This window comes from Theropithecus gelada, unplaced genomic scaffold (genome assembly GCF_003255815.1).
Source record: "Theropithecus gelada isolate Dixy unplaced genomic scaffold, Tgel_1.0 HiC_scaffold_15884, whole genome shotgun sequence".
NCBI lineage: Eukaryota > Metazoa > Chordata > Mammalia > Primates > Cercopithecidae > Theropithecus > Theropithecus gelada.
The window spans coordinates 4,033,672-4,152,538 of NW_020257641.1; the positions used below are offsets into that span (position 1 = coordinate 4,033,672).

The 118,867-nt window shown below is 49.4% G+C and overlaps 1 protein-coding gene across 1 annotated transcript; it reads right to left on the bottom strand.

The window, feature by feature from the left end:
• Positions 1-27,409: 27,409 nt before the first annotated feature.
• On the bottom strand, positions 27,410-97,006 carry LOC112617148 (transcription factor CP2-like protein 1). The gene is made up of 15 exons (XM_025373884.1): positions 96,853-97,006; positions 92,987-93,138; positions 60,324-60,400; positions 59,726-59,831; positions 58,909-59,015; positions 57,553-57,705; positions 53,116-53,226; positions 50,340-50,431; positions 48,562-48,610; positions 48,384-48,477; positions 45,987-46,077; positions 44,869-44,972; positions 42,635-42,777; positions 36,122-36,173; positions 27,410-35,213 (listed from the first exon to the last, which is right to left on the bottom strand). The coding sequence occupies exons 1-15, from the start codon at positions 96,912-96,914 to the stop codon at positions 35,167-35,169; spliced, it is 1,440 nt and encodes a 479-aa protein (XP_025229669.1). The 5' UTR covers positions 96,915-97,006; the 3' UTR covers positions 27,410-35,166.
• Positions 97,007-118,867: the final 21,861 nt, after the last annotated feature.

Genomic DNA, 118,867 nt, shown 5'->3' on the forward strand with positions numbered 1-118,867 from the left:
AAAAAAAAAAAAAAAAAAAAAAAAAAAAAAAACAAACAAAAAAAAAACTGACTCCTTCTCAGCCCCATCTTCCTCATCCCACAAGATATACAAGAACACGACCCAAAGCTGGAGCTGACCCTCTAGCACTAACTCTCACGTGGACCTGATTCGAAACCTGAACCAGGCTGTGTGCAGTGGCTCACGCCTGTCATCCCAGCACTCTGGGAGGCTAAGGCAGGCAGATTGACTGAGCTCAGGAGTTCGAGACCAGCCTGGGCATCATGGTAAAACCCTACCTCTACTAAATATCAAAAAATTAGCCGGTGTGGTGGTGCACACCTGTAGTCCCAGCTACTCGGGAGGCCGAGGCAGGACAGTCACTTGAACCCGGGAGGCAGAGGTTGAAGTGAGCTGAGATCGTGTCACTGCACTCCAGCCTGGGTGACAGAGCAAGATTCTGTCTCAGAAAAATAAAAGTAAATAAAAATAAACCAAACTTTATCTCAGGGGCTAGATCTGATCCTGACCCTAACCTGGACCTAAACCCTAGCTGAGATCAGATCTGAACCCAGACTTTAATCTTGACCCAGGAGAGGGCTCCAGAAACAGTTGGATGGCAAGGAGCCAAACTGAACTCAGAAACTCTGACAGGAAGGTTCTGGTAAACACAAAGCAGATTCAAAGAGCGGCTCCATTGTAGAAAACCCATCTATAACCCTGCCCACAGCCCAAGGTCCTTTGCCCAAGACTCAGTGTCCCAGAGACATGGGCACCTTCAGTGCTTCTGGAAACAGGCTGAGGGTTCCCTAGGCCCTGAGGCCAGTAAAGGTGTCTGTGGACAGCAAAAAAGAACAACTGGACTTCTGTTCTCTGGGTGCCCCCCTTACACCTCACTGCCCAGCCTCCGCCAGTCATTGACCCTCAACCTGCCCTTGAGAGCCTTGTGCATGGGCCAGGCCCTGCACCGGGCACTCCGGCTGCAAGGAGGGCAGACACGCACCTCCTACCCTCAAGACCCCAGCAACAGTTGGGGAGGCAAGGCTGCTCCCTCATTCACTCAGCATTTATTGGCCCACAGGTTTGGGAACCTGATTTGGGGGACATTCCAGGCAGAACATCATTAGAAAACTAATAACCAGGTCTGGGCACAGTGGCTCATGCCTGTAATCCCAGCATTTTGGGAGGCCAAGGCAGGTAGATCACTTGAGGTCAGGAGTTCGAGACCAGCCTGACCAATATGGTGAAACTAAAAATACAAAAAATTAGCCGGGTGTGGTGGCAGGTGCCTGTAATCCCAGCTGCTCAGGAGGCTGAGGCAGGAGAATCACGTGAAACCGGGAGGTGGAGGTTGCAGTGAGTTGAGATCGCACCATTGCACTCCAGCCTGGGTGACAAGAGTGAGACGCTATCTCAAAAAATAAAATAAAATAAGAAAACTAATAACCATTTGTATAGGTTGCTTAGCGAGCATGGACATGGAGCAAAGAGAGCTGGATCTCAAAACTGCCATGCCGGTCAATAGGGGGATCGCACCTGTGAATAGAATAGCCGCTGGACTCCAGCCTGGGTGACATAGTGAGACCATCTCATTAAAAACTTAAAAATAAATAAATAAATGATAAAAAGAAGAGCTGGATAAACTGAGCCATGTTGTCAATGGGTCCAGCGTTCTGACCGTGCACCGGCTGAAAAGTCTCTTCCCATGGGCATGGCGGGCATGGGCACTGCCAGTGTCTGCCTCTGTGACCCTCCCTTTCCGAGCGGCGGTAGCAGAGACATTCCTGCATCCAATGTTGCAACAAGCAGGAAGACGTTTGGCTTCAGATACTACGACAGCCTCTTCTCTGATGCTTATTGATGCACGGCGACAAGATGGCGGCTGCCCCTCCAGGACTCACAGCCACATTCCAGGCAGGAAATAGGAGGTAAAGGGGCCAAAAAATTTCTTCTTGTCAAAACTCTGTTCTTCCCTGGGGGCTTTTGCCTAACTCCTGGTGTCCACCATTGTGTCACGTGTCTACTCCTAGCCTCAAGAGAGATTGAGCAATGGAGTCATGTCGTGTTCCAGGTCTGCAGGAGAGAAAGGCAAGGAGAAGTGGCAGTGGGTGGGAGGCTGGGCAAATGACCAGCAGTGTCTGTCACAGATCAGACAAGTGATAACTTTCACCCAGCGTACAGCAAAGCCTTGCAGGGCTGGGAGCTGCTGTGTCTTCTCCAAGGGACTTTGTAGTAAGTGTTCAGAAGCTGGGCTGCTTCTGGCATTAATAAGTCTTTGTTAGGGGTTCCTCATTAGGGAACCCGGAAACTTAAGACCCCTTCTTCATGCAGGTGCCCTGCTTGGTCTGGGAGAGCGTGCCGACCATGTGGCAGTCTGCCCTCCCCAAGCCAATCCCAGGGCTCTTCAAGAATGGGTGCTTCTGGTCCTAATGCCAGCGTTTGATGTCTCAGCCTGCAGTGCCCTGCTCTCCACTCTGCGTATGCATGGCCATCCACCTTTCCCACATACCTAGGCCCACCTTCTCCAGGAAGCCTTCCAGGATGGCTCTACTCTCTAAACTCCCTTCTTGCAACCCCTCAAAACTCTGCCCCCTCCTCAAGAGTCAGACAGCCAGAACTTTCTCTCCCCCACTCCCCTCTGCCCCAAGTCTCACCTTCACAAGCCTTCCTAAATAGAGCATGAGTTGTGAACACTATCCAAGGTCCCACAGCAGAAACTGTCACTGCCCCACATGTCACCTGCCCTGATTCGCTGGTATTTTCTTCAATGCCTACCAAGGCGCAAACTGAACTGGGCCATGACTGCCCCTGACCAGCTCCCTGTGCCTGCCCCCATGTAGCCTGTGAGGTCCAAGTCAGCCTGAGTCTTTAGTGCTTTCTCTTCCCCTTCAAGTTTGGGCCAGCCATCCCTCCGGCAGGATACCCAAAACGAGCTCCTGCTGGGCAGCCCCAGCAGATCAGGAGAAACCTCTATTTACAGGCGTGTTAGCCCAGAGCCCACCAGGCAGAGTGGAGAGGTATTCAAAGGAGTCAGAGGGACACTGTGAAGTCGCATGGAGGGCAGAGATCAGTGTCAGCATGGGGAGCTGGGTCTCAGGAAAGTCGGGGGGACGGGGAGCGCCCTGTGGTTAACGAGCTTTGTAAAACCTGCCGCAAGTCCCTCTCCTAATGGTCACTCTGCCCTCACACACCAGCAGAACTCCTGCTGGGCACACCCTGCACACATCGTGACATCCTTGGTCCAAGGGGCAGCCTCTCCCGCCTCCGTGCTCGATCTAATTGCTCCCCGCCTTGCCCCATCCCAAGCGAATCTCTGACACCCCTGGTTAAATGACCTCAAACTCAGATTCTCGAATTAAAGCAGCAGTTGCCAAAAATGTTTTCCCTGGCACACTGGTGTCCCTGAGTTAATGCAGGGCCACAGGGAATCCATTTGGTAACTGTTGGATAAAATAGGGTGGAACAGCCTTTTTCACTGCAGACCTTCTCAGAGCCTTCAGTGTGCTCCTGTGTGGAATGACTCTGACAGCAAACTACCACATACAGCATTTTCCCAACTTATTTTGGACACTGACTGTGAAATACAAAGAATATCCACAGACCACAGTTTGGGAAACTCTAGAACAGGTAATACACTTATATATTCATTCATCCAACAAATATGTGTTTGGCCCTGTCCTGGGCACTGGGGTGGGGCAGTAATCAAAGCAGATGTGATCCTGCCCTCATGAGCTTACCTTCCAGTGGGGGACACGCCTAATGCCATTTTCTTTCTTTTTTTTTTGTTTGTTTGTTTGTTTGTTTTTCTTACTGCCACTTTCTTACATTCATTTACTCACTCAATAAATATTGAGTGCTCCTAAGTTCTGGCAACCCAGTGCCAGACCCTGGAGACAGAATTGAATTGGTTGTGATTGCTGCCCTCAGGAATTTTTAATTGGCCAATCTAAGAGACTATTTCCTTTGCAAAGGAAGCTTTCTCTGCAAACACAAGCCATCCTTCCCCTCTCATTCCTGGGTTAGCCCATCCCTCACACCATAAACCAGGTTGAACTTGGGGTCAAGTTCAACCCTTCAGGTGCTGAAGCTATTCCACTGGTCTGGGGACAGCATGGCGGGGGTCTGGCATCCGGCCCTGGGAGCAGCCACAATACTGAGGGAGCATTGGCCCATGTCATCCCAGGGACCTGATAGCGTGTCCTGCTGCACAGCACCCAAGCCTGGCCTGCAGGCTCTGGGGATCTCTGTAAATCCCTTCCAGCAAGATTCAGATGCCTCCAAGCAAGAACCTGCTGCAGGCTGGGTTCCCTGGAAGCAGACTCTGCTTTAGATTAGCATCCAGGACTGTCATTAAGAAGCACTCTGGGACTCCATGTTGGGGTGGAGGATGAAGGTGGGATTGAGTGGAGGCAGAAGTTGGGTTGTGAAGCAGCCTCAGTGGAGGCCTCAGTTGACTCCACAGGCAGCTCTGGAGCTGGCATTGCCCTGAGTTGTCCCAGGTTGGGGCAAGAGACCGAGCCTTTATATCTGTGCATGAGGCTCCTCCGCACAGGCACGGGTATCCTCTGAGGAAGAAGGTGGTCCTGGGCGATGAAGCTCCCCTCAGCCAAAGCAATTCCTGGAAAGGCTGATGGGCAGCCTCCCAGCGGCCATGGACTAAGCCCCTCAGTCCTGAAGCAGGACTGGGATGGCTTGTTCCAGCGTCCCCCACAAATGCAGACAGCAAAAGGCAGTCTGGCTAGGGGGAAGAGCACCCCTAAAGCTGGTTTTCTCCAGATTTAGAGCCAAGTTCCAACTCCCCTCTCCCGCTTACCCCTGGGTAAGCAGCTCCGCCTCTCAGAGAAGCCTCCATTTCCTCAAACCTTGCAGGCTTTAGTGAGGTTAATCATGTCACAGCATTAAGTGGAAGGCTTCCTGGAGGAGGTAACGCCTGAGCTGAGTCATGAAGGGAAGTGAAAGGTAGGTGTTGACCTGACAAAGAGGGGAAAGGTGCCCCAGGCAGAAGAGGGCACCTGCTGGGACCAGAGGCCTGAGTAAGCTCAAGAGAAGCACCAGGAACTCAGTGTAGCTGCTGTGGAGAGGGAGGGGTGGGTAAGAGGTGAGGCAGGATGATGGGCAGGGGCAGATCACAGAGGGCTAGAGAGTCAGGAGAGGGGAGGCTGGCCTCATTCTGCGCTCAGAGGAATCTGCCTTCTATCATAGTGGCTTCCGGCTTCCATTTGTGTGGCGCTCACACACGTTAGGGATGCTCTGAGTGGCCTACTTGTATAAGCTCATTTAACCTGGACAACACTGTTACGAGGTAAGGACTCTTATCAGTTCTATTTTACAGATGAGAACACTGAGGCACAGAGAGGCTTAGTCAGTTGTCCAAGGTCACACAGCTTGTCAGTGGAGCCCAGGCTGTCTGATGCCAGAGCACACACTCTCAACCTCTACATTGTTCATCACAGGGGCACCTTTGGGTGGCCCAGGGCTGTGTCCTCTCACCACCCTGATTCTGCTTGACCCAGCCAGGTGGAGCCCTGTGGACCGGGCCCGCCAAACCAAAGCCTTCAAACTCTCCAAACCCTCAAACCCTCAAAGGCAGCTTGTCTTCCAGGGACAATGCCGCTGATGCCAAGCCCCAGGGGTTGGGCTGTGGGCCAGGGACATGGTTTGGCTCCAGAACATCATAGAGCAATTTGCAACACCTTCAAAATGCAATTGGAGCAGCCAAGAGAGGCAGGTGAGGCGCAGCCCTTACCTGCACCTCAGGTGGATGGCTGGGTGTCGGGTTACCCCAGAGGCAGAGGAAAAGCCTTGGCAGGAGATGAGGGATGCAGCCAGACCCCTGTCCCCTGCCCACACACCCACATTCCCTCCTGGCTTACGTATTGCCCAGGGCCCCACACCCAGTGAAGCCCAGCCGTCCTACCTACGACCTCCCGCCGCCCCAGCTGCAGCTCCTGCCTCTCACCTCCTTAACCGCAGTAATTCCATGAGCAAGGGTCTCCTCCCCGACTGGTGCATCCTCAGGAGGGGAATAGCCATCACCTGGGGCATGCTGGGCTCTGGGGCATGCTGGATGGCTTAAAGACCTCACATAAGACTACGATGCTTCCCAAGGCTCTGCTGCAGGCTAGGCATAGACTTTTGGGCTTATCTTCCTCACGGCCTCGGCAAACATCAACTGATCACACCTGTGTGCCGTTGGCCTGGGCAGGAGCGTTGAGGTGAGTCGGGCCCAGGCCTGCTCTCAAGGCACTCCTGGTAATTACGGGCCTCCTCGCAGCTGGGGGAAAAGGTGCCCGGGAGCCATGGGCCTTACCCACAAAGAGACTTAGGGGCCAGTGAGTGATGGAACCAGGCTGGCATTGGGCCCGCTTTGTGCAAAAGTCCCCCCATCCCACCTGGAGCTCAAGACATGAGCCCCCAGACACGGTGACGCGCGCCTATAATCCCAGCACTTTGGGAGGCCGAGGCGGGTGAATCACTTGAGGTCAGGAGTTTCACCATGGCCAACATGGTGAAACCCCATCTCTACTAAAATTACAAAAAATCTCAGGAGGCTGCAGCAGGAGAGTCGCTTGAACCCTGGAGGCGGAGGTTGTAGTGAGCTGAGATCACGCCACTGCACTCCAGCATGAGTGACAGAGTGAGATTCCGTCTCAAAAAAAAAAAAAAAAAAAGACAGGACGCTCAGAGAGGACCGCATCTTGCCTGAGCTCACGAGCCAGCCACGGTTGAATTCGAACCGAGCTGTGGATAACTCCGAGTCCACGTGCCCCGGGAACACCAGGCTGAGAGGAGAACGGTGCTGGAACAAGAGACCAGCTCGGGGGTGACACGGAAGGAGCAGGCCTCGGAGAAGAGTGGTGACTCACCGGGACACTTTGTGGTTACAAAACAGGCCAGGCTCCTGCCAGACACTCACACTCGGTTACTTTTTTTTAAATTCCTTTCCTGCCCTTCCACTCCCTGTTCCTTGGGCACAGTAAGTACATTCTGTTCTTTCTAAACTTCTCACTGAACAGGGCAACTTGATTCTTCTCCCAAGGATGGAGGGGCCTTGGCCGACTGGAATCACGGGTGCCAGCCCAGGGCATCAGGAAGGACGCAAGAGGGACCAGACTGTTCTGGCCAGCCTGCCAATCTGCCGGCTCCCCAGTGCTTTGGGGTCAAGTTCAACCCTCAATTAAGTCCCAGGCATTTGAGATGAGCTTACTCTGCAATCTCGTGTCCCCTACCCCTCTCGGGTGCCAGCACGGAAGCCGCCTGACCTTGCATACTCACAGGCCACCCCGTGCCCCCGGCCTGCCCACGCCACACCTCACCAGTGCTGACCAGAGGAGTTCCTCAAACAAAATCCAAATTAGCTAATAGTGCTATAGCAATTTCCTAACACGATTATGGCACTGTGGTTATGTTAAAGGGTGTCCATATTTTTAGGAAATAATGAAATATTCAGAGGTAAAAGGACTTCCTGTGTGCAACTTACTCTGAAATATTTTTGAAAAAAAATGTATTAAGAGAATGGAGAGAGATGGGGACAAAAAGCAACTGTGGTAAAACATGAACATTTTAAGGAGTTCGAATTGTATCAGAAATTATTTGTACTGTTTTGGTAACTTTTCTGTAAGTTTGAAATTATTTCTAAAATGTACAGCTGGGCTGGGTGGCTCATGTGTGCATGCCCCCGCTTTGGAAAGCTGAGGAGGGACAGATCCCTTGAGCCCAGGAGCTGGAGGTTAATAGTGACCTATGACCGCACTCCAGCCTGGGTGACAGAGCGAGACCCGGTCTCTAAAAAATAGAAAATTAAAATCAAGTTGCAAAATCTTGGGAGGAAAGTAAGTCTGAAAACCCCACTAACCTCAAGTCTCATCTCCGGGAAGCGCCCCAGACCACTGAGGCTGGGACGAGGGGTTCTATGGTATTGTGGTAACCATCTTGGGTTTCACCCACAGTTCCTGGCTAATAACTGCCACAGCCGTCCTTACAGGCTTCGGTGATAGTGTTGGGGGTGTGAGGCCTCAGGGGCAGGCCCTTGACCTTCTCCTGCCCTCCCTTCACGCCTGTGTTCCCTGCCTTTCTGACTGTGGGTCTTAAGACCACAGTCTTACCCTGGGGGAAGGAATGCTGGTGTCATGAGGCTTCCATAAAAACCCAAGAGAACAGGGTTCAGGGAGCTTCCAGACAGTTGAACACATAGAGAAGGCTGGAGGGTGGTGCCCCAGGGCGGGCATGGAACCCCCACACCCCTCCCCCATACCCTGCCCTATGCGTCTCTTCACCTGTATCCTTTGCCATATCGTTTATAATAAAACAGTAAACGTAAGTGTCTCCCTGAGTTCTGTGAACCACTCCAGCAAATTACTCAAACCCAAAGAGGGGGTCGTGGGAACCCCAACTTGAAGCCAGTAGGTCAGAAGTTCCGGAGGCCTGGACTTGCGACTAGTGGACGTGGGGGGCGGGGAGCAGTCTTGGGGACTGAGCCCTCCACCTGTGGGGTCTCACTCTATCTCCAGGTAGGGAGTCAGGATTCGAGGACACCCAGCTGGAGTCCGCTGCTTGGTGTGTGGGAAAACCCCGCACATCTGATCACAGAAGGCCTTCTGTGTTAACGATTGTTGAGGAGACTTTTCCCCACACGGCTGCCTTCCAGACACACCCCAACCCCTTAACAAGATGTGTGTCCCCATCACCCCTTGTCTCCATGTCCTGTTTGCCACTTTAGGAGGGAGTGCCTGGAGGACGGGACAGTGTCTCCTTCCGATCTGTGATCTGGGTGACATGACACCTCTAGGTCTGTGCTTAGCGCTCTACAGCAAGACATGCACCCAGGCAGCACTGGGTGCCAGGTGCCACTCTAGGCCTGCAGAATGCAGTGGTGGAGATTCATCCAGCCCCCACCTGGTGTAGCTGACCTTCCAGGAGAACTTGGAGCTGGGGACAGGAAGAGGGTCAAAGCTGGGGCTGCGGGCCTCCTTCCCATGGTGTCTCCGACACTGCAGTCCAGCCACTTCCCACTCCCTCCCGGGCTTCCACATGGCTGACGGCTCCACTTGCAGCTTGCGGTCTTCCCCCACCAGCCTCTTGCCTCACACATGCCCACCGTGACTTCATCCAACACAGAGACCCTGACCAGCCTGAGCCCTGGTCTTCCCTCTCAGCATGTTTCCAGCTGCCGGTGGGCCAGGCGACAGGGAAGGGATGGCCTTGAGGCCTAAGTCTCTGGCCGGTGGGCCCTGGGGTGGCAGGGTGTGGCACTCCAGGGAGGCTGGCCAGGGTGAGCATTGTGGCTGTGGGCTCCTGCAGCTGCTGAGCCGCTGTGTGTTGCTGTAGAGCACTGAGCACAGAGCTAGCAGTGCCGCGGGACCCTGCTGTGCAGGCTTACAGTTGCCCTCATTGCTCCAGCGGCTCTGTGTGCATCTCTGCTCCCTGCCTTTGAAGGACCTTGCAACTTGCCTAAGACACGGTGCACAGTGTGGAGAAATGGGGGGCCAGACTGAGTCGTCAAAGAACGCTTCAGCAGAGGGGGACTTCAGCTGAGCCTTGACGGAGGAGGGAGAGGCAGGCAAACGGTGCACAGGAGGAGCACGTTCCCGGCAGAAGACTTCCCCAATCGATGAAGGATTCCTGGAGAAACGCTCAGCGTGCCCTGGCCACAGTGAGAAGATGACTCTGATTCGTGGGCTCCAGTAGCAACAGAAGACGCTGCTTCAGATCCAAGAGGCTGAGCAGATGGCAGAATGGCACAGGGACACAGAGCCAGGATCTATTCTTGAGTTGCTACCTGGGAGCCGGGGCTGGGGGACCCTCCCTGTTTCCTTTGAAAGACACCCACACCCCTGGTCTGGAGGGAAGTTACCTGGGCCCTCTGACCCCAGTAAGATGTGACATTCTAGCTACCCAGTGGCTATCTTTAAAGGCCAAGAATGAGCTCAGCCATGGAACTCAATGGTGGCCCCTGCTACCACCTCCACCCTGCCAGGGCTGTCTTCCCCCAGTCACACATCTCACCCTCAAAACACAAGGTCTCTGGTCTTCCCTGCGGTCATAGCCAAGATCAGCTACGGGCAAGATGCTTTGCTCAGTGCATGTGGGGCCTCCCACCCTGCTGGCTGTTGGCAAAAGGCACTTTCAGAGGCTCCTCATGCAAGGATTAGGAGCCAAAGCTGGGAGGAAGGAAGGTGAGTCAGACAGACCTGTGTTCCAAGTTTGACTCTCCATGATTTTTGACCTTGAGTGAGCCTTAGAATTCAATCACCTCCTTGGCAAAGATGGACATAGAGATATCTGCTCTGCAAAGCCATTCACGAGCATGAGTTCTAACACACCCCAGATGCTCGGCCTGGTGCCCGGCACAGGGAGCCTCCAGACAGACAGTAGCCATTTTCATTTTTAGAGGATTTGTGGCAGTGTTCCCAGGTTGGTTGTTTTCCGTCATTATCTTCACCAGCCAGGAGCCCCTTGAGCCAAGGATGGTGTCTTGCTTGTGCCTGGGCTCCAGGGCTAAGCACTGCTCCTGGTACATGGGAAGTGCTTGGTGTCTGTGCACGACTGTCCTTACAGGCTGGAGTGTCACCCACCTTCAGATCTGCATTGGGGCAGTTTCTAGGGGAGCCTGACTCTGCTGGTCTCTGCCCGATCCTGCCTGGGAATTGACTGGGAAAAGCCTCAGCTTTGCCCTGCCCTGGACCCCTTGCTGGGCCCTGGATCCCTGTGGTCGACCTCTCTAGGCCTCATCCCAGGCTCCTCCTCCCATTCAGCAGGAGCTGAAAAAGAACAAAGAAAACAGTCAGAGCCAGGGTCTCCCTGTTAGATTAGCTTAACTTTGAGTCCACTTTCCCTCCAAGAGGGAAAGAATGAATGAAAGGGACAGACGAAGGAGGAAGGCGGAAGGAGGTGAAGCACGGAACTGGCCTCCCAAATGCATCTGCAGTGGAGGGGCAGGGACAGTCAGCAGAAGGTGCCATCTCTGGAGAAGGGGGAGCACCGCTTCCTGGGAGGTGGCCTGAGTGCTGGGGCAGAGCTGACCAGCCGGGAGGTGTGTACCTGGCACCTACATGGACACTGTCTCTGGACAACCTGTAGATCTGCAGCCAGTCCCAAAGCAAGGGGGCGGGGGTAGGTGTCGAGGATGGAGTGCATTCTGCAGGGAGCCCAGCAGCAGGAAGTGGGACCATGCTGGGCACACCGCCTGATAACTTACCTTCCTTCCCCTCTGCTTCCTCATCTGAAAAATGAGTGTAGTAACAGCCACCTTGCAGAGCCGTCGTGAGGGTTTTCTGGGAGAATGGGTATAAAGCCAGGCCTGGTGGCTCATGTCTGTAATCCCAGCGCTTTGGGAGGCTGAGGCAGGCGGATCACCTGAGGTCAGGAGTTTGAGACCAGCCTGGCCAACCTGGTGAAATCCCGTCTCTACTAATAATACAAAAAAAAAAAAATTAGCCAGGCGTGGTGGTGTACGCTTGCAGTCCCAGCTGCTGGGGAGGCTGAGGCAGCAGAATTGCTTGAACCTGGGAGGCAGAGGTTGCAGTGAGCCAAGATCGCACCACCGCACTCCAGCCTGGGCGACAAGAGCGAGACTGCGTCATAAATAAATAAATGAATAAATAAATAAATAAATAAATAAATAAATAAATAAATAAAGCACCTCGCACAGGGCTGAGTGCATAGTAGGCCCTCAAGCAATGGCAGTTCCCCTCTTTTTCCCTGTGAAAATTTGCACCCAGATTCCCCTTCACAGATGAAGGACTTATTCCCCCAGCTGCTGGGTTGGGGGTGCCACAGTGAGCCCTGGGCTGTCCCTACAAGGACTGCCTCGTTCAAGGTCATGCCCCTTCCCAGGTGGCCCAAAGATTGACTGGCAGGGGATATAAAGGTCTAGCTACCTCACCCCATAAGGGAGCAACTCTGAAGTGTGGTTCCAGCTTGCAGGTCCCAGTGGGGACCACGGAACCCTCCAGGGAGACTGCCTCATAGCCCAACTCCTCCCTCCACCCATCCTGTTTCCTCCCCTTCCCTGATTCCTGCCAGTGCATCTCAAAAGCACCCCCTATTAAATGTCCTGCCTTCTAATTGCCATCCCAAAGTCTGTTTCTGGAGAACCCTGGCTCTCCCAATGTCCAGAATCTGAATTTATACAGGAGGGGAAAAGTCGCTGGGCTTTGCTGCATTACACAAGCATCTTTTACTCTTGGGAAGTACTAACTCATCACAGGCTTTCTTTGGATGGCGAATCCCTTCGGTGCATTTAAACTAGTACATTCGATTTGCCCTCAGCAACATCGCTGTGGTTTAAAGTGCGCTGTATCCAGATTAATCAGCAGAACCAAAGACATCCAACTGAGGGTTGGGACTGACTGCCCTGGACAGCTGGTGGCTGCCCCCAAACTGCTGGTACTTCTGGGCCTCTGGGATTTCTTGAGGAGCATGGCTCACTCTCCTGTGTCCAGGCCCTGGGCAGGTGCTGGAGCACCTGGGATCCAAAGCTGAATAAGACAAGTCCCTGTGCTCCAGGCCTCCTGCCCAGAGGGAGGACAGGGGAGTGTCAAGTACCACTGCTGGGGAAAACGGGGGGCCATGAGGGCCAGGGAAGGGTTCATTATCCCACCTGGGCTCAGGGGAGGTCAGCAGGGTACCCTAAGGCGGGAGAGAGGTAACTGAAGAATGAAAGCCAGAAGGCAGCACAGTGGGTGGCACTGGATGCACCTGGGAGGGATCAAGGAGGGAAGGCAGTCCCAAGCAAGGGAGCCGTGTGATCGGGCCTTCCCATGTCAGTGCAGTGCCTGGTGCTGTTCACGTGTCAGTGCACTGAAACCAGGCAACCATCCTCGGGAGGCAGGATTAATTATCCTCACTCAATGGACTCGGAAGTGAGGCCCAGGGAAGTGGTTGAGGGGAGATCCACTTGAGTCCATCCTTGCACCAGCTGGCCCAGGTGTGGGCTGAAACGCCTCATGGCTGGGCAGCTGAGTGCTGTCTCCTAAGGCTGGCTCGTAGGGCTGGGCATCAGGTGGCAGGAGGCCAGAAAGGCAAAGGTCCACTTCTGTTCCCACCTATTGTGAGGCCTCCTCATTTTTCTGAGCTCTCAGCCAGAGTGGCTTCGATGGGGAAGGACAGTGGAGAGGCCATTCCGGACACTGCCTGGCGTGACTGCCTGGCTACGCAGCGGAGTCGGGCACCCGGGGGAGGACGCTGCATCACCTGCTCGTGCCGGCACTGGGAACGCAGACCCACCACTAAGCGCCACCAACACCAGTTTGTTGGTGAACCTGGAAGACAGGCCGGTGGGTAAAGAGAGAAGGCAGAAGATGCCCTGGATCCACAGGCGCTGCCCGTTCCAGCTGGTGGCACTCCAAGGGCAGGTCCTTCCTCTGCGGGGTGATGCACTTCATTTCCTGAGCATTTCTGCCTCTTTCTTTAAGCCTGTCCTATTGTGAAATGTAATACACATATGGAAAAGGGTACAAAACAAGCACACAGCTCAATGACTTATCACAAAGCGAAGCCCCAAGAAGTCACCACCCGGCTCCAGAAATAACACATTTTGGTCTATCCAGAACCACCACTGGCCTCAACTCCCTCCCACGGCTGGCCTTCCCTCCCCCAGAGCTAACCACTCTGCTGACCTTCACGCCGATCGCGTGCTTGCCTTTCCATATGACTTTACCAGCTCGTCCTTAGCAGCTGCGGAGGCTGTTCCATCACATTTTCCCTTCTCTCTGGTTCGTTTCCATCGCTCTCCTGTCAGATATGCATCCATATTGTGTAGAGCTATCATGCGCTGGTTACTGGAACTTCTTCACTGATGTTTACATCCAGAGTGTTGGTGAGGCTTTTCTGGAACCCACTGGCTGCCTCCGGTCCCAGCCCTGGCACGTCCTCACTGCAGGGCACTGAGCAAGTTCCTGAACCTCCTACCCTTGATGAATGTTGGTCATCAGCTGCTGTCCAGGGTCTCCCAGTGTTCCCTGACACAGAGCTCCTAAAACCCTTGCAATTTCCTAAGCAATAGAGGAGCTAGGAGCGTCTTTTTTTCCGATAATTGGTCTCTAACTCCAGTTCCTGACACAGAGCTTCTAAAGCCCTTGGAATTTCCTGGGTGATGGGAGCATCTTTTGTTCCAACGAGGTGACTCTTGGGGGACTTCTGGACGGGGCTGGTCACCAGAAAGCCCAAGCCTGGCGTTTTCAGTCCTAACCCCATCCTCCAGGGAGGGAAGAGGGCCTTGAGATTGAGTTAATAATCGACCACACCTACATAATGAAGCCTCCATAAACATCCCTGAGAGCCAGGCACAGTGGCTCATGCCTGTAATTCTAGCACTTTGGGAGGTCGAAGCAGGTGCATCACCTGTGGTCAGGAGTTCAAGACCAGCCTGGCCAACATGGTGAAACTCCGTCTCCACTAAAAATATAAAAATTAGCCCAGTGTGGTGGCACAGGTCTGTAATCCCAGCTACTCGGGAGGCTGAGGCAGGAGAATCGCTTGAACCTGGGAGGTGGAGGTTGCCATGAGCTGAGATCCCGCCATTGCACTCCAGCCTGGTGACAGAGTGAGACTCCATCTTTAAAAACAACAAAAAACAAACAAAAAAACACATCCCTAAGGCACGAGGGTCAGAGCTTTTGGGTTAGTGAGCATCAACTCCAGGGGGACAGAAGATCCTGCCCTCGGGACCATTCCGGGCCTTGCTCTATGTACTTTTTAAAATCTGGCTGTGATCTGTGTCCATTATCATACCCTTTATCAGAGGATCAACTAGTAAATCTAAGCTTCTCTGAGTTCTGTGAACCATAATAGCAAATTATTGAACTTGAGGAGGGAATGGTGGGAACCCGCGTTTTATGGCCAAGTTAGACAGAACTATGGGTAAGGGCCAGACGCAGCGACTCGCACCTATAGTCCCAGCACTTTGGGAGGCTGAGGTGGGCAGATTACTTGAGTCCAGGAGTTCAAGACCAGCCTGGCAACATGGTGAAACTCCAGCTCTACAAAAAATACAAAAATGTGCCAGGCATGGTGGCACAAGCCTACAGTCCCAGCCACTTGGGCAGCTGAGGCAAGAGAATCACTTGAACCCAGGAGGCAAAGGTTGCAGTGAGCCAAGTCGTGCCACGGCACTGCAGCCTGGGTGACAGAGTGAGACTCTGTCTTAAATTTTTTTTTAAAAAAAAGGCTGGGCACAGTGGCTCACGCTTATAATCCCAGCACTTTGGGAGGCCGAGGTGGGCAGATCACGAGGTCAAGAGTTCGAGACCAGCCTGGCCAACATGGTGAAACCCTGTCACTACTAAAAACACAAAAATTAGTCGGGCATGGTGGCGTGCGCCTGTAGTCCTGGCTATTCAGGAGGCTGAGGCAGGAGAATTGCTTGAACCCAGGAGGCAGAGGTTGCAGTGAGCTGAGATTGCACCACTGCACTCCAGCCTGGGTGACAGAGTAAGGCTCTGTCTCAAAAAAAAAAAAAAAAAAAAAAAAAGCAAAGTAAGGGTAAGCTGGGACCCACTACTTCCAGTGACATCTGATGGGTTCCTTCTTAGCCTGATGGGCCACCAAGTCACTGGGTCCCCTTAGGCATGTTGCTTCCTTTCTGTGGACCTCAATTTCCCCAGCAGCTGCAGCAGAAGAGGTTAGAGCAGCTCTGAGCTTTCCCACCGTGGCCCACGCAGCCCTGGGTCCTCAGCTCCGCCCATGCAAATCTGGCCCTTCAGAGCAGCTCTTGGTTCTGAATGTGCTGCTCCATTCTGTTTCCTTCAAAGAGGGTTTGGTGTGGCAAGTTTGAAGACCACAGGCCTGAATTTCCAGAGTTCCTTGCAGCCTTGATTCTCTAGGCCTGCGTGACTTGGAGTCTGGCTGAAATTCAGCCAAGATGCCACAGCTATGTCACATAGGAGCCATGTCCTCCCGCCCAGTCTCCATCCACTCTGTGCCAGAGACTCAGTCCTGAAACTGGAGCCTCAGCCCTGGCTGACAGTGGGCCTCTGTGTGCAGCCCAGCCCCTGGCCACCCCCAGGCCCGTGCTCTGTTTTATATACAAACACCCGTGGTGGGTCATAGGAAACCTGCAGGCCAATTTTGTCTTTCCAATAACAATGCACTTTTTTTCTTAAAGGCATCGGTGCACATCCTTAGGTTTGTGAGGCAAATAGAGGCCATAAGAAGAATCTGGAGGACATGGGAGACAACAGTCACCCCCTCTTAACTCCTGGGTCACACCCGATGGCTATGCTTGGGGGAGCCAATCACCCTGCACCACCCCACACAACAGCGCCTGGCACACCACAGTGTGAGCTCAGAATGACTGCTGGCTTAAAAACAAAAGAATGAATAAGTGTGCAGGACTCCTAAAAATCAGCCCACTTTTGACTCTTTCTTTTTTCCTTCCTTCCTTCCTTCCTTCCTTCCTTCCTTCCTTCCTTCCTTCCTTCCTTCCTTCCTTCCTTCCTTCCTTTCTCCCTCCCTCCCTCCCTCCCTCCTTTCCTTCCATTCCCTAAAAATCAGCCCACTTTGGACCCTTTCTTTCTTTAAACTTTCTTTCTTCCTTCTCTTTCCTTTTTTTTTTTGTTTGTTGTTTTTTGTTTTTGTTTGTTTGTTTGTTTTTTGTTTTTTTTTGTTTTTTTTTTTTGAGACAGAGTCTCGCTCTGTAGCCCAGGCTGGAGTGCAGTGGCCAGATCTCAGCTCACTGTAAGCTCAGCCTCCCGGGTTCACGCCATTCTCCTGCCTCAGCCTCCGGAGTAGCTGGGACTACAGGCGCCCGCCACCTTGCCTGGCTAGTTTTTTTGTATTTTTTAGTAGAGGCGGGGTTTCACCGTGTTCGCCAGTATGGTCTCAATCTCCTGACCTCGTGATCCGCCCGTCTCAGCCTCCCAAAGTGCTGGGATTACAGGCTTGAGCCACCGTGCCTGGCCTGTTGTTTTTTTTTTTTTAAAATCCATATGAGGTCTTGCTGTGTTGCCCATGCTGGTCTCGAACTCCTGGCCTTCCAGCAGTCCTCTCACCTCAGCCTCCCAAAGTGCTAGGATTATAGGCATGAGCCACAGGGCCTGGCCAGTAGACTCCCTTCTTCAGCAACTTAATGAACCTCTCCTGGTTTCAATTTCCTGCTTCTGAAAGTAGTGCTGATACTGGTGTCTAAACAGGGCTATAGTGAGGATGGGTATCTATAGATTAAGGACAAAGTCTGGCGCAGAGGGGACACCACAGGTGTCGGCAATTTCTTTTTTCACTCATTCCAGCTGGGTTTTATTTATTTATGTCTTAAATGCCATTGTGGCAGAGAAGGCTGGACCTATGGCTAGACCTCATTTCCCAACCGCCCGACCAGGCTGTTGGGTGGAGACCTGTGATTGTGCTGCCCAAGGTCATCCGAGCAGAAGTGAGGGCACCATTTCCAGGCTGGTCCCCAAAACCTCTCCTCCCAGGGTCCCCCTTGTCCCTTCCTCTGGCAGAAGCAAAGGCTCTAAGGCCCTAGAAGACGGCAGAACCAGTAGATGGAAGGAACCTGGGTCCCTGAATGACCATGTGGGAGGCGGCCATGGGACGCCCCATGGACCTGAGATTTGAAGGGGAAATAAACCTTTATTATGTTAAGCCATGGACATTTGGGGTTTGTTTTTGCAGTGGCCGATATGACTTACCTAATACGACCAAGATGTGGGAATATTGCATTTTAATTCAATCTTCTTAGGATATTTCCAACTTAATATCTGTTTCTAAAAATGCTTACCTTAGTAGTGTAATTCTATGCTCTTGGGAGTCTTCTCTTTAATGTCATCTTCTTTTGAATGCTTTACAGTGTAGTTGGTCTTCAGATCCAGTTCAAACTCTTAAGTCACTAGCAACAAATAAAACAGTACCCAAAACACTACTTAGAACACATGGTCTGCCCAAAGCCCTCATGGCCCCTTCCTAAAGTCAAAGACAGATTAATTTCAAAACAGAGACGCCCCTCCCTTCCGGGGCATGCGGGAGCAGCACACTTTGAAACAGACAAGTCAGCCGGAGCTGGCGGCTCGAGTCAGGCTGAAGCCAAAGGGATGCTGGCAGAACTCCTCACTGCGGGGAGGACAGGGCTTGCCTCTACTCCCTCAGTTACTCCTCAGCTGGGAGCTCTTACGGCCCCAAGGAAAAAGCAGAGTTCTCCCTGAAGGTCATTTCCAGGAGTCTAGTCCTGCGAGCAGTGGCTTTCCACAGAATGACAGTAGCCATAAGGGGGACTTCCAGGTCAGAAAAGCTCCAAGCAGCCTGACCAATACACCTTCTATATCTGTTCATTTAAAAAATATATATTTATTCGTCTTCATTTGTCTGAAGTAGGTATGACTAGTCCCCCCTACCTTTTTTTTTTTTTGAGATGGAGTTTCAGTCTTGTTGCCCAGGCTGGAGCGCAATGGTGCGATCTCGACTCACCGCAACCTCTGCCTCCCGGGTTCAAGCGATTCTCCTGCCTCAGCCTCCCGAGTAACTGGGATTACAGGCATGCACCACCACGCCTGGCTAATTTTGTATTTTTAGTAGAGACGGGGTTTCTCCATGTTGGTCAGGTTTGTCCTAGTCCCCATTTTTTTAAAAAAAGAGACTTTAGGGAGATTAAATGGCTAACAGCCAGCCAGATGAAGTGGCTTACACCTGTAATCCCAGCACCTTGGGAGGCCCAGGCAGGTGGATTGCTTGAGACCAGCCTGGGTAACATGGTGAAACTCTCTCTCTACCAAAAATACAAAATAAAATAAAATAAAACAATAGCTGGGTGTGATGGCACACACCTGTAGTTCCAGCTACTTGGGAGGCTGAGGTAGGAAGATCACCTGAGCCCAGGGAGGTTGAGGCAGCACTGAGCTGAAATCACATCACTGCACTTTAGCCTGGGTGACAGAGTGAGACCCTGTCTGAAAGAAAGAAAGAGAAAAGAAGAAAGAAAGAAAGAAAGAGAGAGAGAGAGAAAGAGAGAAAGAGAGGAAGAGAGGAAGAAAGGAAGAAAGGAAGGAAGGAAGGAAGGAAGAAAGAAAGAGAAAAGAAAGAAAAAGAAAAGAAAGGAAAAAAAGGAAGGAAGGAAGGAAGAAAGGAAGGAAGAAAGGAAGGGAAAGGAAAAAAGAAAACAGCCTATGGGGGTCAGAGCCAGGGTCTCCTAGATCAGCTGGAATCAGCTAGATCAGCTGGAACTTTGAGTCCACTTTCCCTTCAAGAGGGAAAGAATGAATGAAAGGGACAGACGAAGGAGGAAGATGGAAGGAGGTGAAGCACAGAACTGGCTTCCCAAGTGCATCCGCAATCGAGGGGCAGGGACAGTCAGCAGAAGGTGCCATCTCTGGAGAGGGGTGAGCACCTCACCTGAGTGCTCACCTGAGAGGAGGTGGCCTGAGTGCTGGGGCAGGACCCTGGAGCCCAGCAGCCCACAGCAGCCCAGAGGAAGAGCTGCTTCTGCAGGTGCCCGGGGACAGACTTCCTTTCCTGGGGCCCACATTCCAGAAGGCAGCAGCAGGGCCGGCAGAGGGACAGTTGCAGCTGTGGGGAAGATGCCCATGCAGGGACCGTAAACGAGTTGGGGCTCAGGATCCCGTGGCTGGGGCTGGGCTGTGAGCTGAAGACTTACCAAGCCAGCCCCCTGGCCGCATATCCCACCCCTCCCTGTCCCAGGGAGGCAAGCGGGGGCAGCACTGGGGAGGAGGAGGCGGTTCTAGCTCACCCCTTTCCGCAGGCCCCAAGGGCACCGCTGGGTCAGGGCTGAGATGGAGAAGGGATAACCGTGGTATGTAGCTTATCTCAAAGGCGTGCTTCCCATGGGCATGAAGAACTGCCGGGAGGGGCATCTCCCAAGCTACCTAGATATCATGGCATCCTCCCTCCCAGCTAGGAGCAGCACCTTATCCCGAAGCTCCCTGGCATCAGCCTCCCCGCAGCCACATGGGACGGTGGCACAGTCTTTGGAGTTGACAGACCCCGGTCAGAAGCCTGGCTTTGTGCCCTGACTAGCTGTGTGTCCCTGCGGAAGCTGCCCAGATTCTCTGAGCCTCAGTCTCCGCACAGGCAAAGTAGAGACTTTAACAACTGCCTGAAAAGGTGCTGTGAGTGCAGACGAGATAACAGGGAGGAAAAACTTTTCCTTTATCCTCTTATGTTCAGTGACTAGGGGTCTGTGAATTAAGTGGACAAAATATAGATTCGCTAGAGAAAAAAGATGGATTTTTATTTTCATACCTCTGAGGGAATTTCACAGAAAAATGTGACTCGATTCAAGGCTGCAGTGAGCTATGATCCACGGCACTACAGCCTGGGTGACAAAGTGAGAAACTGTCAAAAATATATATAAATAAATAAATAAAATAAAATAAAAAAAGAAGAAAAAGGAAAAAGAAAAGAGAAAAAAGGAGAAAAGGAAAAAAACAAGTATAAATAAAAAGAAACATGTGGCCAGGCACAGTGGCTCACACCTGTAATCCCAGCACTTTGGGATGCCTAGGTGGACAGATCACCTGAGGTCAGGCGTTTACAACCATCCTGGCCAATATGACGAAACCCCATCTCTACTAAAAATACAAAAATTAGCTGGACACAGTGGCAGGTGCCAGTAATCCCAGCTACTTGGGAGGCCGAGGCAGGAGAATTGCTTGAGATGGAGGTTGCAGTGAACTGAGATGGTGCCACTGCACTCCAGCCTGGGTGACAGAGTGAGACTCTGTTTAAAAAAAAAAAAAAAGAAAAGAAAAGAAAAGAAAAGAAAGACGCGACTCAAGGAAGTGGTTATAATTTGGGACTTATATACCATGTTAATAGGGGAAGAGGGAAGAGAAGGACTATTTTACTTTTAGGGAAGATAAATGGCCCCTAGGAGGACAGATGGCAGCTCAGACAGTTTTGTGACTATGTCTGTTCTGGTGATTTCTTGTCCTGGTGCCAGTGCTGACTTCTTGAATTCTCGTCCTTGGTGATAGGAGTCCATCTCTCTGGTTTTGAAACTTCCAGGGAAAGGATTTCTGGCAGTTGAACTCTTTTGGGAGCCTCTGCTTTTAGGCAGATTAAGGGAAATTCAAAACAAACAAACAAACAAACAGAAAACCGTCTTCAGTGTGGTACATCCTGGATCCCTTCAGACAAGGCACAGGCAGTACCTGGCTAGGGGAGCCCCTCACACCTCCTCCTGCCGGCCCACCCCACATCCCTGTGCCCATGTTTGTCCTCTTTCCAATCCCTACTGCCCCATCCGAACTCACTGTCCTCTGTCCCCATTCTCTGTGTGCTAAGGTGACACATCACCACACAGCAGCTTGCCCCTGCCGGCACAGGCTCCCTTCACTGTGGCTTTCAGGTCCCACTCCCTCGCTTGCCCAGCACCTCTTGCTATCTCTTACTCATTCAACGAACACTCCCAACAGGCTTCTCCCCGCCAGGCCCTGGGCTGGATTCCAGAGTGGCAGCGATCAGGCAGACCAAACTCTGTCTCTAGGAGCTCCACCCGGTGGGAGAGGCAGACAGACAGACGGACAGTGACAGCCTAGGCACAGGAGCCCATGGGAGCTCAGAGGAAGAGCCCAGAGGAAGAGTAAGGCCCGGTAAGTTCTGTGACTTGTTGGTGCCAGGAAAGAGCTAGGCCTGCCCCTGATACTCAAAAAGCACATGTGAACAAAGGGAACGGAGGGAGGGGAGGAGAAAGAAGGAATGACAGGAGGAAGGGAGGGAAGTTGGTCGATTTTCCTCCATCCACCTTTCTCCTCTCTGGACTAGTGTTTGGGACCAGCCCCTCCCCTACTCCATGTCAACCTCTGGGCTTATCAGATATTCCAATAGCTGCTCTGGCCTGATAAGCCCTCTCCAGATAACCCCTTTCTCTTGTAATTGAGTTTAAATATTGATCCACCCAATCAAGGCGGGTTAATATTCAACCCAACTGAGCTCTGGAAGCCTCCCGGCCACCAGATTCTTCCCTGGGCGAGGCAATGTGGGGCTGAGCAGGGCTGGAGCAAGCAGGGCATGCAGTCTTCCCCCAAAGCGCGTTTATCAGAGGGTTTGGGAATGGGGGGCGAGAGGGGCCTGTCTAGACCTGGCTCTGCCCCTGGCAGGTCCGAGGAACACTGTCCGAGCCAAGCCTCAGGGCCTGCACTTCCTGGCTGGAGGACCATGGGGAAAGCCAGCTTTGTTCCAGTGGAGGCTCAGCCGGGAGAACCTGCCCAGACACCCTTCCCTTGAGGATTCTGCTTTGCACCTTAGAGTGTCCTCAGGCTGCCAGGATCCTCCAGAGCCATATGGCTGATTTCCTCCTCTCTCACCCACAAGGGTGATTCCCTCAGGCTCCTCAGGGTTTGGTCCTCCTGAGTCAGCCTCCCAGAGCCTATCCTGTCTGCCACACTCCAGGTGGACTCTTCAGCCCACCTGGTAGAGGCCCAAACAGTGCATGCACCTGCTTCCCACTGGTGACTTTCACGGGTCTTCCATGCGCACGGCCCCAGTCAGCGATGTGGGAGCCGCCGCAGCCCAGGATTTCCAGAAGCAGGAGAAGTGCTGAGTGTGGCTACTCCCCTGACCCAGAGCAAACAGTGTGGTCAAGAGCCAGCAGGATCCACACCTATACCCAGGAGACCCCTCTGGTTCCGTGTGTGTGTGTGTTTGTGTGTGGGTTGTGTGTGGTGCGGGGGGTTGTGTGTGTGTGTGTTGTGTGTGTGTGTATGTGTTTGTGGGTTGTGTTTGTGCGTGTGTGTGTGCTTGTGTGTGTGTGTGGGTTGTGTGTGCTTGTGTGTGTGGGGGTGTGTGTGGGGGGGTTGTATGTGTGTGTGGGTTGTGTGTGTGTGGGTTGTGTGTGTGCGTGTGTGTGTGCTTGTGTGTGTGTGGGTTGTGTGTGCTTGTGTGTGGGGAGATTGTATGTGTGTGGGTTGTGTGTTTGTGTGTGGGGTGTGTGGGTGGGTTGTGTGTGTGTGGGTTGTGTGTGTGTGTTCGTGTGTGTGGTTTGTGTGTGGGGTGTGTGTGGGTTGTGTGTGTGTGGGTTGTGTGTGTGTGCGTTCGTGTGGGTTGTGTGTGTGGGTTGTGTGTGTGTGTTCGTGTGTGTGGGTTGTGTGGGGGGGGTTGTGTGTGTGGGTTGTGTGTGTGTTTGTGTGTGGGGGTTGTGTGTATGTGTTTGTGTGTGTGTGTCTGCTGGGGGGTGGGAGGGTCATCAACAGGTTTCACTACTCAAATCATCTTCCCCTACAGGGAGGCGCAGAGGATCCCATAGCTACCAGCCAGCTGTCAGGCTCTGGGTCACCTTTTGTCAGCGGACCCTAACATTCTCTAGGCCCCCTCTGTCCCACCCCAGCCGAGCGACTCACTTTCCCTCTTAGAGGTTTCTCCCTAGAAAGAGAAGGGGGAGCTTCCAGGCCAGCAGCAACAGCCCCCCGGGGAACCTGTTAGAAATGCCCATTCTCACCCCACCACTGAACGGGAGACTGCAGGCGGGGAATCCCTGCAGTGCGGTGCCGGTGGCTTTCCAGCCCTGCGGAAGCTTCGGATGCACTGGGCCACCACCCAGCCACTCTAAGCCGTGAATAAAAGCCTCCTGCCTCTCACCGCTTTACTATGTGCCGGGGCCACTCCAAGCTCTTGAAGTAAATTCAGTTTATTTACTCGTTATAACCGTCCTGTGAGGCAGGCACGAGTATTAGTCCTCGTGGACTAATTTTACGGATGAGGCAAGCAAAACAGAAAAGTGAGGCGACCTTGCGCAAGGTCACACAGCCGGAGGCCGAATGAGAAGCTAGGCCGTTCTCCGCCACACCGGGGGCTCCCGAAGTGTGGTCCCTGGACAAACGGTGTTAGCATCATCTGGGGACTTCTTAGAAATACAAATTCCCAGGCCCCCGATCAGACCTGCTGAGCCCGAAACTCTTTGCGGGGACCCAGCCATCTGCAGAACAAGCCCTGCAGTTTGAGAACCGCAGCGCTGCACCCCGCTGCCCGAAGAGACATCCCGGAAAATAGCCGGAAAGCCTCACGCTCGCATCGTGGCTGGGGTGTTTGCTGGAAACAGGCCACTTTGCAGTGCGGCTCGGCTCCTGCCCACCGGGAGGCCGAGGACCGCGACCCGAGCCGCTCATGAACTGGGGCCTGCCGAGCTCTCATCGTTGGATGGAGAGGAAGAAGCCTTTGCTGCGGGCCTTTGCTGCTCTGGGCCTCGGCTGCTGCGAGGTGCTCCCGAGTGCACACCATCGGCTCCTGTGTCCTGGCTCACCTCTAGCCTCCCTGTTGGGGCAGAGGCTGTGCAGGCAGATGGGGCGGCCAGCAGCCATACCAGAAAGAAAGGCGGTGGTACATGGGAACTCTCGGGCTCTGAGCTTGCCAGGCTCCCTAGTTCCACTCTGAGCTCGTGAACCCAATCCCGTTGCTATGGAGTGAATGCTTGCATTCCCTCCCCCGCTTCCGATGTTGAAGCCTCACCTCCAAGGTGATGGTACATGCAGGTGGAGCCTTTGGGAGGTATGAGGCCAGGGTGCAGCCCGCATGAATGGGGTTAGTGCCCTTGTGAAAGAGGCCCCAGGGAGCTTGTTTGCCCCTTCCTAGGAGGCAGGCCCTCTCCAGCCTCTGGATCTACCAGCACCTTGACCTTGGACATCTCACCTTCAGAACTGAGAGACATACCTTTCTGTTGTTTTTAAGCCACCTAGTTTACTTAGGGCATTCTGTTATAGCAGCTCACATGGGCTAAGACAGCCATCACGTACCCTCTCAGCCTAAGGACCTGCCATGCTGTTTCCCACTGCACTTAAAACACACACCAGAACCCTCCTGCCCCCATATGGTCTGCAAGGCCCTGTGTCAGGAGAGTCAAAGCGTAGGGCACAGCCCACCAGCGGGCCAGAAGTTCAGCTCCACAGGTCAAGATCTGCGTTCCTCAAGAAAAAATGGCATGGAATAGTCCAAGTATTGTTTTGTGAAACTCGTTAATATGCGCGTGTGTACTGGGAACACTGAAAACTCTGAGGATAATTCCGTTATCTGTCCCAATCCCCTCCTCCTCTGACCTCCCCTGGCATCATCCTCCTTCAGCAACAATGCCCTTCTTTGGGATCCGGGAACACCCCAGCCGTTTCCCAGCTCACAGGCCCTGCCAGTGCTGCTCCACATTTCCCCCGGAGCCTCGTCCTCTGCCCGGCCTTTGGCTCCCTGTCTCATGGTCTCATTTCAGCCCCATAAACTGGCAAGGCAGGCGGTATTCCTATTTCACAGATGAGAAGACTGAGAGTTAGGGAGGTTAAGTAGCCTGCTCAAAATCCTATGGATCCAGGATTCCAACCCAAGACCTGAAGGCCCTCCCACTGTGCACGCCCTCTGCTCCTCTCACAGGGACGTGCTGGCAACTTGAGAGGAGAGGGGGGCTTTACCCATGCGGGGTGGGAGGAGCACCATCCTTGGGGCTTGGAAGCTTGGGGAGAACACGGGCAGCAGGCACGGAGGAGCCACAGCTCTAGGTGCCATGGGCACACACATGATCAGAATGGATGCTGGAGACAGAAGTGCTTGGGAAAGTTGTGGTTAGGGTAGGAAGGCTTCAGAGCAGGGTAGGGGCTGGGAGGGAGAGCAGGAGCTGGTAGGGAGGACTGTGGGTGGCTCATGGGCTGCTGCCCTGATCTTGGTAAGAGATGATAAGAGACTGGGGTGGCAGTGCTGCAAACGTGCTGACCAGCCTTCAGCCAGCCCACCCACTGATCAAACTTCAGACACCTGAGGCCTCCAGGTACAATGGCTATTATTTAAAAACAAAGACAAAAAAAATCCCAAGAAAGTAATGAGTGTTGGCAAGGAGTAATTGGAACCTTTGTGCACTGCTGGAGGGAATGTAAAATGGTGCAGCCCCTATGGAAAAAAGGATGGTGGTTCCTTAAAAAATTAAACACGGAATTGACCCAGCAATCCCATTTTGGCCATTACCCAAAAGAACTGAAAGCAGGGACATGAAGAGCTGTCTGGTCACGCCCATGTGCATAGCAGCATCATTCACAATATTTAAACATGGAAGCAACCAAAATGTCCACTGCAGGATGAGTGGATAAACAAAATGTGGGCTATCTATACAACAGAGTATTATTCAGCCTGAAAAAGGAAGGAGAGTCTGACCGGGCGCGGTGGCTCACACCTGTAATCCCAACACTTTGGGAGGCCGAGGCAGGCAGATCACCTGAGGTCAGGACTTCGAGATCAGCCTGCCAACATGGCAAAACATCATTTCTACTAAAAATACAAAAGTTAGCCGGGCATAGTGGCAGGCACCTGTAATCCCAGCTACTTGGCAGGCTGAGGCAGGAGAATCGTTTGAATCTGGGAGGTGGAGGATGCAGTGAGCCGAGATCATGCCATCTCACTCCAGCCTGGGCAAGGCTGTCTCAAAAAAAAAAAAAAAAAAGGAAATTCTGACACAAGCTACAATATGGATGAACCTTGAGAACACCCTAGTCACAGGCCAAATACTATATGATTCCATTTTTATGATGTCCCTCATAGAGTCAGAAATGAGAATGGTGGTTGCTAGGGGCTGGGACAAGGGTGATATGATTTGGATGTGTCCCTTCCAAATCTCAAGTGGAAATGTGACCTCCAATGTAGTAGGTGGGCCATGTAGGAGGTGTTTGGGTCATGGGGGCAAATCCCTCATGAATGGCTTAGTGCTGTCCTCATAATGAGTGAGTCCTCTATGAGTTCACATGAGATCTGATTAAGAGCCTAGCACCTTCTCCCTCTTTCTTGCTCCCTCTCTCACCCTGTGACAAGCTGGCTCTTTCCTTCACCTTCCACCATGACTGCAAGCTCCCTGAGGCCCTTACCAGAAGCAGATGCTGAAGCCATGTACAGCCTGCAGAAGCATGAGCCAATTCTCTTTATAAATTACCCAGTTTCAGGTATTCCTTTGTAGCAATGCAAATAGATGAACGCTGGGGGATGGGAAGTCAGTGTTTAATGGGTACAAAGGTTCAGTTTTGCAAGATGAAAAGAATTCTGGGCTGGGCGTGGTGGCTCACACCTGTAATCTCAGCATTTACAGGTAGGTGTCAGCTACCGTGCCTGAGGCGGGCAGATTGCTTGAGGCGAAGAGTTCAATATCAGCCTGGGCAACATGGTGAAACCCCGTCCCTACAAAATACAAAAAAATTAGCTGGGCGTGGTGGCACACGCCAGTAGTCCCAGCTACTTGGGAAGTTGAGGTAGGAGAATCACCTGAGCCTGGGGAGGTTGAGGCTGCAGTGAGCAGTGATCATGCCACTGCACTCCAGCCTAGGTGACAGAGCAAGACCCTGTCTCAACAAAAAATTAAGAATTCTGGAGACGGATGGTGGTGATGGTTGCACAACAATGTGAGTGTACTTAATACCACTGACCTGTACAATTCAAAGAGCGAAGATGGTAAATTTTCTGTTTTGTATATTTTACCAGAATCTAACAAACAAAAAACCAAAACAACTCAAGGCCTGAGCCACAGAGGTTTCTTACAAATGTGCGTTTTATTTGCATTCTAACCCAAGCACAGATCCCACATACAGACTTCTTGTCTGCACAATGGTACAGTAACAAGTGCAAAATATGCTTTATTTCAGGTACAAAAACATGGCAGTAGGACAACTTCGAGCTTGACGCCCACCTCCCCAGGACCTCTCACACCCACCTGACCCATCCAAGGGCCACGTCACCCCGACAGATACTCCCACCACCTTTAGAGAAGAGTCACCCAATCTGGAGAAAGGTGCTGAGGTTACATCTTTAGAAAGAAATCACTTTAAATACACGAACATTAGAGAACACAGTAACTGTGCTTCCACCCAGCACGGGGAGGCTGCGGGGAGGCACCCCAAAGAGTCCCCTTCTCTTCTGTGGTTAACCAAGCAAGCCCCACAAAGCTTTCCCCAGCAGAACACACCCGGCCCAGCAATGAGGCCTCAGGACAGAGCCAGCACTGTGACAAAAGAACTCATCCCACCTATCTGGACAGCATGAGGTCTGCAAGTGGGATCCGGACTGGACACCAGGAAGCTCCACCTGGCTCAGGCCATCAGTAGCTGTGGGACCCTGGCCCCCATCTAACCTCCCTGTTGACTTCCTGCAAACTGGGCTAGCGGGGGCCTCCCCATTGCTTTAGGGAGGATCAAGTGAGAAGCTGAGCAAATGCACAGAACACAAAGCCTGGCCCGTTAGCCCCAGCTGCGACCACTGCTGTTACTCATGGAGAAAAGGAGCGCAGTGGCTGCTGTCTGCCCCTGGAGTGATGACACCAGCAGTGCACAGAGGCTGGACAAGTCACAGGGGGCTGGATGGCCACAGCTGGACCTCAGACCCATCCTGTGGAACTCCTTCCATTTGAGGCTGTCCATCCTCCAATGGCAGATGCAGAATTCTCAGGCCCAGGATACCCTTATGGAGGACCCGGGGCTGCCCCTCCAAACCACCAAGCTGCGGCCACTGTGAGCGGTCCCCTTTGTAGCAGGAAGAGCAGCTGGACACATGGGAAGAGGTTTGCAGGCTCCAGAGAAACCAAGAGGTCCTCAATCCCCAAGGCACTAGGTGGAGGTGAGATCAGGCTGCCCCTCCCAGGACAAGAGTGTGCGCCGGCCAGGAGGCCACTGCTGCCCACCACCGCTCAAAGGCCTTCCCCACGCATCAACCCTGAGGGGCCTGGTCAGGGGATGCAGGCCAAAGGCCCAACGGGTCTCCAGGAACAGGAAGCAGGCGGCAAGAAGGAAAGCAAAGGGCTCTGCATTCCCACCACGAGGCGGGGCGGACTCTGCAGGATCCAGCTGGAGCACCAGAACCTTCCAAGGAGGGCTCACCAGCCACACAGAACACGAGATGCGTGACAGGCAGGGTTAACGCAGAAACTGCCCATCTGAGGGCTTCCCCTGCTTCCAAGCTCAAACCAAGTCGTTTTATTCTTTTACAAAAGCCCTTGCTGTCTGAGACTTTATTTAAATCATCCAGCAGGGATGGAGGTAATGGAGATCTGGCTCAGTAGTCAGCAGACTCTTTCTGTAACGGGCTGGATGGTAAATATTTTGGGCTTTCAGATCCAAGAGGCAAAATCAATATTATGTTGGCATAAGAGCAAACACATTTCCACAAATTTTTAAATTGATAAAATCCAAAATACAATAATTGAGTACATATTTTGGTAAATACATGTCTACTAATAAGAATAATTTTTTTTTTTGATGGGGGAGAAAACAATTGGGTTCAAAGATAACATTCCCTATCATAAATCGGTGGCATAAACGGGCAGTGGGCTGGGTGGGGCCATCGTGTGCTGGCTGACAAGGGCAGTCACACACCGCTGAGTGCTGATACAGGATGAGGGGTGCGGAGCCGATGATATCATACTGTTCTCTTTGATGAAGACCTGAAAACTTCCCCCGACCCCTGCTGCCCACGTCAGGGCCCCTCAGGACGAAGGGCATGAGGACAGGTTCCCTCTCTGGCCCTTTGCGGAGGGACATGCTTTGGTTACCCCATCACAGGGCTGGCCAGCTGGGGCCCAAGCAGTGACCGCCCTTCCCCACCTCATCCCATCAGCTGCCCTGCATGGAGCAGAAAACCCATGCCTCAGAGCTACTTCCTAGGGACACTGCCTCTCGAAGGCCCTAAAATGGCAGAGCCGGGGATGGCAGGTGCAGCCCTGGCCACTAGCACAGCAGTTGCCCTCAGCTCTGTTAGCTGTGACCTATAGATTGGGGGAGGGAGGAAAGCCAGGAGGAGCTTTTGCAGAAAGATCTGGAAGCTAAGTGGGGGTTTCAGGAGCTCTCAGGGTGCCCCTGGGCAGGGCCCAGGAAGGAGGCCTGGGGTGCCTGACCAGCACCTCACTGGTCCTCAAGCACTGTCCTTAAGGGGCAATGGGAAGGAGGTGGCAATCAGAAGAAGGTACAAGCATTTCCTACTTGCAACGCTGGACTGGTAAGATGACACAGAGCATGTAACCCGAGGGGAAGTGCCTGTGTGAAGCCAGTCGTGTGGAAGATCCACACTAGAGGCCTTGCCCTGCTCTTGGGGGCCTCGCCCAGTGCCACTTACACTCTCTAGAAGAGCTAAGGCCGCCAGCTTCATCCACTCTCCAGGAGGTCACATAAGATCAAAAGGGAATCATCAAGCTACAGAGGAAGCCTGTTTTCCCCAAATGCCAAGGGAAGAGCAGCCATCTCCACACCTTGCCAAGCTAAGGCTGCTTCTGGCTGTGCTCATGGCAAATTCAGGAGTGAGGGAAGGGACCCAGGTACACATGTAAACATGCACATGCGCACCAATGACACAGACTGTGCCTGCACTGTGTCTGGTCCCTGGCTGGCAAGGAATATCTGGGGGCCCCTATAAGTTTGCGGAAGGAGTAGTCAGCCCAGTTAGGAGCCAGGGCTGATTCCCAAAGACACGATGGAGACAATCTGACTCATGTCAAGAAGCATGCCGCCTTGCACTGCAGGAGCACTGGTGGCACTGTGTACCATCAGGATGGGTACACATAAAGGTCTCCTGCCTGTTATGCAATTTTCAAAGATTTTTTTTTTTCCAAAAAGACAGAGATGAGTCTCACTATGTTGCCCAGGCTGGTCTTGAACTCTTGGCATCAAGCGATTCTCCCACCTTGGCCTCACAAAATGCTAGGATTAGAGGCATGAGCCACCATGTCCAGCTTTTTGTACGATTTTGATGGAGGGAAAAATGGGAAAGCCCTGGTGCCCCTCAGATTCATTTCATGGCAGGTTGGTGCCATCTGCAGAGATCGCCAAGCCTGTACTTGTAACAGGAGGAGATGGAGATCCAGAGAGGCAAAGAGACTTATACTGAGTGAGGGACTGGGATGTAGGACCTTCCCTGTCCCTCCTCCTACATCCCAGGCAGTGCCAACATCTAATCTCCCACCCCCACCCAATCATCCACTGTTTTCCCACCCCCTCTGAGCGCCTAGGGGCTTTCTCCCTCTGCTCCACTGACAACAGCCTAAGAGGCTTTTCCGTTTATTTCATCGACTTGTTAATGATTTTCAGATCTTCAGTTACTCAGGCCAGCCCCTGAAGCAACGCTGGACTTGGAAACTTGTGACCCTGGCTGGCTCCAGTCCGCTGCTGGTAAAGCCCTCTCTAGGTTAACAGCTTTGTGTAAGGGGCTCCGGGCTGCCTGGGCAAGAGGTCACTAGGGCAACGCTTGACCTTTGCTTAGGACCCCAAGCCAAAGCCTCGACCTCCCCACCCCATCCTGTCCTTTCCACAGGCATACCATGCCCCTCCTCCAGCAAACCTATTATTCCTCCACTCAACAGCCTCTGTCCCTACATCAGGAAGGGACAACCTGGTAAAGAGGAAAGGGTTTATCTCAACCTTGCAAACAGATACCCCGCAAAAACCGTGATGACCGAAGAGTAAGGAACTCAGCTTTGGGCTTCCAGTTCGAGATGGTGGCCTGAGCACAGGTGTCTGTCTTATTTCCCTCTGGGGTTCACTGTAAAAAGAAGCTGCAGTTCAGAAGCCACAGGTTGGTGGCAGTGCCCTGGGAAAAGCTGTCCCGCTCAACAGGCCAGGGCCTCTGGACTCGCAGGAAAGACCCTGGACAGCCGTGGGAAGGGCTATGGCTTTTCTGTACATCAAAACCTGGAGCTTTCGCTCATCTGACCCCTGTGAAAGGGATGAGCTGCTACATTAGGCATCTGAGACATTTTGGTACCAAATTACCATGTGTGCTTTTTTGAGTATTTATTATTTTCTCTTCTTTCATAAGCTATAAGCTTTAACCATAACCACGAGAAGGTAAGAAGAGCAGATGCCAGGGGCATGCCAGAAAAATGGGAGACTCTACTAATAGCACACTTCAGGTAACAGACTTTTATTACATCTTCTTTTGGAACTAAGAAGTAAAATATTAGCCTCCCACACTTTTGAGAATTAAAATTGAGCCCACCATCATTTGGCCTTGGTAGTGACATCACATGGGTACAGTGATGACAGCCTGAGGGGCTGGACCTCAGAAAACCAAAGGTCTAGTCCTGATCCTTCCGCTGTGTGACCCTGAGCACATTATTCCACTTCTAGTTGATTCAGTTTCCTCATGACTCATAGCAGGAAATCACTGGTCTTGACCTTCCTCTAAGGACTAGTGTGTAGAGCTAGAACATGCACCAAGAAAGACTGGGAAACATTGGAGAGAGAGAGGACTCGGTACCGTTGACTCAGGTAAAGAGGGAGACAGCAAGAACAGAGTAGAAAGGCAGCGTAAAACTGGTGGAACCAAACACAGACTAAGTGGGGAAAAAAAAAAAAAAAAAAAGGTAAGCTTCCCACCACCACCACGTCCCAGGAAAGAAGATCCAGTAAGAAGCAGAGGCCTCTAGGAAGGGTGCCAAGACAATTCCGTGGAGAAAGCATATTTTTCTCAATAATCAGCAGTGGGACAAGTGGAGATCCACAAGCAAAAGAATGAAACTGGACCCCTACTTCACATCATATATAAAAATATACTCGAAATGGATCAAAGACCATTGTGAGAACTAAAACTATACAAGTTCTTAGAAGAAAATACAGTCATTTTTCGACCTTGGATTAGGTAATGGTTTTCTAGATATGGCACCAAAAGCACAAGTGACAATAGAAAAAAAAAAGGTATCTTGGAAATCATCAAAATTAAAAAGTTTTGTGTCTCAAAGGACACCATCAAGAAAGTGAAAACAATCCACAGAATGGGAGAACGTTTTTACCAATCATATACCTGATAATAAAAGACTAGCATTTAGAATATACAAATATCTCACACAACTCAATAATAAAAAGAAGGCCCATCCCTGGTAGTCTAGTGGTTAGGAAAATAGAAAACTTAAAAAAAAAAAAAGACAACTCAATTAAAAATTGGCAAAAGATCTGGATAGACCTTTCTCCAAAGAAGAAATATGCATGGCCCATAAGCACAGGAAAAGACACTTTACATAAGTAGCCATCAGGGAAATGCAGATCAAAACCACAACAAGATGGCACTTCATAGTCATTAGGATGCTAAAAGCAAAAAAACAGATAATAGCAAGTGTTGGTGAGGATGTAGAGAAATTGAAACCTGGATACATTGCTGGTGGGAATGTAAAATGGTACAGCTGCTGTAGAAAACAGTCTGCTAGTTTCTCAAAAAGTTAAACACAGAGTTACTGTAAGACCTAGCAATTCCGCTCCTATGTATATTCCCAAAAGAAATGAAAACATATGTCCACATAAAATCTTGTAGAAATATGTTCATAGTAGCATCATTCAGAGTAGCCAAAAAGTAAAAACACACAAATGTCCATCAACTCATGAATCAATAAACAAATGTAGTCTATCTATACAATGAAGTATTATTCAGCAATACAAAGGAATGAAGTACTGATACACGCTCAACTTGGACGGCCCTAGAAAACATTCAGTGGAAGAAGCCAGTCCCAAAAGAGATATCACATGATTCCAGATATATGAAATGTCCAGAGTAGGTCAATCTTACATAGAAAGTAGACTCATGGCTGCCTTGGACTGCAGGAGTTGGGAAAGTAGGGGAGTGACAGACAAAGGGTACAGGGTTTCTACTGGGGGTGATGAAAATGTACCAACGTTGATTGTAATTCTGTGAATTGACTGTGGTTCTGTGAATTTACTAAAAACAATAGAATTGGACACTAGCAATGGGTAAACTGTATGGCATGTGAATGATACCTCAATAAAGCTGTTAGTTAACCCACTCCCCGCTTCTCCTCTAAAGAAGGAAGAGGAATCAGGAGCCTGTCCTCACTCTATTCTGTAGGAATGCCATGGCTATTATCCAACAGAATGACTAACAGAGCCCCTTTTATTCTGAAATGTCCTGGTTCATAATGATAAATTTATATAACTACCCTATCACTATGTGCTACCATGCAAGTGACTTTGCTCCTCTGAGCCTTGGCTTCCTCATATATAAAACAAGTTCTACCCATGGTAGACCCTGTTTTATTCTGGTAATCCTTCAGTCTAGCACTTCATTCCACAGAAGCTCCATTTAGAAGCTATGACATCCCATTCAGGTGGTCAGAAGGTTCCCATGAACCTCAATTAACAAAGAGCTGAAGCCCTGGGCCAGCGGAGACCACTGGATCCCAGGAACCAGAGGCAAGGCCAAGACAAATTTCTGAGTCTACCGCAGTTACTGACACTCAAATTTCCCCAGAGTTAGGTCATTAAGACGACGAACCCATTCTGATGCAGGCAAAAGACCCTAAACAGAGCCCCTACAAACAAACAAAGATAAACGTTTAAGTAAGGGGCACCCAGAGAAAATACAATGTTCCTGTGGCAAGTTTAGCAGTGGTTCACCAAGGTCTTCTCTAACTTTCTATAAGTCCATCCAAGAGGGCCTGGTATTGTGGTGGTCAAGGTCATCTGATGACATGATGGGATGCTCATTCCTAATCCTCCTTACCCATGATTGCCAGGAAATAAAATAGTCTTTTTCTATTACCAGCCCCCTAACCGCCCCACAAAGGGCCTCAGAACTAATGTCTGTGAGAAAGGCAGTGCACATACACTGTGGCATCTACCACGCCAAGGCACCAGTGCAGAGACAGGAGCGCATCTTTGGGTTCTGCAGCAGCAAATCCTTAGAAACAACGTAGAGAAGAAAGAGGTAGAAGGCACAGAATAGCCCCACTCCCATCCATTCATCCAAGAACAGGAAAGGCGGATGTTGACCAGGGTCACGGAGAAGGGAAGCAAACCTGAAACAGGAGAATGAGGGCAAACTGCTCCCATCAAGTCAGCAGTGCTGGCCATGCAGCCAACTCCCAGAGGAGGAGGTAAAGGTAGCAGCTTCCAGGGTGAAGCAGAGCTTTCTCTGGAGGCAGGAGAGTGGTCAGAAGGGACCAATACAGGTGGCACCAAGATACCCAATCAGCTTCCAACTAAGGGATGAGGGGTTTCAGAGCAGACGTCTCCACTGGTTGCCCTTTTAGAATGTCAGGGTTGGACCAACGGAAAAGCACAAGGAACCATTCAAAATCTGGAGGCCAAGAGGAAGGGAGAAAGGAGCCACTGGCTTTCTGTACACCGTACTTGGTGTCCACAGGCTTCTGCTGGTTGGTGCTCTGTAGCTTTCACAGACTGGGCAGGGTCCCTCCTGGCCTCAGCTTGCCTGGTGAGGCCACAGCTTACAGTGAGGCAATTTCTACATCCATGGGGATCCACAGGGCTGGGAGCTGGAGGCAGGTACAAGGCCCACTGCTGCTCAGAGTCCGCATTTCAGGATGATGTGGTAGCCATCATTGCTCTCGGCTGCAAGAGAGAAACACTGAGTGTATTTCACAGGAAGAAAGGTGCAGTGCCACAGTACTGGGGAGTCCCAAAAGGCATGCTGTTAGGGTATTAGCAAAGACCACCAAAATAGGGCGCATACAGCAAAGTGTGCTGGCAGAAGCAGGGATCTCACAAGCCCTGACATCTGCCTCGTTTAGTGTCTTTTTGACAATAGGTCTTTCTACCATAGTCCTACGCCCAAGGATGAAAACCTATGTTCCAAGGAGGATTTGGACAACTGTGGTTCTCAGGGATATTATGGCCCCCAGAACCCTAAAGACACTCAGTGGCTAGATCCACAGGACAAGGTGAGAAGTGGCTTCCTCATGGTCCAGGGTCTATGAGTTGGTCAGAGGGCTTTTGTTCTGACATACGCTAACCCCAGCCCTTAGGAAGGCCACAGTAGGTCTTTCTCTACCTTTAATGAATAAATACATGTTCCCGGTCCACAAGCTCTTCCTCGGCAGAACACAGGCACACCGTCAGGTGGGCCCCCCTCGCCCCCCATCCCGACCCACGCTGCCTGCAGACTCAGTGGCTGTATTCTGGGCTTGATCTTCCTAGAGGACTCCAGGAAACCCACAACGCATCTTGCTTCTACTCAACACTGAATTCATAGAGAACAAGTTGCCTGGCCTGGGATTTCCCTTTCAGAAGTGACCCTGGGGGCCAATCTCACTTGTTCTGCCATTTCTAGGGCTAGCTTTCACAGAGAGTTTGTGCTTTCTTTTTCTCAAAGGCTTTTCCCAGGTCAGCACTCTCTGGAAGGGCCATCCTGCAGGAAGGCCCCACCCTCCACCTGCCCCCACGACTACCCCAGGGATGCAGCTCACTCGCTTCAATTAAACAAGAAAGGGGGAAGAAACAGGGGGAGGGGGAGGCTTCACCTTTAATTGTGCTGAGGACAAAACAGGATTCATCTTGGAAATTCTGCACCATCTGAAAGACAAAAGAGAGAACATGTTCCTTCAACCATGAGTTGAAGTTTGGAAAGCCTCGGGGGCAGAGCCCAGCCACGCACAGCTGCCGAAACACCACTGCCACGGTGCCTACACACGCAGGAACACGGTAAACACCACTGCCACGGTGCCTACACACGCAGGAACACGGTAAACACCACTGCCACGGTGCCTACACACGCAGGAACACGGTAAACGCCACTGCCTCGGTGCCTACGAACACAGTAGGAACACGGTTCTGCTACAACATTCACTGAAAAATGAGGACACAGAATCAAAGTGTGACATGATTGCAATTTAAGTAACAGAAAGCTGAACATAACCCCAACCATCTAGTATGAATATGAAGGATGGAAAGAGGCCCAAACGGGAATCAAGATGTTAGCATTTAATACTGGACCACTTGATTTGTGTTTGTTTGCACTGTTTTTGCTTTTTCCTAGTTACTGACTCTTCCAGTCTCTGTAACGGACACTTTATAGGAATGTGTATGTGACTGACAGCAACAGATAAAAACAACTAAATAAAATGTTTTTAAAAATAGAAACCTTGGTACTTAGTAGGATCTACACATCAGCATCCTCCAAAGACAAAATATAAAGGAGGGTTCCACTACCTGTGTCTATAAATGTGGCAGGAAACTAACGGCTCTGCTCAGGAGCCTCCTCTCTGGAGTTGTAATTTTGACGAACTACCCAGTGACCTTGCACAAGCCAACCTTTTTAACTTCCTGTCTCCATAGCCCTATCTGTAAAACGGCGCTGATTTAGTGATAAAAATATAACCAGAATGCAGACAGGAACTGGTGTCCACTACTGACGGGGATGTAAATCTTTCTAACACTGTTCATGGGACCCAGTAAGAATGACCATGCATTTCCAACAAGGAAGTTTTCCTACATTCTCCTCCAAGTCATGAGCCCTGGACAAACTCCTACATCACAAAGACGGGCATGAGGCTGGTGAGCGCAGCATCGTCTGCAGTAACACCAAACTCCTACCAGCCCTGTCAATCAACAGCAGAAGCACGAACCAGCTGTGATGGAATCGTGCTCCTCAGCGGTGCCAGTGAGCTCCAGCTGTATACTACAACATGCCTGACCTTCCAAACAAAATGTGAAATGAAAGAAGTCACAGAAGAATACACTATGATTTCACTCACAGAAAGTTTTTAAATAGCAAAATTAAACAATATATCGAGGAGGAACAAGGGAATGCTTCATAGAAAATTCATACCAGCCAGTTGGCTGTTATGAAATCAGTCCACAAAGGGACTTCTAACACAACATTCTGGTACCCTGAGTGCAGGTACATGGGTACTTCAATGGTTCTTTAACTGTACAAGTAAGTTTTATAAATTCTTTCCATATTTATACTGCATTTCACAATTTACATTTAAAGAATATTTTTAAAATATATAAACAGGCTGGGCGCGGTGGCTCACGCCTGTAATCCCAGGAGTTTGGGAGGCCGAGGTGGGTGGATCACCTGAGGTCAGGAGTTCCAGACCAACCTGGCCAACATGGTGAAACCCCATCTCTACTAAAAATACAAAATTAGCCGGGCATGGTGGCAGGTGCCTGTAATCCCAGCTACTCTGGAGGCTAAGGCAGGAGAATTGCTGGAACGCAGGAGGCGGAGGTTGCCATGAGCTGAGATCACATCACTGCACTTCAGCCTGGGCGACAGAGCGAGACTGTCTCCAAAAAAACAAAAATAAAATATATAAACATACACACAATACACACACACACACACACACACACACACACACACTAGCTAACACAATGGCAGAACCCTTTTTCAAACTGAAAAAATGCCATCCACATTTTATGGCCTGCTCTGGATTACTGCCTCGAATCTTGCAAATCCATCCACCTGTCGCCCCCTGCCCCTCCCACAGGACCTAATGATGCGTGAAGTACATTTACTCTATTCTGCTGGCCTGCTCCATCTAGGACTCTTGGCAGCCCAGCCACTTGGGCATGCAAAGCCCTACGCAGAGCCCACATGGGCTTAATCAGTAACTCTCTTGTTTAATGAAGTGCCCTTGCACCCCAGGGGCCGGCTCCGCGGCTGGCCAGGCTGCCTCCAGCACTCCGGGCAATTAAGAACCAAAGGTTTCCAATAGATTCGGGGTTAAGAGGCAAGGAGACTTTCGGGAATGAGAATCGCCTACTTAGGCAAGGTGGCATTTCGGTTCTGCTCTCTGCTTCACTTGCTTCACTGCCTACTCTTGAGCACACAGGACAAGCTGAGGAAGGAACGGCCTTCAGGACCTGTGAAATTGCAAGGGTTCCCCACATTTTTGGTTTTTGTCTTCACAAAAGGAAATTCATTTTGAAATGCAAAGTGACAAGCCTCTGGTGACACTACAGCTGTCCACTGCTCACAGCATGTCCACCTTCCTGGCTATTCTAAAGTCAGCTTTCAGGTTAGGAACCTCAGGCTTCATTTTCCTCCTCTGTAAAATAGGAGTTCAAGAAAAAAAATAGCTAGGCCAAGCACAGTGGCTCACGCCTGTAATCCCAGCACCTTGGGAGGCCAAGGCAGGTGAACTGCTCGAGCCCAGGAGTTCAAGACCAGCCGGGGCAACATGGCGAAATGTTGTCTCTACAAAAAAAAAAAAAAAAAAAAAATTAGCCAGGCATGGTGGCACATGCCTGTGGTCCCCAGCTACTCAGAAGGCTGAGGTAGGAGGATCACCTGAGCCCAGGAAGTAGAGGCTTCAATAAGTTTAGCTGTGACTGGGCCACTGCACTCTAGCCTGGGTTACAGAGTGAAACCGTGTCTCAAAAAAAAAAAAAAAAAAGCTGGATTAGATTTGAATGTAAGAATGTAATAATATACAAGTAATTCTTAACTGCTGAACTGGTGACAAAAATAGCAAGTTGCAGATAAATGTACGGCTGCATGTTTGCTTCATGTTTTAATTTATTTTTTATTTTTTTGAGATGGAGTCTCGCTCTGTTGCCCAGGCTAGAGTGCAGTGGCACAATCTCAGCTCACTGAAACCTCTGCCTCCAGGGTTCAAGTGATTCTCCTGGCTCAGCCTCCCGAGTAGCTGGGATTACAGGCGCGCCACCACACCTAGCTAATTTTTGTGTTTTCAGTAGAGACAGGGTTTCCTCATGTTGGCCAGGTGGGTCTCGAACTCCTGACCTCAGGTGATCCACCTGCCTCAGCCTCCCAAAGTGCTGGGATTACAGATGTGTGCCCGGCCTACGTGTTTTAAAAACCCACACCTACGTACACTAGGGCACACACAGAGACTAGAGCACAAAAAAACTGCCTTTCAGAATCCCATCAAACCTAATGGAAACTCTTCCAGGAGAAAAGAATGGGGCAGGTAAGGGTTTTCACATGTGCCTTCTGCTGTTCTATGTTGCTTAACTTCTTATACTAATTACAAATTACTTTTCTTTTTTTTTTGAGACGGAGTCTCGCTCTGTCGCCCAGGCTGGAGTGCAGTGGCCGGATCTCAGCTCACTACAAGCTCCGCCTCCCGGGTTTACACCATTCTCCTGCCTCAGCCTCCCCAGTAGCTGGGACTACAGGCACCCGCCACCTCGCCCGGCTAGTTTTTTGTATTTTTTTTAGTAGAGACGGGGTTTCACCGTGTTAGCCAGGATGGTCTCGATCTCCTGACCTCATGATCCGCCCGTCTCGGCCTCCCAAAGTGCTGGGATTACAGGCTTGAACCACCGCGCCCGGTCTACAAATTACTTTTCAATGTAAAAGACAGGGAAGTCTACCTTGCTGGCCTCCAGGACTGAGATGAAGTGCTCATGAACATTCAAGGGCTCTGGCAGTTGTAATGACAAGTGGCAAGAGGATTGTTACTAGTAATGTCAATCTGTGAAATATACAAACCCTGAAAAGCCTGACATTTTTATACATCCCCAAATCTCAAAAGATCTCTCCACCACTCACTCCCCCAAATAACAAGTGCCCCGCAGAATCACGGTCAATGACACCACCCACCACTTGTTTAGTGTCTCCTGGCACCTGCCACTGTTCTCCCACCTTATCTGTACTACAGCCTGTTTGACAGGTATATGTATCCCTGTTTTGCAGATGTGGAAACTGTGGCACAGACAGGTTCAGTAAATTTCCCCAAAGTCATTCAGCAACTAGGAGGTAGCTTCGGGTGGGGACATCAGTCCAATTCCAAAGCCTGTATTTTCTCTACTTTTCCCAGCCACTGTTTCTATACTCAGTGTCACCAGGTCAGGAACACTCTTGGCAGCATCATCAGCAAAGGCAAGGACCAGGGATGGGAAGAAACAAATCGGAGTCTTAATCCACAAATGCTGGCCTTGTGTCCTACCACTCCTGTGCTGGTACAGGGTCAGGCGGGGCTCTGTAACCCGCTCTACAGACGCCTTCAGAGTTCCCAGAAGTGCTCCGGGTCTGCTGGGGGCTGAACTGCGGGCATACGACCTCATCCCACTCCCACCAGGAGAGTCCTATGTTTTTTGTTTGTTTGTTTTGTTTTGTTTTTGAGACCGAGTTTTGCTCTTGTTGCTCAGGCTGGAGTGCAATGGCATGATCTCAGCTCACCGCAACCTCCGCCTCCCAGATTCAAGCGATCTCCAGCCTCAGCCTCCTGAGTAGCCGGGATTACAGTCGTGCACCACCATGCCCAGTTAATTTTGTATTTTTAGTACAGACGGGGTTTCTCCATGTTGGTCAGGCTGGTCTCGAACTCCCGACCTCAGGTGATCCGCCCACCTCGGCCTCCCAAAGTGCTGGGATTACAGGCATGAGCCACCGTGCTCAGCCACAGCTCTATGTTTAAAGGCTTCACTTCAGCTGGTGCGGTGGCTCACGCCTGTAATACCAGCACTTTGGGAGGCCAAGGTGGGTGGACCACTTGAGCCCAGGAGTTTGAGACCAGTCTGGGAAACATGGCAAAACCCTGTCTCTACAAAAAATTAGGCCGGCGTGGTGGTAAGTGCCTGTAGTCCCAGCTGCTCAGGAGCCTGAAGCGGGAGGATGGCCTGAGCCTGGGGAGGTGGAGGTTGCAGTAAGCTCAGATCACACCAGCCTGAGTGATAGAGCAAGACCTTGTCTCAAAAACAACAACAACAAAAGGCTGGGCGTGGTGGCTCACACCTGTAATCTCAGCACTTTGGGAGACTGAGGCAGGAAGATGGCTTGAGCCCAAGAGTTCAAGACCAGCCTGGGGAATGCAGCAAGATCCTGTCTCAATTTTTTTTTCAGAACAATTTTTTTTTTTTTTTTTTGAGAGAGAGTCTCACTCTGTCGCCAGGCTGCAGTGCAGTGGCGCAATCTCGGCTCACTACAAGCTCCACCTCCTGGGTTCATGCCATTCTCCTGCCTCAGCCTCCCGAGTAGCTGGGACTACAGGCACCTGCCACCACGCCTGGCTATTTTTTTGTGTTTTTAGTAGAGACAGGGTTTCACCATGTTAGCCAGGATGGTCTCGATCTCATGACCTCATGATCCACCCGCCTCGGCCTCCCGAAGTGCTGGGATTGTATATAGGTGGGAACCACCGCGCCCAGCCCTAACACAAAAATTTTAAAATAAATAAATAAAGGTTTCACTTCAGCAGGGGCTAGGTACCTTGCAGGCTCAGAGCTTGGCCCTGCAGCTCCAGTCCCTGGGTTCCCACCATAGCTCCACCCCTTACCCGCTGTGCAACCTGGGGCAATTACTCAGCCTCTGTGCCTCAGTCCCCCATCTGTGAAATGGGATAATAATAGCACCCACATCATATAGAGGCAGGCAGGATTAAATGAGTCACTATGCATACACTTAAAATAAGCATACACTCCTGTTATTAGGTGGAAGGGGTACAGGATAGAACAAACTTAAAAGCCTCTGTTCTACAACATGCAAAGAATGCCTAACCCTGTCAGCAAGCATATTCAACACTCCCTTCTTAGCCATGAGTGGGATCAGATCCCTGCAGACCACAGTACCTGAGCCCTCTGCCAGTAGCTGCGTGTGCTCTGCACTGCCCTGTGCCACCCGGGAAGGCTGTGGCACCTTCACCACTTGGCAGAGGCCTCTGCTCTCCTCTCCCACAAGCCACAGCCTTGCCATCACTGGCCCCCGAGTCCATTTCACCTCTCCCTGGGGCCTGTCGCCCACCCTGGGGGAACGCCCCTCTCGTGACCTCCACAGCCCTGACTGTAAGCACCGTGGGCCAGAGTGGAGTCTGTCCTCCTGGCTCCCACAGGGCATCCAGCCCAGGAGGGGTAAGGAGTGCCTATTCCACATGGCAGCCATTCAGACCCAGAAGGGGCCTCCGCACTCTCCACTGCAGCCCTGGACAGCCCCAGCTGCAGGTGGCATGCAGATGAACCTGTCTGTCACTCCCAAACCCAAGTGTGTCTCCGGGGCAGGGGCTCTGACGCTCCTCTCGTGGCCCAGAGCCCGTTACTGGGGCAGGCCGGGCAGCAGCCCTCACCTCATTGCTCACCACCACATGGATGCCCGTGGGGCCCTGCCGGTAGACTCGGTGGATGTGCTGGGGAGAGATGCTGTACAGGTTGGCGATCTTCTCAATCAGCTCCAAGGTGGTCAGTTCTTCCAGGAAGATGGCGTGGTACACTGGGGAAAGGAAGAACAAGTGCTGCTTTCCAAGTGGCCATTCCGTCAGCATGAGCCTGCCTGTGCCCTCCCACCTGCCCTGAGAAAGCAGTAAGTCCTTTGTCAAAACGCCACGCCCAGGGCGGCGGGGCAGGGCCACACTGCCACTCTTTTTGTTTTGTTTGTTTTGTTTTGCAACAGAGTCTTGCTCCATCACCCAAGCTGGAGTGCAGTGGTGTGATCTCGGCTCACTGCAACCTCCACCTCCTAGGTTCAGGTGATTCTCCTACCTCAGCCTCCCAAGTAGCTGGGATTACAGGTGTGCACCACCACACCTGGCTAATTTTTGTATTTTTAGTAGAAATGGGGTTTCACCATGTTGGCCAGGCTGGTCTCAAACTCCTGACCTCAGGTGATCCGCTCGCCTCAGCCTCCCAAAGTGCTGGGATTACAGGCATGAGACACTACACCCAGCCAAGCTGCCACTCTTGAGTCCTCTTGGTCTCTCTTGGGGTGCTTATGTGAAATGCAGAGATCCCTAGACCCATCCCCGGCCCAGTGACACCCAGCTGGGCTAAAGGGAGTTTCAGGCAATTCTGATATCAGCCACATGTGAACCCACGTCAGAAGAAAGGAACAAATTCTGTCTCTTTTCAGCTCCTTTGCTGTTTAAAGCGTTCTTGGATAGCTGGAGGGCAATGAGTGAATGTCTTTTCCCTCCCTGAAACACAGACCATACTCAGCCTCAATACAGTAAACCTAAGGAGAGAAGAGGGCACCAGGAAGGCACCACAGTGTCACCAAGTGGGAAGAAAACAGTGACACTGACAGACACAGCCCACACCAACCAGGCAGGAGCAAATGCCACCAACAACCCAAGGTGGGTTACTCAACTTCAAGGGACCTCAAGTTCCTCAGAAGCAAATGCAATTGGATTCAATTCAAGATTCCCAAGCCTTTCCCTCACCTGAGAAACCCTTGGTTCAATAACCAATAAACCTCATCAGAGGCCCAATATTTTAAAAGCACACACAGGTGGGCGTGGTGGCTCATGCCTACAATCCCAGCACTCTGGGTGGCCAAGGCAGGTGGATTTCTGGAGCCCAAGAGTTTAAGACCAGCCTGGGCAACAGAATGAGACTCCATCTCTACAAAAACATATAAGAATTAGCCAGGTGTGGGGGTATGCACTTTTCTTTTTTTTTTTTTTTTTTTTTCCTGAGACAGAGTCTCACTTTGTCACCCAGGCTGGAATGCAGTGGCGTGATCTCAGCTCACTGCGACCTGCGCCTCCCAGGTTCAAATGATTCTCCTGCCTCAGCTGGGATTACAGGCACGACCATGCATGGCTAATTTTTGTATTTTTTTTTTTAGTAGAGATGGGGTTTCACCATGTTGGCCAGGCTGGTCTCAAACTCCTGACCTCAAGTGATCTGCCCGCCTCGGTCTCCCGAAGTGCTGGGATTACAGGCCGCTGCGCCCGGCCTACTTTTTCAATACTTAGAGACTGGGTCTTGGTATGTTGCTCAGGCTGGCCTTGAACTCCTGGGCACAAGCAATCCTCCCATCTCCCCAGGTGCTGGAATTATAGGTGTGAACCACCACACCCAGCCATAATTTTGCTCCTAAAACAAACCAAGCTGCCAGCAAAAAGAAGTAGCAGGATCCCAGGCTGACGCCTTTCACCATGGCCACTGGGAGTGCTCGATGGGAGCGGAAAGGCAGACGGCCACGCCTCTTAGGTCCTGGAGAGAGCCTCCTCTCATCAGGAGCTGCATGGGGAGCAGTTTGAGGAAACAAAGCTCCAGGGTGGGCATTCCTGGCTCCAGTCCCGACTGCCACTCACTGGAAGCAAGATCTGGGACAATCCCAACACCTTCCCAAGCCTCGGGGTGTGCACTGAGGCAGCACCCACACTGCAGGGCTATCACGAGGTCAGACCATGCACCATGCAAGGAGCATGCACTGGGCTGCCCTTTCCACATGTGGGCACGTGGGAGCCCAGGACTGTCCTGTATATTCACTGGAAATGAACAGAGGCCGGACTGCAGGCTTGAAAGCCAGGCTGCGGGACCCGATGTGTGGGTCCCAGCTCTGCTCCCCACAACTCACCACACAGGTTGCTGTCTCCACTGCCCTCCCGCTTCTGCTGCAGGGGCACTCGATTCTGCTCCAGCTCCTGACAGACATAAATGGTCATCTTTGGCCTCACATTCCTGGCAGGAGAAGAGAAAATAAATACTAGGTGTGGTGGACCAGGCGCAGTTGTTTCAGAATATTCCAGGATGGAAACAATAGTGGGCAGAACTTGGGGAGGAAGAAAGACAGCGGTGGTGACGAGGAGGGCCCGTCATGGGGTGGTGAATGACCCTCCCAGGCCCCGCAGCCTGCCAAGGGGCGCTCTGCCCCAGACCACGAAGCTCAACATACAAGACGTTTTCAGGCAACAATTAGAGCAAGCGCTGTCTGTGGCTTGCTGTGTACCAGGTATTGTTCTCGGAACACGGGTAACTCATTTCATCCTCACACAACTTGCGAGGGAGCTAGGACCACTGCTGTCATTCCACAGTTGAGGAAACTGAGGCTCGCAGGGCAAAGGGCTTTCCCTTCACTGCACAGCACCTAAGAGGCAGATCTGGGACTCGAACCCAGGCTCTCACTCTAAAACCATGCTGTCCATGTGTGGCTATTCACACTTAAATTCACTAAAGTTAAATAAAAATTTTGTCCATCACGTCAGCCTCGGTCCAAGTGCTCCACAGCCACACGTGGCCAGCACGGCTGCAGGACGTCTCTGCCACGGCAGGAAGGTGTGCAGCATGGCGCTGCTCTGGAGTCTGCCCTGAAATGGCTGCTCGATACCATCGGACTGGCCCCAGTCCACAGCTCCCCTCAGGGAGGGAGCAGCTCCGAGCCCAGGACCACACAAGCATCTGGGAACATGGGCAAGGGGCTCAGAGGCCAAGATCCAGAGGCCAAGGCTCTCATCCAACCAAGAAGAGGGAGGGACCTCCAGGCAGGGTCTGCGGCAGCCGGTCACATCTCCCACTGCAGTGTCTCACTCCCCTGCTGTGGCCTGTACCCCACTTGCCACACTTCCTCCTACACTTGACCCCACACTGCAGGAGCCCTGCCCCCCCAGGCCAGACCACCCGCCGTCCAAGAGGCTGAGGTAGGAGCTTCCCACCACATGAGCCTCTGGCTGACTTCACAGAGAAACCAACACCTACCGGCCTTTGATGGCGTTGAAGAGCCGGATTCCATCTGCGGGACCACAGATTTGGACCAAATCATCTCGGGACATCTTCAGCAAGTCAGCACCTAAGCAGAAAAATGGCGATGCCTGTTACATGGGACACAGAGAAAGTGCTCGTTCCCCAAGCACCGGCAGACCCCATAGCACTGGGGGTAAGGGGTGGGGAAGAGCCAGATGCACCACCTCACAGAGAGAAAATGGCAAAATGCCCAACAACATCAGAAGATCACAGCCCAGGAACTGCCAGGGCTCACAACAGTGTGTACAACAGAAGCCAAAGGGCCCCCACCGCCTGCCCCGCTTTCTTTTTTTTTTTTTTTAAAAGAGATGAGGTGTCACTATATTGCCTAGCCTGGCTGGTCTTGAACTCCTGGGCTCAAGCAGTCCACCCACCTCAGCCTCTCAAAGTACTGGGATTAGAGACATGAGCCACTGCATCTGGCCTCTTCTCTCTTTTTTTGACACATAATCTGTATGCACAGATGTCATCGGCACAGGGCACTGGCCACGTGTGCATCTGTCTGTATATGGAAGTATACGGCTCGCTGGATGCTGACAATCTGAATACACCCCGGGACCCAGCACTGAGAGCAAGCAGTGGAACATTACCAGCCTCCTGTAGGCCCCTTGTGCCAGCCACCACCCCTACTCCCACCCAGGGGAGCCACTATCCTGACTTGCTACAGTGCAGACACGTTGTGCATGTTCTCTGAAGTTTCTGTACATGGGACTGAACGGTCGGCACTCCTCCTGGTCTGGCTTCCCTCTCTCCTAGTCATGTTTCACGGTGCATTTGTGTGGAATGCAGTCACAGACTGTTCGTGCCCGTTATCACCTATTATCATTGTATGTCCACACCACAATTCACATAACCACTTTGTGTGGATGGGCGCTGTGGGGGATTCTGGTCTGGACTGTTAGGAACAGGCTCTCTGAATGCTCTCATACATGTCTTTGTTCATTGCACAGGTGCGTGGCTGCCAGGTGCAGCCCCGGAGAGGCCTGTGGGACCGTAGGGTGTGTTTGGCTCTGGCAGATACTGCCAGCAGTTTCCCACACTGTTACATCCATGTATGGTCCCACCAGCAGCATGTGAGGACGGGCCCACATTTAAAGGAGCACGGGAAGGCGACTATCTCATGGGGACAGAAGCGAGCACAGCGTGAGGGCTGCCCCTTCCTCAAAGTCCAAGGGGGTCCCCGAGAGCCTGGTCCCACACACTCTCCAAGGTACGAGTATCTCAGCCTCAGCTGAAAGCCTGCCCAAGGCCACGATTCCCACCCCTCTCTTCCCACCACAATAAGATACGGTTTTAGGTACAATTCTATAGACACAATGGCTTCCTTTCCACTGGGAGTAAAAGCCGAAGTCCTTCCACTGTTCTTCCAGGGCCCCCATCCTGTCCGCGTCCCTCGGTACCTTTCTGACCCCTCCTCCCCGGGCCACTCCACTCCACCTGGGTCCCCTGCTCTGTGACCACACAAGGCAGGTGCCCACAAGGTGGCTGACTGCCCTCCTTAAGACCACAGCCGCCATTCCTCCCCCTCCTCCACCCAGTGCAGCTCAGGGTCCTCTCTGAACCCCCACCCCCATCACACAGGTCGCACCGCACTGAAATGAGCAGTCTATGCATCTGTACTGACTTACAGCTACAAGCTCCCAAGGACAGAGTCACTGTGTTTCCCCGCCCAGGGACCGTCCCCCAACAGGCTCTCAGCAAGGCCGAGCTGAGGGTGCGCAGGCGCCACTTCTCTTCCACTGCCACAGATGTCTGTGGAATCCGCCCCTCTAGCTGTGGCCAAGCCTTTACTCTGTCACTGTGGATGAGCTCTACTTGCTGGCAAGGCTCACTGCTCAGTTCACCTTTGCACCCCACAATACCCAGCTTGGGACTTCTGTCTGAGGGCCCATCAGGAAGGGCTCTGAAACGTTTTAAAGAAGGAAGAGGCCCCTTTCTGTCTCACCCATGGCTTTACCTCGATCTCCCAGGTCGTGGCTCTGGAGCCAGTGCGAGGAACAGTATTTGGGTAGGAAAAGCATAAGGGGCCTTACATCACCCTGCGGGGCTAAGGGGACTCTTTCCGGGCAGACCAGAGCCCACCATCCCCTGCAGGAGAGGGGATCTTGACCAAGTCACCCAGATGGTCCCCCTGAAGTCACGCTCACCTGGGACCTTCTGGGGACAGCGTCTCCTACGTCTAGCACCTGGCCCAGGGCTGGGGCACGTGAGCGAGTGAACCCACACTGCCCTGGGTCTCCCAGCCGAAACGACAGCGCTACCTGGGTCGAGAGCAAGTCCCGGAAGGTGGCCAGCCTTGCTACGTGTTTCCAAGATGCTCACGGGCTTTAAACACAATTCAGAGATGCTCACCCGAGAAGCTGGCAAACAGCCGGCAGAACTGCGAGAACCTGTTGCGGTGCAGCCACTGCTGCGCATCTTGGATCGAGGCTGATGGGAGCAGGTGCTGTGGGCAGAGGGGAGAGGCTTGAGATGACGGCTCAGGGCCCACCAGGGACCGCCAGCCGGAAAGCCCTGCTCAGACACTTACGTCACTGCCCACGGGCAGGGCCTCCACCGGGTGGGTCGGAGAGGTGTTGCTGCAAAGGAAAAGGAACCAGTGATGAGGACGGAGGAGGCTCCCAGGGCCATGGCCAACGTCCCGGCACCCAGCCTGGCACTTCCACTTGCCGTTAGGTGCAGGATTTGTTCTAGGCGGAATGAGTCCTCAAGAATTTCCTGAGTCACAGAAACACAGCAGGAGCCAACGTTCAATCCCTCAGAATTCCCAACTGAGCCTTTTTCAGTGGAGACAGGAAGTTCTGAGAGGCTACACTGCCCCAGTCAACGATACTCCCCTACCCGAGTCAGCAGCAGCACACCCCAGGCCCCTGTGGGCTGACCCCTGCTGGTCTCGAACTTGGAGATTCAAGTCCCAGCCCCAGGGAAGGACAGGCTGAGCAAGGGCACCCAGCGCCTCAGCGCCTGGAAGGCTGCCGCCAAACCCAAGGGTCCTCCACCGAACCCCCTGCCGGGTGGTGAGAGGAGAGGGCGGAGGGATCCCATGGGGAGTCATTTTGCAGTGAACAAGCACCCGCGGCTTGACATCCATCCACGAGGAAAAGCACGGTTCTGTTCTCCCGAGAGGGGGTGCACAAGCTTCCTCAGGGGCTAGACTGGGGAGGAGGCACAGACCTGAGCACTCTCCAGGTGGATGGCGGTGAAGGCTGCACAACAGTGTGAATGGACTTAATGCCACCAGACTGCACACTTAAAAACGGTAAATTTTGTGTTATGCCTATTTCTCCATAACGGGAAAAAGAGACCCTTGCAGGGCTGATCCCCAGACCGGTCATCGGTGAAGACAGCCGCCACTTCTCACCAAGTGTCTACGGGGTGCGAGCATCGTACACTCATTCCTCCCGACCCTGTGTAGAATTCTTACCCCCCTTTGGCAGTAGAGAAACTGAGGCTCAGGGAGGTTAAGGGAGTTACCCCGCAAAAGGCAAAGATTGAAGACTAGGTCTGCCTGAATCTAAACATAACACTGTTTCTGTGTCTACCCTCACTTCCCTGGGGACTCCTTGGTAAAATCAGGTTCACAGACAGTCTCGCTTTCTTATTAGAAAAGTTCTGTCTGCCACACACGGGCTCTGACGAACCTGCAGGCAGGAAACAGGCAGCCTCCCAGCCGGCACTCTCCTGCCTCCACCCCTGCTGCCAGCACAGGGCATGCAGAGCCCTCACGGTGACCCATGGCCCCATGTCGTGCAGCCCCCAACAGTTAGGAAACTGCCTGCAGCTCCAGCACTGTCCCGTCACAGTGTCCTCAGGGTCCATGTGGCCTGTGTGTCTGCAGAGCTGTGTGGGACAGCAATGAAGCCAGCTTCTGTGTTGTAAGGCCTGCAACCCAAGGCAGAGAGGACCCTAGCCAGACCCCCTCACCCCCACACTCAGTGATCACGCTGGACAAAGAGCCAGGAAGGGCCCCCCAGACAGCTGCTCCCTAAGGCTCCACTGTCAGGAGGGCCATTCTGCCCCAGAGGGCACCAGAGGCTGTCTCGGGTGGCTGACCTCATGCACCCTCCTCAAGCCAGTCCTGGTTTCACCAGGTTAAGTTCTGGGCCGCTGCCCCACCCGACAGCGTTTACAGGGGTGTTTCTGAGCACTAAAAGTTGTGTAAATGCTAAAGACAGTTGTGACTGCAACACGAGTTAGCTACTCTGAGACCCAAACAGAAAGGAGAGGAGACCCAGAAAGGAAGACTAAGAAAGGAAAGTACGCCCGTCTTCATTCCAGGAAACCCAGAGAAAGAAAGGTGGGACGTACCCTTCGCCGAGGCCAAAGCTGTTTGGAGAGCCATTGTAGCTTGGGGACGGGGCGCTGTTCACCTGGTAGGCCACGTCGGGCCACGGAGAGCACTGCAGGAGAGAGCACAGGGCCGAGCTGAGATCTGGAGAGGTGCTGAGTTGTGATCCCCAGGTCCTCCCCAGCAGGCACGCACTGACACCAATGCATGAGACCCCGACCTGTCAAACTGCGCTTCCCCAGCACCCACAACGAGCCATGGCCAGGCAGGTTCTGAGGGCCACAGGAAGGAAAACAGCAGAAATGTTCAGAAGTCACCCCTCGAGCAAGGGAAGCGCGCAAGGGGTCTCTCTGGGCTTCCCAGCAGTAACACCAGAGAGGAAACCTCACAGTCATGGGATTCTTGAGTCGGTCCAGGAGAGAGAAAAAACAAAACCGGCCAATTGCTCAGAAACAGCTTTTCCCGGGAGACACAAATTCGTGTAAACGTCTGTTATAGGGAGTGCTGGGCCACAGGCAACTTCCAAACAAAAAAAAATAAGCAGTAAGAGTCAGTATTACAACCTGTGCTATGTGCAAAAAGAACCTGCCGACAGGGGCAAAGGTCCTTGCGCAATCACCAAAAGCAGCTCCTCTCGGTGAGATTCAACCGTGCTCATTCCATTTGAGGCATTCTGCTAGGGGCTACGGGAGATCCACAAACACGAAAGATGTGATCCTTGCCCTCAAAAACATGCTACTATGGAAGCCAAAAACAGATGCATGTGGAGTCTCCCAAAGGAAGCAAGGATGTATAGGTTTTGCCTGCTGGAGAAAGTCCATCCAGCAGAAAAAGTTCCTCTCTTCCCTTGCCTGCAGTGATGCCTCTTCAGAGAGGGACAATTTGAAGCATTCCTGAAGATTTACTATCACCCGCCAAACTACAGTGTTGGTAAATATTTAAGTGTTGTGAGTGTGGGCTCGAATCTGTTGGTGCTAAATCCTACAGCCCAAGGAGGAAAGCTGAACAGCCGGTAGAAGAGGCAGCCAGCGCCTCCCAGGGTGGGCTTTCAACTAGACTGCACTGTGGCAAGGGCTCGGACAGACCTGGCAAGCGGCTCACCAGGACCTCTCTTCCCAGGGGCAGTCAGCAGAGGAGCAGAGAGGTTGAGGCTCAGTTAGGGAGAGAATGGTATCAAGAGGTGGGGACACTGGGCAGTGGCACCAGCACAGGCATGAACCAAGTATGGGAAGAAACTAGTCTGGCCTCTAATCCATAAATGCAGTCCTTGCATCCTGCCACTCCTTTGTGGGCTGAGGGGGAGGCAGGTGACTGACCTTCAGTCAGATAAAACGCCAGTGCACATCTGTCTGACCACAAAATTAGCTTTTACATTGTCTTGTTGCAAATATCCTTCTGCATGTACACACACGCATATACATGCAGCTGCTCGTCAGCCAAGACTGGGCCACCATTCTCTTAGATGCTCCAAGCCCCACCCCTAACAGCCTTAATCCTACCATGGCTGGCAGGGACCTTACCCACGTGGAGGGCCTTCTGAGGAAGTCCAATTACTCAATGAACAAACAGCACTACCAATTAGTCAGCCTGACTGCAGAACACAGTGGGAAAGAGTCACACAAAAATTCCCAGTGAAAAAGGAGGCACTAGCTGCAACTCGGAAAGGGAAGAGGTTAGGTACAGTGGCTCACGCCTATAATCCCAGCACTTTGGGAGGCCAAGGCAGGCACATCACTTGAGGTTAGGAGTTCAAGACCAGCCTGGCCAACATGGTGAAACCCTATCTCTACTAAAAATACAAAAAAATTAGCTGGGCATGGTGGCACATGCACGTAATCCCAGGTACTGGGGAAGGCTGAGGCAGGAGAATCACTTGAACCCAGGAGACCGAGGTTGCAGTGAGCCAAGACTGTGCCACTGCACTCCAGCCTGGGCAACAGAGTGAGACTCCGTCTCAAAAAGAAAGGAAAAAGGGAAGAGGAAGAGCAAGCTCCTCAGGAGTTCCCATGGACATATGGAGAGTTGGAGCAGGCTGGCATTGCTGTCCGGGTTAAGAGAAAATACAACCAGGCAGCAAAATAACAAGTGCCGACACCCTCCAACCCAGAGATCCCACTGAGAAAGGAAGCCTGCCGACTGCTTCCCGTGTGCAGACCTTCACACGCAGTTATTCACTACACCACTGCCTGAAACTCCAGGAGCTCAGAAACGACCCCGCATCCACCAACAGGCCATCACACATGATGCCACGCAGCTGGGTAAGGAACTAGAAAGCTGTAGGGATCAGGCACCAAGATAAGCTAATAATGGAAAAAAGCAAGGTCTGTCTATGTACACTGCTGGTGTATAAATGCAGGCACGGGGCAAACATGTGTCTACACTGGCTTCACCTGCAGACAAAGTTGGGCCAGATGCACAAGGTTTCTGACCTGGAGGGGAGACGCCACGAGGCAGGGATGGCACTGAGAGGGATATTTTCTGTTGTACATTCTGTCGTACCTTTGGAATTTAAAACTATGTGAATACATTACCTACTCAAAAACACAAAGGAACCTAAATTGGGAAAGCACAAACGCGTTCACAGGGAGCAGAGCTGGAAGTTATTTCTGAAATGCCTCCCGGGCCACTGGGTCTTATCAGATGGACACGAGCTCCAGACACTGGAACCCACCACGGCGGAATAAGCACTCTCAGAAGCACTCAGCCGAGATGGGCCATTTTCCAAGAATCTAAGCCAGCAGTCCCGCTCCTGGTGGAAGGCCCTTGAGGCTCTGTCCCCGCACCCAGCCGGCTCACCTCTGTGAGGATGGTGGTTTCATAGGACGGCTGGTATTTCTCCTTCTCTTGGGCAGTTCTTTTCTCCATCTTCTCCCGGTCAGTCTTCTGTTTCCGATCGGCTCCCTTCGGCTGCGAGCACAGAGGATAGAGTCCAATTAGTCCCAAACTGACAGAGGCAGCAGCCCCCAAGCCCTCTCCTGCTTCCCACCTCACCCAGGGCCCCAGGGTGCAGGAACTCAGGGGCAGGACAGCACCTATCTCCCCTCCCATTCCGCCTGACTGTTTCCCCACCTGAGGAACTCGGAACCTGCCACGGGTCCTGCACTCTGCTGCTCAAGGGGAAAAGATGGTTTCCCAGGGCCACTCGCTTATGAAAAGGAACCCTGGGGACCCACAAGGAATCCCAGTGCATTCCTTGGGTTACCCAGGGAGAGCAGACGGAAGTGGAAGAAGTACAGGCTGCTGGTCTGGATTTAGTCTGTGCTTGCAACCTGAGAAATCCTGGCCATAAGCTGAAAGCCTCCTTACCCTCAATGCTCAGGACACCTGCTGAGGCCCAGCTTATACTCTGTCTGCAGGGGAACGTCTCCATCCAGAGAGAGAGCCTGACAATTGCAGGTGCTTTGCAAACCGGGGCAACTTTCGAAGGGTGTGTAGGCCTCACGCCTACTATTATTCCCTTCATTTACAGAGTGGGAAACTGAGGCTTTAGGGGTTCATCAGGATGGGAGAGGATCCAAGTGAGAGTGGCCAGGTGTGCTGCATCGCAGGCTGGGCCCGCAGGTGCCACCATGGGGGCCTTCTCGACCTCACTATGTAGTCTGCTGAATATTTGCATCTTATGAGCTCACGCCTACTTGGCGAAGTCAGATGTAAAGACTCCGAGCAGTGCTGGAACCGAGCAGTTTTACTACACACACAGCAGGCTACGTGTGGTGGGCAGATGATGAAAACAGTAGTTCAAGCTCAATGGCACCTTGAGGGATTTTCATTCCAGGGTCACCTTTCTCAGGCTACGGCTTTTGGCTCCCAGATCAAGGGTTTTTAGGGAGCATCTCTTAGAGCGGTGGTCCTCAGCCTCCAGGCCACGGACTGGTGCCGGTCCCACGGCCTGTTAGGAACTGGGCCCCACAACGGGTGAGCAGGAGGTGAGTGAGCAAAGCTTCATCGTCATCTTACTGTGAAGTAAATACCTCACAGTACTTACAGCCGCTCCCCACTGCTCACATGACCGCCTGAGCTCTGCCTCCCGTGTCAGACCAGTGGCGGCATTAGATCCTCATAGGAGGGCAAAACCTTTTGTGAACTGCACCTGCAAGGGATCTAAGCTGTGTGCTCCTGATGAGAATCTAATGCCTGATGATGGGCCACTGTCCGCCCTCACCCCTATATGAGACCATCTAGTTGCAGGAAAACAAGCTCAGGGCTCCCACTGATCCTGCATTATGATGAGTTGTATAATCATTTCATTATATATTACAAATAATCATAACAGAAATAAAGTGCACAATAAATGTAATGCACTTCAATCATCCTGAAACCATCCCCCTCTCTTCCATGGAAGAAGAGTCTTCCACAAAACCAGTCCCTGGTGCCAAAAAGGTTGGGGCCCCGCTGCCCTGGAGTGATGCCTGCCCTGGATGAAGCAGGATGGCAGAGGTCACACCGGGATGTGAGTAACAGATCCAGCATCCTGGGTGAGAGTGGGGTGTGTGGCAGCCATATTCCCACGACCTGGCCTCCCTGCCCCACCTCCAGCTCCTGTCCCTCAGGAGACTCCTCTTCTACGCACAGAGGGCACAGGCAAGGGGGGGTTGTAGCCAGACCATGGCGGAGCCTGCATGCGGGGCACGCACTGGGCCTTGATGAGGCCTGGAGGGAGCTGGTTGCTCAGAGAGGAGCCCTGCCTTTCCCTTCAGTGACCCTGACACCCCACACAGCATCCCAGGGAGTGGCATCAACAAGCCAGGCTTCCCAGCAACTGGGGTGACTGGCAGAGGGAGAGGTGACAGGCAACTTGGCTCAGCTCAGCCTGGCTGGTGCGCACCAACTGCGTCTGTTATGTGAGTGGGGGCAGGCAGGTGGGAGGACACCTCAGGCATTCTGAGGAGCCAGTTTGGGGTGACGAGGGGCTGCTGCCACCCCTACTCTCTGCGGGAGATGCCAAGGCCTTCCTCGGGGCACTGAGACCAGGCAGCTTCCAGCCCGACTCCCCAAGCAATGCCTGGCATGGGTTGAGGAGCCTGGTAGACAGAGCCCCCACTCCTAAGCTTGACCCAAGGCATAGAAGGGGTGCACAGGGCACCCCATGGGGGTGGAGATGCCACCTCACTTCTCTCCTACTGCCCAGCACAATGTCTCCCCAGGGCACACACCTTGACAGCAGCAGAACTAACCTGACATCCCTGGTGAGGGAGTGAACCGCTACCTGACCGGGGCCAAGGCTGGCAGAGACGCAGTCTGCACATGAGGGGAGGTGGTAGTCAGAGCAACAGTGAACCGCAGGCTAGGCAAAGACCACAGCACACAGCCATGCAGGTGTCCAGGACCGTCAGATCCCGGAGCAGACAGTGATACCACGGGGCTGCCATGCCCACTGCTTGGTGGACGTGGTCGGCAGAATAATGGTTCCCAAAGATGGCTGTTTGCTAATCCCCAGAACCTGTGAATACGTCACCTAACATGGCAAATGGGGAATCAAGGTTTCAGATGGAATTAAGAGTGCTACGCAACTGATGTAATGGGAAGACTATCCGGGATTAACTGCGTAGCCCCATGTAATCACAGTGTCCTTACAAAAGGAAGAGGGAGGCAGACGAGAGGTTGGGGCTGCCATGTGAGAAGGACTCAGCCTGCTCTTGCTGGCTCTGAGGACAAAGGAAGAACCGTGAACCTAGAAATGGCTTTAGAAGCTGGAATAGGCAAGAGCCCCGCCCAGAGCGTTGGGAAAGAAACACAGGCCCGCTGACACCTTTAGCCCAGTGAGGACCATTCCGGACTTCTGACTGCCAGCACTGGAAGATAATAAATGCACACAGTTTTAAGTCAAAAGTTGTGGCCATTTGTGACAGCAGCAATAGGAAACAAGCAGAGCAGAGGAGCACAGCTCCCCTTGGAGGCCACTGCTCTGCCAGGAAAGACGAACACACATCCCTCCTGCCACTTCTGCCTCCCACTTGGGGCCGACATCACTGACTAACCAAGACGTCCCAAAACACAGAACTGGGCCGGGGCCTCAGAACCCTGTGCCCACAGCTCTCAGGCAGCCTGGCTGTGTGGTCTCCTGAGTGCAGACTCCATCAGCTCATCCTCAGCCCTCTCTCCTGCAGCTGTGATGGTGATAGCGTCCCCAGATCACGGCCCAGTGCTCACTGTGGCCCTGGCTCTGAGAAATGGCACCATCCCTGTCTCCAGGGTTGTCCCCCGGTTTATGGTTCTACCCGTGGGCATTTATTCCCACTTCCATTCCAAGCATGGGCCCGTGCCTTCGGTCTGGGGGAAGATCAGCACACACCCAGCTTTCTAAAGGGTCTGGTCTAAAGCAACTGCCTCTTGGGTCTCCAGACCCAGAAGATGGAACTTTCTCAGCAGGCTCCAAATACACTTGAATGGGAAACAAGAGGAAGCTGGAATAAGCACCAGGGCTGGTTACTCAAGGCAATTCCGGCCCAGAAGGTGGGTCCACTACTTCTCTGCAGACATCTGCCAGAGTGGCCCCGGCAGACAGGGCCTATAGGGGCTGGGGACTGTGGGGCTAGGGCCTGCTTGGACATGGGTTGCCCTCACGCCCTGAGAATGATGCAAGCTCATGCAACCCTCCACATCTCCCTGAGGCCACACAGGACACTGAGCTGTTTCGCTGGCTACTATCTTCAGGAAATAATCAGTCCAGATTGAAGAGATGGAAAATAGTGACAGGCGACTGTAAGGAATGAAGCAAGGAGAGAAAAGAGAGACGGTCCCCCTGAAAATGTTTCTCTAACAGGAAGTCACTGCAAAGAGAAAAATGGCTTCAAGTCCTAAACAGGAAGATCTGAGGCCAGGTCTCCAGCAGGGAGGGACTCTTGCTTTGATTTTTAAGGAGAATCCAGACGTGAGCACCCGTGAGCTACTATAATGTGCTTGGGAGGAAAAAAAGCTAAAATGTACAAATCCAATCATTCTTATAGAGTAGCGCTGAGGACCGACAGCCAGGACGGACATCCACGCCGATGCTTCTGCCAGAAGCTGAGCAGGTGCCACAGGTGAAAATATGCCCCCAGCAGGGCAGCAGCAGCCTGTGGTGCCTGGACTTGCAGCTTGTGCACATTAGGAGTCCAGGTAGAAGCCATGTGCTAAAGGGATGCTGCGTTCCTTGCCGGGCCTCTAAGAGGAATCTCCAGGGTCTCTGCGGGTGACTGTGACCACGGGCCAGGCCAGCAGCAGGGCAGGGCAGAGCCTGTGAAGCCATCCTACCTTGAACACCTTGATCTGGCAGCTGGCTGAGTGCAGGTGCTCCGTGTACTCCCCATTCTCGTTCTGCTTAAACGTGTCAATCTGGACCCGAAAGGGCACTCCCTTCTCGCCCCCGTGCTTCCTGGGGGTGAATTCTGTGCTGATGCAGTGTACCTGGGAGGAGAAACGTTGGGCAGGTGGCAAGGCAGTACCAAGCAGGGCCCTGGATCCCCCAAGCGCCCCCTGTATGTGGAGGTGTCCTTCCCTGCCTGGTCAGTGCAGGCCTGCCCCGACCTTCCTGCTCTCCCCGATACTCTGTCCACTCCATCAGGCCGGTGGCCTCCCTGCTCCCCTCCCTGCAAAAGACACACATCCCCACTTTTGTCTCTTTACTGTGGAGGCCCTGCCTGACCAGTTAAGTCCCCACCACTCCCCAGGTCACTGACCCCAATGACCTCAGCCTAACTCCTCACCCAGATTCCTTTCCCTTGGCAAATCCTAGATGGAGGGCAGGGACCACAGCACAGCCCTAACCCCTCTCTAACGTCCTGGTGTCCAAGCTACTCAGGCCAGGCTGGAAGCATAAGCAGAAGGCTGGAACCATTTCTGTATTTCTGGTAAGTTCCTACTACATAAATGGACTCGATATCAATGTATTGTTATAATACTGCAATAATATTATAAGAATCCAATATATAATTACAATAATAACAATGTAATAATTTTTAAATATATTGAGAATATTGTAATTGCAAAAAAAAAAAAGAAAGAAAGAGAGAAAGAAAAGATTGCTAACTTTTATTGAGTGATTCCTAGGGACCAGGCAGTGCTAACAGCTCTGTATTCATTATCTGATCTATAAGATGGGAGGTTAGAAAACTAAGAGGCTCAGAAAGGGGAGGAGACTTGCTCAAGGACACACAGCAAGCGAGAGAGGCGGGATCAAGGCAGAACCACAACCACAACAACACAGTCACATCCTTCACCACCGTGATCTCACGTGGCATGTAACAAAAGGCTGGATCCACACCAGCGCTTGACAACAAAATAATTCATTCAATAATAGAAACTATAATAGAAAACATGTTTACTTTCAAATGATTTATGTTGGGAAATACTCATGTATAAAGCTTATATATTCTATGGGCAAAACCCAGATAGAATTCTAAAACCCTCCCCACTCTGTTCCCTAAATATGGACCAACGAGCTCTGTGACTCTTTGCAACACTCATTCTCTCTCTCCTGCAGTTTCCTTCTCAGTGACAGGGAGCAGAAGCTCATCCAGACCCTTCCAGATGGGTTAGTTTTGAGAAACTGCAAGCCGGCCACCCCGAAGGCTAGGTCTTCCCCTGGAGGGCAAGCTCCCTGTGGCCCACCTGGATGAATGCAGAAGCTCTCTTCGCAGGATCCCACAAAAACTCCACTGCATTCAGCTGGGTCGGGCTGGCCCTGGGGTCCAAGATACCAACAGACAGTGGAATATCTGCATACACACACACACACACAGAAAGTGCAATTGTCAGCCTCTCCCAAATATTTCGGGAAGGACCCCCGTTACAGGTCCCAATTCCTTCACCCCAATGTGAAATGCCGAAAGCTCTGAAAAAGTTTTGCATAACTTACTGGACGGAAAGCCTGACCTGAACCACAAGCACTGTGTCGTCTTCACCCCATTATGTATGAACCGTCATTTTATTTTGCTACAGAAATATGACCGTGCTTGGCTACCTGTTGGAGATGTTCCCTAATGCTCTGGGTACACACACCGTATTGGCATTCTAGCTTCTGAATTTCAAAACCCACCTGGCCACAAGGATTATGGGTAAAGGACTGTGGGCCAGTCCCTGAGGCCCCAAATTCCATTTCCATTGCCGATCTATCTCTGTGATGCTCACGGTTATCTTCAACACTTATCAAAATCCTTTAAGGCACCATCCTTCCGCAAAGCCTTCCCGGAACTCCCTGTGAGCAGGTCTCTCAATTCCACAGACCTTTCTTTTCCACTGAAAACGGGTACTCCTTGAGGGCAGGACCCAGTGTATGGTCAGCTCTGCAAGCTCCCGTGGGGTTTTACACAGAGCAGGCGCGAGCTAAAACGCCTTCTCGGCATAAGTCCCAGTGGCATCCAGGAAGAACCCAACATGGCGTGGGTGCCTCGAGCCTTGCCTGGCCTCTCCCGGCCAGGAGACTCACCGATGTCCAGGATCCGGTCTCCCGGCCGGCTCCACCGCCAGCCCTCCAGCTGCTGGTGCTCCGTGTACTGCAGCCGGCGATCATGGAAGACCACGCGGATGATGCTCTGGGGAGGGAGGCCAGCAGGGGAACAAGTGACCGTGGGGACCAAGAGGAACCCGCCTCTTTTCCCTGAGCCACAGCAAACCCTCCCACCTTTGAGGCCCCTTCTCCTGGAGTTTCCTTTCCCAGTTCTCAAGCTTCGCCCACTATCCCCTCCTCAGATCCCAGTAACACTAACAACAGCAACAACAGCGATGACTACCATTTGTCCCGGTATTACTAAATGCTGTGTGTTTATGTCTAATTTATTAACCCTTTTGTGCAGATGAGCAAACTGAGGCTCAGAAAAGTTCAATGCTGCCAGCCCATCTAACCCCCACCTAGGCAACAGGCTCCAGAGAAGCCAAACAGGGGCTGTCTCACCATTGAGGGCTGAGCTGAACCTGGCCTCTCCCTAACCTTCCAGTTACTCGTGCCCAACTCCAGCAAGCCCAGGTGCCCAGACCCTAATCAGGTCCCTCTCCCTGAGGCGGTGAGAATGGCCTGTGAGGCTTACCTTGACATATTTTGTGTTCAGATCTTGAAAGTCGCCCAGCTTCCGATTCTCCAGTAGTCGGATTTCGTAAGACTGACCTGGATGGGGGTTAATGGGACATTTTCCATTTCTGAGTGTTCCTAAATTTGGGGTTCATCCAGCTAGCAGCCTTCTCAATACCCTCAGTGCCCATCCAGGCCTCAAGGCCCTGGGGAGCAAAGCAGAGAAGAAAGCCCACAGCTAGCTCAGCTCACTCTCTGGACTGACATCAGTCTGTCCACCCCGCCTGGTCGAGCCTAGGATACCCCAGGCAATATACCGTGTGACCCTACTAGAGACAGCACCTCTACAATGTTCAAACAAACAGAATCCAGGAAAATACAGTTAGCATTAAAATCTCTGAACACAAACTCATACGTCTCTACAAACCCTCCAATACATTAGGATGGAGAACACAGCTACTGAAATTCACATTACAGGGTAAATAACCAACCACAGCCTTTCTGAGAGCAGGTTTGAAGGAACGAAGAAGCCTGTTAAACATTGTCTCTAATAGGAGAATGCAAAGCATGTTCCCCAGTTAAAAGAATTCCATGCATTTGAAAGGGTATGGAAATTATATTCAGGGACATATAACCAGCACAGGCTGGACAAAGAATATAAATGGAAAAAACATCCAGCCATAATAACAGAACATTTAAAAACATCTATGAAATCTGAAGGAAACTACACACATTTTATTGAAATATAAAATATACCATGAATAAACAGGACACACCATGCTCCCAGAAGGGAAGACTGTTTTTTTTATATATATATATCTCAAATGATGTCAATTTTCCCAAAATTAAATGTTGAACTACAATTTTACAAGACTCTAGCATATATCGCAACTTAACAAAGGGTGTTTTACAAATAATACAATAAATAATTTAATAATTGGTATTGGTATATCTAATTAGCTTTTTAATTTTTTATTTTTAATAATTATAGACTCTTAAGAAGTTATAAAAATATGGCCATGCACAGTGGCTTATACCTGTAATCCCAGCACCCAGCTGAGGCAGGTGGGATCACTTGAGGTCAGGAAGTTCGAGCAGCCTGACCCATATGGTGAAACCCCGTCTCTACTAAAAATATAAAAATTAGCTGTGGTGGCGTGCGACTGTAGTCCCAGCTACTCAGGAGGCTGAGACAGCAGAATCACTTGAACCCAGGAAGCGGTGGTTGCAGTGAGCCAAGATTGCACTAGTGCACTCCAGCCTAGGCAACAGAGCGAGACTTGGTCTCAAAAAAAAAAAAAAAAAAAAGGACATTAAAGTCCTATGTACCTTGTGCCAGCATCCCCCATCACAGCACAGCATCTGATGGAACCATGGTACACTATCAAAACTGCAGATCTTATTTCGATTTCTCTGGATTTTGCATGTTCCCTCTCTCTTTTTCTGTAGGCTAGTATGTGTAGAGATCTATGAAATTTTATCACATGTGGAGACCAGCTGTTTCTTTCCGAGTGCAGATCCTCACAGCAAATATCAAAACAAGTTATCATTACATTAAAAAGTCAATTTCTTGTGGAGGAATAGGGAAGATGTTCATCAAAGAATACAAATTCCCATTAGACAGGAGGAATAAGTTCAAGGGATCTATTGAACAACATGGTGACTATTGTTAATAACAATTAATTGTATTCTAGAAAATTGGTAACAGTCTATTTCAAGTGCTCCCACGACAAAAAAATAATAAATATGAGGTAATGTCTATGTTACTTAGCTAGACTCAACCAATATACAATGGATACGTATTTCAAAACATCATGTTGCACATGATAAATACAATTCTCATTAGTCGATGTTTTTAAAAGTCAATTTCTTAAGGTTTTATTTTACCATGAATGACTATTTATCAGATACTCAATAAGAAAGAACTTTCTGAACCTAAAACCAATGGAAAGAAAAGGACATCTGGCTATATAAAATTTAAAATTATTTCTATATATGAATATAAAAAACTTAATGCAACTGCAGACTAGGAAGAGCAAACCCAGTGACTATGGGTTTTTATTTATTTTATTTTATTTTTTGAGACAGAGTCTTGCTCTGTCACCCGGGCTAGAGTGCAGTGGTGCAATCGACTCACTACAGCCTCAATCTCCCAGCTCAAGCTATCCTCCCACCTCAGCCTCCCAAGTAGCTAAGACTACAGGCAGACGCCAGCATGCCTAATTTGTTATTTTTGTAAAGACCGAGTCTCACTATGTTGCCAAGGCTGGTCTCGAACTCCTGGGCTCAAGTGATCCCCCTGCCTTGGCCTCCCAAAGTGCTAAGATTATAGGCACGAGCCAACACGCCCAGAAAAGAACCATTATATAGCTCAAAAAGCAATTCATTAGTACTAAAATACCCCTGTAGTGGGTTGAATGGTGGTCCCCAAAAAGATATCACATCCTAATCCCCAGAACCTGGAAATGTGACCTTATATTTGGAATAGTAGTCTTAGCAGACACAATTAAGATTCTGAGATGAGGAAGTCACCCTGTATTATCGGGGTGGGCCCTCAATTCAAGTGTGCTTATGAGAAACACAAGAGACAGAAAAGAGAGGAGGCACCATGTGACCACAGAGGCAGAGACTGCAGTGACGGCACCACGGGTCAAGGAAGCCTGGGGCCACCAAAGCTCGAAGTCTCCCCAAGATCCCCCAGGAGCATAACCCTGCTGAATTTCCGACTGCTTGTCTCCAGAATGGTGAGAGAATCATTTGTTGTTTTAAGTTAATGCATCTGTAATTAACACGTTTGTATCCACTTGTTACAGCAGCCACAGAAAGCAAATACACTCCCACCCTCACCAACGAATAATGGAATGGACAAAGAATATGAAATTAAATCATTCATTCCAAACGTTTGTTCACACCTATCATCCCAGTGCTTTGGGAGGCTGAGGAAGGCTGGTCTCCAACTCCAGCCTGGGCAACAGAGCGAGCTGCCGTCTCTACAAAAATAAAAATGAAAGGTTTGCTGAGCAATAATTTGATGCCAAATGTGGTGGGTGGGAATCCTAGGAACAGGGAGGGCAGCAGAGCCACACGGCGCATGTTCCTGGAGTTCTCACCACAGCTCCCCACCGGCCAAGACGCTGGCCGAGCACAGCCATGCCCACTGGGCCATACTCCGTCTCAGCTATTCCGAAGGTCTCTGGTCCCATGCCAGTGAACACTTCTTGACCACGCCGAACCCCAGTGCTGCTCATGGTCACATGCTGGGCACCTTTCCCATCAGAGGGAAGAGGAGCAAACCCCAAACTCTCGTCCTGCCCACTTGCCTGTTCAGATGTGACTCCTAAAAAGGTCTTGCTGCCGTATTCAACATGGCCGACTTTCTGAAAAAGCCAGATCGCATATATTTCCAGGCTCCTGAACCAAGAGTCCAGCACTCCCTTGATATCGACATAAAATGCTCCTCACACACCCTAACTGGTTTTTCCAGTGTCCTCTGCCTTTGCAGATAAAGAACGCAAGCCCTAGCATGAGGCCCAACATCCAGGTGGTCATTAAGTGAGTTTACGGGTGCCACAGGGCCCAATTAGCACTGACCTCCAGGCTCTGCAGGGCAACCTCCACTTATGCCAAACAGCAGGGGCCTCCTGTCCTGTAGAGAGTAATTTCCAGGCCTGAACGTAAGGGCAGCCACTTGGAGGGTAAAGCCATTGAGGGAGGCGTTAGGCTCAGGATCACAGCTTCTCCTGGGCCAGGGATCACGGCTGCATGAGCTTTTTCCACCAGCAGCGGGGTCCTGATCCACACACTTCACCACCAGATCCTCCTTTCTAGCCATGCAGATGGACATCCAGCCACCCTCTGCATGCCTACCCCCATGCCAACACGGTGGGCCCAAGCTGACCTCCCACCTAACTCACACAGCACAACAGCACCATCCCAAAAGCCATGCAGAAGCTCACACACAGGCTGACGAGCAGGCTGAACTGACCCAGGGCACAAGGGCATTTCTCTGCCTGGCCGGCATCACTGCTGGGCATGGGTAGGAACCAGAACAGTGGGCTATGAGAAGACGCGGGTTGTGTCTGTTCTGCTCACCACTGCACTGTGTGCACACAGTAGGCACTCAGCAAATGCATACATGTGATTTCACCTTCTTTACAGTGCTATAGTGCTGTTCGCTGTTAGCATTACAGGGTTTGCCAAAGTTAAGACACACTGCTGCCCTCAAAGGGTTGACAATCCTCTAGAGTATATCAAACAGTCCTGGAAGAGCCATATTATAACGCTGAAAATTCCATAAGTGAGGAAGGGGGCCCAAAAGTGACCAATAGGCATCCAAGATGAGGCGGGGAGTGTGAGACAGGTTCAAACCAGGGGATGAGAAAACATGTGACATGGGCTTTGAAGAGTGGGCAGGATTTCTGTAATTCAGGGGAAGAATGATAAAGAAATCCCAAAGCCAGCCAGGCACAGAGGCTCACGTCTATAATCCTAGCACTTTGGGAGGCCAAGGCAGATGGATCGCCTGAGGTCAGGAGTTCGAGACCAGCATGGCCAACATGGCGAAACCCTGTCTCTACTAAAAACACAAAAATTAGCCGGGCGTGGTGGCGCATCTTGTAATCGCAGCTACTCTACTCAGGAGGCGGAGGCAAGAGAGTTCGCTTGAATCCGTGAGGCAGAGGTTGAAGTGAGCCAAGATCGTGCCACTGCGCTCCAGCCCGGGCAAGAGAGCGAGACTCTGTCTCAAAAAATTAAAAAATAAAAAAAATAAAAAAACACGAGAAGAAATCCCCCAAAGCAAAGCACAGCCAGGCAGAGGGGGAGGAGTGCCTCTAGGGAACAGCTGCAAACAGCTCCATTCACAGAGTGCTTATGTGTGGCAAGGCCCACTCAGGTAGTCACTCACCTGGCTCTCCAGATGAGTGGCAGCAGCAGTTAGGATCACCCGCCCTGCTGGATGGGGGAAGCAGCGGCTCAGAGAGGTGACCTGACTGGGGCAAGCTCACACAGCTCGTAAGTGGCAGAGCCCGGGGCGGAAATCTCGGTTTCCAGAACCCTCCACACTTGCCACATCCCACCTGGTGGGTGTCACGTGCTGGGCACAGGACAGCTGTAGTTGCCCATGATTCTCTCTCAACCTCTCCTTTCTGGAAGGCATCTGCTTCCATTTTGCACACAGATTAAAGTGTGCCGAATGTCGTACAGTGTAACTCCCCAAGTTAAGCTTTCTGTTTGTTTGTTTCCTACGTTCTAAACAATGATCCAGGAGGGAAAACGGATCATTGTAGAAGGTGGTGGTAAAGCTTGTTCTAATTTAGGAATTGTAAAATGTGTGTTGGGGGGCAGGGTGGAGCTGGTCTTAGAATCAAGGAAATAGGCTAAAAATAACCAAAACTGAATTGTCATGTAGCTGTGTGCCAGTACACTGCGAGCCCCGTATGTACATCATTTCACTTAGTCCTCTCAACAATCCTATAAGAAAAGTCTATTGCTGCCCTATGTTATAAACGAGGAAATTAAGTTCCAGAGAGGTGAAGTGTCCTGTTAAACATCAAACCTGGTCTGTCTGACACCAAAGGTGGGACACGCGGCCACCGGGCCGCCCCTTCCGCACCTGCACACAATGTTTCGTTACTGCAAAGGTCCCACCTGGCTCTAATATTCAAGGAGTGTATCTATTACATTTCCCCTGAACTTCTTGATATTCATTTTATTTCAGGACCTTCTTTGACACATCTAAACCCTCCCGCTTCTCCCAGGGCTCAAATCCCTACTGTCCCATGCCCTCAGCTCTCTGAACCAAGATGAAGCTAGAACTCTCATGGATGTATAACCACACTGCGGCATAAAATTTAGATATTTGTTTCCTTGCGATACACTAGTCCCCCTGAAACATATGTTGCCATACTCTGAACATACTATAAAGTCATGGCAACTAAAACCATGCTGTTTTGGCACGGGGAGAAACAGAACAATAGGAGAGAACGAGGAGCCCAGACGAGACTTCCTTATTTGGAAACTTGATATATGACACTATAAATGATGATGGGTCCATCTTTCCTCAATAGGGTGGGATAACTGGTTATCCATATGGAAAAATTAATCCTGACCACATAATATATATAACAAATTCTAGGTGGCTGGGGCACAGTGCTTCGTGCCTGTAATCCCAGCACTTTGGGAGGCCAAGGTGGGAGGATCACCTGAGGTCAGGAGTTCGAGACCATCCTGGCCAACATGGTGACACCCCATCTCTACTAAAAATACGAAAATTAGCTGGGCACGGTGGCAGGCGCCTGTAGTCCCAACTACTCAGGAGGCTGAGGCAGGAGAATTGCTTGAACCTGGGACGGGGAGGTTGCAGTGAGGCGAGATCACGCCATTGCACTTCAGCCTGGGTGACAAAAGCGAAACTCCATCTCAAAAACAAAAGCAAACAAAAATACAAAAATTTACCCAGGCGTGGTGGCGGTGCCTGTAATCCCAGCTACTCGGGAGGCTGAGGCAGGAGAATGGCTTGAACCCGGGAGGCGGAGCTTAGGTTGTTGGAGGGTTACAGGTGCAGCCAGCAGAGACTTTGGCATATAAGAGGCCTTGCAATGGCCCCAGGAAATCTCTGGGTCCAGTAAGAGCTTCAGCAGGAGGTAGAACCATACTGGGCATGCAGTGCCTGGAAAGGCTTCAAGGCGACTCCCTCCAAAGACCTGGCCCAACCCTATACTGTCAGGCTATTAAAGGCCTTTTAAAAGCTAGCAGGGAAGGAGCCCCAGGTTACTTTGTGATGAAAACTAGCGAGCAGGTAGCTGCCAGCCCAGCCCAGCCCAGAGGAGCCAAGGTGACCTTGAGAGTGGCAGGGGCTGGGGAGGGGCAGTGACAGGCTCCACCCACCACCCACCCCCACTGCAGGTTGAGCTGAGGCCCCCTCTTGCCTCCCCTCCAGCTATAGCCTGAGGGTGTCCAGGCAATACTGTCCCTCCCAAGGGAGGGGTGGGGCTCCTCAGCTGGATTTAGGCTGCCACACCCTGCCACACCCCACCACCCTACAAGAAGGATGGCCTGAGCCACACAAATGGGTGCGGAAACTTCTCTACCCCAATCTCACAGCTGTGCTCAGACTCCGCCCCCTGGCCCCTCCTGCCCTCTACCCACCTGAAGAGCAGCAGGGGGCAGGGGGAAGGCTAGATAAAATACACAAGTACTCAGTTAACCTTTGTGCTCTCCCTCTTCTCACCTGCAACCCACAAGTCCAACACCTTCCAGCCCAAGCATCAGCAAACCTTCCCCGTCAAGGGCTGCATAGCAACCATCGTCAGCTTGGTGGGACCTGAGACCGCCCACACTACTCAACTCTGCCACTGCAGCCAGGAAGCGGTCACACACCACACAGGAATGAATGGGCAGGGTGGCAATCCATTCAAGCACTGTGTTTTTAGACACTAAACTTGGAACTTTCATGTAATTTTTCTTCTTCCTGTTGACTTCCTTCCTTCCTCCCAACTTCTTTTGGCACTTTGCAACTTTGCCCACCCCTCTTCCTTGAATGAGGGCTAAGTCACAGCCCCTCAATGGACAACGGAAAGCTCTGAGAACAGGCCCGCCACCAGTTCACCCGAACCAGGTCACCCCTACGCCCAGCGCCATGGACAATACTGGTACGTGGTCAGTTTTTAATTAACAGTGGCAGAATTTGGTGTTAAATTCCTTACAGCAAATAACAGAGCTGGAACTTGTTAGCCAAACCATGAGGAACACGAAAAGATGCTCCACCTCACTCATATAAAGAAATGCCAGATGAAAACAATGCAGCCAGTGCCTGATCATCTGTCAGATGGCAAAAAACTAACAGATTGCTGGCAGCCCACAAGGACAGCGATGTGGGGAAACGGGCCCTCGCCTCACACATGCTGGAGCTGGGAGATAACAAGCCACAGCCTATGGGGCACTTTGGCCAATACCCATCAATATTAATAAGCGCCCAGCCATCCCATCACCAGGACTCCAGTCTACAGAACTGCCAGCTTATGTGCTAAAAAAAAACCTGAACAAGGCTGGATGTTCAAAGCAGCAGTACTGCTACAGCCCCAAACTGGAAATCAACAAAATGGTCAGCAATCACGTTACTACTGAACCATGGACCCATCACAGAGGAATAGGCGCACAGCTTCACCCAGTGGTCTGCAGCATGTCCACCTCCTGCAAGGACCACTGAGGACACGGCATCACCTACTTCTTGTCCCTGCCCAAAGTGCACTGCCTGAATTTCATCATGAGGAAACACAAGCAAACGCCTACAATCTCCTGGCCTGTCCCTTCAGAAGCATCAACATCATGAAAGACGACGGGAGACTGAGGATCCGTCCAGATTCAAGCGGGGTCAGCAGTGGCACAACTAAACACAACGTCCAGTCCTGAACTGGGTCTGGATCCAGCCAAAAATCTGCTATGGGACATCAGAACAACTGGCCCTATTTTAATAGGGATAGATGATAGGTGAGGGTATTATATTGATGTTAAATTTCCCAAATTTGATAATGTGCTTGTGGTTATATAAAAGAATGTCCTTGTTCTTAGGAAATACATGCTAAAGTATGAATAAAAGATCATGTTGTCTGGTCAGGCGCGGTGGCTCACTTGAGGTCAGGAGTTCGAGACCAGCCTGACCAATATGGTGAAACCCTGTCTCTAGTAAAAATACAAAATTAGCCGGACGTGGTGGCTAATCCCAGCTATTTGGGAGGCTTGGGAGGCTGGGAGTAGGTGGGTAATCCCAGCTACTTGGGAGGCTGAGGCAGGACAATCATGTGAATCCAGGAGGCAGAGGTTGCAGTGAGCTGAGATTGCATCACTGCACTCCAGCCTGGGCAGTAGAGTGAAACTCTGTCAAAAACAAAAAACAAAAAACAAAAAACAAAAAACATGTTGTCTGCAACTAACTCTCAAAATATTCAGGGAGGAAAAATATATATAATAGAGATATCTAAATCAATAGCTATCCCTATCTATACATCCCTCTATAGAGTTATAGATATATATACATCTATAGATAGATACACATAAATGCACATAGGTGCATCTATAGAGATAAAGCAAGTATGACAAAACATTAAAAACTGGTGAATCTGGTGGAGGATATACATACTAACCATAATAACTTTTTAATTCTTCTATAGTTTGAAATTGAAAATTACTTTGAATTAGAAGTTAAAAAATAATTTTAAAATTAGGATTACAAAAAGGCTTAGGCAGTCCTAGATCTGTTATAGATGTAAAAAACCATCCACCACACACACACGAAAAAGCAAGTTGCTGAGTACGTATACAGTGTGACTGCACTTTTGTTTTAAAATAAGTTATACTCAAACCTGTATATTTGTAAGTCTAATATATACATCTAACAATGGGCAGAGAAGGACTTTTCCCTGTTACATTAGATATATCTTCAGTATTGGCTTAAAAAAAAAAAAAAACTAGGGACATATTGCATCTGAATTTGAAAAATATGAAACAAAGAAAAGAGGGGAACATACTCCACACTGTTCCAAGTACATAATGGATGTTCACAATACAGTGCTTGGTATTTATTTTCCCAGTGTCAGGTTGGTACCCAAAGGCCAATCAGACAGGTGGTATCTGGGGAAGGGAGTCCAGTTCATAGAGCACGAAACACACACAGTCCATGTAAGACAGGGACAAGGGAGAGGTCCCATCAACCCAGGGTCTCATTGAGAGATCACCCTGAAGAATCCACAGTACACTGTGACTGCGCCCATTTCAGAGATGAAGAAACTAAGGCCCAGAGAGGTGCTGACGGGCCCAAGATCACAGTGCAAGTTAATGGCAAAGACTCAGTAGCCTATAGCCTGGCCCAGGACAAGAGGGGAAAGGGAGCTGGGGTCAGGTCACATACACCACCCGGGTTGAGTCAGACGCGCCCATACTCCAGGACCACAGCTGAGTTCTTAAACCTCTCAGCATTTCACTCTCAACATCTGCAAAATGTTTGTTGCAGAAGTCTTGTGAGGATTAAATGAGATAATGTACTTCCCTCCCACAGGTATTAATAGTAAGTACTCAGCAAGGGCCAGCCAAATAACAGGTACTGTATGCGCCCTCCTACAGAGCCCCACCCAAGCACAGGTCACTGTACTCTGCGCTGCACACAGAAACTGTCCTCCAGCCTTCACACAGCTCCACACACCAAGTGACCTCATTGCCAAGGTCACAGAGCCAGCTGGGACACGCCCCCAGGCAGGGATAACTCCACCAGGCCATCCACTGTCTTGCAGGGTCTGCTGCTGCAACCACAGCACTGCCCAAAGCAGGCTGCCCCTCTCCCAGAGGGCCTCCCCTGGGTGGTGCCCACCAGGTGCTCCTGCAGAGCAGCATGGACAGCTAGAGTGGCTGTGCCCCAGTGAGCAGCACCCCGCGCAGGGCCTCCTGCCTGGATCACGGTGTTCCCAAAAACAGGAGGCAATTGCCTGAGCTAGCCAAGATTTACAGGTTGTTTACTTTCCAACAGTTACTGGTTTGGGTAATTAATGCCACATAAAACATAATGGAGGCCGTCATTACCACTGAGAAAGGAGGGCTGGATGCCAACAGTCCTGTAATAATGGGAGATGCAGAAAGCGCAATCCTGAACTCATCATGCCCAGCACGCATGGCCTACCTTGTCACTTGCACACGTGCAATATTATGCAAGTGTCTATTGACACAGAACGCTCACACATAAGACAGCATGCTTCAGGGAAAACGCTTTGCCAGGAACAGACCCTAATCCTGAGCCTGATGGACCATCACCTGCATGACCTTGGGCAAGGCATCTGGCCTTCTTTTTGCAGCTGCTCACGAATGCCACAGGCTAGGCATCACGTCTGGCATAAGATGAATCCAAGTAGACACTTGCAAGATAGTTACCGGAGGCTCCTTAGAGAAAGGACTGTTTACAGAGCTGGGGCAGGCAGATTACAAGATGAGACTTAAGCACCTGTAGTGCCAAAAAGTGAGGAAATGCTCAAAGAAGAACGAAGCCATGTCAGAGCAACACAGGCACCAACGCAAAGGAGCTCTCGATGGCCACAGCTGAACAATGTAAACAGCAAAGAAAGAGCAAAATGATTTCATTTTTGCCCACAGAATAAAATAACTATCCTTGAGTCTATACTGATAGAGTAAATGAATGAATAAGTTAATGGTAGAGAAGGAAAAATTCTTTTATAGTAGCATTCCAATTACAAATATAGAAAGGAGAAGAAAATCAACAGAAAATCACCATTAGGCAAACATCACAATAATAACTGGTGTGGACACAATCCAACAGTGGATGCTAAAATAAGTGGGCAAAAGATGGAGGGAAAAAGCAAGCTGTAAACAGTCTCCAAGTCACATCCTCCACCCCAAGATATTTATCAATTACAAAGGAGGAAAGGTAACTTTACGGTGGAGAAACCTGGCAGACTCTACCCTAACTAAATCAGCAAGCGAACAGCACCAGCAAAGGACACATCAGCACCATGATCCCCAGAGCACTGCCGGGGACACGATGTCACTTCAGTAGCAGTCTTGCCAAAAATGTATAACCCCAATCTCATCATTTAAAAAACATCAGGCAGACTCAAATTGAGAAGCATTCTACAAAATCAAGCTCTTGGCCAGGCATGGTGGCTCATGCCTATAATCCCCACACTTTGGAAGGCCAAGGCAGGAGGATTGTTGGAGCTCTGGAATTGAGAGCAGCCTGAGCAACACAGAGAGACCTCGTCTCTTATTTATTAAAGATGATAATAATAAATTAAAGTAATAATAGGCCAGCCACGGTGGGTGGCTCTTGCCTGTAATCCCAGCACTTTGGGAGGCCGCGGCAGGCGGATCACAAGGTCAGGAGTTTGAGACCAGCTTGGCCAACGTGCTGAAAATCCCGTCTCTACTAAAAATACAAAAATTAGCCGGGCATGGTGGCGGGCGGCTGCAATCCCAGCTGCTTGGGAGGCTGAGGCAAGAGAATTGCTTGAATCCGGGCAGTGGAGGTTGCAGTGAACCGAGATCGTACCACTGTACTCCAGCCTGGGCGACAGAGTGAGACGCTGTCTCAAAAAAATAAAATAAAATAAAAAAGAAATAAAATAAAATAATAATAAAGCTCTTTAAGTCTGAGGCTCCCGGAAGACAAGGAAAGACAAAAGGACTGTCACAGATCGATGAAGGCTCAGGAGACATGACAACTCCCCTGTGGGATCCCGGAACAACAGACAGTGGTGGGAGAAATGGTAAAATGCACACAAACACTGCAGTAGACGACAGAATCAGACCAGTGATGGTTCCTCGTTTCAGTAATTGTACTATTGTTATGTAATAGGTTACATTATGGGAAGCTGAGGACAGGGTACCCAGAACTCTCACTACTATTTTTGATACCTTTATGTCTAAATGTATTTCCCCTCCACAAAATCTACCGGGTCCCTATAGGAACACTGACACACTCATAAGTACTTGGACACTTAATAACCATTTTTTAAATTGTTTGATTTGCTCTCATACTGGGAATAGTGTCTCTTTTTTCTATTTTTTGTTTGTTTTAAGACAGAGTTTCGCTCTTGTCGCCCAGGCTGGAGTGCAATGGCACGATCTCGGCTCACCGCAACCTCCACCTCCCGGGTTCAACCAATTTTCCTGCCTCGGCCTCCCAAGTACCTGAGATTACAGGCGTGAGCCACCACCATGCCCAGCTAATTTTGTATTTTTAGTAGAGTGGGGTTTCTCCATGTTGGTCAGGCTGGTCTCGAACTTCCGACCTCAGGTGATCTGCCTGCTTTGGCCTCCCGAAGTGCTGGGATTACAGGCGTTAGCCACCACGCCTGGCCCTTTTCTATTTTATTTTATACTTTGTTATTGCTGGTACATAGGAATTCACCAGTTTTGCTAGTTGAATTTGTATCCATAGCAGAGGAACAATATGAAACCATAGGTAATTGACTGATTTTGATTTACAAAATGGCAAGTGCATATGGTTTAACCTAATATCATGGTTCTTGCAGACCCATAAGCAAAAAGCCAAAAGAAAAATGAGCCATGGATATCAACTGTCAGTTTTTGGCAAAAGAAATACAAAGGGCATACAAACACAGGAAGATGCTTAGTTTCACTTGCAACAGTTACTAGAAATCAAACGAACGCAAATCAAAATAAGATGCTGCTGTTCTCCATGCATAGGAGAAAGGACTCAAAATGTTTGACAATGCCAAGTGTGGAGACAGGTGTCCTCCTGTACCAGAGGAAGGGATATAAACAGGTACTGTCTCTTTGGAGGGTGATTGGACAAGGACTACAGAAATCCTAAACACATATATCATTGCCATTTGTGTGTGTGTGTTTAAGACAAGGCCAGGGCTGGGCGCGGTGGCTCATGCCTGTAATCCCAGCACTTTGGGAGGCCGAGGCGGGCAGATCACAAGGTCAGGAGATCGAGACCACGGTGAAACCCCGTCTCTACTAAAAATACAAAAAATTAGCCGGGCGCGGTGGTAGGCGCCTGTAGTCCCAGCTACTCAGGAGGCTGAGGCAGGAGAATGGCGTGAACCCGGGAGGCGGAGCTTGCAGTGAGCCGAGATTGCGCCACTGCACTCCAGCCTGGGCGACAGAGCGAGACTCCGTCTCAAAAAAAAAAAAAAAAAAAAAAAAAGACAAGGCCAGATACGCATCTTTGCTTGTTTATCCCTGAAAATGTACTGGAGCCAGGGATAACATCAGCTGCCTCTGAGAAGGGGCACTGGGTGCCTGGGGCAGAGATGGGAGACTTACCACAATCCCTTTTACCACTTAAATTTTGAACCAAGTCAATGCATTAACTTGCCAAAAAATAAATTTTGAAAACCTGAAGAAAAAAGAAAAAAAAAAAAAACCTGCCCTGTAAGTTAGTGGGATAAAGGATAGTAAAGAGGAGAAAAACCAAATCTCTAAAGATAAGGGCAGAATCATGACTCACTCAGGCATCTCCCCTCCAAGCCCTGCCACCTACATAGGCTTGGGGCTCAGAAGGGGGGACCCGTGTGCTGCGCTGAGGGTCGCTGCATGACCACATCAGTTGACCCCAGGTCTCAAAGGCAGGGCCCAGCCCACCTGGCCACTGGCTTTGTACTTGCTCATATCCAACCCCGACCACCTGCCTGCCCCAGGCAGCCCCATTTCGTGTCCCAGCCTCTGGTGAGAAGGCCTTTCTGGAACAGTCTCTCCTAGGGCAACAGAGCCTGCTTCTCTCTCATACCCGGGGTATCTAAGGACCCTCTCTGGAACTGCTCCTCTACTCCCAGCCTCTGGCTGCAGAGTGGAGATGGGGAAGGTGGGAACAGGCAGGGTCAGTTACACCAGGCCCACCTCTTGGGCCACCTTGGTCTAGGTGAGGAGGTGACCAAGCCAGACCCGCAGTCCCCTCCTGGGAGTGTAGAATCAGGAGGGGAACGAGAGCACCTGTCTCTCTAGGCAGCTGAGGCCGTGTGCTCTCAGGAAGCTCTGGTGGCCTTGCTGTCTGCTGTCTGGCCACAGGGGCAGGGATGCTGGTGGGCAGAGCTTGCAGAAGGCAGCTGCCCAGAGAGGAACAGACTGAAGAGTCAAAGAATCCTCCCAGCATTTGAGCCCCTGCTTCCCGTGTGCTACAGGGGCCCAGTTTTGGGGCACCCTGCTTTATGAGGCTGGCAGATGGCTGCCAGCCTGTTACCCATACCTTCTCCATCATGAAGACACACACTAAACAATAAACAACAACAAATCACAAGTGTCGGCCGGGGAGAAGCTGGCTCCCTCCTGTATTGCTGGTAACGATGTGAAATAGTAGAGCTGCTTTGGAAAACAGTCTGGCAGTTCCAGAGTCACCATTTGACCCAGCCATTCCCCTCCTACAAATATAACCAAGAGAAGTGCAAACATAGGTCCACACAAAAATTTTTACACAAAGGCTCACAACAGCATTATTCACAATAGCCACGAAGTAGAAACAGTCCAAATGTCCATCAACTTTTAGTTTAAATAAAACGTGGTACATCCCACAGTGGAGTATTATTTAGCAGTAAAAAAGGAATGAAATACTGATACATGTTCAACATGAAGACCCTTAAAAACATGATGGTGACAGAAAAATGCCAGCCACAAAAGACCAAAATGATACCATTTATACGAAAAGTCTAGAATAGGCAAGTGTGTAGAGATAAAGGAGATTACTGGTTGCCTGAGGGCCAGGGAAAGGAGAATGGGGAATGACTGCTAGGGGTGCAGGATTTCTCTAAGACGGGGCAAAAATGTTCTAAAATCAGCTGTGATGGCTTAGTATATTAACTTGAATACTAAAAAATATTGAATTTTATACAGTAAATGGGTGAATTGTAGGGCATGTGAATTATATCACAATGAAGCTTTTTTTTTTTTTTTTTTGGAAACAGGGTTTCACTCTGTCACCCAGGCTGGAGGGCAGTGGCATTATCATGGCTCACTGCAACCTCAACCTCCCAGGCTCAAGTGATCCTCCCACCTCAGCCTCCCAAGTAGCTGGGACTACAGGCGCATACCACCACAACTGGCTAATTTTTGTATTTTTTGTAGACATGGGGTCTCGCTATGTTGCCCAGGCTGGTCTTGAACTACTGGACTCCAGCAATCCGCCTGCCTCAGCCTCCCAAAGTGCTGGAATTACAGGTATGAGCCACCGCAGCCAGCCTTTTTTTTTTTTTTTTTTTTTTAAAGAGATGTTATCTAGCTCTGTTGCCAAGGCTGGGATACAGTGGCAATTCATGGCTCACTGCAGCCTCAAACTCCTGGGCTCAAGCAATCCTCCTGCCTCAGCCTCCCAAGTAGCTGGGACAACAAGTAAAGCTATTTTTAAAAAACATGGTGTCTCACACCTGTAATCCTAGCACTTTGGGAGGCCGAGGCAGGACGATCCCTTGAGCCCAGGAGTTCAAAACCAGCCTTGGCCATATAAGGAGACCCTGTCTTTTTTTTTTTTTTTTTTTTTAGATATATATTTCTTTTAAATAAAAATAAAAATGTTTTAAACCAGGCACCACAGTTCTCACCTGTAATCCCAGCTGCTAGGGAAGCTGAGGTAGGAGCCCAGGAGTTCAAGACCAGCAGGCATAGCAAGACCCTGTCTCTACAAAAATTTCTTAAAATTGGCTGGGTATGGTGGCACGCTCCTATAGTCCCAGCTACTCAGGAAGCTGAGGCAGGAGGATCACTTGAGCCTAGAAATTTGAGGTTACAGTGAGGCATGATTGTACCACTGTACTCCAGTCTGGGAGACAGAGCAAGACAACATCTCTTAAAAGAAAAAAAAAAAAGTTTTTTTTTAAAAAAAAGAAACTACTGAAGTACCAGTCTATGTTCTTGGACAAGTCACTCAGCATCTCTGAGCCTCAACTTATACCCACCTATAAAATGGGAGGGTCGGGGGTAGAAAGTTCAGATCAGTGCTTCTCAAACTGTAATATGTTCATCACCGCGGGGCAACCTGCAGATTCTGATTCAGTTGTCCTGCAGCAGGCCTGAGATTGTGCATTTCTAACAAACTTGCAGATGATGCTGGTCCATGAACACTGGAAGTAGGCTCCCTCCAGCCCTTATGCTTCAGGAATCTACTCTCGCCCATGCTCTGTGAATTCCTAGAGCTTGCGTGGTTTCTCTGTACCACTCAGGACTCACAGGGTCCTCTAAGCACCCCAATGGAAGTTTCCAGGCAGAGTCACCGGCTGGAGAATGGCAGAGGAAGGTCAAGAATCTCCCCAATCCACCCAAGCACAGTGCACCTGGCTGGGCACAGGAGAGATCCCCAACCTGCAAAGCACAAAGCCAGGGCATTTTCTTTGCACGGCTGTCTTCTTTGCCCATGGAAAGAAAGAGGTGAAGAAGAGCAGCAAGTCACCTGTTACACCCTCAATGCAGTGGCTAACAACCCCTAATACACCTATTGATCACTGTGGTGCTTAGTGAACAGACCCCTCCCCTCCCAGTTCCACTGCAGGCTGTATGACCTACGAACATTCCCCATCTTGACTCTGGGCTTCCTTCCTTGTGAAATGATGGGGTTGGAACAATCATGGTAGCTACTTGTGTAGAGTGGCTCCTTTCTTTTATTTATTTATTTATTTTTTTTTTTTGAGACAGGATCTCGCTCTGTCACCCAGGCTGGAGTGCAGTGGCTTGATCTCGGCTCACCACAACCTCCACCTCCCAGGTTTGAGTGATTCTCCTGCCTCAGCTTCCCAAGTAGCTGGGATTACAGGCGAGAGCCACCATACCTGGCTAATTTTTGTATTTTTAGTAGAGTCAGGGTTTCGCCATGTTGGCCAGGCTGGTCTCGAACTCCTGACCCCAAGAGATCTGCCCGCCTTGGCCTCCTGCAGGGCTAGGATTACAGGCGTGAGCCACCATGCCTGGCCAAGAGTGGCTCCTTCAAAACAAAACACAAAACACGTTCCTCATTCAGAGCAGAGACTCTACACATTCTTCCAAGCAGTATTCTTTTTTTTTTTTTTTTGAGACAGGGTGTCGCTCTGTGGCCCAGGTTGAAGTGCAGCGATGTAGTCTCAGCTCATTGCAGCCTCGACCTCTCGGGTTGAAACAATTTTCCCACCTCGGTCTCCCGAGTAGCTAGGACCACAGATGCGTGCCACCACACCTGGCTAATTTTTATATTTTTTGTAGAGATGGGGTCTCCTTAAGTTGCCCAGGCTGGTCCCAAACTCCTGGGATCAAGTGATCTGCCCACCTCGGCCTCTCGAAGTGGTGGAATTTAATCTTTTTTTAAATAGTTGTTTTTTTTTTTTTCCAAGTAGTAATTCTAAACACAGCGCAGTGGCCCCTGAAGCCTGACCCAGGAACCCATTTTACTAAGAGCAAAGTGGGTCTTCCCACCCCCGATCTTCCTTCCCTCTCTCCTCCTCTAAATATCCACAGAAAATTGCCAGAGTTAGTGGCAGAAGAAAAGGAACACTTACTGAGCGCCTTGGAGGTACCTGGCCCATTAATGTGGGTTTTCCATAACGTGCCATGTAAATCAAAACCCTATTTCTGCAGTGACCGGAGCAAGGTGAGAGTGTCAAGGTTATTAAGCCAGGGTCCTCTCCTCCAGTCCCACTGACGGTCTGTCCTGACTGGCAGGTGTCTGTCTGGTTTAGGGGCAGCCACCAGCAGGGTTCCAGGCAGGCAGCTGCAGTCACTTGGGACTAGAAAGGTTTTGATGCTTCAGTGAGTGACTGTGTGTCTGTTTTTCCAGATGGGTCATCAAGTCATGAAATGAAATTTTAGGGACTTGCTTTAATCTGTTCTCAATCGAAGTCTGCCACCTCCCCAGTGAAAGGGTGACCTGCCCTGGTGGACCTGTACTAACGGCTGCTGAGTGACTCGCCAGGGCCTCCAATGCTTTGTCTGTGCTTCATGACACACTTCAACTTGGACAGAAAATGTTTTGGCTGACTCTTTTTCCTTCAAAGTATTTCCAAACTATAGATGATTTTAATATAACTCTTTTTTTCATTTAAAAAAAATTTTTTTTTTTTTTGAGATGGAGTCTCGCTCTGTTGCCCAAGTTGGAGTGCAGTGGCATAAGCTCGGCTCACTGCAATCTCCGCCTCCCGTGTTCAAGCGATTCTCCTGCCTCAGCCTCCCAAGTCGAGTTAGCTGGGACTACAGGCGTGTGCCATCACGCCCAGTTAATTTTTGTATTTTTAGTAGAGAGGGGGTTTCACCATGTTGGCCAGGCTGGTCTCGAACTCCTGGGATCAATCAATCCACCCACCTCTGCCTCCCAAAGCCCTGGGATTACAGGCATGAGGCACCGCACCCAACCACATTATTTATTATTTTACGGATAGGGTCTTGCAATGTTGCCCAGGCTGCTCTTGAACTCTGGGCTGAAAGGATCCTCCTATCTCAGCCTCCCAAGTAGCTAGTACTGTAGCATGACCACCACACCCAGCAATGTGATTATTAAGAACATATTATTCTGGAATTGGACTGTCTGGAATTCAATCATGTAAGTAGGACGTTTTAATTAATTGGCCCATTACTATTTAAAACATAATTAAAGTTTGACATGACCATGTAGACACCTATGAAACATTAAAAATCTTTTTTTTCTTTTTCTTTTTCTTTTTTTTTTTTTTTGAGACAGAGTCTCACTCTGTCACCCAGGCTGGAGTGCAGTGGTGCCATCTCAGCTCACCGCAATCTCCGCCTCCCGGGTACAAGCGATTCTCCTGCCTCAGCCTCCGGAGTAGCTGGAACTACAGGCATGTGCCACCACACCTGGCTAATTTTTTGTATTTTTAGTAGAGATGGGGTTTCACCATGTTAGCCAGGATGGTCTCGAACTCCTGACCTCAAGTGATGCACCTGCCTCGGGCCTCCCAAAGTGCTGGGATTACAGACATGAGCCACCACGCCCGGCCCTAAAAATCATGTCTATGTGCTATAAGCTGTGATAAGCAATCTGTATAAGTAACCTCATACGTATTTTAATATATTCTGATTGGTTTTTAAAATAACAAAGAATTCCAGGCATGGTGGCACACATCTGTAATCCCAGTACTGTGGAAGGCCAAAGCAGGAGTTCAAGACCAACCTGGGCAACACGGGAGACCTTGTCTCTATAAAATATACAAATGAGCCACGCTAAAGATTGCTTGAGCTCAGGAGTTCAAGGCTGCACTGCACTGCAGCCTGGGTGACACAGCAAGAGCCTGCCTCTCTAAAACAAACAAACAAACAAAAAACACCCCCTGTTAATTTATTGGTATTTTTATTAGTTTAGCCTGATATTCACAAACTATGGAGAGGTGACATTTTGGAACGCATTTGTTCTTTGTTGTTTTCTTCTTTTAAACCTTTGCATGTGGTTTACCACATTCTTTGCCGATTAAACATTTTTATATGTGCTTATAAATTTTTTTTTAAGTTTTGCCTATAGTATCTTTCCCATTTATTTATTTATTTATTTAGTAACAGGGTCTCACTGTTACCCAGGCTGGAGTGCAGTGGTACGATCTCGGCTCACTACAACCTCGACCTCCTGGGCTCAAGCGATCCTCCTGCCTCAGTCTCCAGAGTGGCTGGGACTACAGGCGTGCACCACCAGGCTCGGCTAACATGTCTAAATTTTATATGGCCAAAATAAAGTATCCTTATGTGGCAAGAAAAACAACAAAAATATTATATAATTCTCCAGGCTATACTGAGGTCAGTGTTATATCTATTTTACAGAAAACGCAGTTGACAGGTTCAGCAGCTTGGGAAAGAAGAGAAGAACCAGAATTGGGAGCTGGGTATATCCAACTCCAACATTCACCACTTTCAATGTGCCACTCAGTTTCTACGAAAGGCTAATTAATAGTGCCATTCAGGCTGGCGTTTGAGGGAATGAGGGAAAGGTATTTAATTTAATAACACATACTAGACACCTTTCACGGCCATACAAAAGGACCTTCACTCTTGTTATGGTTGCATATTATTCCACTATATCAAGGTTCTACATTCAGTCAGTTATTGTGGGACAATGTGATGATGGCCATATAGAAAGTAACAGAGTTGGAGCCTTAATTTATTCCTTATGCACCATAATAAATGTAAAAGTATCAACGATTAAGGAAAGGATTTTTTTTAATTAAAAAAAAAGGATGGATATTATTAAAATCTTAAAGTGAAGAAGGCATATTCTAAATGGGACATGAAACACAAAAATAATTAAGGTGAAGTCCAATAAACCCGATAATAAAAATTTATCTTAAAAACTTTTATGGCTGGGCGCGGTGGCTTACACTTGTAATCCTAGCACTTTGGGAGGCTGAGGCGGGGTGGATGGCTTGAGTCCAAGAGTTCCAGACCAGCCTGGGCAACATGGCAGAATTCCAATCCTACAAAAATACAAAAATTAGCCAGGCTTGGTGGCAGCCATTTGTAGTACCGGCTACTAGGGAGGCTAAGGTGGGAGGATCACCTGAGCCCAGGAGGTTGAGGCTGCAGTGAGCTGTAATCACGCCACTGCACTCTAGCCTGGGTGACAGAGGTGAGACCCTGGCAAAACAACAACAAAAAAAGCTTTTATTATGGGCCAGGTGCAGTGGCTCATGCCTATACTCCCAGCACTTTGGGAGGCTGGGGCAGGAAGATTGCTTGAGGCCAATAGTTGTAGACCACCCTGGCCAACACCCTGTCTCTATAAATTAAAAACAAACAGCAAAAATTATGTAAAAGAGGCCTGGCGTGGTGGCTCATGCCTGTAATCCCAGCACTTTGGGAGGCTGCGGTGGGTCACTTGAGTTCAGGAGTTCAAGATCAGCCTGGCCAACATGGCAAAACCCTGACTCTACTAAAAATACAAAAATTAGCCGGGCGTGGTAGTAGACACCTGTAATCTCAGCTACTTGGGAGGTTGAAGCAGGAGAATCACTTGAACCTGGGAGGCAGAGGTTGCAGTGAGCAGAGATCACGCCACTGCACTCCACCCTAGGCGACAGAGCAAGACTCCATCTCAAAAAAAAAAAAAAAGTAAAAGAAATAAACTAATTTAAAAAGGAATGAAATGAATGAAAAAGTGGGAAAATATTTCCAGTGCATATTATACTATCCCAAATATACAAGGAGGTCTTACAAATAAATAAGGATGAAAATCTCACTAGAAAAATGGGTAAATCACATGAAAGGCAAAAAGAATAATAAAATGAAAAAATAATATTTAACATCACTGAGGAAAGGAGAATTAAAAGAAGAAGACCCTATATTTTCCCCACCAGTTACCAAAGGGTAAACAGTGTTGGCAAAGGTAAAGAAAAACCGACTTTCTTCAGTCATTTAAAGAAGTTATGTACGCTAGACACTGGGATAGGCCTCGCAGTGAACAAGATGACCAAGTTCTCTGCCCTCAAGTTTATATTTCAGGTGTGGTAGCGATTGGAAAAAGATAAGGGAGGAGAAAATAAACAAGTATTCAGATAGTTATTGTTCACAAAGTACAAACTGGCACCACTTCACTGGAAGGCAATATGGCAGTATCTCCCAAAACGTCGTGCTGGCAATTCTATTTCTAGGTGTGTATCCTAGAGCTATTTTCACTCCCGCTGAAACACAAAGATATACATAGATGTTCATGGATTACTAGAGCACTGGGTTATAACTATGAAAACAATGGAAACAAGCCTAATGTTCCTCAACAGAACAAGCTATACAACAGACATACAATGATCGTAGTATAACCAGTAAAGATCAGATTTTGCTTATTATATTTTTTAATGTACCCACGTGGAAAGACATTGAAGATATTTTGTTTGGGGGAAAAAAAAAAAGTAGCAGGACACAGTGGCTCATACTTATAATCCCAACACTTTAGGAGGCTGAGGAGGGGAAAACTGCTTGAGCCCAAAAGCTCCAGGCTGTGGTGAGCTATGACTGTGTCACCGCACTCCAGCCTGGGCAACAGAGTGAGACTCTGTCTCTAAAACACACAATTTTTTTTTTTTTTTAAAAAAGCAAGTTGAGACCGGGCGCGGTGGCTCACTTTGGGAGGCCAAGGTGGGCGGATCATGAGGTCAGGAGATCGAGACAATCCTGGCTAACACGGTGAAAACCTGTCTCTACTAAAAATACAAAAAACTAAAATTAAAATTAACCAGGCATGGTGGCCAGCGCCTGTAGTCCCAGCTACTCGGGAGGCTGAGGCAGGAAAATGGCGTGAACCTGAGCCGAGATCACGCCACTGTACTCCAGCCTGGGAAACAGAGCGAGACTCTGTCTCAAAATAAAAACAAAAACAAAAAAAAGCAAGTTGTCAAACAGTGAATATAATATGATCCCAATTCTCTTAAAAAGCAAAAGGTACACTTGGGAACATATATAAGGTTATGTGCATGTTTGTCTATGGAAGTAGATATATATGGGTTAAGGTATGACTAAGAAAAATCTGAAAGGCAGGACTATTGCGCATTTTCTAGAGTATATATGGTTTGGCTGTTCTATTTTATAATAAGAATACTTATTTATACTCAGGAATAAATATTTATACTCGGGAATAAAGAATACTACTTTATACTCAGGAAAAAATAAGGGGAAAACATTTTTTTAAGTAATATATTTTAGAGTCATTTGGTTTATTCAGCTTATATTTCCAAACTTCAGGCTAAAATTTAATCTGGAAAGAAAACTTCAGCTATGGAGAAAAGATAATAAACAAAATAACTAATCCTTTGCCTCATTCCTTAAATTCAAAGTCACTGATATAATTGGTAAGAAGGAAAAATATAACTGGCTACTTATTGTTTGCCAGACATTTGTTATTCATGTAACCCACAAAGTGAAACCCACAAAGTGAAACTGTCCTGGTTTCATAAATGAGGAAACTCGGGCTCCAAAGGATCAAGTGATTTCCCTGGAGCAGAAGCTGGTCAAAAAGACAGAACTGCAAATCTGTTTGGTTCTAGGGGCAGGGAAGACAGGACCTTCCCCTGGAGCTCTTATCTCCCTCCCTGGGGTTGCTGTGGGTGGAAAACAGGAGGGTTGGGGTAGGGTAGGAGCAACTGATAATGGATGTTTTTTTTCCTCTCCAAGGAGGCATTTTCTCCCCACTCCATTCCTTCCCCCCGACAAAGCTTCATCCACCCTCCCCCTCAGAACTGCATCAGGAGTACCAAGTGGCAGAGTCCCTGCACCGAAGTGCCTAGCCTAGAATCCTGCCTGCAGGAATTCCAAGAAATATCAGCCAGAAAAAACAGGTGCTTCCCCTTCCAGAACTCCCTTTCTTACTGCATCCCAGTTCAATCACTCCCCTGGCTTTCAAACTTATGTGATATAGGAGGGGAGCCTGATTTCACCTCTCAGCTGGTCATCTGTAAGATGGGAACAACGCATCTTGCGGGAATAGCTCAGAAGAGAATATCAGAAAGTGCTTTCCAAATTCTCAAGTGCTAACAAAGAAGTACCACCCTAAAGCCTGAGGTTCTCACCTACCAGGTAATACAAACCCTCCTTAATATGACAGCTTACGGCATTTAAGAGTTCAGTGCGTTTTGAGATCTTTTATTTCTTTTTTCTCTTTTTTTTTTTTTTTGAGACGGAGTCTCGCTCTGTTGCCCAGGCTGGAGTGCAGTGGTGCAATCTCGGCTCACTGCAAGCTCCGCCTCCCGGGTTCCCGCCATTCTCCTGCCTCAGCCTCCAGAGTAGCTGGGACTACAGGCGCCCGCCACCATGCCCAGCTAATTTTTTGTATTTTTTTCGTAGAGATGGGATTTCACCGTGTTAGCCAGGATGGTCTCGATCTCCTGACCTCGTGATCTACCCGCCTCGGCCTCCCAAAGTGCTGGGATTACAGGCGTGAGCCACCGCGCCCGGCCAAGAGATCTTTATTTCTAAAATGGTATTTCAACACCTTGCACAGGAAATTCTCCTCAGGGTTATGTCCACCATGTGGCTGTACAGCGGGTGAAGAATGAATGGAAAAGTGAAGCAGGCCTTCCCAAAGCTACCGCCGTTCAACTCTAAGAGATGCAGTTCTCAGCTTTAGAGCCAACCCTGTATTAATCTTTGAATTGGGAAAAGAAGGGATAAAAATCAGCAAAAGTTAGCAAAGTCCCAACTCGATGACCTTGTTAACTTCCAAAACAGGACTGGTGAGATGTTTCCTCTTTATTAATAACAATGGGTGACACGTGAGTGCTTGCTATGTGCCCGGCATTTCAGTGGTCTACATGCAATAGCTCATTTTACCCACATAGCAGCACCTACTTTGTAGGGAGTTTACTTCCCCCATCTTACAGGTAAGGAATTGGAGGTAAAGAAAGGTTAACTGACTTGCCCAGATGGTTGCCAGATAGTTTGGCCTAACCAAGACAGGTAGAGTTCTAGGTCAGATATTTGGTCTACCTCTCCAGCCATATCAGTCCTATTTCCCCTTGTGTTTGAAACCCTCGTCATCCTGAACCACTTAGGATTCCTGGGATAGACATTGTGTTCAACTGCACCCCCATGCTTGCCTTTGCACGTGGCTTTTCTCTCTTCTCACCAAGCCACCATCCTCCTCCAACCAACAGGAAATTTTACTCCATGAATGAATGAAAGTAAGCATATTATGAAAATTCATTACTATACTTAAGACTCAAGAGTTGTTTTGATGGAAAATATCAAAGCATTCCCCACCGCAAGTCATTCTTGCAATGTTATTTCTTATCTCAAAGCCAGAAATCCCTACGCAGATTGCCTGGGGTGCTCTCTTCTCTGCTCTCCCGGACTCCTCCTCCTCCACATCCCTTCTCATCCCTCCACACCCTCATCATCCCTTCCCTCAGGCTCCAGCCTTCAGGAAGATCTGTCTACAATGACCTTTGGTCACTGACAAAGAGGAGGTTATCTGGAAGTTTGCAAACCTCTATTCAACTCTCTATCCGCCCCTTGGAAGGACTTTTTCAGAGGAAGAGGACAGACTTCGTTTTTCAAATCATTTTTACCATATCTAAAACCAGCCACTGGGCTTGGCGATAGGACATCCCTATGAAACACACATGTCCAAGCCACATGTCCTCAAGGCATTGGTTTGACACTGCACTGAGAAATGGGCATCCAGTGGTTTAAGTGACTTTTTGATTTACGCCTATAGCATCTTCTCCATGTTTTCAGAGAACTTTAAACACATCATTACAAGGAAGAGGAGAGGACCTGTGATGGCTTCACAAGAATAATGCAATAACTACCATAAAGCCTTATAAACACTTAATAGCAGGCTTTCAAAAACGTCTTGACTGATGTGTCAAAACTACTTTTTAAGAATTTTATCTTGGGAGGCCAAGGCAGGCGGATCAACTGAAGTCAGGAGCTCAAGACCAGCCTGGCCCCCAGTCTCTATTTAAAAATACAAAAATTAGCCCGGTGTGGTAGTGGACACCATCCCAGCTACGCAGGAGGCTGAGGCAGGATAATTGCTTGAACCCGGGAGGCGGAGGTTGCAGTGAGTCGAGATCGTGCCACTGTACTCCAGCCTGGGCAACACAGTGAGACTTTGTCTCAAAAAAAAAGAAAAAGAAAAAAACAAGCCAATTGTATCAATGCCTTTTGGTCATATGATGTAGAATAGGCTACTTAAATGAGGTACGCTGAAAAAGATATCTAGTGCAGCATTACTGATGGGGGGGGGGGATAAAATCACACCTATTTTTAGATTTTCTAAATATTTACAGAGCACCTACTATACTCTCAAGGCACCCACAGCTTAATACTGAGGATACAGGTTGAGCATCCCTAATCCAAAAGCCCCAAACCTGAAACTTTTTGAGTCCTGATGTGACCCCACATGTTGTCCACATGGGTGGCTGGGACCATCTTTTCTGATGACTCAATGGACACAAGCTTTGTTTAATAAACAAAATTATTTAAAATATTGTATAAAATTACCTTCAATGCTATGTGCCTAAAGTATATATGAAACATAAGTGAATTTTGTGTTTAGATGTGGGTCAAAGCCTCAAAACACCTCATTATGGATATGCGAATATCCGAAAATCCAAGAAAATCCAAAATCCAAAATACTTCCAATCCCAAGTATTTAGGAAAAGGGGTATTCTTCAGCCTGTACTTTAAAATTTTAGGGGCCAGGCAGTGGCTCATGCCTGTAATCCCAACACTTTGGGAGGTCAAAGAGGATTGCTTGAGCTCAGAAGTTTGAGACCAGCCTGGGCAACATAGTGGGATCTTGTCTCTAAAAAAAATAGAAAAATTAGCTGGGCATGGTAGCCCATGTTTGTCCCAGCTACTTGAGAGGCTGAGGCAGGAGGACTAATTGTTCTAGGAGGTAGAGGCTGCAGTGAGCCATGACTGTGCCACTGCATTCAGCCTGGGTGAAAGAGTAAGACCCTGTCTCAAAAAAAAAAAAAAAAAAAATTATTTAATCCATGGCTCAGCCCTATAGAACTTCCATTCTATTATGGGAGGCAGACACTAAAACAATTATGTAATTATGTTGTGTATTTTTTCCAGCAGTTATGACAATATTCTGCCCTAAATAACAAAAGGAAATAGTGAAATAACATGTAGACATTTTACATGTTTAGGATACTTTTAATAATAATGGAAAACATTATTACAAGAACAGTATTTAATAAGAGCAAGAAACAACTGCATAAAGCATATAATCTCATCCATTTGTTTTTTTAAGAAAAATTATAGAAGTCTTTTTTTTTTTTTTTTTTTGAGACAGAGTCTCGCTCTATCACCCAAGCTAGAGTGCAGTGCAGTCAGCTCACTGCAACCTCTGCCCTCTGGGTTCAAGCAATTATCCTGCCTCAGCCTCCCAAGTAGCTGGGATTACAGGTGCCCACCATCACATCCAGCTAATTTTTGTATTTTTAGTAAAGATAGGGTTTCATCACGTTGGCCAGGCTGGTCTTGAACTCCTGACCTAAGATGATCCAAGAGCCTCAGCCTCCCAAAGTGCTGGGATTACAGGCATGAGCCACCATACTCAGCCGAGAAGGAAGTCTTAATGGTTGTAACCCTCTGTAAGAATAAATTATTGGGAGTGGCTACAAAGAATAATGAGGCCGGGAGCGGTGGCTCAAGCCTGTATCCCAGCACTTTGGGAGGTGAGACGGGCGGATCACGAGGTCAGGAGATCGAGACCATCCTGGCGAACACGGTGAAACCCCGTCTCTACTAAAAAATATAAAAAACTAGCCGGGCGAGGTGGCGGGCGCCTGTAGTCCCAGCTACTCGGGAGGCTGAGGCAGGAGAATGGCCTAAACCCGGGAGGCGGAGCTTGCAGTGAGCTGAGATCCGCCCACTGCACTCCAGCCTGGGCGACAGAGCGAGACTCCGTCTCAAAAAAAAAAAAAAAAAAAAGAATAACGAAAGGAACCTCTCTGACACAGAAAAACATATTTCTAAGCTACAAAAATTAGTTCAATGAGGAATTCGGCAAGAATATCAGCAGCACAGGACAAGTCTGTGTGTTGCTTGCCTTCCAATTTAGAATATATATATTTTTAATTATACTTAAGTTCTGGGTTACATGTGCAGAATGTGTAGGTTTGTGACGTAGGTATACATGTGCCATGGTGGTTTGCTGCACCCATCAACCCATAACCTACATTAGGTATTTCTCCTAATGCTATCCCTCCTCCCCTTGCCCCCCACCCCCGGACAGGCCCCAGCGTGTGATTTCCCCTCCCTGTGCCCATATACTCTCATTGTTCAACTCCCACTTATGAGTGAGAGCACGTGGAGTTTCGTTTTCTGTTCCTGTGTTAGTTTGCTGAGGATGATGGGTTTTTTAATGTTTCACAAGTGTCCCAGCACTTTGAGAGGCCGAGGTGGAAGGACTGCTTGAGCCCAGGAGTTCAAGACCAGCCTGGGAAACATCATCTGGGAAACCCCATCTCTACCAAAATTACAAAAATTAGCCTGGTGTGGTGGCACATGCCTGTAGTCCCAGCTACTCAGGAGGCTGAGGCGGGAGGATTCCTTGAGCCCGGGAGGCAGAGGCTGCAGTGAGCTGAGATGGAGCCACTGCACTCCAGCCTGGGTGACAGAACCAGACCCTGTCTCAAAAAAAAAAAAAAAAAAAAAGCCAACAAAAAATGTTTCAGAATTGATGTTTTTAAATTTGTGAGATAAAGGTAGGAAAAGTCGGGCAATAACTAGAAAATAAACAAACTCAGATCTTCATATCACATCATAAATTCCAAATGCATTTCAGTAAGTGTTAAAATTTAGACACCTCTCAATGAAATTCAGAAAACTACTCAGCTAAGTGATTTTGGGATAAGCAGGCATTTCCTTTTAAGCATAAAAGAAAAGTTTATTTTCAAAGAATGAAAGATTTGACTATAGACATTTAAAATCAATTTCTACAGAAAAAAAATCACAACATATACCTTACACCATAAATATAGTTATCACACAATAAAAGTTAAATGGCCTGCAACCATCAGAGAAAAATACTTGAAAAAATGGCAGCTAAAAGGTTGGTATTCTTCATAAATAGTATGCTCTTATCCGTAAGACATAAACACCCAAACAGAGAAATGTGCAAAGGACAGGAATATAACAAACAAATTAAGAAGATCAATAAATGTATTTCAAAATATCTAACTGCATTAACAATCACAGAAATGCTAATTTAAGGCCAGGGTGGTGGTGGTACACACCTTTAATCCCAGCTACTCAGGAAGCTGAGGAGGGAGGATGACTTGAGCTCAGAAATTTGAGTCCAGCCTGGGAAACCAAGCCAGACCCGAGCTCAAAAAAGAAAAGAAATGCTAGTTTAGTATTAAATTCCATGTGTCACTAATCAGATGATAAAAAACAATAACCAATATTGGAAAAGAGACAATAAAATGTATACTGCTGGCTGGCACATAAATTGGTACATTCTTCTGAGAAGGCAATTTGGTGATACGCATCAAAAGCCTCAATGTTCAAACCCTTTGATCCAGAAATTCTACCTCTTAAGTATTTATTTTTAAAATACATAAATAATCAACATTTCACAGGAAGATTTATATACAAGGATGTTATTCATCATTGCAGTATTTAAATTCTAACTGGAAACTAAGTGGCCATAAAAGGAAACAGGTTAAAGTCATAGAAATATACAATGTAACACTATGCAGTCATTACAAAAATGTAAGTCCTCAAATCATTTTCAATGACATGAGAAGGCTGACAAATATAGTAAATGAAAAAAAGGATAAATGTCTGTAGCAGAAAGATATACACACAAACATGTAGAAATAAGGTTAGCAGTGGTTTCTGGTGAAATTGGAGGGGATTTTAATTTTGTTTTAATTTTCTTCCTTTTGCTTTTCCAAATTATTCAAACTTTCTATAAAGTAGATTATTTCAATAACCTACAAAATATAATTTTAAAAATATCTAAATATACCAAATTAACATAAGATGATGAGACCACAGGGGTAACTCCTTTTTCTCTCTTTTAACTGATCTATGAGAGGATCAACTTTTAAAACTTTTTTTTTTTTTTTTGAGGCTGAGTCTCGCTCTGTGCCCCAGGCTGGAGTGCAGTGGCGCAATCTTGGCTCACTGCAAGCTCCGGCTCCCAGGTTCACGCCATTCTCCTGCCTCAGCCTCCTGAGTAGCTGGACTACAGGCACCCGCCACCGCGCCCGGTTAATTTTTTGTATTTTTGGTAGAGACGGGGTTTCACCGTGTTAGCCAGGATGGTCTCGATCTCCTGACCTCGTGATCCACCAGTCTCGCCTCCCAAAGTGCTGGGATTACAGGCGTGAGCCACTGCGCCCGGCCTAAAACTCTTTTTAAAAAAACCTAGTAGGCCGGGCACGGTGGCTCTCACGCCTGTAATCCCAGCATTTTGGGAGGCTGAGGCAGGTGGATCACCTGAGATCAGGAGTTTGAAACCAGCCTGGCCAACATGGTGAAACACCATCTCTACTAAAAATACAAAAATTAGCCGGGTGTGGTGGCGCATACCTGTAATCCCAGCTACTTGGGAGGCTGAAGCAGGAGAATCACTTGAACCGGGGAGGCGGAGGTTGCAGTGAGTTGAGATCGTGTCATCGCACTCCAGCCTGGGAGACAGAGCAAGACTCTGTCTCAAAAAAAAAAAAAGGAGTTGGAAGGGGTGAAGGAAAGGTAAGGAACTCAGCTAATGGCCTTACCAACTACAGCAGGGGCCAGGGCATGGACAGACACCCAATATCTTGGTCCAGGAGCAAGACCTCAGACCTTGGACCCACTCCTCAGCACCACAGGACGTAGCCAACAAGAAGAACCACATCAAAGCTCAACGGATGCTATAAACAACTCATTTTTCCCTGCTAAATTTAAGCAAAGAAAAAAAAAAGAGGCCCAAAGAGGAAAGAAAGTGCTTAAAGGTGCGTAACCAGTTGGTAGCACTTGACCTTCCATGAAAGTGAAAGGCATAGAGCAGAAACCTTTCCACACAACAGCACACACGCACACTCGGCCACACCACCCACCAACCATGGCCACCGTCCGCTGCAGATGGTGCACAGGTCTCAGGGCCTGAGCAGGAAGCTCTAGAGCTGAGGGAGTTCAGCTGAGCAAGACCCACTGAGGCCAGCAGAGCTGCCCCCGCGGATACAGCATCACCTTCCACGGCGGCCCCTCCACAATGAGAATGGGTACCTCTACTCAGAGGGAGACAGACCGAGCCAGCGGCTGCTTCTGAGCTAGTTTCTTGGCCCAGAAGCTGGCAAGTTCAGCAGTAAGCAGAGAGCCCGATGACCACGTTGGACTTCCGCCCTGGCTGGCTCCCCAAATTGAGGAATCAAAGTTCGCAGAGAGGAAGCTGCACATGTAAGACAAATTGCTACGACACTGCAGCTCCCCTGCAATTCCCTGTGACCCCACAGAAACCAGCGTTCCTCTGCTCGTCTGCTCTGCCCATTGAAAGTAGAGGGGTATCACACCAGTCAGGGGTAGAGCAGAGACACAGTCCTTTGCTCATCCTTGCTGGATGCCTGGGTGGGTGGCCAGAACTGTTTCATGTCTGGGGCACACACACAATAGAAGATAAAGTAGAAGGTGACAAATCCACATAACGCCAGGGTGGTCATGAGATGACCCAGAAAGAAAGTGCAAAAAACGCATACTCATAATCATGATAGAATCAAAAAACACCATCCATCAGGACACTCGCCCACGTGTTCTGAAAAAGGGAACCAGCAACTGAACAACCACTATCATTCCAGGCACCTCACAGACCTTCGTTCTTCTAACTCCGCAAAATTATACTTCTTGTTTTACCCACGAAAACACTGAGGCTCAGAGAAAAAGAAGAGGCATCTCCAAGTCACAGAGCCAGGAAGTGCCAGAGTTGGAATTCAAACTCCAAAGCCCATTTCTCTCAGGACATGGTGAGGGAACTTGTCTCCATTGCCAGAGGGCTTTTGTCTAGCACGGATGGAACCCTGCTCCGGTGCTGCGTAGGACACAGGCCAGCCGTCCCACCACTGCCAGGTGCGGCTCCAGGACCTGGGATGCTGACCGTACTCAGTCTATGCCTTCAAAGGACATGATCATGGTCACAATAAAGAGTCACAACATATCCAGGTGCAGTGGCTTAGGCCTACAATCCCAGCACTTTGGGAGGCCCAGGCAGGTGGATCACTTGAGCCCAGGAGTTTGAGACCAGTCTGGGCAACATGGTGAGACCCCCTGCAGCTCTACAAAAAAATTTAAAAATTAGCTGGGCATGGTGGCCTACACCTGTGATCCCAGCTACTCGGGAAGTTGAGGTGGGAGAGTCACTCGGGTTGAGGAGGTCAAGGTTGCTGTGAGCCATGATCATGCCACTTCATGCCAGCCTGGGCCACAGAGCAAGACCCTGTCTCAAAAAGAGAAGGGGAGAGGAGGGGAGGGGAAGGAAGGGAGGCAGTAATAATGCTACCAGTCTCTGAGCATTTCCTCCATGGAGGGGCTCCAGGAGGAATGCAGAGTGCTACCCTGTTACCCACGTAAGGTATCTGATGTTTCCATTTTTCAGATGAGGACACTGGGGCTGGAGGGGTCACGCAGCTGGGAAGTGGAACCTGAACCTGCACCTGTTCTCTTTCCCGAGCCCCACCTCACCCACCGTAACAAAGTCACAAGGCCCAAGTGGGCCTTTCACATCAACTCCCCACTGCTTCCGGGTTCCACTGGGCCCGGGCCTCTGGTCACTACCTTGGTTGAGGTAGGTCAGCGTCTCTTCATGCAGCTTCACGGCTGGGGACGTGGCAGCACACAACACGTACTGCAGGGGTGGCAGGCGGGCCTCGTTTTCAGGGGACAGCTGGGGCTCCTCCTGCTTGAAGATGGGCAGAGCGAGCACATCACTGCAACACACAGGAAGCAGAGGTCAGGAACAGAGCCCCAGGGGGCTCCTGCAGAGCCAGGGCTGGAGAGACGACGCAGACCACCAGGACCCAGGGCGACACAGCATGCACATCGCACGCAGGCTGCACTCCTGCAACCCTTGCACACTCCAGATGCTTTAAAACAGAGGAACCCACTCCTTCATGACTCTAATTTCACTCAATGACCCCCCAAAACACTGATTCAATCAGCCCACCAAGGAGGTAAAAGGGCAAAGTTCCATTTATTTGGTTTCTATCCACAAGCGATCACTCATAAGGTTTCACTTTTAGAATAAAAATCTACACAAACGTTTTCATTTTTTAATCAACAATTCCATTAACTAGCCACTTCTCATAGCAATACAAGCCTGTCCTCCAGGTTCTGTAAACTATGCAAATGAACACACCACTTCCTTCCCTCCCTGAGTACCCAGGTTGAGACATTCCTCCATCCCTTCTAAAGAGAGGACAACCGGACACTGTTTTCAGGGTCATTCTAATCTGTCCAAAAGGCAAACAGGAAGGAAGGAAGGACCTTGGCTTCACGTCTGTGTGTGTATGGTTTTTTTTCTTTTGGGGGGGGCGGCAGGGTGGGGGGTGGTGGACGGAGTTTCACTCTTGTTGTCCAGGCTGGAGTGCAGTGGCACAATCTCGGCTCACTGCAACGTCCACCTCCCAGGTTCAAGCCTCCCGAGTAGCTGGGATTACAGGCATGAGCCACCACGCCTGGCTAATTTTTGTATTTTCAGTAGAGATGGGGTTTCACCATGTTGGTCAGGCTAGTCGTGAACTCCTGACCTCAGGTGATCCACCCGCCTTGGCCTCCCAAAGTACAAGGATTACAGGTGTGAGCCACCGTGCCCGGCCCAGTCCGTTTTCTTATCCAAGTGGGAAATCTTGAAATCCTTGCTTTAAGTTTCTCTTCCTCCACCTCTTAACAAAACTCCCCACATTTAAAAAAAAAAAATGAAGTCATCATCCTGCGACTTAGTGAGGAACTTGTTTCTGGATGTATTTTTTAGGCCAGGCACGGTGGCTCATGCCGGAAATCCCAGTACTTTGTGACACAGAGGTGAGAAGACTGCTTGAAGCCAGGGGTTTGAGACCAGTCTGGGCAACATAGTGAGACCCCACCATCTCTTAAAAAAAAAAAAAAAAGGAAAAAGAAACAAAAAACCTAGCATTTTTAAAATGCCCTTACAAAGGACAAAGAATTCCTTGAGAACATGAATGACCTACAGGCAGGCAAGGCTTGTTTAAGGCCTCTAAATTATGAGCAGCACAGAAACAGGTGCCAAAAAAGTACCAATGCTCTTATCTTGATAACCCTCTTCCCTTCGTGGGTCCCTGACTAGGAATCCAATTACCTAACCCCACTTGTCTGTATAAACAGAGTCACTGGTACAATCTGTTCCTCGCACATCATAAACCAGCGTCTCTACAACACAAACCCAGCACACACTCTATCAACATCTAATCAATTTTCAGAAGAAAAAGCCTGGCATTGAGCACACACCTGGAAAACCTGCCCTGTGTGGGCCTCCCCTGTCACTATCCACTACTGAAAAATAAGGGTGCAAGGCCATCTCGGCTTCCCCCACAGGGCGTCTTCCTTTTGTGAGGGCAGGGCACGCTCCCAGCCCGGGTGGTTCTCTAGGAACACTGGGGATTGCATAATTTCATGTTTGCCCAGACCATGTCAAGTTAATAATCCATGGACTGCTGCCTTTAAATTTTTTAAAAAGGGGCGGGAGGGCGGAGGAAGTTAAGAACCATCGCTCAACAGTAACTTGTTTCAAGCCTGGCATCCTTATTTGCCAAGGAATAAAAGTCACGAGAACATCAAACAGAAAAGGGGAAGGGAGTAAAGGCCTCTACCCTGGTGAGGTCAGACAGCTTGCAGAAGTTCTGCCAAGTGACGAGATGACCAAAAATAAAATACAAAAAACGCAAGGAAAAGGACAAGACCCTCCCTCTCTATAGAGTCAGGGGAACCAAGGACATATGCACAAACCCCCACCTGGGCCCTCACTGAGGGAAAAACTCCCAGCTTCCAAGAAGTGAAATAAAAAAAAGAGCATGGACTTCTTTATCCACAGTCCCCCGATGACCCCAGAAGCCAATATGGCTTTACAGCACCACCCACTCCCAATGCTCACCCTCCTCCTTTCACCAAATCCTAAAAGGTATCTGAGCTACTCGGGACAAATTTCCATCTTGGTAGCAGACGTCAGAACTGTACCTCCCAGGCAAGGGACAACTGTTCCCTAATGGGGTGATGACATTGCGGGTATCTAGAAGTTTTAAGTACACTCACCTTCAACTCAGGGTCACCTTGAAACTCATTGTTAAGATATGGCAACATACTTAATGGCTGCAAATTAAAATTCAGGCAAAGCTACAACTAAAACTTCAGTAAAAATGTATTCCATTGTAGCATTTCTTGTAAGTGAATGGACACTTAATCTGTGGGTGATTAACATCTCCTCCTGGGCTTCCAACATCCCCCAGAGCAGCTTCCGTCTGGTGACATCACCGTGGTCTGCCGGGTGGCTGCCAGCCTTTAAGGCTCCAGACCTTTGCCATCTCCAACTACTTTGGCCCATGAATAAAAACAGCAGATACGTCCGCTAAACCCAATCATTCCCCCGCCTCCAGGAAAAGGGGACGTCTTCAGGGAGGGCAAATACCTACCAGCAGCCAGGAATTACAAATAACGTTTTGAGAACTAAGTGGGAACTTCTTGGGGCCAAAACTAGCACTAAATGTAGCTCTGGTATGGGGACTGTCAATGCCTGTGACTCCTTCGGCCTCATAATTCATTTTCCCTGAGCCCATATCAAACGCCTTTTGGGTTAAATTAGGCACATTTCATAAACTGTGACTAGGATGGAAATAAGGACAGGCTAAAGCTGGTTCAGGCGAGTTCACAAAGTGAAATGACTGCCCATTAGTCCCGGCCAGCGGCAGAACAGGGAAAAACAATCCTCCGGCAGACAGGGCACACGGGGTCCTACTGCTAAGAGGGGGTTGTGGGGAACCGTGCAAAACACGCAGGACTTACTCTCCCCTCCGAAGGGCACTACTCAAATCCCTGCAGAAGAAGAAAGATTTCCATCATGGGCAATAACCACGCGGGCCTCGGGCGAACACGCGCAAGACTACCGCGGGGAGCGGGGCGGCCTGCCCCTCCGAGCGCGCCGCCCCAGGCCGCCGCCCGCACCTGGTCCGACCAAGGGCACTGCAGAGGGCGCAAGGCTGGGAGAGGGGCCCCGGCGGAGACGGGCAAAGAGCAGGGGACGAACTTCCCCGGGCCGGGCACCAGGTTGCTGGCAGGAAGTTTCCTCTACTCCGATACGCGCGGGGAGAGGAGGGCCGCGGGAGGTGGATGGGCCAGGGGAGGCGGCGGGCCGGCAGGTGCGCGCCCTGCACCCTCTCCGCCGTCGGGGAGGAGCCCTCGCAGGCATAGGGTTCTGCGCGCCCGCCTCCCCGGAGGGCCCCCAACTCCGCACGTCGGGTCCCGCCGGCGTCCGTCTGTCAGTCCCTAGGCGGGACGCTGGGCGGGTCTCTCGGTCCCCAGAGGGCGGACAGCAGGGAGGCCAGGACCCAGCAGGGGCGCCCTCTCTCCGCCCCTGGACGTGCAACGGCGCCCGGCCCGCCCCGAGCCCCGCGGAGACGGCGTGCGGCCCTTACCGCAGGTAGCTGCCGGAGTTGTGCTGGTTGTAGTGCTCGGGCTGCGTGTGCCAGAAGAGCATGGCTGGAGCTCCCAGCGCGCCCACCTGGGCGCGGCAGCGAGCACAGACGCGGGCCGCGCGGAGCTCCCACCGACTGCTTCGCGCTCCGAACCCGTGGTGCCGGCCGGCTGGGCGCATTTATGGGCGGCCCAGGGGCGGGACCGCGGCGGGACCCGCCCCCTAGGAACCTCGGCCGGGAGGAAGGCTCCCCACGGCCGCCGCACCTGGCCGACACGCGCGCGTGCCTTTCCGGCGAACGAGCGCGCCTCCGGGGCGGCCAGACCACAGGGACCTAGGGCCGGCTGGGCGCTCTCCCCCAACCCCCGATGTGGGGCTCAGGTGACCCTTGCCGCCGCCAACCTGCCCCACGCGGCCCCTTTACCCTCTGCTCCCCACTCTACGCCCAAGGCCAGTCTCCAGAGCGGCTCCTAGATATCCAGCCTAGGCTCTCTCTGTCTCCTTTCCTTGTTCTTGTTTTTTCATAGCACTTCAGACGCTCTGAAATCATGGCTTTTTTTTTTTTTTTTTTTTTTTTTGAGACAGGGTCTCACTCTGCCACCCAGGCTGGAGTGCAGTGGCGCGATCTCGGGGCTCACTGCAACCTCGGCTCCCAGGTTCAAGCGATTCTCCTGCTTCAGCCTCCCGAGTAGCTGGGATTACAAGCGCCCCCCCATCACGCCCGGCTAATTTTTTTATTGTTAGTAGGGACGGGGTTTCGCCATGTTGGCCAGGCTGGTCTCGAACTCGTGACCTCAGGTGATCCGCCCACCTCGGCCTCCCAAAGTGCTGGGATTACAGGCGTGAGTCACCGAGCCGGGCCGACATTTTTTTATTTTTTATTTTTACTTGTGTACTGATTGTCTTTCCCATTAGACTGTAAGCTCCAAGAGGACAGGGCCTGGCTCTCTTAACACCCCGTTACCTGCACTGCATAGAAGGGTGCATGGGACATAGTTAAGATAAATACTTGTTGAGTAAACATGAAAATAAAAAAAGGAATGCACCAAAAGAGTAATCGGAGAAGGCTTCCTGGAGGAGGTGACATTGAGCTGAGCCCTGATGGATGCAGAGGAAGCTGTCTGTGAACAACACCTAGAGAAAAATAGTTCCAAGCATAGTTCCCCACCCCCTTGGCAACAGTGACTGCCAAAGCCTTGAGGAAGACCTTGGCATGGCTGGTCCTGGGGAGAGCTTAGGAGGTGAGGTGAGGAGGGTGGGGAAGATCAGAGGGCCTGGCAGGCCAGGACAAGGAGCTAGGATTTTATTCTGTGTTTTAAGCAGAGGAGTCACATGTATGATTTGCCTTTTGGAAAGATCGGTCTGGCAGCAGTGTAGACAGTGGGTCATGGGGTGGTGTGGAGGGCCATTAGGAGGGAGTGGAGTTCCATGGAGCCCTGACCCACATCCAGGTGCTATCTGGTCCTCCAGTACATGGCACAGCACCTGGCACAGAGGAGATGGGGATTCCGTCCCTGACTATTAATGCAGTCAAATGACATCCCTTGGGGACCTGGGTCCAGAACTCCCCGCTCCCCAAGCATGGATGTGGGTAAAACCCTCCCTCCCTCTGCTGTTCCTGCCCCTCTCCCTCCAGCCACAGGTCACAACTGGCAAACCACTTCCTCCGTGCAGCCCTCAAGGACTGCCACCTCCCCACTGTTCTGCCCTGTTAGGAGAATGGGAATATTTCCCCGGCTACAGGTGGTGCTGTCAGCAGACAGTCCCCCAGCCATCGGCTTCTCCAGGAACTGCCCCTGCTCAGAGAGCAGCCTTGCCCTCCAGCAGTCATGTCCCTCCTGGGATAGCCCACATCCCAGGGACTATCCCAGCCGGAGTATAAAAGCCTGGCCATCTCTGCCCGATTGGGGACAGTGCTGATGGGGTATTCTAGCCCCAAGACTCCCCATGAAGACAGTCGAAGCTGTCACAAGACCTGTGTCCTGCTCAGGGTCTCCCTCCTGCTTCCTTCCAGTTCCTTGCCCAGGGGTTACTCTTATGGGAGCTTCCAAAGAAACATCCTGAACACCAACCCCCACAACAAAACTCACCCCATCAGGGTCCATGCCAAACCCATTGTTTAAATGGGAGGCACTCTGGGGTGGTCTGGAAAGAGCATGTCCTTTGCTGGACTCGTCCTTGAGTTCTAACAGGAGAGGCCCATGGGTAAGCAGCAGTGATAGTACAGTGTGATCAGGGACGTAGAGGCTGCCCTGGGAACGCAGAGGACGACTCTGGAGCTCCGAAGAGGCTCGAGCGTGAAGTGCTGTCTCCTGATGGATGGGTGAGTGGAAGTGAAAGCAATCTGTGGATGGAGGGAGGTCTCCCCCACAGTAGACGCTCCTGCAGAAGCCTGGAGGAAGGGCAGTCAATATTATTAGATGGCTCAGACCTGGGTTTACTACTTAGCTCCATCTGAATATGTGACCTTTGGTGGAGTAAACTGACCTCATGCTGCTTCTCCCATCAAGAGGTGGTGTCTGTTTCCTTCTCCTCCCCCTTCTGCCTGGGCTGAGCCTGCGACTTACTTTAACCATAGAATGCAGTGGCAGTAATACTCTTCTCTTCTGGGCTGGCCCCTAGGCAGCTTCTCTTTTTCTTTTTTCTTTTTCTTTTTTTTTTTTTTTTTTTTGAGACGAAGTTTCTTGTTGCCCAGGCTGGAGTGCAATGGCGGGATCTCAGCTCACTGCAAGCTCTGCCTCTTGGGTTCAAGCGATATTCCTGCCTCAGCCTCCTGAGTAGCTGGGATTACAGGTGCCTGCCGCCACACCCAGCTAATTTTTTGTATTTTAATTAGAGACGGGGTTTCACCATGTTGGCCAGGCTGGTCTCGTGACCTTCAGGTGATCCACCCATCTAAGTCTCCCAAAGTGCTGGGATTACAGGCATGATAGGCAGCTTCTCTGAACTCTCCCGGAGCTCTGAGCCACCAGGTAGAGTCCAAATGCCCTACTGGAGAGGGAGATCTGGCCAGCCTCCAATCCCTCCAGCCACCCAGCAGAGCCCATCTAAGATGCCCCAGTAGATTGCCTCCAACCACACCTCATAGAACTGAGGCAAGCCCTGCCCGCCCAAGCCCTGCCCAAAATGCAGGCTTGTGAGCAAATGGATGGCTGTGGCCTTACGCCACTAAGTTGTGGGCTGGTTTGTTTCATGCAAATGGAAACATGATACACTGGGCCCTTTGGATCTGGGTTTTGCTATGGGAATAATAAGGCCTCATTCCATGGTTGTGGTCAAGCTTAGGTTCAGGTGAGTTTAGCTTCTCAGGGATGATGGCTCTCATGACCTAAGTATGACTCTGTGTATTTTGGGTCACTGCCTACCTTCTCTCTCTTTGTAGGCTTTTAGCTATGGGAGGGTAGAATTCAGCAATGCCTACAGAGACAGCATTTGAGTCACACTGTGTGAACCAAAGTGCATATTTCTGCCCATGACTCTTGGGTGTTACAGGGCACAATTAGGCCTAGTCTGGACCCCTGGGGCTTCCAGTCTGCTGAGGAGGAGGAGGCAGATGTGCAGGGGGTGGCCGGCCAGTTCCTTTTTATTTTATGAATGTTCACAATTCCCATTGATTTTTACTGTGCACCAGACCCGGAGCCATGCACTGACATCTCCCGACACGGAGAAGTAGAAACATCATCTGACCTTCCCATTGAAGAAACAGGCTTGGGAGGCCACAGCTGGGATCTGGGGCCAGGCCTGTAAATTCAGCAATCATACTCTGGCTCTCACCCATTCCTGTCTGAAGGCCCAGCATTCCTTTCTTCGCCCCACGCTAGGCAAAGGTGCTGCGACCAGATGTCGTCTACTCCCAGGATCACCCCAGGGTTCCTGCAGAGACAGCGGAAAGGGGCCCGCTGAGTACTCAGGAGTCACCCCCTTAGCAGCTCCGCAAGGGATTCCCAGCTGCTCTCGGAAGTTGTCACGATGAAGACTGGGGGCTTCACGTCTGAGAAGATGGTTTTTCGTTGTTGTTGTTTTGGAGACGGAGTTTCGCTCTTGTTGCCCAGGCTGGAGTGCAATGGTGTGATTTTGGCTCACCGCAACCTCTGCCTCCCAGGTTCAAGCGATTCTCCTGCCTCAGCCTCGCTAGTAGCTGGGATTACAGGCATGTGCAACCATGCCCAGCTAATTTTGTATTTTTAGTAGAGACAGGGTTTCTCCATGTTGGCCAGGCTGGTCTTGAACTCCCAACCTCAGGTGATCCACTCGCCTCGGCCTCCCAAAGTGCTGGGATTAGAGGCATGAGCCACCGCGCCAGGCCGATGGTTTTAAGGCATGAAGAGAAGTTGAAGATGGGCCAAGGTAGAGGGTGGGATTTAGCCAGAGGGAAAGCGAGTGCACACATGTTTTTCACAGTGTTTATCACAGTTTATCTTGGGATCAGCAGCTCTGAATGAGAGAAGCAGTGAGCAGAGGACAGAGTTAAGCTGTGTGGCCTCGGTAGATCCTATGTAAGCTCCGGGGCCAGGCTGGCACTCCGAGTTGTCCAGAATTTGGTCAGGGGTTCAAGCCTCTATACATTACCTTGACCAGTCATGGAAAGATGTGGTTGCCCTGGGGAAAGGACATCACTTTGGGCAAAGCGGCTCAGTTGAGTCCTGAAGAGGGACCTGTCAGGGTTACCACCTGCCAAGGCTCCCTGCAGCAGGGGCCTGAGTGCCGTGGCTGGAGAGGGGACACCTTGGCTGGACATGGCGGCACCTACTACGCTCTCCAACCTCGGAATCTTTGTTTATGGAATGAAGATGATGATGCCTCCCTGATGGAGACGTTGGGAGCACCAAGACAGTGACGGAGTGTGCAGGGCAGGCTCGCCTGGCTTCTCTAAGGCACTTCGCTTTTCAGCCCTGGGGCAGCAGTCTTGCTTTAATTTCTTCTTGAGTGTCCAACAGCGTGTGGTTCATCAAAAACCCTGTGTGCTGGTAAGGATTACATTCTCCGTAAGTAACAGAAACTCCAAAATGAAGTGGCTTAGAAGAGATAGAGCCTTATTTCTCCCTCGAGAACCAGAAGTCTAGAGTTAATGTCACCTGCTAGGGTACCCACTTGGCACGTACGGCTTTTGAGCACTTGAGATCTGGCTGGTCTGCATCGAGATGTGCTTGAAATGTAAAACCTGTATATGAAAAAAGAATGTAACCTAGCCCCTCAGTAATTCTTATACCGATCATATAGTAAATAGCAATTTGAATATATTTGGTTAAATACAATATTATTATGAAAATTAATTTTACCTGTTTATTTTTAGTTGTTTTTGTTTTGTTTTGTTTTGTTTTTGAGACAGTGTCTTGCTCTGTTGCCCAGGCTGGAGTGCAATGTCGCGATCTCAGCTCTCCACAACCTCTGCCTTCTGAGTTCAAGCAATTCTCCCTGCCTTAGCCTCCCAAGTAGCTGAGCCCGGCTTATTTTTGTATTTTTAATAGAGACAGGGTTTCACCATGTTGGCGAGGCTGGTCTCGAACTCCTGACCTCAGGTCATCCTCCTACCTCGGCCTCCCAAAGTGCTGGGATTACAGGTGTGAGACATCGCGCCTGGCTTATTTTTACTTTTTAAACATTTACATACATAGCTGGTATTTGTGGCTTGCATTGTATTCTTTTTTTCTTTTTTTTTTTTTTTTTGAGACAGAGTTTCTCTCTTATCACCCAGGCTGGAGTACCATGGCACAATCTCGGCTCACTGCAACCTCCACCTCCTGGGTTCAAGCGATTCTCCTGCCTCAGCTTCCTGAGTAGCTAGGATTACAGGTGCCCACCACCACACCCCACTAATTTTTTTTTGTATTTTTAGTAGAGATGGGGTTTTGCCATGTTGGCCAGGCTGGTCTCGAACTCCTGACCTCAGGTGATCCGCCCGCCACAGCCTCCCAAAGTGCTGGGATTACAAGCGTGAGCCACTGTGTGCAACCACTTGCATTATATTCTTATTGGATGCAGTTTGTCCCAGAGCAGCAGTTTCTCAACCAGAGGTGGTTTTGCCCCCAGAGGACAATGGCAGTCTGGTGGGTGGGAGTGCTATTGGTGTATAGTGGGTGGAGGCCAGGGATGCTGCTCAACGTCCTACAATGCGTAGAACAGCCCCCACAACAAAGAATTATCCAGCCCACAGTGTCAATAGGACTCAGGCTGGGAAACCCTGGTCTAAAGGTAGTAGGTTCTACAATGTCAGGGAAGCCTTCTGATGCCGTGTTTGTTTGCCAGGTGAACCTTGCATTTGCCAGGTCATGGCACCGTCTAAAATGGCTGCTGGAGCTCCAGCCACTGTGACAGTATTCCTGCCGGCCACAGGCTGAAGGAATGGGAGAAAACGGCACACCTCTCTTCGAGGAAGATGGACACACCTCTTCTGCTTTTTTCCTATTGACTAGAACATAGTCACCTGGCCTCTCCTTGCTATATGGGAGGCTGGGGAATGTAGTGCTTATTGGAGTGGCATGTGCCCAGCCAAAAAGCAGACGTCCTTACTGAGGAAGTTGGGAGAATGGATTTGAGGGGGAAACTAGTACCAGCCATACTCTGCCGGGGCACCAGGCAAGGAATGTTATTCCCATTTTACAGATGAAGAAACTGAGGCACTTGGGTGAGGGGACTTGCCAAGACACAGAGTGAATGGCAGACCCAAGCAGGAACTGAGGCCTCCCCACTCCTGACTGTCTCTTCATCACACCCTGCTGTCCTGCAGACTTGGCTCCATCATGTTTGTGTCCTTTGAACCCTATTTGCCAACGTCCCGTATTGTCACCTCAGACGTGGTTCATCTTCATGTCTGATCCTAGCTTCTCAAGAAAGGAGAATTAGTTTTCCAAGATGTTTCTTCAAATTCAGATAAAGTCTGATGTGGCCTTCAGAGGACAACCCCAAGCTCAGTTTCTACGCTTTAGCAAATGGACATGGTCATACGAGATGTTAACAGAGGGGGAAACCTGGGGAAGGGGATATGGGAGTTCTGTTTATTATATTGTTAACTTTTCTGTAAATCTAGAATTATGCCAAAATACAAACATTTCTTTTAAAAATCTTTCTTCAGAATTCAAATGGTCAACTTAAAATTTGGGCAAGTGTGGTTTGGTTTTCCTGAAGCAAAACTCACCTGCATCATTGACATTAGTCATTTTGTCATGCACCAAGTAGCCTTGGTGTGGGGCTACTACTGGGTGGGGGTATATAGTCTGGGCTATTTGGTGCATGACAAAATGGGGGCAGGGCAGAGACTGGGTGGGGGCATACTATTTATATATATTTTTTGTTTTGTTTTGAGATGGAATCTCGCTCTGTCGGCCAGGCAGGAGTGCAGTCGTGCAATCTAGGCTCACTGCAACCACCACCTACAGCCCTCAAGCAATTCTCCTGCCTCAGCCTCCTGAGTAGCTGGAATTACAGGCACCTGTCACCGCACCTGGCTAATTTTTGTATTTTTAGTAGAGACGGGGTTTCATCATGTTGGCCGGCTGGTCTCGAACTCCTGACCTCAGGTGATCCACCTGCCTTGGCCTCCCAAAGTGCTAGGATTACAGGCATGAGCCACCGCGCCTGTGTATATATATATACATCCCCGCACGGTGGGTATAGCAACTCCTCCCAGACTGGGTGGGAGATAGATAGATAGATAGTCCCCATCCAACCTGGGCTATTTGGTGCATGACAAAATAGAGAGAGAGAAAGAGAGAGACAGAGAGAGCGAGCGCTGGATTGTGAAGTACAGTGGTGTGAGCTTGCTCACTGCCCCCTCGAATTCCCCGGCTCAAGCAATCCCTATACCTCAGCCTCCTGAGCAGCTGAAATTACAGGCACGTACCACCACACCTGGCTAATTTTGTTTATTTTTTATAGATAGGGTTTCACTATGTTGTCCAGGCCGGTCTCAAACTACAGGAGTCAAGTGATCCTCCTGCCTCAGCCTCCCAAAGTGCTGGGATTACAGGCATGAGCCACTACACCTGGCCGTACATTTGTGTGTGTGTATATATATATATATATATATATTTTTTTTTTTTCAGAAGAGATGGGGTATATTAGTCCATTCTTGCATTGCTATAAAGAAATACCTGAGATTGGATAATTTATAAAGAAAAGAGGTTTAATCAGCTCATGGTTCTGCAGGCTGTACAGGAAGCATAACGGCTTCTTCTTGGCTTCCACTGAGGCCTCAGGAAACTTCCAGTCCTGGAAGGCAAAAGGAGAGTGAGACGTTTCACATGGCCAGAGCAGGAGGAAGAGAAAGGAAAGGGGGGAGTTGCTACACACTTTTAAACAACCAGATCTCGTGATAACTCATTCACTCACTATCACGAGAGCAACAGCAAGAGGCTGGTGCTGACCCGTTCCTGAGAACTCCATCCCCATGATCAATCACCTCCCACCAGGCTCCACCTCCAACACTGGGGTTGGGGGAAATTACAATTTGACATGAGATTTGGTGGGCACATAGATCCAAGCCATATCATGGGGTCTCACTGTATTGCCCAGGCTGGTCTTGACTCCTGGCCTCAAGCAATCCTTCTGCCTTGAACCCCAGTCAAGAGGTTCAAGGCAGAAGGATTGGATGAACCTCCCATGCAAAGACCCCGCTGTGCTCTCCTCCTCCTCCCTCTCTGGCCTAGATTGCTCCCATCAGTCCTTCCAACAGAGGTTAAGTATTCTCATTCTGACAAGGGCTGCCCCGCTCCCCGCTCAGTAGTCACGGCGAATTGCCCTGGGTGGAGCTGGCCACACACCCTTTGGCACAGTGCCCTCCCTCTAGGGCCAGACAAGCACCCTGTTATCTGCTTCACACCTCCTTCTGCAAACCGCCCTGGTACAGGTGCCAGTCTCTGCAGGGGCCCCGGGGAGCACCTCTAACCCAGGGACTGCGGCTCCAGAGACACGGAGGAAAACAGTGAGTGAGACTACACAAAGACTCTGGCTGGGGGCACGGCTGAGGCCACGGAAGGAGAAAACGCAAATGTTCCCCATTCGTTAGCCCAGTTCACTCTCACCATCCGAGGGAGGCAGATGTCGTCACACCCACTTCACTGATGAGAACACCGGGCCCCTGAGATTCGACAACTTGTGCAAACTTGCACAGCTGGAGGACAGTAGAGCCAGGACAGCGCCCGGGGTGGTCTGGCCCAGGCCTCATCTGCTGTGCCAAGCTGAAAGGACAGGTCAGACAAGAAGTTGGAAGAATTTTCTTGAAGAATTCGACGCACTGGGGGCTCCCCAGTGAAAGAGCACAGCCAGATCACCCTGTAGTGACAATGTGTCAACAGCCGCTCCCATACACTCTGAGCTACCAGGGCACCCCCTAATATGAGCAGGTAATCGTGGATTGCTCAGCACGTGAGAAGGGGCTCTACCGTAAAAGAGACCAAAACACAAATGCAGCAACGGAGTGTTGAGGACCGGAACCAAATGGGAGGAACTAGAGACTGCGCACAGAGAGAAGCCATTAAGAACCTGTCAGGAGCTGGGTGCAGTGGCTCATTCCTGTAATCCCAGCACTTTGGGAAGCTGAGGTGGGTTGGATCACTCGAGGCCAGGAGTTTGAGACCAGCCTGGTCAACATGGCAAAACTCTGTCGCTACTCAAAATACAAAAACAATAAAATAAAATAGCTGGGCATGATGTTGCACGCCTGTACTCCCTGCTATTCGGGAGGCTGAGGCACGAGAATTGCTAGAACCAGGAGGTGGAGGTTGTGGTGAGCTGAGATCACACCACTGCACTCCAGCCTGGGTGACAGAGTGAGACCCTGTCTCAAGGGAAAAAAAAAAAAGAATCTATTGGGGACAAACACAGTGGCTCACACCTGTAATCGCAGTGCTTTGGGAGGCTGGGGCAGGAGGATCTCTTGAGGCCAGGAGTTCAAGACCATCCTAGGCAACATAGTGAGACCTGTCTCTACCAAAAAAAAAAAAAAAATTAAAAAAGGAATCTCTTAGTGTCGGCATTGGCCATCCCCGAGCTCTAGCTCAGGAAGGCAATGGATGGTCACTGTGTCCTTTGGGCCAGCCCCCATGAATAGCACACACACGGCGCATGGTAGCAGGTCTGCAGCATATGGTTGCAGAGTTGGTGCTCTGCAGGAAGCACTAGCCAAGGTGGGGGATGGGAGACCTGAAGTTCAACCCATGCTCCTCTCACCAAGCCATGTACCTGGCATGTGGCTGCACCACCCAGAGGAAAATCACCAAAAGTACCACCTGCTCATTCATCTGAATGCCCAGGTCAGTACCCACCTGGGGCCACACAGGCTGTTAAGGTTGTGTACTTTTTACACCTCAGCTCTTTGCTTCTCTACTGTTCCCACTTCCTAGAGCACTTGCTCCTCAGCGTCCTCCTCCCTGGCCCTAGTTTGCCTAGCTGACTTTCATGAGGTTCAGCTCAGCATCACCTCCTCCAGGAAGCCTTCCGTACCCGCCCAGAAGAGTAGGCCAGGTGCTCCTCTCCTTCACTCTAAGCTCTGTAGATGTTGGTTCAATGCAACCTCACAGCCCCACAAGCCCAGGCTGAAGATGTCACAGGATCCTTAGGGCGTTGCTTCGCCAGCCAGAAACCTCTGTGGCTGGTGGCACCTCTGCTTGGGTTTTGCTTGCACCTGCTGGGCTCATTCCTCCCACTCAGCCTGGCAGGCTGCATTCGGCTTGCACGGCGAGCCTGGATGCCACACCTGCTAAGGCTGAGCCAGGTGGGAGCGTTGAGGGGTGTGTGAGCAAGCGCGTGCGGGGTCCGGCTACTGCTCACGGCCAGGGGCACCAACTATGGCACGGAGGGCAGCTCTAGGCACTGGCTCTGTGCGAGGCTGAGGGTGGACCAGACATACCGCAAGTGGCTTCCGCTGCGGGCACCAGCATCTGGACAAGGGGAATGCAATGGCACCCGAAAACTCGGAGACACTGGGAACCACAGAGCCCCAAAAAGGGTGTTACAGCATGTCACAGTCCTGATTTGGGGAGCCCTGAGGTCTGGGCTCCCAGAAGGGCCACAGCTCGTCTCTCCTTCTTGTTGCCCATCACGTGGTACGCAGGGGACATGCTTCAGTCTTGTTTGTGTTACAGCTCTTTCAGTCACACCATTCATTGGATTCCAAGTTCCATCAATAAGATGCACCCATAGGAGACTTTGATTTGGAAGCAACCTGAGGAAGCAGGATGGGCGGAGGTGGTCTGTTGCTGGTGTAGGAGGCAGCAGAGGCAGTGTTTCTGAGGCTCATCACAACAATTGAGCAATGCGTTGTTTCTGGAAGCTTTGCCTGGACCTGCTCTTTTAGCCCTTCTAGCAATTCTGGTGGGGATAAATTCCTCTCTGCCTCGACTAATTAGAATTGCCCACTGAAGATTTTTTTTTTTTTTTTTTTTTTTTTGACAAAGTCTTGCCCTGTAGCCCAGGCTGGAGTGCAATGGCACCATCTCAGCTCACTGCAACCTCCTCCTCCCGAGTTCAAGCAATTATTCTGCCTCAGCCTCCTGAGTAGCTGGGATTACAGGCCCACGCCACCACACTCGGCTGATTTTTGTATTTTTAGTAGAGACGGGGTTTCATCATGTTGGCCAGGCTGATCTGGAACTCCTGACCTCAGGTGATCCACTCGCCTCGGCCTCCCAAAGTGCTGGAATTACAGGCATGAGCCACTGTGCCAGGCCCACTTAAGATCTTTTATTTCCTTTTTCCTTGTTAACAAAACCCTGATTTTATGGGGTGTCAGCAGTGTGTGCCCAGCTAAAAAAAAACAAAACTGGATTTCCCAGGCTCCTCCATGAGAGGGCTAACCATATGACTAAATTTGGAATTCTGGTAAGGCAACAAAAATATGAAGCTTTAGGTTTCCTGCTGTTTATTGATAACCCCCACAGGAGACAGGGGACATTCTTTTGGTTCTGTACACAGGTTTGTACCTGATTCCCATTCAGCGTGATAGGAGTCTCTAGGCAGAAATCGGCCACGTGTTTCTGTAGATAATGTTAGTGCAGGAAAGATTTGACAGGCTAGAAGCTGACTCTATTGCCTTGACTTGCCTTTTCTTTTCTTTTTTTCTTTTTTCTTTTTTTTTTATTTTTCGTTTTTTATTTTTTTGAGACAGAGTCTTGCTCTGTCGCCTAGGCTGGAGTGCAGTGGCACGATTTCGGCATGATTTCGGCTCACTGCAACCTTCGCCTGGGTTCAAGCAATTCTCCTGCCTCTGCTTCCCAAGTAGCTGGGATTACAGGCACCTACCACCAGGCCTGGCTAATTTTTGTATTTTTAGTAGAGACGGGATTTCACCATATTGGCCAGGCTGGTTTCAAACTCCTGACCTCAAGTGATCCTCCTGCCTCGGCCTCCTAAAGTGCTGGGATTACAGGCGTGAGACACCGCACCTGGCCTGCCTTGCCTTTTCTGAAGTAAATTTTGAATTATATGACCACTGACTTGGGTTTTATTTTGTATTTTCAAGTTTGTCATTGAATTCTTTAATGTCTGTCTTACAGAAAACCCATATTTGTAACTCAACAAATGCTGATTTTCCTCACGTTTGTCCTGTACCCCTTTTGGTACCCTCAGAAGTTGATTTTGGTTTTCATGATGGCACTGTTTCTTAGTGTTTTAAATTGGAATAGTTTTACCTCCTGAAGCTTTAAAATATGATTATAAGTTTTTTTGCAGATTAGGTGGTCGTGTGCAGCATTTGTTGCAATGCGCCACGCCTGTTTAACACTGGATACAGCACTGGCTCGTTATATTCTATTGAACCTAGTGGTGAAATCTGGTAGCATTCTTCCCACCTAAAAGCTCCTAATAGTTTATACAAATACATTTTAAAACAAAGGAAGTTGGGAGAGAGAGCCGAATCAGTTGACCAGCCTCCCTTTGCCCTTGCCTTTTCTGCTTCCCTCCTGCTTTGAAGGCTGATGTGAAGGCTGGAGCTCGGGCAGCCATCTTGGGAAAGCTAGATGCCCATTCTAAGGTTGAGCAGAAATACAAAAGGAGCCTGAATCCCTGGAGACATCCCAAAGCCATCACTTCAGCCTTGGATTACCCATCAGATCCTAGTTGATACTAATTGATCCCAATTTGGTATCTCAAAGCGGGGCTGCAAGTTATAGAATCTGCAGTTTGGGAATTGGCTGAATGGAGAGGGTTGGGTTTGGGGCTGTAAACGTTAAGTTTTGGTGAGCTGGAAAGGAAAGGGAAGGGAAGAAGGGAAAAGAGAAGGAAGGAAAGGAAAAAGGAAAGGAAAAAGGAAAGGAAAGGAGGAAGGAAGGAAAGGAGGAAGGAAAGGAAGGAAGGAAGGAAAGGAGGAAGGAAGGAAGGAAGGAAGGAAAGGAAAGGAGGAAGGAAGGAAGGAAGAAAGGAAGGAAAGGAAAGGAGGAAGGAAGGAAGGAAGGAAAGGAAAGGAGGAAGGAAGGAAGGAAGGAAGGAAGGAAAGGAAGGAAGGAAGGAAGGAAGGAAAGGAGGAAGGAAGGAAGGAAGGAAGGAAGGAAGGAAGGAAGGAAGGAAGGAAAGGAAAGGAGGAAGGAAGGAAGGAAGGAAGGAAGGAAGGAAGGAAGGAAGGAAAGGAAGGAAGGAGGGAAGGAAGGAAGGAAAGGAAGGAAGGAAGGAAGGAAAGGAGGAAGGAAGGAAGAAAGGAAGGAAGGAAGGAAAGGAAGGAAGGAAGGAAGGAAGGAAGGAAAGGAAGGAAGGAAGGAAGGAAGGAAGGAAGGAAGGAAGGGAAGGAAGGAAGGAAGGGAGTTTTCTGCCCACCGGCAAGATCTAATTGAAGGTGTTGCCTTTCCACCTGGATTATGTTTCAAATGACCTCAAGGCATGGGCAGAGGGGCATGGGCAGAGGGGCACGGGCAAACAGCAGAGATAATCAGTTACAGAGCTCCACATTTTCAGACTGAAAAAAAAGATTTTGGCAGTAAGTATAATAGTGATGGGATTAGTGTCCAGAATATATTAAGACTATCCATAAATCAATGGGAATGCAACAAACCACCCAATCACATAATGGGCAACAGAATTGAAGGGACATTGCTCAGAAGAAGGAACACAAATTGCCCATAAATAGATCAGACATTGCTCAACCTCATTAGTAATCAGAAAAATGAAAATTCTGGCCATGAGATAGGATTTCACAGTCAGAAGACTGGCAAACATTTTCGGAAGACATCAAGTATTGGCCAGGATGTGATAGTGTACACTGATGTAACGCTGCGGAAAATAGTCTATCGGGAAACAGTCGAACATGTACATACTTCATGACCCAGCGATTCCACTCCTAAATATGCACACCTTCTCTGCTTATGCTAACCGTGATTTGACGTATGATTTTTCGACTTTGTGATGCTGCGAAAGTGATACACATTCAGTAGAAACTGTACTTCGAGAATCCACACAACCATTCTGTTTTTCATTTCCAGTAGTGTATTTAATAAATTGCATGAAGACCGAGCATGGTGGCTGATGCCTGTAATTCCAGCACTTTGGGAGGCCGAGGCAGGTAGATCACTTGAGGTCAGGAGTTCAAGACCAGCCTGACCAACATGGTGAAACCCTGTCTCTACTGAAAATACAAAAATTAGCTGGGCGTAGTGGCGCATGCCTGTAATCCCAGCTACTCGGGAGGCTGTGGCAGGAGAATCGCTTGAACCTGGGAGGCAGAGGTTGCAGTGAGCCATGATCGCGCCATTGCACTCCAGCCTTGGAGACAAAGCAAGACTCCATCTAAAAAAAAAATAGTAATAATAAGTTCCATGAGCTCTTTGATACTTTATAAAATAAGCTCTATGTTAGATGTTTTTGTCCAACTGCAGGCTAATGTACGTGTTCTGAGCACATTTAAGTTAGGCTAGGCTACGCTATGATACTCGGTAGCTCAGGTGTATGAAATGCATTTTCAACTTACAGTATTTCCAACTAACAATAGGTTTATCAGGATGTAACCCCATTTTAAGTTGACAAACGTTTGTATTTTCTGGAGAAACGCTTGAACATGTAACCAGGGATCACTTGCAAAAAATCTTTAGAGCGGCAGTGCATGTAAAAATAGGGGCAGTTGGCCAGGTGCGGTGGCTCACGCCTGTAATCCCAGCACTTTGGGAGGCTGAGGCGGGCAGATCACAAGGTCAGGAGATTGAGACCATCCTGGCTAACACGGTGAAACCCCATCTCTACTAAAAATACAAAAAATAAGCCGGGCGTGGTGGCGGGCGCCTGTAGTCCCAGCTACTTGGGAGGCTGAGGCAGGAGAATGGCGTGAACCTGGGAGGCAGAGCCTGCAGTGAGCCAAGATCGTGCTACTGCACTCCAGCCTGGGTGACAGAGCGACATTCTGTCTCAAAAAAAAAAAAAAAGAAAAGAAAAGAAAAATAGGGGCAGTAAGGACCCATGCTCAACTGTAGAATGGCATAATGCTTCTTAGCAGTGAAAATGGAATCAGTGTAGCCACATCCATCAACAGGGTTCAATCTGAGAAGCATAATGTTGAAAGAAAAAACTCAAGTTGTAAGAGGATTTTTTTTCTGTTTGTAGAAAGGGCAAAAAGGGGAAAAACTCAACAATATAATAGAAAGAAATATGTAAATATGTGGGAAAATGAAAAGTAAAGGAATGGTTAATACAAAATCAGGATTTAAGTCTCCCTGGGGAGAGAGAGAGGATGTGACTGGAGAGGGGACCCAGGCTTCTAAATTATATGTTCCACTTCTTAACCTAAGTGTGGGGAGTGGAGGGAGAACGTGGGGGTTTGTTTTCATTTGGAAATGTCCGTATCTATGATATGCGCTCTTTTACATATGATACGTTTCACAATCAAAACAAAACAAAATCAATCACAATCAAAACAAAACAAAAAATCTGGGAGAAGCAAGCTATTGGCCTGTGGTGACTTGCACATAGATTTGGCCAGAGTAATATACCCTGCAAGCAAAGTTACTATATTACAAAAAAATAGAAAATCAAAGGCTGGCCACAAGGCTCTGACCCTGAACTCATGCCAAGAGGAAGCCATTGCTAAAGCCCTAATTATGGTTTCTGGGAGGGGCACCTCCTCAATGCCCACACCAGCCGTGGCCTGGAGGGATAATGGGTCAGGAAGATCCCCATGGATGGCACACCCAGCAGTGCCTCATGAGCTGGCCACAGGACTCACTCCACTGCCCAGGCAGCAAGGCTTCAGAATGTGATCACATTCTGGGGTGGTGATTGTGACGTATTTCCTAGTGTCTCTTTTTTGAGTGAGTTTTTGTTGTGGATACCCCGATGATTTATCTTTCAGATTATGAGTTGCAGGTCCCTAACAAGACACATCCACCCTGATGGAGAGGAGGACGACACACCGCCCAGGAACCCTGGACTTTGAGCTGGTTACAGTCACTGGATGAGAGGTGGGCAGGGCACATGTGTTCCGTGGATGGGAAGAGCACGTGATGGGTGGTAGATGGAAAGGGGGAGAAGACAGAGTGGAGACTGCTCTTGGTCACCATTATAAACATCCCCTTTCTTCTTTATTAATCAAACCCTGATTTTGTTGGGGGAACAATGTGCTTAGCTAAAACAAACACAAAAACTGTATTTAGCAGTCTTCCTAGCAGTTGGGCAACCATGTGACAAGGTCCTGACCCATGAAATCAGGTGAAATTTGAGTGACGCATCAGGGAAAGCGTCTTAAAAATATATATATATATATATATATAACTCAGCTAACAAGTGCCCTTCTACCTTTGCCTTCTTTCTGTTGTCCGGAACATGGACATGAATGTTGAAACAGCAGTAGAAATCTTGTGATCATGAGGCATTTTTTTTTTTTTTTTTTTTTTTTGAGACGGAGTTTCGCTCTTGTTGCCCAGGCTGAGTGCAATGGCGTGATCTCGGCTCACTGCAACCTCCGCCTCCTGGGTTCAAGCAGTTCTCCTGCCTCAGCCTCCCAAGTAGCTGGGATTACAGGCAGGCATCACCACGCCTGGCTAATTCTGTATTTTTAGTGGAGACAAGGTTTCTCCATGTTGGTCAGTCTGGTCTCAAACTCCCAACCTTAGGTGATCTGCCCACCTCCGCCTCCCAGAGTGCTGGGATTACAGGCGTGAGCCACTGTGCCTGGCCGAGGCATTCTTAATGATAGAAGTGTGGACAGAATGTCTGTGTTCCCGCCAAATTCATATGTTGAAACCCTAAACCCCAGTGAGACTCCATTTAGAGTAGGGAAGTAATGAAGGTTGAATGAGGCCATAAGGATAGAACCTGATCTATAGGATAGGTGACCTTAGAAGAAGAGAAATCAGAGCTCCCTTGCTCGCTCCCACTGGCTCTGTGTCCCCCGTTCCATACTTAGAGGAAAGACTATATGAAGACAAAGTGGCTGTCTTCAAGCCAGGAAGAGGGTCCTTACCAGAAACCAAACCCTGGCCAAGAACCTTGATGTTGAATCTTCAGCCTCCAGAACTGTGAGAAAATAAATTTCTGCTGTTTAAGCCAACTAGGCTGTGGTATTTTGTTATGGCAGCCCGAGCTGACTAGGATAGAAATCGTGTGTTATCATTAGATGGTAGCACAGAAAGATGGAAGAATTCCGTGATGAATCAAGGAGCCAAGAAATAGATAATTCAATACTAGTAGTTGGAGACTTCAACCTCACTTTCAATACTGGATAGAACTGAGCAGGTAGAAGACTTTAACAACACTATAAACCAACTAGTCCTAAAAAAAACATCTATAGAGCACTCCACCCAACAACAGTAGAATACACATTCTTCTCAAGCACTCGTGGAACTGTTTCCAGGATAGACCACAGGCTAGGTCATAAAATGAGCCTCAATAAATTTTAAAAGATTGAAATCATATAAAGTATGTTCTCTCACCACAATGGAATTAAATTACAAATCAGGTCAGGTGTGGTGGCTCACGCTTGTAATCCCAGGACTTTGGGAGGCCAAGGTGGGTGGATTGCTTGAGGCCAGAAGTTTGAGACCAGCCTGGGCAACATGGCAAAACCCTGCCTCTACCAAAATTACAAAAATTAGCCAGTCTCGTAACCCAGTGTCAAAATAAATAAATTAATTAATTAAAATTAAAATAAATTACAAATCAGTAAAAAATGAAAATTTGGGAAATTCACTAATATGTGGAAATTAAGCAACATATACCTAAGTGGTCAAATGAAGAATGGGTTAAATAAATCACAAGGAAAATTAGAAAATACTTTGAGACAAATAAAAATGAAAACAACATATCAAAACTTATGGATGGCCTGGGCACAGTGGCTCGTGACTGTAATACCAGCACTTTGGGAGGCTGAAGTGGGAAGGTTGCTTGAGCCCAGGAGTTCAAGACTAGCCTGGGCAACATAGTGAGAGCCCATCTTTACAAAAAAAATTTTTTAAATTAGCCAGGTGTGGTGGTGCACGCCTGTGGTCCCAGCTACTTGGGAGGTTGAGGTGGGAGAATCCCTTGAGCCCAGGAGGTTGAGAGCAGCAGGAGGCCACATTCATACCACTGTACTCCAACCTGGGCAACAGCGTGAGACCCCATTTCAAAAACAACAAAAAAAAAAATGGATGCAGGACAGACATCAGTAAGATGGTAGACCAGGAATATCCAGGCCATTATTCTCCATGGAAACATTAAATAAACAACTGGAGACTGGTTAAAATGCCTTTATGGAAGCTCTGGAAATCAGTCAAGGTTTAAAGCAAACAAGAAAATTTCATGATGTTTTTACTTGCCTGTGCTCCATCCCCTCCCCAGATGGTACATTTTGGGGGGGGCAGTGTCCTGGTTTCCAGCTTCTTTCCACAAGTCAGAGGGAGCAGAACCAATCAAGTATACCACATTCTAGCCTCAGGGGCTGCCTGAGGGATTGGTCTCTGTAATTGTCTAAGTTGGAGCTCAGACAGCCAAAAGTGACAATGCTCAGATCTCGAGCTGGAGGAACCTGTGGGACGCAATGGTCATAGCTGCTGAAAACTGACCTGCAGACCTCTGAGCTAAGAAATTACTGATTAAGAAATGCGATAGAATACCTAAGACCTTGAGAGGAAGCAGGGGGAGAATCTAAAGGGAATTTAAGATTAAATTCCCTTAATCTTAAGGGACGTTTAAAGGTAGGTGGTACATGCCTATAGTCCCAGCTACTCAGAAAGCTGAGGCAGGAAGATTGTCTGAGCCCAGGAGTTTGAGGCAGTAGTGTGCTACGACTGCACCTATGAAAAGACCTGGGAACACCTTATGCCTTCATGCCTGGCTGACTAGTGGTCTGCATGAGACCAGTCTGCAAAGACTGGGAAAGGTGGCTGTTTTGTCAAATGTCCAATTTTTAACAAAGGATCATAAAGTATACAAATAAAGAGCAAAACATGGCTAATTCAAAGGACCCAAATAAATCTTCATAAACACAGATATCAGCCTTATTGCGCAAAGTCTTTAAAGCAATTGCCTTGTATATGTTCAAAGAACTAATGGTAAACATGGACAAAGAACTAAAAGAAGGCCGGAAAAACATATATAAACAAAATGAGAATATCAATAAAGAGATAGAAATTATGTATACATAAAAAGAACCAAAGAGAAATTCTGAAGCTGAAAAATACAATAACTGAATTGGAAATTTTGCTACCAATATTCAATAACATATTCAAAAAGGCAGAAAAAAAAAATCAGAAACTTGAAGACAGGTCACTTGAAATTCTTGAATCTGATGGGCAAGAAAGAAAAAAGAGTGAAGGAAAAAGTGATCAAAGCCTGTGAGACTTGTGGGACACCATCACGTGGACCAATACAGTCACTATGAGAGTCCCAGAAAAAAAGAGAGAGAAAGGGTCAGAGAGAGTTTAAGAAATGATATGGCCCCAAACATCCCATATTTGAGACATGAATATACAAATTCGAGAAGCTTAATGAACTTCAACTGGATACATCTAAAGAGACCCACACCAAGATGCATTATAATCGAACTGTCAAAAAGCCAAAGACAAAGAAGGTATCTTCAGATCTGCAAGAGAAATGCAACTCATCGAGCACAGGCAGTCCTCAATATTACCAACAAATTTCTCAGCAGAAACCATGCAGTCCAGAAGGCAATGGGATAATATGTTTAAAGTACTGGAAGAATAAAACCTGTCAGTAGAGAATTCTATGTCTGGCAAAACCATCCTTCAAAAATGAAGAAAAAATTACAACATTTTTAGATAAGCAAAAGTTGGGAGAGGTTATTATCACTAGACTTCCTTACAAAAATGGCTAAAGGGAATCCTTGAAGTTAAAATGAAAGAACGCCAGATAGTGACTTAAAAGCTGTATGAAAGTATATAGTTCTCTGGTAAAGGTAAATAAATGGGCAAATGTAAAACCAGTATTACTGCAATTTTATTTTAGAACTTCACATTTTATTCTTCTATGTAATTTAAGTACAAAAGCATAAGAAATAATTATAAATCTATGTTAATGGGTACACAATATATACAGATATAATCTGTGACATCAATAATATAAAGTGGAGGGGGCGTGGCTATAAAGGAAGGGATTTTGTCTGAAATTCAAGTGAAGTTATAGCAGTTCAAAATACATTGTTATAGCTTTGGGATATTATATGCAATCCTCATGGTAACCACAAAGGAAATAGATATATAATACATACAAAAGAAAATAAGAAGGGAATCAAAACATCTCACAACAAAAAATCAACTAAACACCAAGAAAGGAAGCAATGGAGGAAATTATGTACAAAAATTATTCAAGACATACGGAAAATAAATAACAAAATAGCAATAGTAAATTCTTCCCTGTGGGTAATTACTTTAAAACTGAATGAACTAAACTTCCCAATAATAAGACATAGTTAGGTAGAATGGCTTTAAAAAGGAGTGTCTCTATGTTAACAGCATAAGAGACTCACTTTAGATTGAAAGATATACGTTGGTTAAATGTGAAAGGATAGAAAAAGATATTCCAAGGAAATAGTAATAAACAAAGCAGGAATGACTATGCTAATATCAGACAATCGATTTTAATGATAAAAGGGTCAATTCACCAGGAAGACACAACAATTATAAACATATATGCACCACACATCAGACCTGCTAATTATATGACGTGAGTATCTACTGAATTAAAGACAGAAATAGCTCTACAATAACAGTAGAAGACTTTAAAACCCAATTTTCAATAATGGATAGAACAACCAGACAGAAGATCAATAGGAAAATAGGGGATTTGAGCAATGCTTTAGACAAGTTTGACTTAAAAGATATATACAGAACATCTACCCAGCAACATCACAACACACAATTTTCTCAAGTGCACAAAGGCCAGGGAGGGTGGCTCACACCTGTAATCCCAGAACTTTGGGAGGCTGAGATGGGAGGATATCTTGAGCCCAGGAGTTCAAGGCCAGCTTGGGCAACATAGAGAGACCCCATCTCCACAAAAAGAAATGTAAAAAATTAGCCAGGTGTGGTGGTGGTAAGTGCCTGTAGTCCCAGCTACTTAGAAGGCTAAAGAGGAAGAATTACTTAACCCCAGGAGGTCAAGGTTACAGTGAGTCATGATCATGCCACTGCATTTCAGCCTGGGCAATAGAGCAAGATCCTTTCTAAAAAAAAAAAAAAAAAGAAATAGAAAGAAAGAGAGAGAGAAGAAGGAAGGAAAGAAGGAGTGAGGGAGTCCAGGAGAGAGGGAGGAATGGAAGGAAGGAAGGAAGGAAGGAAGGAAGGAAGGAAGGAAGGAAGGAAGAAAGGAAGGAAGAAAGGAAAGAAAGGAGGGAAGGAGAGAGGGAGGGAGAGAGGGAGGGAGGGGAAGAGGAAAGGAAAGGGAGAGAGAGAAAGAAGGAAGGAAGGAAGGAAGGAAGGAAGGAAGGAAGGAAGGAAGGAAGAAAGAAAGAAAGAGGAAGAAAGGGAGGAAGGAAGGACAGAAAGAAAGAGAGAGAAAGAAAGAAGAAGGAAGGAAGGAAAAAGAGAGAAAGAAAGAAAAAGAAAGAAAGAAAGAAAAAGAAAGAGAAAGAAAGAAAGAAAGAAAGAAAGAAAGAAAGAAAGAAAGAAAGA

What these genes read in the sequence shown, in the direction of transcription:
- LOC112617148 (XM_025373884.1), bottom strand. Translation starts at nt 96,914, where the DNA reads ATGCTCTTCTGGCACACGCAGCCCGAGCACTACAACCAGCACAACTCC. An exon ending in GCCAGATCAAGGTGTTCAAG is followed by an intron (nt 53,227 to 57,552) that starts GTAGGATGGCTT and finishes CTGTGCTCGCAG; the next exon opens with CCGAAGGGAGCCGATCGGAA. An exon ending in GCTGTTTGCCAGCTTCTCGG is followed by an intron (nt 46,078 to 48,383) that starts GTGAGCATCTCT and finishes TTTTCTGCTTAG; the next exon opens with GTGCTGACTTGCTGAAGATG.